Source organism: Thermobia domestica, chromosome 3, assembly GCF_964235325.1.
Source record: "Thermobia domestica chromosome 3, izTheDome1.hap1.1, whole genome shotgun sequence".
Taxonomy (NCBI): Eukaryota; Metazoa; Arthropoda; class Insecta; order Zygentoma; family Lepismatidae; genus Thermobia; species Thermobia domestica.
In genome coordinates this window covers 235,986,624-236,130,802 of record NC_137456.1, presented here as the reverse complement: position 1 = coordinate 236,130,802, position 144,179 = coordinate 235,986,624, and the positions used below count along the sequence as shown (strand labels likewise).

The window sequence follows — 144,179 nt, the reverse complement described above, 5'->3', positions numbered from 1 at the left end:
GGCGCAGAATGCTGCGTATATCATGGACCGAAGGGAAAACGAATGAAGATGTACTAAAGTAAGCTAAGGAAGGACGACAGATCATGAAGATAATAAGAAAAAGAAGAAACAGCATGCTTATCCATCTTATTCGACACTCCGATTGAATCACCGCGTTAATAGAGGGAAAGGCAGAAGGAAAGCCAGGAGGAAGAAGACCAAGGATAGAATATCTAGATGCAGTCACGAAGAAGAGATCTTATCAAAATATAAAACAGCTCTCCCAAGGAAGAGAATAGTTTTAAAATTTCCATGTTGCCCACCAACCTATGGTTGAGGCGAGGAAGAAGTAGTGAGATCAGCAAGTCAACCAGTTCCAGGTCTAGTAAGAGGAAAGATGAGTGGCCACTCGTACTCACCAGATGGTCCACTGAGCATCCTGAAGACAATTGAGGAGCTACTTGACAAAAAGTTGCAAACTACGGTCTATAAAGTCAGCATTAACGGAGAAAGGAGTCAATGTGCTAACCACACATCGAAAATACTTAATGCCAGAAGCTGGCTTTAGGCCCTAACCACCTACGGGCTGTTTTATCAGGATTTCAGATTATTTCTAATTCAAGTGACCTTTCTCACCTACCGCAGATGTCTCGTAGAATATTGCACAAATCCCCAACAAAAGTGCATATTTCCAACAACTTTTGTACACCTGGATCAATTTGAATATAGTCTTCTTGCTATATACTGTAAAGAAAACATAATTGCGAATTCAAGTTGGCCAATTCATTCTGCAGCTGCTGAAAGAAAAGAAAAAACTAAAACAGGATAACACTACAATAACAATCCACAGACTGATTACATTGAATGTAACAGTATTTAATTAGATCTGGTGCTATATTTTCATATCTATAGTGTATAGTTACAAAATAATGCAGTAAAACTTTGAAACATGAAATAATTTTTATTTCATAATTAATTCACTGTTTGTTTTTCTTCTAGGGGCTAATGGTGGTTGGATTCGATGTTTACCATGATACTAGTCAACGGGGAATGTCCATTGGTGCTTTGATAGCTTCTCTTGATAAACCAATGACTCGTTATTTCAGCACCGTTAGTTACCATCGAACAGGCGAAGAGTTATCTAACGAGCTAACTGTTAATATCTGCAGTAAGTTTGGATCTCTTACTTTGCGATAGTTATATTGCAATATTTAAAGTAAAAGGGTTTTAGACAGTTCTCTATTTAATTTTAATCTTTCTGTTAATAAATGTTATCTTTAACTTTTCCCTAAGCACTCAGGTCTCGTACTTTATAGTTTAGTGCAATCTCAAAACATTTTTTTCATCTTAGGACCAGTTAATGACTTGTAGTGAAGAAATATCCTAAAATTGAAAAAAAAAAGTTTTATATATATTTCTCTTATATTCTATTGCTTCAAGAGCAAAAGATACTATCCCGCGAAAAACACGCATTTTCTTTTGTGACAAATAATATCATTGATAATGTTGATCACCATCAAAAATAAACCGTCGGACAACACTTACTTGGTTACTTCGGTTATGTTAAAACTTTTAAATAATGTTGACCAAAACTGGGATTGTGCCATCATTAGTTTCGTTCAAATATTTCACGTTTTGTTTGTGTCATTGACGCCAATCCTATCTAGCAATTCTTTTTCCCTTTTGTGTTCAAATGCGCTGCACAGGAGCAATTAGTTCGTAGTGTGGAAATTGACAAGACTACAAAATCTATTCTGCTTAATGGTGAGGGTGATTCGGTTATAGTGTTCGAAGTATTAATGTACATTTTCGGTTTTTCTTTATTTCCTTTTCATTGTATGTATATGTAAGTAAGAACAGATTTAGTTAGGCATTTTTTTTTTTTTTTGAACGATTCATGTTAGATACAGTGCAATGTTATGGAAATAAGATAATAAGAATTTAAGTGCTTCGTTCGACATCTGCGTTCATCTTTCATTCGTAACCGACGAAGTGAGTACGAGCGGCTCGTGAAATCACTTCACCTTGCTAAAAATTACGACATATTACAGGCTAGTTATCGTGTTACGTTTTAGCATTGCAGAAAGTGTAAAATTGATTGTGTCCAACCAAAGATGATAAATTAAATTCAAGTTCCTTCTAATCTCATGTAAATAGTAGAACTGTACATACTTTGTTTTAATTTACAATACACAGAGAACACAGTTTTTAATTTAAAAATTCACCGATGTTCTGTATACTCTCAATGTACGTAGCTAGTAATTCCAGCGGGTCTTACATAAAGAAGAAAAAAATCTCATTAGCTCTGCAATATTTCTGAGTCTTGTCAGTCAACACACTATATTAAGTAGACTTTTTTTTTTTTTTTTAAATAGTGTTTGTTGCCAGTTCACGTGGTGCTGTTTGAGTAGTAAAACTGAAAGTACTATATATTTATAATTTATATATCTTGGATAAAGTGAATGTTGTTGTAATTAAAATGTAATATCATTCGTAGTGAAGCTTTATACGATGATATTCAATTCATGCTTCACAACCCTTACCCGTATTAACCGTTAAATTTCTTGTACGTATAAAATTTGATTTAAAATATAAAGTATGATTCTGAAGACGATAGGATGTACGAGCCGCCGAAATTATTAGCTGTGTAAACTAATAAAACAACATTGGTGAGTTTCTGCATGTACTTTCGTTCTGTTTTGCGTTGCTCTGTACGAGAACCAAACTATGATGTGAGGTTACCTTTGGATTCCTAACAAAAAATGTGCAGGATACAAGTGAAGAAATATTTATGATACAGGTGAAGAAACATTTATGGAACGTTACATATAGGGTCTGGGAAAGAAACAACTTCGATACTCGCTTTCAATTCATTTTTTCTCTACATCGTCACCTGATAATTTAACACACTTGACAAGCAATGTTAAAGTGATCTTAGTTTGTTGCCGTGAACTGTTACAAGAACTCCAAAAAAAAGTTACCATCTATCACATTCATAAATTCGTCATTAGTTCCATAATGGATGTTAATTAATAACATTTTCCATATCCATATTCTATAAACTACTTAATCGCCAATCAGCGATTCTTCATTAAAATTTGTGTATACAATATTTTGTAAGTAATATGTCGTCGAGAATTGTCGTAAATACTAGTTCTTTTCTTCTTATTCTTATGTCCATTCTTGAAAAAAAGCGATCAGATCTCTACATGTAGGGATAACATTTAATTTGGTCATATTTCTTAAGTTTGTCAACAGTCTTTAAATAGCGGAAAAGACAAAGGAACAAGAATTTTAGGAATGATCCAAAAAAATGGATCAAAAGATTGCGATCTTAGCCAGTAATTAGTTTTTGGATCAGGCGTCACAACATTTTTGAGCGGCCCCTAAACCGACTTTTCGTATTTTCTACGAAATAAGCACATCATATTGAGTTAAGTGATAGTTTGGGTTTGGCTACACTATATGTAGTTCTCCAGATATTGAATCTTTAGATCCAAAAAGAAATAAAAATAAGAAAAAAGCAATTATACAAGAACGAAAAAATGAAAGGAAGTGAAATTTTTGAGTTTTACGTCCCACGGTTATGCCGGTTAGGCTAAAGGAGACGGTGATAATGAGAGATGAAAGAAATGGTGGAATGAAAGTGGGAGGAAACGGGAGAACCTTGATAAAACCCACGCACGCGGTGTTTGTCCACCACAAAGTTCACTTGGCAGGAGCAGGGTTTGAACTCGAGACCCCAAGCACCACAGGTGAACGCTCTACCACTGAGCCACCGCGGCCCCCTATACAAAAACGAGTTTCTAACAGCTTGATTTAGGGACGATAGTAGCTTCACACGAAAAGTATATTCGTAAATCAGCTTGATTTTGTTCGAACTTTCATTTTTATCTTATTTTTATTTTCAACAGAGGCTCTTCACAAATTCAAGGAATACAACAACGGTAGTCTGCCGCAACGAATTGTGCTTTACCGAGATGGAGTTGGGGAAGGACAGATAACATATGTCTTTGAGCATGAGGTTAAGCTCCTTCAGGTAAATGAAAACAAGTTTACTATACATAAGTAATAATCTTCCTTAGGTATTATCTGCAGTATTCTGTTCTATGTCTGTAATGAAGCTGAGTACTTGAAAGAACAATTTCTTATGCACAATTTATCATGATTAGTAAAATCTTCAAATATATGCGCATGTTTCTTATTCGGAGGCTTTTTTTTTTTTTTTTTAAATTTTATTTATTACGGTAATTCTGGCACGATGCAAATCTTGGAGTACTTCATGTCTCCTTTTATTAATTATGTATTGTCTCCCAAAACATTTTAGTACAGTAGCTTTTGATGTGTTAAATTATATCTAACTGTTTAGTTTTGAACTATTAATTTAATTTACTAGTATTAAGTTAGAAGAATTAGTTAATTTGAATTTTGTTGTAAGAATATCTTATATTAGGTATAAGACTGAAAATTGAATTTGTGTTACAGACTAAGCTGAGTGAGATATACGGAGGACCAAACTTTAAATTGGCGTTCATCATTGTTACAAAGAGAATTAATTCCCGTTTCTTCCTGGACAAAAGGAATCCTCTGCCAGGAACTGTGGTTGATGATTGTATTACTTTGCCTGAAAGGTAACTTTTCTTTTTTCTTTCTTCAGAAAATAAGTCACTGTTCTTATAGACTTATAGTCAAAGTCATACAGTAATATAGCCGAAATTTCGGAAATTTGTGTTTTGAATTACAACTATTAGATATTATACGAAGGCCATTTGGAAAGTAACCTCCGATTGGTTAAAAATGGAACACCAAAGTTAATAAGAAGAATTTATTATATACATATGAAAACTACTGCGTTGCTCTATTTTTCAACATAGTTTCCATAAACATTCAAGCACATATCATATCTCTGTACTAGCTTAGAAATTCCATCAGCATAAAAATCTCTCGCCTGTGCCTTGAGCTATAGTACTTCCTGTAACCTCTGTGCTATTACGTCATATAACATAGTCCTGGAAATTTGTGGAAATTCATAGGAAAGATCCGAGGTTGGGAAACGTCGATTTTCACGAAGTTTCCCATCAGTTTTCTGAAGAAGTTTATCAGTGACCACTGATGGCCTTCCACTCCTCTCCATCATGAATGTTTGTTCGTCCACTTTTAAATGAATTAACCCATTCACGAACAACTCCCTCACTCATCACACTTGGTCCATACACGGTACAAAGTTCCCAATGAATAGCTGCTGCCGAATTTTGTTTTGCTATAAGAAAACATATAACAGCTCGCACCTCACACTTGTGGGGTTTCTATTGCAGCACACATTTTGAGACGCTACAAAAGTGAAACTAGTGATCAAACAACCTTCACTTTACCACGGCTGGTTGCAGACTCATCTACCGCAGACGTCTGTGCAAAGCTGGTAGCGCTGCCCCCCCTACTACACACAGTGACCAGTCCGAGGTTACTTTCCGAACGTGCCTCGTATAAGAATATATACCAGCTCATACACAGAAGCGTTTTCTCAATTATCCGATTACTTAAGAACTTACGATTCCGTATAAAGTTTTTTTTCTCTTTTCTTTTTGTTAAGTTCTAAGTGAAGTACTGATAGCGAAGTAAATGATATATCCAGCAGTACTCTTGATTGAATCTAAGTACGCCAAATTCGATTCTTTCGGAAGTGTTGAAATAGAAAAGAGCTAGTTTTGACATGAAGTTAATTTTTTTAAGAGATTTACTTATTTAAAAGTTCAAATTAATGATTGCATAAGTAATCCATTATTTTATAAGTAAATTAAAGCTCACTCCCCACATCCATTTTGAGACAAGCCATGAAAGCCCAAAAGTCATATGTAGTTATAAGGGCTCCGCCTGCTTTACTTTCCCAGGTTGTCACATGTACTTATTTTAAAGAGGTTTTGTAAACGCCGCAGCCGCATTAGAATAAGGATAGAACGAGAAAAATGTGCTACTTTCACCAGGCATCGAATTCGGGATGCACAATTGGCAGGTAGACGTTTTACCAACTACATTGCCATGGCTTTCACTATTTTAAATTACTTTCTTCAATAATTGCTGGGCTCTTTTGTGCTATGTGGTTAACTTACGCGTCTTTGGCCTGAGAGATCCGGGTTTGGTTCCCGGTAGGTGTTCAAGTAGTTCGATTATTGGTAGAAGCCCAAGTATTTCGGATTCCACATTAAGGTGAAGGCCAACGTCTCATAGCCTCACTGCTGAAAGGGACGCTAAAACTAAAATCTATCCAGTCCAGTCTAATATTTGCTGATCAATGCTATATGATACATCCTAATAATAAAAGAAAACGGCTATCTTTGCGTCACGCTAGTAGATGTCGCTACTTGCACTATCGCTTGCCTGTATAACAAGTCCTTGAATAATTATTTAAATATGGTTTGGAATTATGGATGGTTGGTGGGTAAACAAATAAATATATTTGCCAGATATAAACAATTAGAGATTTTATTTAAACAGGATTTTAACCTATAGTGGAGAGTGGGGCAAAGATTCAGGCGGAACAATTCGTAATTGAATGTCGAATTACTTTGACAAAATTTCTTCAAATATTTTGAGTACTACCCTCACACGAACAAACATAGGCTTAGGCTTAAGTCCTTTTTCATAATAAGAAAAGGATTTAACGCCTGTGTATGCCTAAGGAAGAGCGCTCGAGGGTAACATTCGAAATGTTGGAAGGAAAAATGACTGAAGAATATCAGTGAGTCAGTAATTCGTTATATCATAATGTGTTCCATATGATGGATAAGTAATCTGTACTGATTAATTCAAATATGAACAGTCTTGCCTTGAATCCCGAAGTACTACAGCTACAATCATATGCTGCTAAGCCAGAGTCATATGTAAAAGTTATATTCTAATAAAAAATAATAAATAAATAAATGACAGGGTGTCCGCACCGGGTCATTTTTATTGTCATTGTACGGTCAGAAAAAATTATTTTTATAAATTTTCCAACCATAAAATTGAAAAAGTTTGAACCATGAAAACTATGAACTCGATTGCTTAGTTTGAGAGGGAACTATAAGTAAAATAATAATAATAATAATAATAATAATGTGACCTGCAGCCACGCCAAAAGCCGTAAACCTTTAGGTTTTAAAAAATAAATCAATCAAAAATAAAAATTAAGTAAAATTAAAAAATAAATAAATGAAAATAAAAAAATGTTAAAAGTCTAGATTTTCTCGAAAACTACATATGAGATTTTATACTGATATACATCATTTTGTTCACTCCTATGACATTTATCGACTGGTATTATTTTCGTTAAACTATAGTAACATAGTGGAATTTACCTTTTTTACATTAAATCATTGGTTTCTCTTGACAGATACGACTTCTATTTGGTCTCTCAGTGTGTCCGTCAAGGAACAGTGAGTCCAACTTCGTACAACGTGATAGCAGATAACGTGGGTCTTGACCCTGATAAGCTTCAGAGACTTACCTACAAGCTCACCCATCTTTACTACAACTGGTCGGTAAGTTGCTCTTCCACCTCATTTTAAATCTTAGCTGACAACTTGTAAGATATTGATATGTGTTTTCAGATTAATTAATGTGTATCTATATGAAACAATCAGAGTATAATATTTTAGCTAAAGGAAGAGTAAAAAGTGTATTCTTGCATTGCCAAGTTTTTTTCTTCTTTCGTTTTTCTAATAGCAAAACTTGAGAAATATAGAAAACAGAAATAACAATATTGTTGAGCTTAGTGAGGTACGCTTTTATACACTAGATTTCAAGATTGATGTTGATTATTTTTATCCTCTTGAAATCTAGATTCTTAAAATGAACTTTCGTTCATATACTAATATTTTTTTTAAAGAAAATCATGCATTAGGTAAATTAATTATGTTTTCGGGAATGTTGAAAAATATTTATCGCAGCTTTGAGGTTTACTTACTGGCTGAAAAAATAATCATTGAAATTTAGTTACTGGTTATAAATGAGTAACGTCTCACAAAGGAATCTATAAAACATCATCCTCCTCCCCCGCGTCATCACTCAGGAAATAAAACTGAATTAGAAAGGAACGTACTAATGTCCCATGTTGGAATCGTGATTAAGTGCTTTTCTTTTAAATAAAGAAATCTTACCAGGATAATTTAAAAAAAAAAAAAAAAAAAAAATAAGTAATTTCTTCCCGTCTCTCATTATTAATAATTTAAACATAAAACAGACTGATTACTATATGTAAAAAGTTTATTTAATAAATTAACTCGTTCGCATTCTACGCAATAGAGTAAAATGCATATATAATAATACAGGATCGGGCAGAGAAACCTGGCGATTTTCAAAATGAAATTGTGACTAAATTTATCTTATATGCTCTTCTATTTCCGAATTGAACTGTAACCCAAAGCGTTTTGTTCACAACAGTTATGAAACATACCATAACTACTTTTTGAAAAACAATGTTCAGATTATTTCCCCAATATTCTTTGGGATTTGAACGATACCCAGTTTTCGTGAAGGTTTCTTCTTAACGGTGGAAGATTTTTCTCCCGAAAGTTCGTAAACTACAACAGTACGGTGGTGAGGCTTGAAAAGCTGTGATTCCGATGAATATTGAATAACCAGGGAATGACCAAGTGCTTCATGGCAACTGAAATGATTTGAAAATGTTACATTTCACATCTGTAAAATTGATTTGAAAAAAAAAAAAAATAAATAAATAAATAAAATAAATAAATAAAAATAAAATAAAATTAAATTAAACAAGAATTTTAGGGATGATGTAAAAAAAAAAAAGATCAAAAGATTGCGATCTCGGCCAAGAATTTTAGGAACGATCAAAAGAAAAAAAAATGCGATCTCGGCCAATAATTCATTTTTGGTTCAGGAACCACAAAATTTTTGAACGGCCCCTGCATCGAGTTTTTGTAATATTTTTATTATTATTATGGAATAAGCTTATCATACTGAGTTAAGTGATAGTTTGGATTTGGCTACACTACATGTAGTTCTCCAGATATAAGGCTTACAAGAAAATTTTTGACTGAAATATAACGGATGTTTTGATCCAATAAAGAAATAATAATAAACAAAGCTTTCAGTTACGCCAGTCGTAAATACGGCTATCAGACATGGGAAAAACACTTGAACAAAATGTAAAAATTTAATTTTCAAAAAGATAGATGCGATATGTTTTCATAACTAATTGTTGCAAGCTTTGAGTTGTAGTTCAACTGGAAAATAAAGAAAGACATGCGAAATAATCAGTTTTGTCATAATTTCAATTTGAAGACCGTCAGGTTTTTCTACCAAACTCTGTATAATGAAATAAAATAATTATCATACAAGTCAGAAAACGTTATTTTAAGTTTTTATAATATTTACTGTATTCATCTGTAATCAAAACATAAAAATATCTTGCCTTGATCACGGATAATCTTAAACATCACTTACAAAGTCTTTGTTAACTCAATGTAGTTACAGCTTTCATAAAAACTACATGGTAATAAGCCTATTTATTGGGAACTAATTTTTTATTGTGTCTTTGTTTGTTAGGGAACTGTACGAGTGCCGGCTCCTTGTCAGTACGCTCACAAGCTGGCTTACCTAGTTGGACAATCTCTTCACCGGAACCCAAGCACTATGCTTGAAGAGCTACTGTATTTCCTGTAAGATCACTGTTGCATTTAAGCATCAGTCATGTAGAGTGAATATACATCAGATTTGCTTTTACATTACCATAATAGTATTTTTTTACTTGAAGAAGATGAGATGAAGTCTTTAGATAGAAGTAAATGGTGTACCAATCGTGCACTACTAAATGCTTTATTTATCACAAAATACTTTGTACAAATATATATATTATTATCCTTAAATACTTTTTAGCATTTATATATTAATTTTATATTTGCGAAATAAGATTATTTGTAGATTTGTTTTTAGTATTTCCAAAGTTTTGTGTTTAATTATATATATATGTATGTATGAGGTTAAATAAATATTCAAGAATATAAAGCAACCCTAAGCATTAATTTGTTCAAAGGCGACATCTGTATTAGATTTTCATGTAATCTTTCAAAAGAGTGAGGCTAATTTTGTTAGAAATATAGATAATCTCTCAGTAAACGTGAAAAATATTAAGAAAAAAGTACTATATGTTAGATATAACGTTAAAAATTATATAAACGTCTACTTTCAAAATGTAAAACTGTACATTGAAAGATTTTTATATTTTTGTTAGTAACACGTTAGTTGTTCTCATTAAGCTTATATATTCAATTAGACTTCTTTAGTACTTTTTTTTTTTTTGTAAAATATTTTTCCAAAGATAGTATATAGGACGATAGTAGTGTTGCTATCAGAAAGTATTGACACTGATTGCTTAGTATACGTATGAGAAAAATATAAGCAAACAAGTATTGTGAAGAATTTATGTATACTTAGAATTTGTAAATTTAACCTTTATTTTGATTTATATAGGCATTTAGGATATATATATTTTAAGATTTCATTTTTCACACATTAAGAAAATGTTTATGAAAAAAATGGATAAAAATACATAAATATTTCAAATTGCAATTATACGAATACTAAAACTGTGATTAATTAAACATAAAAGCTTACGAATTTTGTTGCGTAATTTCTAATGTATACAAATTTCTTACAATATTATTCTTTTTTTAAATATCGAAAAAGTAAAGTATAACAATAAACTATTTTGTATTACGTTAAAACATGACAAGAAGAAGTAAAGAACAAAAGTGGTTATTTAACTTATATCCTATGTAATCCGTGTAATATCCAATCCCTTAAATATAGTTTAACATATCCATTGTAAAATTCAATGAGTGTCACAAAAATTGTATTGTCATACAGTATTGCCAATTATTTAGTAAGATTATTTTTCAAGTTGTATATCAAGTTGAAAAAGAAGTCAATAAAACTGAAGTACCACTTTGATCTTAATAGTTTCTGTTAAATTGTCAATGGATCCATACCGCATAAAGGTAAATATAACCCAAGGTTCAGCAGAGAAGCCTATCAAACACAATCAAGATATTACTCAAATATGAGGAATTCCTTGATGCATTAGGGGATGTAATCCGAAGTTTGATTCTAATTGAGGACAATTTTTGATGTTGACCAAGCACGAAAAGGCAATAGGGGTGGGGTCGGGAAGGATTAATTGAGCTAACAAATTTATACGTGAATGGGAAAGCATGATATAAGGCAAGCAAATTACAATAACATAAATTAAATTTAAAATACTTTCAGTACCGAAATATACATATAGTGCTAAATTGAGAATTTTCAATTACGCCATTATCATTTTTTATTAGCATATAGATATTAGTGTGACCAACTATCGAAGCAAGAAATCAGAAAATGGCCAAAAAGTGCATATCATGTTTTTTCATCCTTGTAGTATAGGTTTAATTCATCAAGTTGTGATCTGCTTGCATGAACAAATCGAACTCGTTTTGCCATTCTCGTATAAAAGTAGCGTCTGTGGGTCAACAATACCACTGTGATAGTGACAAATAGCACCACCGCATACGCCCCTATTAAACTCTTCATCAATTAATCAAAACCAGAAGAAAGCGTTAGGATCTAATGCACCTACCATGCCTCGCTCAGTTGATTGTAGTCAATGTGGCCAGCTAAGAGCTCTTTACAGGTTAATGTAGTATTTTATTCAAATTTGATTTCATCCTTATATGTATAATGTTCATTATCACATTAGCAAGAAAAATATTCTTAACATTATATGAACTTGTGTTTAATTGAATCTGTATTTAATGAAATAGAATGTTATATCATACAGTTCCGTTAATGATAAATTTCCATTCTATTATAAGGGAAAGTGGAATGAAATATGAAATAAATCTATTGATTTTTTTTTTTCGGAATTGAGAACTGTAAACTTGTCAAATACCATATTGAAACTTATCATTCATGAGTACATATATATATATACTCAGTAAGCTTCAGTAACTGAGGAATTTAAATTTCTTGAATCTCGAATTTTCTTTTCTTTTCGTAATCTTAATAAAATTTATTGTTTTTGCCTTACGTATACGAAAGAAACCTTAGTCCTTGTGTTCTGCATACAGCATCGATGCAGAAACTTTGTGTATACAAGGAGTAACATGCTATTTTCAAACATTCTCGTGGATCTAGATTATTAGCATTTTAAGAGCAATGTGAATACTAAATATTTAGGTAATTAAAGCTATTATTGATATTCTATTCTTTATTACCTAAAACATTTCTTTATTGTAGTACAAGTACAAATATTAAGTAAAAAAAAGGAACTTCTTTTCAACTCATGTTATATATATATAAAAGTAGAAGCATATGCTTACACAACAAAAGGATATTTTAGGTACGAATAGAAAATAAAATAAATCCTGACGCACTTTTGTTAGCGCCACAATTGACTAAAGCAGTATGTACAGCTATTTGGGCAGTATCCAATAATAACGTGAATCGTAGCGCAGTGTTACGGACTTTTAAACTGCCCTTTCCCGCCAGACTCTCTTGAGTGTTAGGCAGTGGCGTTTTCACAAGGCGACCATAAGTGCCCGGCCAGGGGCGCCGAACGGTCGGCAAAATAATAAAAAACTTATATTCATAATTGAAAAAATATAGTTTCAATACGTCTAAATGTTTTATTTAAATCTAATTTTATTCACCGTTAAAAATTTGCGCGCATGTCAGGTAAAGTACTAACACTTCGTTTCTTGGAAAACAATATAAATACGAAATCTGTGGCGGTTCTCGCAAACTAGATGGTCAGCGGGAGCTGATGCTTGTAAAACTCTGGTTGTACCGTGGAACGTAAGTTTCAAAAGGCTCTCATGAAAAGAAATTTGTTTTCATGCAAGGCTGTTAGACTGTTAAAAGAATTTCAAAGGTGGGAAACAGCATTTATGGATTTTTTTTTTTTTTAAACTGAAAAGTTTGAATGCTGCAAGTAAAAAGCTTCAGTCAGTTGGTATAGACTTGTTTATGGTTTACGAGAGCTCTATTAGTCCCTCACTGAGCTAGTTAACTCTACTAAATCTTATTTTGATACATTTGAAGCAAAAGCAATGGAAGTAACTCGTAAAAACGTACAAAACTCATACTCAAAGGAAAAGGAAAAAGGAGCTCTAATGACAAAAAGAAAGAAAGAAAAAAAAAAAGAGCAGGGATGTCTCGAAAAAAAAAAAAAAAGTATTTCTGTTCGTCACTGAAATGCTGGAGACAGAAATTGTCGGGCGCTGTGCAGTTTATAAAAATCATTTTGAAGAGTTTGTACTATTTCGAAGTATTCTCCAGTTAGATACAGGTGCACTTCATCTGGCTAAGCAAGTAGAAGTAAAGTTTCACGAACAAATGAAAATTAAGAAGATGGCCATCAAATGTATCAAACATGATTAGAGAGAAGGAACTTGAATTCATCCATTTAAATGCTGACCTCGCGTTTCGTATGTTGCTGTGCACGGCTGCTTCAAACGTGTCTGGTGAACTATCTTTCTCAGTTAAAAGTTTAAGATCGACATTAACATATCATCATTTGAATAACAGCAATTTTGTGCATTGGAAACGAAATTTCCCATCAAAAGTACTACAATAGATTTTTCGACAAACATGGCAAGAAGCAAGTTTTTGTAAGATGTATTTAAATTTAAGATTGAGATTTAATATGTGATAATTAAGACTTAAGAGGTAAGTTTTTAATTAAATTGAGATTTTTTTCTGTCCTTAACCCACTATACTACAATTACAGGCAAATCAACCACAAGTTTGGTATTCATATACGGTAATAATAAAGAAAGTAACTGTTAAACAATTGCTTAAACTTAAAATTTACTTCGCTAAGAACAAAACCCACTTTTTTCTTCTTCGGAATCAAATTTATACGAAAGTTAACAATCAGAGAATTGTACACGATCTGATAGGAGAATCAAAGCATTAGGCTGGAATTTGGAAGCAAATAGATTGGTTTTACAGGATTCACATCATGGTCCGCAAGATCAGCTAACCTGACTGAGTGTAAACTTTGGCTGTGAGAGTATACAAAGCTGGAAGGGTATTCGGGAAAGCTGAAAGATCTAGATGATATCTAATTAAAAAAAAAGTCTGTAGTCATTGTGGGCATTTCAGATGAATAGTGCCCAGTTGGGAGTGTGGCAATAAAAATGATAGACATACAGTGTTACCCATAAAATTTTGAAGACTTCTGTGTAGTACAAACTTCATTTTACTGAAATATATATGAACGTTTCAAGTTATAATGAATGAGGGAAATTTTCGAAAACCCTGTAGAAGTACGTTAAATATTAATTAAATTAATTACCTGTTAATTCATTTTCTTCGTCAAGTACGGTCGTCTGTTTCATCAAGGTTTTAGGAAGGTGACCCCAACTTCCGTACACAAGCTTCTGCTTTGGGTTTTGATAATTTCGGAGATTAAGTTTGTGCCTTTTTCTGCCAAAAGCATCTTTCGTTTTTCTAAATATAAAAACTAAAAATAATAATTATTCGAGCTTTATTCAGTAACATTTGCCTTTTTATATATTTATTTTGAAGCGATTACCATTTAGTTTCCTTACACATGTTAATAATACTTTCATAAGAAAGATAGCGAACAACCGATGATCCTTATTTATAAAGGTAAGAGGATATGTTCTCGTCCAACTGTATCAACTTCACGTAATATGCAACTGTCTGAGCTTCAGAATGGTTCCTCGTGACCTCCACATGTCTCAAAAACTCCAGTTTGTTTTAGTTATGATAATTTACGATATCATTGAGATGTTTGGATACTTACGCAGCAGTTTGGACGTATTTATACTGAGTAAAATCAGAAGATAAAAATGCTTTAAAAATTACAAAAGTAAAACACGAAGATGGATTCGAGTTTATTACATCAAACAAGCAAGCGTTAGTTTCAAACATTATTTGCAAAAGGAACGATTTTATGACTATCCTCAAACTTCTAGTACTTATAGAATATAAGCAGTATTGTACAGACTCATATTTGTAAGACGCAGTTACATCTGGAGTTGGTGGTTACTTGAGAGGCAAAGTAGCAATTTTAGTTGCTTTTTGGGACTTCTTCTCATTACATAATATAGAAAAGAACCAAAAGCAAAAGTCTTAACATAAGAAATAAATATAAACAGGGTGTGGCTGTCGATTAGTACCAGGTCTTTAACTAAACTCGCATTGCACATGGAGTCCTGAAATAAAAACATGACATATAAAATCAAATGTGTCAAATGTTATGGGGGTACTTTTTACTTCCAAAACAACCGGAAGTTAATTTCTTTTATATAGACAATTGTGATTTTTGATCTCGATTCCAAATGTACATAAGAAAATAGTTTTATTTCAAGCTATATTTTTATTTCAATAGTTTTGTTTCATCTTTTTCTCTGATGTGCTTCTTTGCTCTCAAAACTGACATTCACAATATAAAGGAAAAAATAAGCTACATGCAGGAAACCACTCACTCATTTCTTAGAAAAACAAAAAGAAAGTGAATTCTGCAAACATATTAACTAACATGATAACTCAATCCTGTATTCCTACTTATGGATCCTATTGGATACACATTAAATCTAATGTCCTTATCTTGTATCTCCAGTTAATATTCGTAAATCACCTAATTGGAGATAGAAAGTAAGAATGTTATAAATTACGAATTTTTTATTAAATGGTCCAATTTTCAATTTCCGCAGCACCGGAAGTGGTCTATCCAGACCGGAAGACGATTTTTTAATGAAGTATGACTACCTTTGGTTAAAATTTGGAAAGAACGTAAAAAAATTTCTCCTCATTTTTCCCCCTTTGTTCCATTGAAAATTAGTGCTTTATGAAAAACTGCTCACGTCACACCTGGAAGCAATTTGAACACTTTCGAGAAAAATGCTAAAAGCAAAACTCCTACGTACTATACATCCCGAATTAAATTCCATTAAAAGTTCCACTTTCGATCTCTTACGTAAGTTGAAGATTTCACTATTTAATCCAGCATTATGAATTTAGATGTAGTATTTAGTATTTTGACAGAAATTACATTCAATTTTAGAAGAGGTAAACGAATTATGTCCCATGTATTAAGTTAATTTCTTTTCGTTTCATTTTCAATGTCATTTTGAGGGCAAAGGAAGAATTTTAGAAAGGAAGACTTTGGAACAAAAGTTACTTTTTACCTGTATATATTCCGAATCTGGATTCGTTTTACAGCATTAAACAATGGCAGACTTCCAAACTATGTGAATTCAATACTCAAAGTAGTACTTCTATAACTACTGGTTGCAATAGAGAAAAGATCAAAGATAGAACCTGCTCCTCGGACGCTGAATCCATATTAAAAAGTCATTAGACTTACTCGGTATCTCTTGCTGTTTTTGCTCTATGGCGATAAATGCTAAAACCAGTAATCGTTAATTTGAACTTCTACTTTGGATAGAAGGTTAAAGAAGATAGAACCTCTCTTGAGACGCTGAATCGATTGTGAAAAACCGCTTCTCGATATCACTTACAGATTTTGCTTCAGACTTAAAATTGGTAGTACTAGTGAATTTCAAAAATCTTTGGTTTTGGTACATTGTTGCGATGACATACTTTTGAGACATTCTACAGGATGCAGAAAACTGTATGTCGTTATCAATCACGTTTCTGTTCAATGCTGATAAATGTTGAAACTGGAAATGGTTAATCTCGACTACTTCCGGTTCGAATATACAGTTAACGGAGGAAAAAAATAGGTGGAACTGGAGGTCCCTGACACTTCAGACATCGCACCAAAGCATTCTGTTTACATTGCTGTTAAGGTTTACGTTTTATCTACTTTGAAATCATCTTGAAATCAGAATATCTGTGAATTCTATTGGGAGCGTGTCTGGGAACATGCTCTGTAGTGAATCTCTTGCGCAAACGTTGCACATTTGTGAAATATGCACTTTTTGATGGCATACGTGTAACTTCGTTTATGCTATGGGTCGCTCCTTCACGGTTTCGCGAGTTCGAAATAACGCATTTTAAAATGTAGCTTCCCTCTCCCCCACGATTTTGACCTCTTGGAACTCTTCTTCCTTTCTTTCTTTCTCTCGTGAGGTGCCGTTCCTGATATGAAAACCATGGGCAGAGGTTGATAAATTGATTCAAATGGTATGTTTGTGGGAAATGTTAAAAATGATTGTTACTTTCATTTGCTCCTACATTAAATAATATTTTTTGGTAGTTGTAAAGGTGTATAAACTAGTGTCCTGTTACCTTATTATTCTTGTTTTACTTATGATTCTTTTTAGCTTTTGGTAATGCAACTGTTTCTTTTGGCTTCGGACAAATTCTACCAAAATTTCACACACTTCCTCTGAAACTATGTTTTGTCAATTAATTCAGCTCCTATTGAAGTAATATGTCTTATTGCATTTACTAGTCTTCAAAGTCAGCATTATCGAAAACATTCTCAAAACTACAGCATTGCTTAGTGCAGGGTTTCTTAATGTTTGGGTCGCGAAGATAAGCGGAAGAGAGAAATATAATTAGAATCTAACACCGGAAAATATTTCTAAATGTTATTTTGAATTCTGTTCTGATAGGCATATTTTTATTTTTATACATATTAAGAACAACAAAAAATAGCTCTACTAAACGTTTTCAACAGATGCAAAGTTCTTTAAAAATCAATTTAAATGAGAGGTACGATATGAAACTAATGGAAACTGTATATTGAAATACCAGAAAAATACTAATGCAACAAAACCTGCAAATTTTCAAATAAAATTGAAAGCTAATAGGATACCTGAGCATGGTGTAATTCCACTAGTGCGGCAATGGTCGGTTCAATCTTCGTGACGGTCATTATCAAGTCATTTTCAACCAATAAGCGATTTCTTTTCTTTATTTTAATGCTTACAATGGGAGAAAAAACACTTTTAGACATGTACAATGTAACAAATGGAATTATTACTTTTAAATCAACAGATACCAGACCAGGGTATATTATTCTCTTCTCTTCAGCCAGAACTTGTCCAACCAGTTGCAAGGACTTGTCGCACGATAATTCTATTAGTGGACAAGAAGTTGTAGGCTTAGATCATCTACTTTGATAGCCTGTTCAATGAAGGAGTTTAATATCCATCTTGAACCAGCATTTTCATCGTAGGAAATATGTTACTGTTACTGTATCCACTGTATACAAGAAATGGATTCTACTATTATAGAAATAGATGGATATCGTGAGATCTCTGCGATCGACATATTAAAAATCCCAGAAATTATAAGGGGGTCGCTGGCAAGAGGATGAGAAATGGGGTCGTGATACGAATTAGGTTGAGAACCACTGGCTTAGTGGAACCGACAGTACAAATTTCGTAATTTCTAGCAAATTTGATTTTACACAAGATTTCGATTTTTTTCCTTTTACAACTAATTTCTCGCCTTGAGATCGGAAATCACACATATCTACTATTAAGTCTGTTCCTATTTATAAACATTCTACGAGTTCGTTAAGTTACAACGCTTTTAATGCTTACGGCAGAAATGTTTAAACAGCGAAAATCAAAGCCTTTGGTCTAATTTTTAAAAATACATTTTATTCTGCTGAGAAACTTTCCTATTCGCAGCACTACAAACTACCTTTAGTATTTTACGAATGCATGCAAATTTTTGAACGTTCAGTAAATTACATCTCTTTTCGCTAGCTGGCTTTTATTATTTATATCTTGTTAGAATTAGATTAGTTAATATTTCATAAAACCCTATACCGAGTGAAAAATCGAGACAAAATATCCTAGAACATAATTAGGACTGTTCCAATATTAATATTAGCAACTTTTGTAACAATCACTGATATAGAGACGGTACTCTTACCCAAACGATCCGTTTATATTAGTACTTCTCAAAATAGCTCAATGATCACAAGACATTTGTACAAAAGTAGTTAGATATATCCCAGTTTTGACTTGAGATAAAAATGGCAGTGTTATTGTCCGAAACAATGGACAGCATAGCCTTTACTAGCGATGAGGTTTATATATATATATATATAAAATAATCTGAATTGACAGCTGGACAACGGATTTTCGTGAAATTCTTGTAAGGAAAAAAAAAAAAAAAAAAGCTTTGGCACTCAGAATTCAATATATAGTAATATTTTAATATCTTTATCTGTATATAAGCAAATTTTCTATATGGCGCCTCACACTCAAATGAATGTATGGATGGAAATTATGCTAACTGGTAATCGCATGAAACGAATTTTTGAAAATCCAACAACAAAACGAGTGGGTGAATAAATTTCATCATTTTCACATGCTGTTTTCCAACTGTTAAACCTTATGAAATCTATATATAGATGAGTAAATATACTGTTGTTCATTCATTACCAAATCTCCGAAACTACTGTGTGTAGAATCAAAATTTTCTATAACGCTGTAGAACGGCTTTTTGCGAAGAGTGGCAGCGATTTCTAATGGAGAAAAGGGGATTGCTGGTATTTTGGACGTTCTCTACATCTCTGAAACCATCACGAATAGAACTTCGAAATTCTATAGAAATAATCTTCTTCTATCCTAAATGCACGTAAGATAGAACTTTGCGAGATTCGACCTTAGAAGAAGTTTTTCTTTCTTTCTTTCTTTTTTATTTTTTTCGTACTTTAGGTCTCTGAAAGTACCCTGAAATTTTGTATGAATATTCCTTCTGTAGCTTTGGCTGACAAAATGGAGTTTTACAAAATCGACTCCTAAGGAAATGGAAATAAGCGTTTACGTAATTCCTATGAAATCGAACTTATATCAACAAGTATTTGGAAACCAGAAAAAAACATATATATAAAGATTGTTTTTCTTAAACTTCAGATTACAAAATATCTGGAGAAATACATATGATATAATTTAGCCCCCTGGGGATGAGGTAACTTTGAAAACTTAAATGGGGACCCACATCTTTTATTGCAGATTCAGATTCTACGAAAAAGAAGTTTTATTCGAAACTTTTTTTTGTCTTTTCCGATTCGTGATACATGATATTGTAACTATTTTCTATACGTTTCTTCAACTATGAGCCCTCACGTTTCATTCCAGAATAAATTCACAAATATTACCAATCTTTTATCTTGAACTTTTTCACGACTAGATGACACTATATTCAGCAAGAAGTAAAGTTCCTTTCTTTCAATGAGAAGACCCACGTTTTATTTCATTATGCTTCAACGTTGATATGACGAAACCTGTTTCTCCTAAGTTATCTCAGAATACGAAGTGTTTATTTTCTGTACATCCCATTGCCTCTTACCTTTTAGTTACAATAAATGGTCAAATTGACTACTTGCAACTTTGATCTATTTATTGATCAGCGCTTCGAATGATTATGTATAACTTAAAGTGTCTACAGTAATTTAGCGAAAGCAATCTGAGAACGTCACGTCCTGCTAGATTACCCATAAATGAGGATTATTTCGCTTTTCTCTCGTCTAGACAATAATCCATACTTATGAAGTGGTATAACTCAAATAACAATACGAAATATAACAAAATAAGATAAAGAAAGTACTTCAAAAATAACAAATATATGCAGTTCAAAACAAAGCAACTCAACGAATGTAGTAAAATATCCAATTGAATGTGGTATACAATAGTACTTAAAATGTGAAATACACTCCCAAAGTAATAAAATAAGCACGCCAAATGCAGAGTCCTATTTCACACCACTTACCACGAGTCGAGTAAACATCTAAGACAAATTATAGATTATACTGTTTATCACAGATTTATTCTGGAAAGGAAAGTGAGGCTCTCAAATGGAGGATCCTAAGTGAAACTAGTTTTCACTGATTACAGTGCCACCTGTTACGAATTAAAAAATAAAAAAGTTTCTAATAAAATTTACTTATTTCTCCCCGTATAATTCTATTCTGTAATAAAAAGTTGAAGTTCCCATTTAAGTTTCTTAAGTTGCCCCACTCCCCGGGAAGGTTATTTTTTTTATTTATTTTTATTTATTTATTTTTTTTTTTTTTTTGTCACAGAAGTATTTCCTCCTCCTCCAAAATATTAAGCTTTTCATTTCGGACATTTTTTCCTACGGTTATTTTCTTCAGATATTTTGAAAAAAAAAAAAAAAAAAAAAAAAAAAAAAAATCCTGCGAGTTGTTGTTTGCCATAACTGAACTGGCGGGCAATAGATCGAAGTTCACGTTTCCGGCAGTTAGCAATCAAGTTTTTCTGCGTTATTCCTGCATTGGTCTGTATGTACTACTCAGCGCAAATATAATAACTTTAAACAACTTTCAGGGGATATGGAACATAGCTCATCTTCATATGAAATTTTCCGGTGATAACGTCTATTGTGAGATATTGCAGGGATTACGGTTAGTTGCTACGAAATAGAAGTATAATTTTTAAGTTCATTATCCAGTACTTTTTTCATATTTCCTCACTTGCATTTTCGCATAATTATCATAATTCATACTATAATTATACTCACATAGAAATTATTTTCGTCCCTCTTTATATAAAGTGCACTACAAGCACGAAATGAAAGAGATTATTTAAATGAATTATATTTTACGTCTTTATCATACCTCTAATGTAACAGAAGGTTTGATTCCAAAATTCTGCTTTGGGTTTGGCAAGTTATTATAAATCATATTAAGTGCCCAAAAAAATCTGTCGGATTTTGACCCTACATACAGAGAAGCATAAAGAAAGGCATACTCGGAAAATTAAAATAGTCCCGACCTGTACGAAAAAGTAATGGTCAGTAGGATGTCTCTAACGCTCTGTCAGATCTCACGTAGGTAGAAATTACTAGAATGTGAGTCAAAGAAGTTTAGTGCATGGACCCCCTCGTTCAGATTCGGAAACTATTGTCTGATTCAAAGGAGATAACTAATCCATTGGCTCAATATCCGGGGAATACGAGGAATGCATTATTTCCCAATCGAGTGTGTCGCAGGCGAGACTATATGGCTTCGTGTTGTCTTCAAGAATAATACTTCGGCGATTTACAAGCACTGGTTCTACGGTATTCAATTCTTCATGTCTACGTTCCAATTGACGATAATCGAGAACGATATCGGAAAGCGAACAGCAGCTAAAAGAGAAGTAGACAAAGCAAAGTCAGAGACCTGGCGAAAAGTGTACGAAGAATTTGAAATTAGCAAAAATGAGAAAAATCTCCTACGGATTGCCTAGGGGAAAAACAAAGTAACAAAAGATTTCTCTCTTTATAGATAAAAGAAATACTTCAGGAAGAACATAAAATCAAAAGAAGACGGGAAGACTACTATAGAAAGCTATTAAATGAAGAAAACTCAACAGTAATCTTGAAGGACAGTATCAAATCAAGGAGTTACAGACAACATAAGCAAAGAAGAAGCACTATTAGCACTATGTAAAATGAAAAATGGACAAGAAATCGCCTGATGAAATATTTGTGGAAGTTTGGAAATGCCTTAATGAAAATTGAACAGACCTATTGTTAAATTTGATGCAAGAGGTATTTGGTATTTCCTGAAGAAAGAAATACTCAAAGAAGTATTGGGGAGATAGTATAATAATAACAATTTTGAAAGAGAAAGGTGATATTCATCAGGAAGAAAACGGGAATCGTGTGAAAATAAAAGCTGAACAGAAAGTGAAATGGTTGTTACAACGAAATCTACACATCTCGACGAGGTACATGGCCAAAATTATTATTTTGTTAAGCAAGCACACAGGAGACATGCCTACACAATTTAAGACTTCTCCGTGATCAAATTCCCAACTACGTATTTAATATGGCATTATTTGTACCTGTGGACTCATAACAAGACTTCTGTGACAACTGGCAGTCAATAGTAACATTTACATTAAAGAATGTTCACGGAAACGATTACTGCCCACAATATCCCTGTGCTGTTTTGGCCTCATTTGGCTCGTTGCTATTATAGCAAACAGGCGTTGCAGTTCTATGAAGTGAGCACAACCTTCTGTAGATCCTGTGATTTTCGTTGTTCAAGAGTGGGTTCCAATCAATGATAACGCCGTGGAGTATAGTGAAGAACCCACGTTCCACTGCACATCGGAACTGTCCAGAAATGGTTCCCTTTCCCAAACGAAGGGAACGTATTCGGCCATAGCTGCGTCTCGCTGTCTACAGCTTATGAACGTTCCGTACGCAGTGTGTCTTGGACGAATTGTTTTCAGATCTTAAATTTATTAAAGTACTGATGTACTGTCCTTTCCTTTACCACATCCCTACCGAATGTCTGGCATATTATCTTTCGTTTCACCAGTATTTGTTCCCAGTTTAACCCTGTGCAGCATACAGGCTTGTAGAACTTTTTTTTTTTTTTTTTTTTTTTTTTTAAATCTCACTGATATCCTTGTTTAATTGTGGCGACTACAACCAGCAGGATACAAGAAGGAACACTCACTAATACTACCCTCCTTTTTTTTTTTTTTTTTTCACACCGAAACGAAAGACGTAGGAAGCCCATGCAATGTAAATATATGGACATCAGACAGAACTTTTTTGGGTACGTAGCAAGTAGTAATTGCTCTTCCAGCTTTTCTATAATGTTACGCCAATAAAGCTTCTTTCATTGCTGTTAGTATCTACATGCATTGATAATCTGTTTTCTTATGTTGTGAAAATACAGTAACGGTGTATTCAAACATATTATTTCACTTTTAACAACAGAAAAAAGTAACAAATGTAAAAAATTAAAAGAAAGACCATTTATTATTTTTTGGATTTTTTTTTAAATTGTTCTTAAATCATTTATACAACAGCTGATGATTTCTTTGCTCAGCTCACTTACATACAAATGAACAATTTGTGAGCCTCACACAATGAGGATCCACTTACATCCCAATAAGAGAGTTTAGTCCTTAAAGCCCTTTAACGGACTTGGAGTGTATAAGTCTTTTTTTTTATCACACCCAACCTAAACAACCACATGGTTTGTGCAGAAAAATACTGACTTGGGCAAAGCACACCAGATCTCCACTAGAGGCACAACTCCAGGTGACTTGCTATTACTCCAACATTACGTCCTAAGGCTGTGGATGTTTCAGTCTTCAATCCCCTCTTGCAAGCCATCCTCGTCATACCGCTTGCACAGCTTGAACGGCGTTGTGATGGAACGTTGGAGGGAGATGAGGCCGGTCTTCCAACTTATTGTAGTCTAAGTGAAACTCCTTTGCCACTTTGCGCCAGTTCTGAGCATCGAAGAAGTAGTACGTACCGCGCTCATACGTTGTTGTTTTCTCTACAAGTGCCATGCCAGGCGCCCTCGTTATCCACACTTTTTCTTCCGTATGATACCGCCAGTCTCTGTTATAACTGAAAGGAAATAACAATATATGTAAGTAAAATGCCTTTTCTAAAATTACACACATTGAAATAATGACAGTGATCTCTCTTCTAAAACTACCTCTTAAGTTACTGTACATTTTTATCTTTCTTGTATTGCGTCCGACCTCTGTTGCGCTTAAAATTTTCCATATATTCGATGGAAGTTCAAAGACAAAGCATAAATTTATTTAACGAACTCCTTTACAACCTCTAAAATCAATCTGCTCTGGAGACTTTAACAATCAGCTATAAAGCTGCGAAAGGACGTTGATCATGACTTAATAAAGGTACGACAGCGGATCAATAAATAACGCACAACAATATAGGAAGAAAAAACTGTAATAGGCAACACATCAAGAATATTTACAAACTGAAGGCTCATATTAAAGTGGAAATTTGTGAGGTTCCCACGGAACTCGTCAAAAAATTTCCACCAGCTGACGATGTTGTTACGGTCCATACAGTCTTCTGCATACACGTAACCCTGTGGATTTCACTAGGCGTTTATCGTTTTGCTTACAAAAACACGAACTATACCTCTATACGACTGTAACATCTTTGTTCAGTGGCTCACGCTTTTGCCACTAGAGGTACACCTGATCGAACAACTGCAGTGCGAACTTCGAAGTCCTTCTCTTTCAATTTTTCTTGTATAAAAATTCTGCGCTACTAATGATCTTCCATCGTACCATGCTGAAACTGAAAAAGAACTTTGTCACGATGACAGGGCTACCGGATACGACGCTCGACTTTCCAATTTGAAGCTAGATGATTAAACCACTTAGCACAACGAACAAAAACCTCTACAACAAACAATGATTTGTTCTACCGTTGCATGTGACGTTTCAATGGTAACAATGAATAAACGATCCATTACCACAGCAGCTAACTAGAGTGTGTGCGCCAACATGTCATATGGGAACAGCTCAGAATGGTTCGAAGCAAAGATATGACAGAATATCAAAAAGGAGTAACTATGTCTAAATATCCTCATGGGTGTCAGTAAAAGAAGTTGTGCAACTTGTTGGTGTATGTCCAACGTATCCACAAGCAATGGTCTAACACGCGTGTGAACACAAAATGGTCGCGAAAATAACCTAAACCGAGAGAGGCACCAAACTATTTTCATGTACAGTCAATGAAAATAGTTTTCAAACCAGACAAGAATTGCTACAGCCCTGAATGTAAGCATCTCCCTTCCAATTTCTGAAGAAAGAAAGAGATGAATACAATGGATATTTTGGAGTTAAGTACAACGAAAGAGGCCGCTTTTTACTACTGGAGAGAAAAGTGGGTGGTTCGATTTGTTTATATTCCAATGACTAAAAAAGCGTTGAGGGCATTGAAAGCTCAATGAAACATTTAACCTGCAGTGTGTGGAGTGCGGTTTAAGTTGAAGAAGATTCAGTGATAATTTTGAGCTATTTCTCGTACCATCACTGCCTCACTCATACAAGTGAATGTGAACATGAACTAACATCTGTATTTGGACATTCTGAGTGACTAGATGTTGCCATTTCTCCAATGTCTTCATGATGAATATGCAGCAGACACTTTAATCTTAGATAATGACGATTGCCGTGGGATTCAAAGCATTTGTACACGGTTTTGGAAACATACATTTATTCTATCGCGCCAGGTCTGGCCTGCGGAGTCCCCTACTTTAAATCCAATTTAATAACTGTGAGTTTTAGAGCAGAGGATGAATGTAGAAACAGGCATCCCTGCACTCAGCTAAACTACAGAATCTATTGATAAGCGACTGGCTCACCTGCAACACTTCGTGGAGTTAACTTTAAAACAGAAGCTAGGTGGTTATCTACACCACAGGGGGTGTAATCCGGTATTGTGAGTAGATTACTAGTGTTTTGTCCGGTATACTGACAAATTCAGAAATATATAATTTCTCTTTTCTCTACTGTGAATTATTTTCACATTTTTTTAAAATGTCTATCTGTGGTGTCTCAAAGTACTTGCGCAATGAGTTATCAGAATGTACTAGATAAAATTGAACCTAAATTATTTAATTTTAACACTGTTTCGGACAGTGACTCCAAGAAAGTTGTTCTTGAACTTAAAAACTTTAAACAATTAGAGCTTACAGTTCCACTTGCTAGAAAGGAGTTTTTTTTTTTTTTTTTAAATTTGATTTATTCAAAATTGGAAACATACTGTCAATTAGTAAATGTACTGATTTGCGAACTAATTACCGCCAAATAAATTTGTAACTCCTAGAACAGTGATATATTGACCGAAATTACAAAGAGAGGCTACCATACTAGGTAGGTACTCAGCGCCATTAACTTTTAACGGCACTGAGTACCTATGCATTTTATTTTATTTTTTTTAAAGCTGGTGCACTGATAAGCAAAGAATATATCCTCTTTCTTGTTTCTTCTTTTCCAAAACGGATCTGCATTACATATAAACTTAATCTCAAATTAAATTTAATTCTAAAATATTAACATTTATTTTCACGAAGTAAAACGTTTAAGAAGAAATCAGCAAAACAAAAACATTAAAAACTGCCGTTGTTTTAAAAGAAAACAGAAAAATCAATTCATTATTATTGTAAACCAATGGGGTACAAGCAAAGATGGAAAAGATATTCAATATTGTTAAATACTGATAGTTTTCCCAGACATAAACTACTATTTATACAGAAGGTTGTTTGCTGTATATCCAACCATTTTCGATTTGGTACTGCCACCTGGCGTATCATGCTGAAACTATGGGGCTGCTGGCGGGAGAAGTGTTGTGTCTGATCTTTAGATGTGTATTATCAAATGACGCCGAAAATCAACCGATATTGAGAAGGTTACGTAATGGCCTTTTTCCATGCTAGGTTTTCGTACGTACGCATTGTGGAACTGTCAGGAGAAGAGGTTAACACTCGGGGTAACTACTGAGAAAGCTATTGTGGCAGTCACACAACTGCCTCCCCTTGCAAAACATTCACCCACGAAAACCGCCAAGAGAAAGGCTGCAAGCAAAGTGATACCCGTAGTCCGTCGATTGGCGTGCCACAAAAATCCTCTGACGCAACGTGATATCGACCTCAGATTCCACCTCGCACCGTCAACTGTGAACAAAACAATTCGCAAGCCCCTCAGGTTGTAGAGTCTTCGGAAGGTCCATGTACACCACCTGCTACTGCATCACATTGCTGAACGTAAGGTGAACTGCAGGAAACTGTATGAAAAGTACCTGGCGGGATCCAAATGGAAGAAAGTTGTCACAATGGATGAATCATATGTTCATCTCACTGCTGGTGGTCATATTCGGGCGATCACATACCGTGACATTGACTCTGTTCGTCAGCACAGGGAAGTTTCCCTCGTGGCTTTATGGTTGTTACGGTACTCGAATATGAGGGTAAGTTGATAATACGCAAGGTGGACAAAAGCGTAAAGGTGAATGTAAGATACTTCCAAGAATCCATTCTGGCACCTATCTTTCGGAGAGACATCCCACAATTGTATGGAATGGACACGAACCAGGTGATGATCCATATGGACAAGGATCGAATCATACCGCCAGAACATCACTACGTTTTTATCACAAAATGGCAGAGGAATTAGGAATTTGTGACATTCCGTTTTAAGACATTCCTGTGAAAATCTCTGATACTAGTCCAATGGCCTTTTACGCATATGGACTATTGAAACGACGTCTTCAACATCGCCGTCCGCGCACCCCGGATGATCTCTGGAAAGCTTGCAGTGAGGACTGGAACAGAATTCCCATCCATGTCCTGTACCGCAGCTGCTGCAATGGAAACTGCGATGCCGTGTGTAGTCCACAATGCTGTGGGTGCAACAGCACATGATTGGTGCTGGCGGCGCGGTATCTCTTAAGGTGAATATCCGTCAAAAATGGTTAGATATAAAGCGAACAACCTTCTGTATATACCTAGGTATATTTCAATAAACCGAAGTTTGAATTATTATCACTACATAATAATGCTGCTACTAAAATAAAGTAATTTGCGATCTATATATTACTTGACAATCAAGCTCCTTCCCAAAGCTAAATTTATGGAGGGAGAGAATTGAACAGATATGCCTACAAGTCCTTTCTGGCAAGTAATCAGAATGTTAAATAATCATTTACCCAAGAGATGATTTTCCTACATTGACTGAAATTAAATTACCAACAAAACCATCAGCACATATAAGGGTTAGATAATAGTAATGGCAACATTGTTATAATTCGTACGTCTTTATGCATAGAAGACCTGTTTCATTTCTTCAATGTAATCGCCTCCAATCTCTATCACCTTGTGCCATACTTGTGGAAGGCGTCATGCACCGTCAGCGTGTCAATGTTCGTCAATATCCCGCAAGGACCGCCGTATGGCATGGATGATGGCTTCTCTTTTGTTGTAGTCTTTCCCACGAAGTGTTTCCTTCATTTTGGCGAAGAGGTCGTCACGAAGTCCCTCAAAACTTCGTTCTGCACTGCGTCCACGCGCCACTTCAATATTGATCCATATAAGTTGTTGGTCTTTACGAAACATACTGTTCTGCCAATTCAACTTTCTCCTCTACTCAACAACACCGCTGCTTTTGACTGAATAACACACAGTAATTACAATGCGCCACACTCCATTGCCTCACATTTCCTTGTAAGCTACGGGCATCTTGCAAGGCTGAGACACAGCCGTCGGACGTAAGAACAGTGTTGGCAGTACTTTTTATCCAACCTATATATATAATACAAAGGACACATGATTTTAATGTTTTAATGCAAAAAATATCTAATGCAGGTGTCCTGGTTATTGATACAAGCTAAATTTTCGATTACTCAGGTACAGCATTTGGTGGAAAATTAGCAAAAATTGGTAAGAATCTACAAGGGGGTGAAAAATCCCAATACATATGTTTTCTTCCTTCTAAAAAACAAATGTGTACGTGGAAATTGTGCCGGTAATATTCATTGTACTTTCGTATGGGATCGAGAGACTTGATATGAGAGTATACCTAGGTAGATTATGGGAGACATCTGATAGACTCTAACGAGAGAATGCAATTGAAGACCTCTCGGACGAGCTGCGAAGAGTAGACAGAAGCATTTTCAATGTGAACAAGACTTGGGGCTGCCGTGTGTTCATTAGAGGAAAGAAGCGAATCATGCAGGATATCGAGGCTCAAATTCATTTAGCCATATAATATATTGTGAACTATCAAAACTTGAATTAGGAAGCATATACAAGATTCCAGTGACACATTTCTGGACTCTCAAAACATCCTAACAAAAATAAATATGCAAACACTGGAGATGAAATTTTGCTCAACTCACAAACCAAAATCACGAGAAACCCTCTTTCCATAAAATAAAATAATAATAATAATAATAATAATAATAATAATAATAATAATAATAATAATAATAAAATCCTCCACCCAATACAGATAAGAAAAATTTAAACAAAATTTAGAATGACAGAACAGGAAGATTCACCAAGTTTTAGTAAGTAGTCTTTTCCATACACTGACAAAGTAGTGACTTTCTTAAACGGTAAATTTGAATTAAAACATTTATTGTTAAGAATGAATGGTAATAGCGTCTGCTTATGTTTGGTCAAAAGATGATACATAGAAGCATAGTAGATCAGGAACATTTTTCTGCAATAATTTGTCATTAACAGGCATTTAGTTAAAGTCACTCTTCACTTCATTATTTAAAACTTTATTGATACAAATATGACTGTTGAAACTTAAGCACGAGCAACCAAAAATTTAGCCTGTATTCGATTAGGTATTTCATATAAAAAGTAGTATACTTACAGTTCTGCTGCCGCTGCGAGTTGTAACACATCACCAACATTGGTATAAAACATGTAAAACAGCAGATCATCTTTATACCGATTTAATTTTACTGGAGCCAATTTTTCTCTGCAATGAAAATAAATTCTAGTTATAGAGGATTTAAAATAAACAAGACTCATCTACACATACAAAAAGAGTAGTCAAGTGAGTAACGCGTGGTTCCTGGTTCGATTCCTGGTGAAAGAGATTGTCTCTGATACACTTTAAGTAATAGGTCCTGTCTCATATAGCCTCGGTGATGGAAAGGCACGAACTTCAACCAATCACCATAAAGAAAGTAAAAACATAGGTCGAAAGATTCAAAATCGAATATAAGTTATTATATAATAAAATTACTAGAATTACTTTTCAATGTGTATGATTTTGTTCCTTATCAAATCAATTTCGATTTCACAAGTTTCTGAAGTCTTAACACCATCAAACACCAAAAAAGTTCGTCCTATTTCTATCAATGTTGCCAATTCCTTATTTTGTAGTGAATTAATATACTTTTTGTCAAATAATTTATAATGAAATCCCATTGTTTGTCATAGTTCCTCTATCTAGGTTTAATTTGTATTCTTGAGTTCTAATAAAATACTGTTCATAAGTGTATCTTTCAATTTGCGAAGAGGCTTATGTAGAATAGTTACCTTGTTTATGGTGTGCTCAATTTCAATAAGATACTTGGATAATCATGATATCATTGTTTAATTATCTTTAGAAATCTTTTATGTGCTCTTTTATTCTTGATGCAATATTTCTTTTTGTCAAAGGAACAAAATAATACGCACTAGAAGTTAATTATTTTAATTTTATTGCATTATTACATATGTGTGCACGCAAACAACACGAAAACTTTAACGAATATAAGTCAGTTACTACCAGTCAACATTTTAAAAAACTTTTAGCATATGTACAGTCTTGTTAATAAAGACTAACCATCGACACTGTTGTCCACCTCACAGTCTGAATTAAATCAAACAGAAGTGGATTCTTTTAGGCTAATTGAGATCTTTATTTAGAATCGAAGGATTAGAACTTCCTACATACAGTTGCCAAAATATAACCTTTTAAAGCACGATGGGTGGTCAAGACTTTCTGAACAAGACTACACTTTTCCATTATAAAATGTTTAAATAAAACCTTTCATATTACATGCGCAGATAAGACATTTGAATAAGTACAATAGCTAACTCTTACAACTGCTGTGACATACTTCGATACGAAATAGTGTATATACCCTGTATATATACACTTGTACATATCACGGTTACGCACTGAGGCTAAGGGAGACGGCGAAGACGAGATGGAAATAAAAAATATGAGGGAACGGGAAAACCCACACATACGGTGTTTGTCCACCATAAAGCCCGTATGGCGCGGGCTAAGATTGAACTAGGGACCCCACGCACCAGAGGTGAGCGCTCTACCACGGCACCTTGATAAGTTACATAGTTTAGGGCAACACATGTTTAATGGTAGCTTGTGCTGCCATAGGTTGGCTTCCAAACTTTTTTTTTTTTTTTTTTTTTTTTTTAAGTTCTCTGGACTAGTGACTAGCACGTGTGCTCTTGGTGCATGTTGTACCGGGTTCAATTCCCAGTGTGAGAGTACGCACAAAATTAATTTTACAATCGGTCATTTTTATTAATCATCCATCTCCTTTAGCCTAAGGGGCATGACCGTGGAAATAAAAATAAATATTTTATTCTTTTCATATAATTACTGGTTATACCATAAAATGTTTTATCAGTACAGGAATACTTAGTATAACACGGTTAATTAGTACCGCGCTAAGAAAAACAGCTTTCTTCGAAGTCTGTTTACAATGGGTTTAAATTATGTTCATCACAAAAATTTAGAATGATAAACAATAATAAATATTAGGCTTTTCTAAAAAAAATAAAAATAAAAATAGTTGACAAACTTATTGCATACTTGTACGAATGTAATATATTTCTCTACTACTAAAATATCTTTCTTGTTTCATCAGAATTAAGTATCAATCTTGTATCCCAAAATGTATTATACTTATTAAATTATTTCAACCTTCTCTGGAATTTTCTTTAGAAAAATTGGACAAGTAGTGACTTTGCTACGAGGAAGGGAAGGGGGGGGGATTAAAAGTTCTTGGCCCGACCCTTTTCCGCACATGTAAGCCAGAAATTATTCATTACATTTGAAACATTGATCTTTTATGGAATGATCGTAGCACTAACAGTTTTTCCTTCACAGCTCATTAACTGAACACTGGCGCAGCTAAATGTGGAATTCATTATGAAGGAGTTGCATGGTGTCATGAAGTTCTTCCTGTACCAGAAGGCGCCGAACGAAATACGTGGTTACATGCCAGACACATTGGATGTACACTGCCCTTCATACTCCACTGTGAAGAAATGGTGCTCAAACTTTAAGCGTTATGATTTTTCAACAGAATTGGTGAAAGGTGTGGGAGGTCCGTGTCAATTCTGAAAAAAGTGAATCAGGTTCATGACCTGATTTAGACTAAAAGACGAAGTTCATTTCAAGCGCTAGCTAAGACCTTACACATATCCAGAAACGTGTCTCGTCAATAATACATGATCAGTTAGACATGCACAAGCTTTCCGCGAAATGGGTGCCCAAATATCTGACCATCAATGAGAAATGAAAACGTGTGACATCTCAGCTGATTTTACAGTATTTTACGAACTCTAAGGACGATATTCAAAATCGGCTTGTTACCCAGGATAAAATTTGTTCTACATATTTTGATCCTGAGACCAAACAGCACTCATGCGGGTGGCGCCACTCAGGATTCCCAGGCCAAAGAAACTCAAAGAACAAATATGCGTAGGCAAGATGCTTGCCACAATATTCTGAGGAAAGGATGGTATTTTGTTGCCAGTCTACTACTGTAGCCATCTGGCTAAGTTAAAGAACGTTATTAAAGAAAGGTGCCGGGGAAGTTGAGAAGAGGTGAGTTCTTAATGCAGGACAATACCTCCGTTTAGAAGGCTGGAAGAACAATCGATTTTCTGAAGAACCTAGGGCTTCAGTGGAGCAATCACCAATCTTACTCGCCTGATTTTGCGCCCTCTGATTATTATCTCTCCTGGACTAGAAAGTTATAAAAGGACAGAATTTTAGCAGTGGTAACGAGGTTATAGCAGCTGCAGATCATACTTATCATCATCATCATTATTTTTTTTTGGGGGGGGGGGGGTAGAGAAGTTGGAGCAAGTCTCGGCCATCAAGTATAATGATACGATCCGGTTTGATTTCTTAGAAAGAGAAACGCATCAAGTTTCAACACAGAGAGTAACGTCTAGGCGATACTCAACCACCCTCAGGTGTTCTGTAACATTTAAGGCGTCACAGACTCTTCGCTGAACACCGTCCAACAATGGTGTTCGCTACATCCGCCTAGGAAAGGGGGGGGGGGAGTCTATGAGCCAAATTAGACTACATCGCGAGCCAATGACTAGAACTTCTCGTTTCAATTCAATTATGTTGAAACGTGTATCCAAGCGATATAAAGAGTAGAGCATAATGTTCGAACATTTCCAGGTACGTTGCTTCCTTAACTGTGTCCTCTCCAATGAATGAATGAATGAATGAATGAATGAATGAAAAAATACGACTACAAAATTCTGAGCCACACCACACATTTAATATGGGGCTGTCTCGTTCATATTCAATTACCATGTGGAGATTTTTCAATTATCATGTGCAATTATATTTATTCACTTTACTTGCTGTATGGATGGTGGCTTCTTTGGAAAGTAATAAAGAAATTAACTGTATCAATGTTAGACAGTATTTGAATGGTGAACTTATTCCTATTCTGTCATTGTGTCGAAGTTTTTGAACAAGCTATGTCTTATAAGCTATAAGCCGTAACCTTTTGTGTACGATGTCGTGCACAGTCGATCGAGAGATTTGAAATGGTGTATTCACATGTCACGTTATATATCAAAAAACTGGAACTGCCTTCACTTATCCCTCACTCGCTGGGTTCTTGCTACAGAATCCGTTTCTAACAAATGTTTGCACCATTGAATAACGGAATGACGGTCTGGTGATTTCTGTTTGAATTTTCTCTATACGATTACAGGATATTTCAATTCAGTAAGCTAAAAAACAGCACTCAATTTTCTTACGAACAGTAGACGCCATTTTGGTCACTAAGAAACAAACATGCACATGAGCGCTCTCTTTCTTTCTTTCTCTCTCTCTCTCTATTGGTAAAGAATTCCTTGACTTTTTCTGGTTTTTCAGAACAGTCTTGAAATTTTCTCTGATATGTCCTTAGCCACATAAACTTCCCTATGTTGATGGAAAAACACGATCAAGGAAACGTAACAACTATTATACATATTGTCGATATATTACGAAAATATAAATTTTTCCACAATCAACTTTATATATATATAAACAAATACAACGTATTTCATTATGAAATTACAAAATACAACCTAATAAAAAAATCCCACACAAAGCAAGAAAATAGACATCTTCCCTGAAACTTTAGTCACATGAAAATTTCGTTACATATGAGAGGAAAAAGCTACAGCGAGACACTTACCAAAAAAAAAAAAAAAAGGTGGATGTACTACTGTATTTATATAAAACTCGCTGCTGTATATTAACCAAATATCTTTTTAAAAAATCAATGATATTGTGTTTCATTACATGTTTCCAAACGTTTTCTCATTGATATTGCGCATATCTTACATTATTTTAGTTTTCTTAGCTGGAGCTTCTCTTTGTTTCTTTGCCTTTCGTCGTTGATTTGCTGTTGTGCAAAACTAGTACAAGTGAAACTAGTTAGTGCAGAATGAAACCTGGATTTCTTTATAGACAGTTTCTCATGGTCACTCAGAGAAGCTACTAAATCGTATACAAGTTAGTGTGTTACTAAAATATGTTCTTTTAAATTATCTGCTACACATTGTGCATTCATTGAAAATCTTCATTCTAAGAGAAAATCAAGACCATTTTAACATCTTTAAATTATTTTACCCTAAAGTATCCAAATTCTTTAGCCAAAAAATCATCCAAACACCGACCACTTCTAGAATACTAACTCTTCAGATTTGAACGAAACTCTCTGAACTGCCTCGCAACTCTATCAGCCTTATTCCGTAGATACTTTCTGCAATTTCGGCGAAAATCTAAAATGTCCTAATCCGTTATTGGCTGGCATTTCTTAAAAACAGTATGTGTAGTAAACTTAATGTGAATGTTTTTCACAGGAAGATTATTTTTTTCATTTTCCACATCAATTCGTATAGATAAACTAGAAGAATTACAACTTTTCATTTTACAAATTTATTTTGTCTTTTATTTTATTATTATGTGCAATGAAGTGTTGTAAAGAAATGAAATGAGAGGGAAATCAGTTTGAAGTTTAATAAGGAAAGGTTCTACTTCTCAAGCAATTTATTATTATTATTTAAAATGTAAGTTTGGCAATAATCATTTTTTCTTTCTCCAACATATTTGCCACGATATTACAACTCGAAGAGCTAGAAACTTCCTTATCCTTCCTGACACGTTGAATAAACAATAGAATATATGGATAAATGTCAGTGGCTTTCTGGATAAGACTACTATTTTTAAGCCAACACCAGAACAAAACTTCACTGAAAATTTTCTGAGCCTCTATACCGGTGTACTCCGCATTAAATGCTGGAATATTCTTCAATAACTTATGTAGAGTTTTTAGAAAGTCAACGATTCTCAGTTCATTACCTCAATTGCAACCTTAAACACTCCACAAAAAAGTAAATAACCCACAGCTTTAAATATAGAGTATTACAGGATCATCAGGAGAAGTCTTGATATATGACTTGAAAATATGTAGAAAAGTGAAGTTTACACTAGGGCCATCCAATGAAGTTTGATTTTTTTAAAAAAAAAGTTCAAGAGAGAAAGCGTCTCTTTGAAAGCGCTTAAAAGGTCGGAAGCTGTAGAATTCCCTAAAAACGCCCATGTTAAATAACACGTGCACATCTGCCCTTTTACGATATTCCAGGATCCTACATTTATGTCATCTATGTCTCCTTCAACAACTGAATTAGTTCACTTCTAATGTATGGTGATACCCCACAAACTAAAGTGTATGATATTCTGTCACTTTGAAGCTGCATTTTCACAGCATTTCACTGTCTGGGAACATAAGTGATATTTTCACATCTTTAGCAGCAGTGTGCACTGATGTATGACATTACACTCTGAATATACCCACAGCAATTCTGCTTTTATAATCCTATCTTTAACTATAAACCCCTGTAAACTACTTTGTTTTTGTCCCCGAACTCGTACCTACTTGCATCGAGGAATCCACATTTGCGCACGTAACTTCACAAGAAACCTTTCAATTCTGTACAGATGAGCGCGCAGATGAGGTACAAATAGGATGGCACTCCAAGTCAGAAGTTACTGGCTTGTTTTCTTACTTCATAAAGGCATAACTGGTTCTAATATTGAAATGGACGTGGCCTTCTGCATATGGCTTTTACTTTTCATGTCACTTAATACTGCTTGCCGTCCGACGCTACTCAGCGAAAAGACGCTCTGGTAAATATTGCAGTGAGCGAAATATTTGTTAGCTGGTACTTCCCGAATCCATAATAAAGAATGATCTAACAGCTAGAGAAGATTGAATGTGGTCTTGGAATACTTGGAAACTGACATGCTTGTAATCTGCACAGGGACACTGGACACAACGAACACCGAACCCCACAACTACAACACTTCTTCGCTGTGAACTCTGCCTCTGTAATTTGAATAATCACGCTAAACCAGTAGGAAGCTGTTACTATTCACCTGCTTCTCGACCGTCTTTCTATACAACAATAGGCTGTCATAAATGAAGGCCTGCTGTTGACAATTGTATTAAATATTTGTCTTCTGCCACGTACCTTACCTCGATACACTGCAGAAGATCAGCTCGCATTTAGTACTTCTTTACCTTTCAGGGACAGAGCCAGTTTTCGTGTTTAGTCTAGGCGTTTAAGCATTGTTAAATTTTTAAGAAAAAAAAAAATTAAAATGCTGAACTAAAACACGTAAACAATAAAAACGATCGAGCGCTTTACACACGATAATAAAATGTATACACTCATTCTTAGGTTGCTATTTATTCATTTGGGATTTCTTGTAATAATGTCTTTATTACTTTGTATTAACTATTAGGATCGCACATTTCGGTATTTACAAGATTCTATTTTCCAGCAAAACATCACAAAAGTCAACTAAATTCCCACACCTGAAACAGAGCAGAGGTCAGTTTATTCCCGAGAAAAACAAAATCGTGTCCTGAAACATTATTTACATGGTCGAAAGAAGTCAATCATAGCATTCGTATCTTCACAATTCCTGAAGGCGCCAAACGGTTACTGACAAAAGAAAGCTAATTGCTTTGCTTAACATATATACTTCGTATCAAAGCATTAGTTTAAGGTCCCACAAACGAGATAGTAATTAGTGAGCTGCTGATGTAAAAACGAAAGAAATGTGATTAGTGCGTAAGAATCCCGAGAAAACCTCGCCCACTCGGTGCTTATTTACCGCAAACCAATATCTCGCACCCATGGTTAGAACGCAGAAATGCTCTACAGACTACGCCACCGAATTCGTGTTTAAGTTAGTACCAAACATGCATAATATTTCAAACCCGCAATCTCAATATGATGGATCACTTGGATCAGTTTCCTTCAATCAATCTAACACGTAATAATGTATCATCACTATGAGGAACCTGTTTGCTTACTTAGTTCCAAAACCTAAAAATATTGGCGAAAAAGAAGATAGAGAACAACAACATAAGAACATGATGGAGATCCAATTTACGATTTCTTTTTTCCTATAGTAAAAGTATGAGGATGTCAACATTAGAACAAGAATTATACATTATTAAGATTAGTACATTGGAAACAATTTATTATTTAACGATACTTTGAATTACAAATTCTGAGTCCCTTTTCTTGTCTCATTTCACTGCGAATTGCTAAATAAAGAAATCCAGCATTTGTTACATATTTTTGGAGAGGGGTGCTAGCAGGGGTATCTCACAATACAGGGTGATTCTTTATAGGGTTTACAACTTCAGTCAGTTGTAATTCTTGATTGGAAACACATACAGACTTGGTTTATATGTCATAATACTGCAAAACACTTCCAAGTTTGACTCACATAGTGAGTAGTTGCGGTGCTGACCACACGCGGCGCCACTGGTGTTGAAAATGGAGACTTTTCCTGGTGCGGAAAGAGCTAAGTGCGTATTTTGGTTTGAAGAAACGAAGTCAACAACGAGTGTACTGCGTAAGTTTCGCACACAATACGGCAATGAACCACGCAGCAGACCAACAGTGCAAACAGTGCACCAGCACATTTGCTGAAACAGGTTGTTCTGTGCGACACACAAAGGCTTCAGGGCGCTTACCCGTGACTGACGATGTGGTGGAAGCAGTTAGGAAGAATACTGTCTGCAGTCCTCGAAAATCTAAACGACGTGTATCACAAGAAACTGGTATCCCTCAGACCACTGTTTGGTGTGTATTGCGTACACGTTTGTGCATGAAGCCATACAAACTGTCCTTGGTTCAAGCACTGAGTGAAGCGGATAAACACACCCGACATGAATTCTGTGTTACCATGGTGGTATTCAGTGACGAATCAACTTTTCACCTTTCCGGCCGAGTCAACACACACAATTGTCGTATTAGGGGCACGGAAAATCCACATGCGTACTTTGAGCTGGTTCGTGACAACCCCAAACTGAACGTGTTTTGCACTGTTTCTCGAGCAACGGTGTAGGGACCATTCTTCTTTGCTAAGAGCACCATCACCGGCATCGTCTATCTTGATATGCTCCGAACTCCCTTGTCCCATAGTTAGATGCAGATGACTACGATGGGCGCTTATGGTGGCAACAAGATGGCGCCTCGCCGCACTACCTGATAGACGTAAGGTAATTCTCAGATTAGTGGATAGGTCGTGGTGGATCAATTGCCTGGCCGCCACGGTCTCCAGATTACACGCCACTTGACTTCTTTCTGTGGGGGTTTGTGAAAGATAAATTGTACACCCTCCCCTACCTGATAATGTTAATGAACTGAAACATCACATCACAACAGCCATCGCGGACGTTACCCCCGAAATGTTGGCTACTGTTTGGCAGGAAATCGACTTTCGTCGGGATGTGTCCAGAATGACCGCAGGTGCATACACTGAGCCATAATGGATTTGTAACAAAATCTTGAAATGCTTTGCAGTATAATGACATATAAACCAAGTCTGTATGCCGTTCCAATAAAGAATTATACTGATTAAATTGTAAACCCTCTAAAGAACCACCCTGTACTTTTATACGTTTTGTCTGAAAGAAAAAAACATTAGACATTTCGTATTGGTTCAAACAGCATACAAAATTTTGCACAAAGAATGAAAAAAGAGAGAGACAGAGTCAGACTCTCTCTCTCATGTAATATAATTAGTGTTTGCAAATTGCTGCATCATTTTTAATGTTTGAATAATTTCAAAATAAGAATAAACAATATTTTTTTAATATGAAAGGAGGAAAGAAGTTTTTTTTTCCCACACACACACACCAGATCTTCGATAGGTGCGAATTTTATAACACAAAAGTGAAAAAGTGACTGACTGGACCGAGACTCGAACCCGGTACCTCCGACATACTGTGCCGATATGTTAACCGACTTCCTGAGATTTTTTGAGTTTCACCTCTTGAACTAGTTCCATATCATACCAAAGTAGCCCACGTGAAAAATTATCTCAATTGAGTAATATTAAATGGTACCTTAAGGGGTCATTATTCAACTGAGCTATTTTTTCTTGTGGGCTACTTTGGTCTGATATCGAATCATTTTAAGGGTTGAGACTTAAAAGATCTTGGAAGTCGAAAATTAAGGACTACCCTAAAGTATATAGAAGTGAATTATCAAAATGTTTTTGCCTTCAATTGTGAATGTGTAATTCGTATATACGTAAACCGGAGAAATATGGCAAATGAAATTAAAATGAATATATTGTTATATGCTTTAATGACGTCACCAACTTCATACCATTTTAGATTATGCTTTCATGTGTCACAAATATGATATACCCCTTGTCCAAGAAATGATTCTTCAAAAGCAAAATTTATTTTTATAACTTACCTAATTGAAGAGTTGATCAGGTACTCAGGGGGCACATGGAAGTCTATATCTTGTGGCCGACAGGGTGTTTCCGCCCAAGGACCACCGAAGTTGGGATACAAGTTTTCTGGAGAATTTAGGTTGAGCCCAAGTGCCGTGAGATCCTGGCCTAACGCCAAAGACACTAAGTTTGGGTCAGTTTCTGCTGCCCTGATGAAGGTAAGTAATCCAACCATACCAAACTGGTCCTTTACCATACTGCCCGGAATGTTCGTTACCTTACCTAAAGGAGTATAAGAATTATTGCTGCAGAATATGGTTACTTGTTCACAACACGAACAAACTGATTGAAGTTCTATTAAGCGTTGTTCCTCATTTTGTTGTCGATCTTCCAAAATTAAAGAATATCCGAAAGACAGACAGAGACAGAGAGAGACCTTTTGGATAAAACACAAACAACAAACAGTGTGAGATGATGATTTAAGGTACAGCAACTACATGGCACCATTTCACTCACTTAAAACTCTCCTGAAAATTCCTTGTACTGGCTTGAGGCTCCTCCCTAGAACCTTGATTACCGAGAATATAAAAATAGGAATAAAATAATAGAAACATCAAGTTCCGTTGTATTTCCTTGAAACATCAAGTTCCGTTGTATTTCCTTGATGATTTTATCAATTCTACTTTTTTTACTCCGTGAACAAGGTTCCAGGGTAATGCTTTTAGACACGACACTGTCTTCGTCGTAGAGCAGAATACTGTTTATAGGATTTACACGGCATAGGGGTATTTTTTCAATCTCTCCGAAAATATTGAATTATTTAACAAAATTTGCTCGAAAGAAGCTAGGTATTGTCTAAGCGAAAATATGATAAATTTAGCATCGTACAATGTGTGTCCTGCCCTTTTTAAACTCTACAAGTCATCACTGCGTGCCACACATAGATACTATAGCGGATGTTGGATACATTCAAGCTGAAACGATCTACTGGATCCCGAACTGCACCAGTTGTGTGAGGATAAGTGTTATTTTAAATTAAAACAATGCACCGTCTCTGCTTAGCTCAAATTAAGTGGTTTTGGGTCGTTTCGCGTGCTACAATCGAATGGTTCTAATGACGACCTCAAAGAGTTGTCGCCAAGTGGTTGAATACATTGGTGGAAACAAAATACAATGATGGTATAGAAAGTTTGGCATTATGCTAAGTGTTTGAATGTGTATAGCCAATACGTTGAAAAGTTGAGTAAGATATATGTAGTTTTTGTACCATAAATCTTTTGCACCCACCATTTGTCATTCGTTTCAGACCTACCTATTTTTCTTTCTTTATGTGAATGAATTCCATGAACATTATTCTAAGTGCAGACATCGGTTACACTCACGTGAAAGTACCTCAATTTGAATAACGAAAATTATTTGTTGTAAAAGCTTTCGACCGGGTCAATTGGATAAAACTTCTGAAAATACCTTAAGAAATCAGGGTCAACTGGAGAGAACAACAACTCTTTCGCAACCTGTACATAGGACAATGTGTGAAGCTGCGTTTGAATAACGGAGAAACCAATAGTGTGGAGACTGGAAGAGAAGTCAGACAAGAATATAGTATGTCGCCTCAACTTTTACATGTTATTATGTTATTTACAGTGAATGTTTAATGAAAGAAGTATTAACGGGAATTGGAGATTTCAAGATTGGAGGGAATAAATAACAAGAATCAGGTATGCATATGATACAGTTATTATAGCTAGAACCAAAGAAGAACTACAAGATATGATGGACAAAATAGTTGACATTGGGAAACTATACGGAATGGAAATCAACATCGAAAAATAGAAAGTCTTGAGAATATCCCGTGAAAACGAGCCCTTACGGGTCAGAGTTGAACAAAGAAAATTTGAAGAGATTGATAATTTTAAGTATCTGGAAAGTATTTTGACGAGAGACGTTTACTGCACCAAAGAGATCAGGTCAATAATTGCCATAGCCGAAGAAGCGTTCAACAAGAAAAAATTACTCTTAAATAGCAGCTTTAATACTGGACTAAGGAAATGTTGGTCAAGTGCTATATATGGAGTATTGGACTGTATGTTCATTACTTGGAAATTGCTTGGACATTACGGAAGATGGAAAAGATAAAATGGACAAAGAGAATAACAAACAAATATGTTTTAAAACAGGTAGCAGACAAGAGTACGTTTTTTTTTAGCCAGCATCCTTCGTAGGAAGACTAACTGGATTGGACACATTTTGCGAACTGTCTTCTTCATATAGCCACAGAAGGAAAAGTGGAAGGAAAGCGCGGAGTAGGAAGGACACAAGTGATGAATGATTTGAAAAACATAAGAAAATATTGGGAGTTAAAAGAGGAAGCTGAAGAACGAGAAACGTGGAAGAAATATTTCCAGGCCCAACGCTAAAATTAAAAGCACATTTATCTCAGGATTTGCCAAGTGGCATAATACTTAATAATAAGGATTTTCATTATATTTACAAGATTACACAATTCACTGACAATATAAAGATGTACTTCACAAGTACGAGGGTTACCGTAAAAGCCATGTTTTTTTATTTTTATTTTATTTATTTATTTTACGAAAATGAGAACGGAGTAAGAAATTCTGAAATGTACAAATGAAAGGTTAGTACATATGTAAACGTTACATGCAGGGAGTTGAAAGAGCATACACATATCGCATGTAATATACGCTAATTTAGGCGATTTGTAATTATACTTGTAAAGGTTTGTAATGTAATTCGTGGAAAAATACGTATGAAACGAAGAATTCATTTTGCTATATCTTAATGGGATATGTCTGCTCATCCAACTCCAACACGCAACGTTTACATTATGTATTAAATTTCCACTTGTATATTTCAGAATTTCTTGCTTTGTTCCCATTCTCGCATTAATAAAAAAGACTTTTGCGGTAACCTTCGTATCAATTCTCGCAAAGCATATTAAGATATATTAAGTAAGTTGAATATTTAATTTCTAGCACTAACGTTATATCGATTATTTACAAAAGGTAGGCGCTCCTTTATTTATACATTTACTATATGTAACTTCTTTATTAAGTACTCCGAAGAAGGCAACTAAAAAAGTTACAAAACTGAAGTTGTACTCAACAAAAATACCCAAACTGTAAATCTCGTCGTGAACGTTTTAGCAAAGACTTCTTGTTAATCTCAGCATGGAATTTTTCAGAAAATTAACGTTGCTAGACGAAACACATCACTGTTATTAATTAATCTTTACTCTATACAATAATAACTTATGTACTTTCAGAAGTTGTGCTAAGAAAATTATTTCCTGTATCCTGTAAATCAGGCGATTAATGAAACATTGATTTGAAGTCTCGTAAAAGGGGGGTAGGAGATCTGTATAGGTGCACGAAGAATTTCTTAAATACACTGCTTCTGGAAGTGATTTTCTGAAAAGTTCCGTGCTGAGCATGACAAGAACCTCTGCTGAAATATTTACGGTGAAATTTACAATCTGGGTGTTTTCATGAGTACAGTTTCAGTTTTGTACTAAACATACATACTACTAAATCATTTAGTAATCGCAAAGTAATCGAAATTGTAAGCGGTATGTATAAATAGCATGAAACACTATAATATTAGCTTAATCTTAATTTGAAAAACCTGTCCAGATTTCTGTAACAGATGTTGTAATCAACAATGAAATATCACTTCTACCTCTCATTTTGCAACAGACTTGAACGTACTGATATGCACAGAATTACCTGGTCACTTTGACTTGTGTTACTTTGCTAAAACTTATTTAATACGTCAAACTAATTATTCAAAAAGTATAAGCTAAGAAAAAAAAATATAGCTACACATCTACACAAACAAAAACATAACATTTAATGTTCTCTTCTACTGTTTACCCTCGGACATTAGGTCCCTCGACACTTCTGCGCATGACAGAAGTAGAAGAGTCCATTACGAAAAATGGGTGTGTGTATGTACGGACATGTGCTCGCTTTCTCCTCTGGTTGCGAGAAAAAGAAGGTTGGAACTTTAAACATAATTGCCAGCCTACGTAAATTGGTCCCAGGTTAGCAATACATTCTTGTTAGATTATGATATCACGCAGTGAACAGAGCGCGCGCATTTTAAATGCAGCCTAGCATTGTGTTTTAGGGGCTTCGGCATTTGGTGGATCGCGCCAACAACCCGCGGGAGAACTTCAGTTATTGCCTTTCTGTACAGTATACATACGCTTGTGCGTGTGGAGTTTACTATTTTTCTAGTTCTTTTTCTTATCTGTTTCGTGGTTATACTTGCGTGAGCGTGTGTGTGTACTCACTTTGATTTCATTCTCATATTATTATTTATAAAAATCTTATCAGGTATAGATTTACTGCGCCGGGTTGGTAACACTGCAAATAAATACCTTTACCGCCGACATGAATAACCAACGCCTTTCTTCCTTTTCTTTTTCTTTTACAGTCCATTCCTTTCATTAAGATAGACTCTTCTTGGAACTCTGCCAACTAGAGGTCTCGGCCGAATGGGTAAACAGTACCAAAAGAAAGTTTGAACTACAATACTATAAGACTGTCAAACGGAAACATGGGATAAAAGCTATTATTCTAATTACATTCCGGAAATTAAAACGTACATTAAGCCAGTGTTATTTTATAAATGTCTGCTCACTATACGACTATCAATTCATGATATTTATAAATTTACATTACACAAGTATAACTTTCTCACACGCAGGAGAAACATATCAATATTGGTAAACAGATTTTGAAAATGGACTTTTCGCATCTCGGGTGTGACTAGTTAAATTGATTCAGCAGCTGAACTAACACAGACCACACAATACATTACTTATTATCAACTTCGTAAGAATGACTTACTCTCTAAACAAGGTTCACACTGAAATTGTGGTATTGGTTTCCTTGAATTTCCATGTAAATAATTTTTTCCTGACCCGTTACACTATGCACACTATCATTTAAAGTTCGGAGCCTACATCATCTCTAACGCTCTAGTTTTATAATTTAAATACAGTACAGGCTTACTTTGTTACTGTAAATACTTATTATGAATCAAACTTCCTGTATTTGCAACACAATAAAATACTAGTATCAAACAAAAATAAAAGGTACGCGCCACCGCACTAAACTTTTTCCCTCCAATACTTTAAACTGTTATGCTGCAGTTATTATTAATGAAGTAGTTTCATGTAAAATACAAACAAAATTATATGGCGTTTTCGAAAAACTTTAGCCGCAGAAAACTTCCTCTCCTGTAGACATTTTCATAAGAAGTAATTTATTTTACATTATGGAGTTATTAGTAAAATGATGAAATATGCACAAAACTGCCTGAGTCATTTTTGAGGAAATCGTCCGAAGGAAAAAAAACTCCCCAAGAATAAACTACCTCTTGGACGGAACAAATGAGTTATGTCATATTGTTAGGTTATTAATGATATATGAACAAAATTGCCTGGGTAGTTTTAGAGAAAATTGCCCGAAAAAATTCACTCCCAAGAATAAACTACTACTCGTATATTTTTTCTTGATAAATGAGTTATGCCATATTATAAGGCTATTAATAAAATACTTGAGTCATACCAACTTGTCAGGTTATTGATGAAACATGAGCAAAATATCCTGAAAAGATGTTATGTTCAAGAATAACTAACCCTAATAAATTTTTGCCCAGAGATATGACTTGTACCACAGTACAGGGTTGTTAATGAAATATAAACAAAACCGCTGGAGTCATTTGCGAGAAAATCACTTTTTATTCTTCACCCTTCTGTAAACTAGGATAACTCCTTTAATTTTGGAAGTAGGAAGAAAAACAAAACAAAACTCTGGAGAACCCTTTAAAAACCTTAAAGATTTAGTGCGGATACATTCAACAGTACAGGCTCTAGATAAGTGAACACACTTAAGCGGAGGTGAACGGGCGTCCAAACATTCAAAAATTACTTTTCCGGCTTTTACGGGCCATGAAACGAGTAAATCCGTTGTAATCTCGAATTTAAATATTTCTTTTTTACGATCACAATATTTTCTTCTCTCCTATCGACGCTCGAAAGCAAAAGTTATAAAACAGCGCTATTTTTAATATACTCAGAAAGAAGTCAACATAAATCTTAATTTGACCTATTTCTTTGATAATCTGAAAACCAACACACCTAACTTTTTTTCTTTTTCTTATCCTGCAGCATTTGAATTTTTGATTTAATTAGTTCATCTTTCAAAGCTTGAAGTTTTAACATCTTTCGGTGCACACCTCAGGCTTCTTTATTTCTAAAGATAGTTCTCAGTTTTTTTTAAATAGTTTTCTTTTTTGACTCTGTCTTGAATCTTTGAGGTGTTCATATCTTCTGAGAAAAGATATGCTAAAACAAATTCCCTAATTCTTCCGTGAAATATAGGAGACTTTCCTGATTTTCAGCATATCTTGAAGCATTCCTGACTCGTTTAATTTCTCTGACTTTCAAGGTCAGTGTGAACCTTACTAAAGCAAGAAGAAAAAAAAAGTTTATAAGATTACTTGAGGAACTACATCACACACTAACATAAATAAATAAATGCTTGTTCTAATGACTGATTGACCTATTATTGAAAATCTAAAAGTGTCGAAAGCAGAAAATTTGATTTCGAAGAATTAGGATAGACACTTTTAACATAAATAATGCAAAGTCCCAACGAACTGAGTGCAAATAGCAATTAAAACAACATTATAAATATTTGAATATTATAAAGGGCTGGAATTTTTAAAACAATTATACTGAACTGGTAAAGACAAGACATTCATAAAATGGCACTTACAGATACTGAAGAGCTTATACACTTTCATGTCAACGATGGAAAAAGCCAACGTACCATCTGGTGAGGTCTGAATGCCTCGCTTTGAAGCCTGTGACTTCTCTGCCCCTGGTGCCCTATTAGTAGGTGTTGTTTCTTGATTGCATTCATTACTTTGTCCAACGAGACTTTTTTCCCCACTAGGAGATGGACCGTCTTGATTTTGAGTGCCAGGTAACGCTGGGAAGTCTTCTGAACTCATGGTGAATTCACTTGATTCTGCTGTTGGCTGTTTGACCATACCTACTGTATGATAAACAATTCAGTATCTACAAGAACAACACACTATAAGATCAGAAATACATTTCACACTTTTACGAGATTTCTTCTTTTACGAAAAATATCTGTCCGTTTTTCAACAGGAAACTTTTTATAATAATAATCACAATAATAATAATAATAATAATAATAATAATAATAATAATAATAATAATAATAATAATAAAATAATAATAAAATAATAATAATGACACAATAATTGTTGCCTTTGATTAATGCGGTAACTTCTTGTTCCCGGAAAGCAATAAGTGAGAACAAGCAAATGAAATTCAGTTTTGCACTTCAAAGTTAAAAAGGCAGAACTTTCGTTGAAGCTAAATCGATATGAAGGAAAAGAACAAATGAATATCACCCCTCTTAAGGTCCTCGTTTGGAGTTTATACATAAGGCCCTCGGGTCCATTTGGACCCATTATGGATTTTCGTCTATTTTTCTTGTGTGCGCTTAAATGTTGGAGTAATAACCCGATTCATTTTATTTACGTGTTATCATTAAAACAGCTTGACTTGTGTACTAAAATCTTACACATTGTAGAAGAGCGTAGGATTGAAGTGTGCAGATCACTCCTAAGCCCTTCTACAAATTGTAAGTAGTTTTATATATACTCATGCATAGATCGTTAGAAATATTGATTAATGTAACAAACTTTTCTTTATACGAGGCCTGTCTAAAAAGTATCCGACCTTAATTTTTTCCACGCAAAGTAGTGATTCTCAGGCGGCGCCACCGTGCACGGTGGAAGGAGGAACCTTAATGCGCATGCTTGAATTTTTTCACCGCGTTCGCGTGTGCCAGTCGTGAGCTGGTGGTCGCGAAGTGAGGTGCTGTTGGTAGTGTTCGTCGGATTTAGTGTTTCTCGCAAGATGACTGAACGAATTGAGCAAAGATACTGCATCAAATTCTGTCAAAGGCTGGGTGATTCTCAAAGCCAAACAATTCGTAAGATTCAGCAGGTGTTTGGAGAAGATGCGATGGGTGTAACACAAATTAAACAATGGTTCAACCGATTCAAAGATGGCCGCACATCAGTCGAGAGTGAGCAGCGTAGCGGCAGGCCCCAAACTGCTCGGAATGCATCTGTTGTTGAGCGGGTGCGAAGTTTGGTGATGGCAGATCGCTGTTTGACAGTGCGGGAGATTGCAGAAGATGTTGGAGTGAGTAAAGATTCTGCACATGTAATTTTGCGTGACGATTTGAACATGAAACGAGTGGTTGCTAAATTTGTACCCAAGTTGTTGTCTCAGGAACAAAAAGACACCCGTTTTGACGTTCCACAGGACCTTCTGGACACCACCAACACTGATCCTGGGTATCTGAATTCCGTGATAACTGGAGATGAGTCATGGGTGTACGGGTACGACCCAGAAACAAAACAACAATCGTCTCAATGGAAGCATCCCGATTCTCCAAGGCCGAAGAAAGCGCGGCAGGTGCGAAGCAAAATCAAGGTGTTGCTGACTGTTTTCTTCGATGCCCGTGGAATTGTGCATCACGAGTACGCACCGGAAGGACAAACAGTGACAAAGGAGTACTATCAAGATGTTCTCAGGCGACTCCGTGACGCAGTCCGGCGTAAAAGACCAGACATGTGGACAGCGAAGAACTGGCACGTCCATCATGACAACGCCCCAGCACATTCATCCCAATTGATCCACACGTTCATAGCCAAACATGGAATTACAACCGTTCGCCAACCTCCCTACTCTCCAGACCTGGCTCCTTGTGACTTCTGGTTGTTTCCAAAATTGAAGACGCCTCTGAAGGGATCCCGTTTTGAGAGTAGAGAAGACATAATGCGGAACACGACGACGGAGCTGAACAACATTCCAAAAGAAGACTTCCAGCGGTGTTTCCAGCAGTGGAAGGATCGGTGGGCTAAGTGTGTGGAAGCACAAGGGGCCTACTTTGAAGGGGATTAGGGTCCCAAATCTGTCAGGTATTCGCAACTATTTTTCTGGCCAAAGGTCGGATACTATTTAGACAGCCCTCGTATTTCGTTCGTAGTTCTAGGTACATATTTTAACATAGTAGCTTTACGTAATTACTTATTGAAAATATTTCAACTAAAGTACCAAAAAAAAAAAAAAAAAAAAAAGTTATAGAAAATGTTGATTCAATATTTTCCACCGAGCACAAATGCTCACACACGCAAACGTACAATAAATCTAAAAGTGTATGTAAGTTGAAATATTACGGTTTATAATGTACACGGAAGTATTTGAAGCATATCCAAGAAAATATAGGGAGATACAGGCAAAGGGGCATTAGGCTGGTCAGACATCAATATTATATCCATGCAATATATAATGTAAATTATACATATTATAATATCCCACAGGCTTATTTTCACAAACACCCAACGTATGCTCCTATTTATAAACAACAACCACGTGCAACACGTGCAACCTTATTATGGAGTACTAGAGCTGCAGACGACGGAGATGACAGCAATACCACCGGTCACATGACGACGAGAGAACAGCAGCGCCACCGCTTCACCTGCAGCGCCTATATAAGCTAGAGGAATCCATGGACAGCAAACAGTTTCAACTGGTCAAATCTCCTTTCTTGGCTTGCAGTGGAATTAACGGTCCTCTTTCCTCCTGGCTTGTAGTGAAGAAGTATGGAAAGTTTTACATCTCTTTCTGCTTGCAGTGGAGCAGCAAGTGCCCTACATTGCGTCACGTAGTTCGCTACTGAGGAATCCTTCCAGAGACCGTCAGGTCAAAGGACACCTATTCTTACCTAATATTAGAGAAGTTACATTGTTGCAGTATTTCTGTGAAATACTGTTTATAGAGGATTTTATAACGTTAATGGATACGATCCCGCCGTTAATTTGTTTTACTTAGTCTTGCACAAGCAGAACTTTACATTATCCATTAACGACACCAATACTTGCCCTCCCAAACGAAAATTTGTGGTTGCGATACTGGAAAAATGGGGAAGTGATGGTAAGAGCGGCAGAGTAAACGAGAATCTCACTGATCGAATATAGTGTACAAATGCGTCAAAAGTGCAAGAATTTTCAAATTTCTCTATATTTAAAGGACATTCCCTTCATTTCCAGCGCCGGTATGAATTTCCCGTTTTGTGGGAAATTTACCGCCAAATTAAAAAATGATAAAAGAATTTACCAAAGCAACAGGAGCATCATAGTGAACAATGGTCCGAACACAACATAAAATCTACATGGTAAATCGTATGGGTCCAAATGGATCCAGAGGGATTTAAGTGTAAAAAATTTTATCGCTCTCTAACTTAAACATCTACGGCCATTATATTAATTATATATTTACAAATATAGTAAAATTAATACAAGTCATGCAGTATGAGAAGTTTAGATGATATACTTTAGGAATTAGCCAGAATTTTTGTTTAGGAGGAAAAGTGTTGTTTTATTATATAGGCCTATATATATAGGGTGTGTCATGGGAGATGATAATAATAATAATATATCTTTCTCTGAAGTACTGACTTCTTTAGATATTTCTCTTCGTTGTTTCTCGATTGCTGTTCTTGCAGATTTTCTTCGAAATAATTAATACCACTACTGTCTTTTTTTGTTCTAGTCACTTTCCTGAAACGTTTTTCGACTATTTCTCTGAATTAATATCTTGTTTAGATATTTCTCCGTTGTTTTTTTGGTTTATTTGTTTGCACATTTTCCTCACTGAAATTAACACACACACAACTATCTTCTTTTCCGTTTTAACTACTTTTGTAAAACATTTTCCGACATTTTTCAATTACAAAGTAAGTTCTTATTTCGACATCCTAAACACGTCTAACTCATGCAAATCTTCTGAATTGAACTAACTGATCAAACATCAGAGATTGCTGTGACATAGTCACATGCTACAAGTCTTTAGTATTGTTTTCCACAATTTCCTGTTAACAATCCTTCCTCAAATACTCTTCATCTGAATGAAAACAAAACAAAGGAAAATCTTTATTTTTACCCCTACCTTCTTTCCTTTCCCTTGTAAGTTAAGGAAACTAGCTGCTGAACATTTATCGAAATCAATTGATCTCCGGTTTCTTTGATGCCAATTGCGGCTAGAAGTGAGTGGTATTAAACGGAGGTTTCCTGTTGTAGTTAATCCTATTGGGAACTGCGGTGAATGATTCAAAATAGACGATGACAGGCCACGTGTGTCGTTATTTTTATGGAGATCAATGATTTCTTGGGCTCAAATATATCGATTCCCTCTTAATCCTTGAACTAAGATGAAGATTAAATTTTTTCGGAACCTCCTTTTATGATTAGAGAGAAATTGATCCTTTTTAATATTGCTAGCTCAGTTTGCAAACTTTGGCTTTGGGTCAGAAGTATTGACATGGCCTGTGTTTTTACAGAAAAAGGTATCCATACTTCTTATAGAATACACAATGTATAAATCATTACATTTATAAACACCTTGAAAGGCACGCACTGATGTCAGTGGAAAGTTTATTTGAAATAAGGAACAATTGTTCATGTTAGTTCTCAGTTTATTTCGAAGTTGCCGGGATAAGATGTCACACCTCACAAATAGTACGATCTTTTTAGCTCATCCCATCGACAGGAGTCTTTTTAGGTAATTTTTACAGAAAGCGGCATTTCAGAGTTAAAGAGCTACTCTTGAAGAAAGAAAGAAAAAAAAATGAAATGAAATCTTTGAGTTTTACGGCTCACGGTTATGCCGGTTAGGCTAAAGAAGACGGTGAAGAATGACTGAAATGGTAGAATGAAGAAAATGGGAGGAAACGGGAGAACCCCGAGGAAACCCACGCACACGGTGTAAGAGCTCTTCTCTTAACTCTAATCGTACAATTGTACATCTACTTTACTCTCGTTTATACTTGTCAAACTTTATCTTCCTTTTAATTCCTTGTGTATAATCTTTTCAATACTACGTACGCAATTTAAATGTTTTCTAGAATTTCACTAATCGCTAAAATTGTCATTATATTAAAATTAATGATGGCTTTTAATACATACGGATTCAAACTAAATTCAGACAAGTAAAAGTTATACCCACCTTTTACCATTTTACTTATTTCTGCAATACCTTTGTCCACATATTAATTAATGCATACTTTCAAATTTCAATCTGATTCTAAAGTCAGTTGAAGATATGAACAGAATTTTGAATAAATTATTAGATGAAGACATAAGATTGGGAGCAAAGCTAAAATTCTTACAATTATATTGGCATTGAATTGGGGACAATTTTGACTAGAAACTAACATACAATTTTCTTGAAATAAACATTCTTAAATTCAATTAATAACTTTTTTGGGAAAGTAGATTGCTCAACAGAAGATGGATCTTGATATTCTCTCTTTCTACATGTTTTAATTAATAACTTTCTTGAAATTTATATTTTAAACATATTTTCAATAAAGTAAATTAAATTCTACGAAATTACATCTATAAACATCTAAAATATGTCTGATGATATTTTGGTTAAATCAACTGGTTAAATATATTTGCTCCCATCGAAACTGTTTTCTGTCTTTTTCGACTACATTTCGTTATAAGTTAGTTCATACACCTTCCAAATTGACTTACTGGCAGAATTATTAGAAAAAATACATGATAATGTGTTTGATGAAGGCATTATTAAAATACAGAAAATGTAACACAGTTTAATAATATATTTATTCATCTTTACTACTTAGTTTAGTCTTGCTTATCTGAACAGAAATTTACATAAAGCTAAAATATGAATTTTCAAGTCAAAAACAATACGTCGATAATTTACAAAAATAATGTAATTTTTCGACAACTTCTATAATAATTATTCTTAATTTCCATTCTATTTAATTCCTTCTCGAGCTTTAACCACTCTCTCCCTCCAAAGAATAACTACTCTAGTATTGCAGTATAATGAATTAACTGTTTTTATTTGGAATTATGGGATGACTGCATGAAAAGTCATTCTTTAATATCACACGATCTATCTCAAATAAGAGCTAAATTATTTGAACATATGAACTAAAAACAAGCACGTATATTGTCATTAATCTAATCATTAAGACAGCCATTATGTAGGATATATTTTCATATTATACACTTTCATTATTCACAGTCTCTAAAAAGTTACGTAAGTTAGAACTACTTTGAACTTAGTTTCTAGATTAGCAGTAATGAACTCCATAGTTTGACAAAAATCAATTTTAGCAAAAAGAAAATAAAAGTTGTAATATTCTAACACTTTTCTAAGTATCTACTGTGATTATAGTTCAAAATCACTAAACAATGTGCAATTCATTTCATAATAGTGCTTACGGTTTCAAACATAAGACACTTTGATTAAAAACGAAACAATGGTACCCAGGTAATCGAATTGGTACGTAATTTGCAATTTTAAGCTTGAACCTTTAATGTAGCTCAAAACACTGCATATTAATTTCTTCTCCGACAAATTTTACTGAAGCATATTTTAAATAAACTTAGCTTTAGTGGGAATAAATCAGTTCAGTTTCAACCGGTCTTATGTTCACGATTAGCGATCCTTTCCATTTTTAAGAGAGAACGAACGTATCTAAGGTTTGATAGCAACATACTTGCTCAGGATTAGTATAATCTAAAAATTATGAATCAACAAATACATTATCTTGACACAAGTAACGGAAATTCTCAGCCCTTCTGCTAATCTAGTAGTTAGCGTATGTATTTTTGGTCCCCGTAGTCCCTGGTTTTAATCACTCATTTTCATTAATTATCCGTCCCCTTTTGCTTAAAGGGCATAACCGTGGGATGTTAAACAAACAAAGAAAAAAAATTACGTAGGTGGTGGTGTGCACATGAAGAGGTACCATGGAGGTAGATGCGCGGAACTGGTCGCATTATTCGGCATTGGGAGTGTGACAAAAGTGAGTGTACTATCACTGCTATGTTACGTGTACCGTTAGCAACTGTTTACAGAATAATAGTGTAATTCAAACGGGGCGAAAAGACGCGTAGACCTTAGACTGGATCGACCAAGATCAATGCAATGCCTAAAACGTGCAGTCGTCTGGAGTATAAAGATCCAACCATACATGTGAGTAACATCGGAGCCGAAGTTGGCGGGTCAGTGCGAACAATTCAACGATTTTGCACGGTGCTGGAATGTACGAACGGGTCGCCGTAGAGAAGCATATGCTCATAAAACCACAACTGAGAGACATAAAAGTTAATCGCCGCCATTTGCAATACTTTTTAGCTTCTACGTTGCTTTCTTTGAAGAAAGTCAATTATGAAAATTATCGGAAAGCGGTCGACAGTGAGTGTGGAACCGATAGATAGACCACAATTCCACCATCCTAGGGTGGAAAAAGGGATGTACGAGTCACAGTGTAAGGTGCAATTTGGAAACTTGGACGCAGTAACATGATATTTTGCGATTTAATGCTACAAAATACATCGAAGTATTGCACGATATTCTTGCTTTGAAACACGCGAATTGTCGCAGGACTCCACACAATGAATGCACGACTAGACACTGTATTATAGGATAAAGATGACCACTGCTGGAAAAGGCGAAATGAGGTTCTGCGTGGCCTGGATAATCCTAGGCAATGAGTCCTATAGAAAGTGAAAGAGACCCGTAAATAAATATCAATTGCTTGATATGCACATTGACGAATGATATCAACTGTATCAGGATGTTACCAATGATTTACTGGATACCGTGTTACGTACGGTCAAACCTTTACGTGATGCCAGGAGGGACTCCCATTAAGCATTAACTCAAGTATTAGAAATGGTTCTGTGCACAGTATGTATCAACGGTCATAGGCTTATTTCCTGGGTGTCTAACAAGATAATATATTTTTATATTCAAGTGCGATGGTTTGATACGTAGCCTTAGAAGACACAACACTTCCTACAATTTTCAGACAATGAAATTAAAAATTTCAACAAGTTATACAACACGTTTCATCATTTATCTTTTATATTAAAATAATAGAAATAAATGTACAAAGGACAAGTTTTTTTCTGTTAGAGTTAAGTTCCAAAACTACTAAATGCAAAGATAGCTTTTTCACCAATGGTACACACATTTCCTTTGGATTTCTTATACGCTACACATTACAAGACTTCTGCAACATGAACTGGCACATAGTCTAAAAGGTTTGCAAACACTAATGATTACGCGGGAAATTTTACTCTTATTGCATGTTGCTTTTCAACAGTTGAGTACAAAGGCATAAAATGCAGCATATGGCGACTTCTTTCTTTACGAACACGAGATCACTATGACGGACAAAAGGGGAAGTGGGAGGAGTTTTTGAACCACTAGGTGTATGGGCAAAACTTTTTATATGGGAGCTTTTGGATACACAGAATATCTTATTTACTTGTACGAATTTTGGAAAGTTCGCTCTGAAGGAGTCGGGAAGGGAGGTAAATTGAATATGATGGACATAGGAGAGAACAGTGACTTTTTTTTTTTTTTTTCGTGGGATGTATAGGCAAGGACTTGTCGCATTTTTAACTTTCGAGTAAACTGGAAAAGAAGATTCAACATTTCCATGCAATTCAATGCACTGACACACACGAAACAAGCTTCCCCTGCCATCTACAGTTACATTTCCGAAATTAAACTACCTACAAAATGTTCTGCGGTTCGGTGCCAACCCACTCCACGCAATAACTCAACTTCCTCGGAAGTGGTGCTTACCATCATGTTCACCCGAGCCGCACAAATTTGGGAAATTTCATTCCGAATGAATGCTACGGAATGGGATGAATTCAATATAGCAAACAAATACAGAACGAAGGACGCTTCTGTAATTCACTGACCAGACGAGAAGCACGTCTACTATGTAGGAAATTCTGATACACAAAATACTAACATCTTATTCACTTATACAAATTTTGGAAACTATGTCGGAGAATGCATGGAAAAAGGAGAATTGTATACTGGAAACACAGAGGAAGGAAGGACACGAACTGAATTTGGAGCTTTTGATACTCCCCAAATTCACACGAATCTCATTCAGGAATTAGCAAATATCTATACTGAAAGATTTTTTTTTGAACAACTGGATTTAAAAACATGGAATATGATAGGTTTCTTTTTTGATTGTAAGAACAAATGATCAGATTTATTATCAAGAATTTTCGAGATTTGACCCGGAAACGGCGGGAAAGGAAATCTTTTAATATTGTTACAGGTTTTGTTGAAATTACTGTTCATGAAATCACATAATTGGGTATATAAACATTTTGCTTTACAGAATACAAATCTGTTTTTCAGTGTCAAATACACCGAAACGTATATGAAAGGGCAGATATTGCATACACGAAATGTATATAAAATATACCTTTTTGTACCTTTGTACATTGTTTCGTACACGAAATGAAGAATATTTCATACTATGGACAGATTTAACTCATTATTATTGTTTTCAATATTTAACCCATTATTGTTGTTTTCAATTTAAATTGATTATAATAGTATGCAAGGTTCATTAGTAAAGTACAGCAAAACGAACCAAAAGGCAGGTTGGGGCTAAACAAGGTTTTACGCTTGCCTGCCAGGATATTCTTATATAAATTAAAATTTTAAAAAAATATATTAAAAATAAATAAATAAATAATTCAAAATAAGACAAGTAATACTGAAAATTTCTAGAAAATGATTGCCAGAAGTTATCTGGTTAGTTGAATTTCAAGAAATATAAAAGAGAAAAAGGAATGCATATCGGAACATTGTTGTATGTAATACTGAAAGAAAACAAAAAGTTTCACCTAACTTCCATGATTAAACCCTTTAAGGTTTAATGGAAGTGAATGATTATGGAAGGAATGCTGGAATAAGAATGCAAGAGGAGAGTTTAGAACGTCGACAAAACTCATGGATAAGACAAGATGTTACCCATCATTCGCATGGGATCGAACCAAACCCTTTGCGCGAGAGGTGAGAGCACTACCACTGAGCATTTCTTTCCTTTGTGTAACGCTAAAAAATATCGTAAATGGACCAGTGTTCTCTTTATATATCGAGTTCTCTTAGTACATTTTTAGCCACTGCTGTCGTTTTCCTGTGGCTTGTTTATTAAATAAAGTGATCATCAATAATTGTGAGTAAAGAGTTTTCAGAAGAAGAAAATCGTATTTTCAGAACCGATTAAATTTAGCTGACAAAGTTAAGAAGACTTGATGTATAAAGGTCAGTATCTCATTAGTGGTAAGGGCATTTGTCTAGCAAATGGGAGATTAGGATTCTATGTTCGCACAATTATTAGATTTCCTGTTTTTAATAGTGTTCCATATACACTAGTGCAATGTCCAAACAAAATTTTTACCATTAAGTTACTATTACTAAACAATAAAATCACTAACTGAATGTTTTTCTGTTAGGAAAGAAAAACATTAATATGTATCGCTAAAAGAAACTACTATAAACAAATTAAACGAACTACACTGGCACAAATTAAGATTTTTTTCTATAATTAAGAACAAAACTATTTAGCGACTGTAATAACTTAAAAACTATTTTTTTATTTTTTAAGTAAATAAAATAAATAAAAAGAATGAAAATATAAGAAGCAAATACAAATCTTTCAGTTAAAAAATATGTATTCTACATTATTCTGTGCAAGGGGCGCTGAATTAGGTGTAAAAGTAAAGGAAGCATAAAAAGCATTAAGCATCTCTAATACGCGTGCACTAACAAAAAATCTTAAATAAAAAGATGGTTACGCATGTTAAATGAACGATAAACATTATATACCACAATAATATTCTGGGAACTTTCACATTTTATGTTACGAGATTTCCCCAATGATTCATTCAATTTGCTTATCATTATTATGTGTCTGGGGTAAAAATCAACAGCACAATGTATATTTGTGGAATATAGTCCTACACTTTATTTGCGAAACTTGGATAACTTCCAAATTGATAAATTCACAATTCTGCACAGGCATGTGTATGCATGTCGAAAATCACGTGAGATCCTAATTACAATATGTATTTTTAAACATTAGGGGGCAAGGGAAGTGGATAACGATCTATATCTTCCATGAAAACATTTCAAATGGTACTAAATGTGCTGAAAAGAGGAATTTATTCCTTTTATCACATTGTCTTCATTACTTCATAATGGGAAAAACTGAACTTCCGTAAAATACTAGTCCCAATGAACTTTTTAGTTCTCTCGGCTATTTTCAAGCTCCACATCAACATTTTTATATCAGCGACCCCTATGCACACTACTGGCCTTGAAGTAATACGAGGAAGAAGAGTCACTATTTGATACATACCGGTCGGTTTCTTTCCTGGACAATGGTTGGGGTCAACAGAGTCCCCCTGCCCCCTGTTTGTAAGTACTGGAAATTCTGATATATCTAATAACGACTGGACGCTCCTCTCCTCTCTTCCACCTTCAATTTTGTTAAACGTTCCTTCTGACCCGAAAGGTCTGTTTTGAAGATTTCCAAAGATACCCACCACACTATTCACTGGGTTTGAACCTTGAAGTACGGAGTATGAATTCGCTGATTTAGTACAGCAACAAATAAAATAAACATATATTTACAAAACAGGTTTTTAAAAAAATAGAAAGAAAAATCACCTCATTACTTACCATATGGCTGTTTTCCTGGCATGGGACTAGGTTGTGGCATGGAATCTCCTTGTCCCCTGTTTGTAAGCGACGGGAACTCGGAGAGATCTAAGAGCGGTGGAGTATTCGTGTCTCCTCCACCACCGAACACAGAGTGGAAATTGTTGATGGCTCCTTGTGACCCATAACCCCTGTTCTGTGGAATACCAAAGCTACCCATACTACCCATGGGGTTTGAACCACTGAAAGGAACATAAGAACACAACAAATGAAATATTAATAATTCATACAAATCAACACTTTAAACAGAATATGAATACACTTCTAAGCTATAGCTATTTCAACTACGTAAAGAAATTAAATTAAGTAGTGAGGTAGGATTTATACTTGTAACAATTTCATTAATGCGGCATGTGCTCACGTTCTTTAATGTGCTACTTCAGCGAGAATATTAAGGAGTATTGTGAGGAGTACTTAGTTTTACGTTAACCTTGAAAAACTAGAAGTAAAGCATACTTATGTACATTTATTTCTTTATAAGGCATCACGTATTGCGATTATGAAATGTACGCCAATGAAAATGAAAAATAGAAATACCTGTTAATTGTTTACGAAGAAGTGAGAAACAGAATTCTGCGTTGAAAAGAAGACGCAAAAAATTGCTTATATTACCATACTCAATAGATACACGGGAAAATGCTCAGAACTAAAAAGCGAGTGCGCCTTGGTTTTCGAACGATATACAACTTTCGAAAACAACATTAATACATAAAGAACACATGACATTTTTTTCCTAGATATATCAATACATTAGTTTAATGATCGTTGTAAATGTATTTGCGTAATACGTAAATTTCCATTACGCTTGATTTTTCTTTTATATGTCAAAGGTTTAATTATAGTTTCCAATTTTACACTTCTATAAATTTAAACTTCAATCTGTCTCATGTCTGAGACCAGACGATTTGGGCAATAAAATAAAAGACACACATTCTAGTTAAACGGTGATGGAGAAAGCTACTACAATTTTCACATAAAACCACCGAAGATTTCATTCACTAACTAGAACAGATAATAATAATTATTTCTATAATAGATGCTAGAGATTGCTTCCATAACCCTTTCCATCTATACTTTGTGTCGTCAACGTAAATCCCAATCATTGACTTAAAATCTCTATTTAACTCTTTAGATTTGACTAATGACATTGTGTCGAAGTCCGTATCATCATCTAACATATAACTCAAAGTAATTTCCGACTTCCTCATGGCCACATGGTTAGCGTACGCGTCTTTGGAATGGTAAACCCGATTCGATTCTCGATAAGAGCTCATGTTGCTCGAATCCAACGTTAAGCTTCAGGTCCTCATATATCCTCGGTGCTGAACGGGACGCTAATTCCAAATCAACCAGTTAACAATCAAAGTACTTTTCATTCATGTCAAAGTATTGCTATTACATAAATTTCTCCCATCGCTGGAAGCTTTCCAATAAATTACACACATTAAAATATCAGAAAGGAAGAATACTAAACGTAATTCAATTCAAAATTTTAGTCATCAACTCAACACGGTTTAACACTAATAATTTATTATGACGACGGTGGCTGTTTTAGGGCGCTTACACTTAGTGTGAAGGGTCTCTAGGTCCGCGTCACTTGAATTGGTGTATGGCGTCTACCAATAAGCTTGCAGTATGCTGTTGCCAAACCTTCAGAGAGGTATCTAATCATTCGTAAATGACCATAAATATGAACAAAATCAATTACGAAAGATTAAATTCCTCACTGAAGGTTTGGAATCAGCGCACTGCGAGCTTATTGGCTGACGCCATATGCCAATTTAGGTGACGAGGACTATAGTTCAATCCATACCATATATGTGTGTGTTATGTGTCCGTGGGTCCTCTCGTTTCCTTCCTTATTCTCGTTCTACAATTTTTACCATAATCATTTACTTTCATCAATCTCCTTTAGCCTACAGTGTAATGTAAAGATTTAATTTCATTTTATTTACTAATAATGCCTTAGTTATACAAAATTTGTGCACCGCAAGCTACGAGATTTTAGAAAATATATATATATATATATATATATATATATATATATATATATATATATATATATATATATAAAGAAAAAAACTGGAAAGAACAGCAAGGTGTTGTGTGTGAAACTGCGTCAAATAATAAATCCTACCAAAATATCCAATTGTCAGTAGCATGTTGTTCAGAGTGAACGAAAATATTTTTATAAATACAAAACATTACTGTTTCTACCGGACAACAGAGTTCTTTACATATCACCACAGTTCCTGATACGGTTTCATCCAGAATTCGCTTGGTGAAACAAGGGGAAAAAATGTAATGTTGACTGGCTGCGGGAATCATATCAAGAACTTCCCAACTGCGAAGATGTATTGTTAATCGTTCATCATTTATTGTTAATTTGCCATAAATCGATCATACCAAATCTCACATGAAATAAAATTTAATTTCATGGTTTTGTCCGTTTACTAATGGAAGCAAATTACTAAACCGTGTGAAACAACAAAATTGTAGGAAAGAAGTATTCCTAGTAAATTCAACCACAAGGTCACTTGGTCGAATGCCTTGAATTTCAAATACATACAATATGGTTTTCATCCCAACATTCACCCCTCTAATAATATAATATACTAGAAACGTTTTTCCCTTTTCTTCTCACTTCCCTTTTTCTCCTTACGCACTCTCCCACCCTCTGTATACATTAACAACTGAAAATAACAATTAAATAATTCCTTATATTTTCTCACTCAATAGTTCATGCCTTTAAGCAATTACACCCCATCTTTACATTTGCCTAAGGATCTACTTACTTTCTAGAAATATATCTTTAATTTATTACCACCGGCGGAATCCAATGCAATATCATTCTCAGTTCTTATTTATTCTTTTTTTCGTCTTCTTAAGGTCAGAAATTCAACCGCTTCTAAATTTTATGAAGCATGGTTCAATAATGTTAAATTATTTAATCAAAACACAATACAATCAGCACTTCTTTTCTTAGGATCTTTCTACATAAATATTTAAGTGAACCAGCAAGAGAAACGCACGAGAAAACTACTAACAAATTTCTGGCTTGATACTACCGCATTTATTCTCAACTATTTTATGAGTGTTCTTTTTGAACAAATTACAGACAGTTTTATTGTATTTAAAGTAAGGCACTCAATGGCTTACTCCTTAAAATCAATGTTGAAGAATCACGTGAAACGGTCTATGAAGCCTCTCTGCACAATACACGTGATCTTCGAAGCAAATGAGATATAACATTGTCAAATGTAGCAAATGTTTAAACCAGGCATTTCAAACTGGTCAATAGGTGACGTCTGTGAAATCCTTTCTCCGAAAATGTGTAGAAGGCAATAATGGCAGAGTACGAGTACTCATGGCTTTCATGACGAAGATGCCTGCAAGACTAATGCTGCTTTTGTTTGACTGCTACTGGTGCTTCGCAGGGTTCCCACTTATTTGGCGACCACGAATTCTCAGGTTTTTTTTTTCCCTGGATTTTCCAGACCACGATTTAAGAATTTCCAGGCTTATATATAATGCGAAAAGGCAACTACATTTTACTGATCAGGAAGTTCTTCATCTACTTGGAATGTACACTCATGTCCAAAATTATTGTCGCATATAACTGTCTTCTTGTAAGAATATAATTTGACAATGATTTTGCAAGGTACTTTTAAGACTGATACTATGTGTATAATCGTGAAATGTACATTTGTGGTAAATTTCATAGGAAAAGAATTATAAATACGAAAATTATAATGAGTAAAATAAAATGTTGCTAAACGGACAATAACATTCTATTTTCGTTTTATTGTTCTTATTTACTGCACTTTGACATGAAATTTGCTACATACATGTCTTTGCCGATTATACACATACTAACATTATAAGAAATACCGGGCGAATTCGTTATCAAATTATATTCCTAGAACAACATATTTATAGACATGCGACAATAATTTTGGACATGAGTGTACATGTATAATGTGTGTGTAGGTAGAAAAATTCTGGAAAACAAACTATTTTATTTTATAAAATATCTTCTTCCAAATAGCCGGGTAAGGCAAGAAGAGAAATGACTTCTAAGAAGTAAACATTTGTATTTAAAATTCTCTGATTTTTCAGTTTTTCTAAAAGCTTTTCATGAAATCAAAATGGACGATATCAAAACAGAAAAATTATATGTGAAGATGAAGAGGTTAGCGGAAGACCATGGAGCATAGAAGCTGCTCAGTTGCGGCAAGTGACCTGCCAATAATGGCAGAATACCTATGATGATGATGGTGATTTCATGAAATTTTCTGACTTTTCCAGGTTTTCCAGAATTACTAGGTGGGTGGGCATCCTATGCTTGTCTACTTGCTAATCTTTTCTGTCTATCTGTATTTGTGCTACTGAAAACGAGAAAAGCAAACTGTAAGGTCACGAATCCACGTGGAAACAGTGTTTTTTGACGTACCATGATTATGCTGCAAGGCTAAAGTAGATGACGATAATTATGAATGAAATGATGGAATGAAGAAATGGAAGGAAACAAAAAAATCACGACCAATCCGGTGGACACACGGTGTTTGTCCACCACAAATTCCACTCAGCGCGAGCTGGGATTGAAGAACGGACTGATTCACCATTAATGAGTACCCTTACCATTAAGCCACCGTGGCCCCAGGTGGAAATAACTGATTTAGATATTAATGATTAACAAGTATCTCTAGAATTATGAAAACTTTACGAGTTGCATTTCAGCTCATTCAACTCTTGAAGTAAAACAGCGTTCATTTGAAAAAGAGTACCACACGGTTGCCGCATTAAACATCACTAATAAAAGCACTTTGCACTTTGAATTAAGTTAGAATTTTAACTTATTTGAGAACTTACTATCAGTTCACACTATCATTTTGTCTTGACTAAAAAGAAAATTCAATGTTTATGAGATCTCTGTAGAATGTAAAATTGTCCCACGAAAAGTTCACTTTCCTCAGTACTTTGTGGGTTTATCTCAACGAAATATATGACTACTTGAAGAACTCCACACGATTTCGTATCCATAATAATGTAGTGAACTATCTAAATCATTGTTAAGCGTATCCATACCAATAATATATTTCTTGTTTCTTATAATCAATGGTAAGATATAATGACTTACTATTATTATTTAGAAAGGTATAATACTTCCACTTATATAAATTCATAGTAATGCAAAATGGAGTTAAAGGTGTTCAGTATGAAATATGAAAATCTGCTATAAACAAAAATTTCTACAGCATATGTTGCCAGCATTATCTTTATTTATAACATACAACTCTGGAAGACAAAAAGCTATACAAACCATTATCGAACTGCCTACTGTAACTGAAGTTAACAGTGTTTGGTTAGAGGTATTAAGATGGCAAGTGATGTGTGCATTCTACTATCAGAATTTAATTTCATGTGTATACATAATTAATGCATGATCTGCGAATTCTATTTTGTTGTATTACACTACTTACAAGTGGTAGATTAAGTTAAAAATTATATCACTTTATATGTGTAGAGAGCAACCTGAACAAGGTCTTTAGGTCTTTAATTTACATCTTAACAAGCTTCTTAATGGATCACATAAAAAAAAAAAAAAAAAAAAAGTACGGTCTTGTTTAAAATAAGCAGCATAAGTAACGCAGTTATCACTAAGCGGTACCATTAGCTTGTGTATGTTCCATTCTCGATAACAAAACTAAACAAATCTTTTGATTACAACTACCCCTATATAGGTACAGTATATGTTCTAAATATTTCTAACGAGCACTGAATATATGGATTTAAATATGTACAAGGGAACCAAAAAAGTTCTTGCTGTTTTTGATGTTTTATTTGATAAGGCAATGGGGAATTAGTGTGACTATTGATCTGCGCCAAAACAGACACGCTGCGCATACACAACAATCACAGCTCGTTCGCGGTTGTCTACTGTGAGACTTTAAGGTAGGCCTGCCAGTAGCCACATCAAATCGTCTAATACGTCAGGCATTGGTTGCAGAAATTTAGGTCGGGAAATCTAAGCCTGCACTAGGCGACTACAGGATTAGATAACTACGCCCTGACTGTCATAAAACGAGACAGTAGTCAAACGTGTTGTAAACTTGGGTTTGTCGAATGCTTCCAGATTTTCGAGGAAACAGTCACATTTCACCTGCACCGCACGGGGAATGTGTAAAATTTGAGCAAGTGTGTACCCCACACATTTGCGGCAGCTAACAAGGAACAATGAATTACAGCCTGTTCGTCATTAGTCTCGTTCTTTAAGACTACATTTCAGCATAGTAGATTAAAGTTACGAACTACTGTTTAAAATACCGTGGTGATAAAATGCCGTAAAACTGGATAGCTATGTGTACTGATAAAGTTATAGAATTTGCGCTGTTAAGTGTAGACATACAGTGTTATTTAGAATGTATTTACCAAATATACATAGGATGCATGTCAAACTTCGTTTTTATATACTGTATGCAGTAAAAGAAGTTATTAACAAAGGAGTATGTTTTATATTCTTTGAACATTACCTATAATTTAATTTTATTTTTTAATTGTATTGAGTATTTATCTGCATTATTTCGAGTTACATTTTAGTGCCTATTTTTTAAATTTTAAGTGTCTTATTTGCCTGCCTATTTTCCAGGTTTTTAATGCCTAATCATCCGGTCTCTACTCATTATCAATAAATTAATAAATTGACATCGTAGGGTTTCTTCAACAATACACAGAACATCTCGAAAACACTATTTATTAAGTGCCCGGCTTTGCACGGAAAGTATAATGTTTATGCACAATATCTAAAATAAAGATCTGAGTAGAATAAATACCAACGAGCAACTTTTTTGCATCGGAACTGTCACCAATCAGCTTAGCGAACACAAAAAGCTTGATCATTTTGGCATTGTATTCACCCGCCCTATGGCGATGGGACTGAATTTGGACTTAACCAACTCTTCACCAGCTGCTTTAATTTTTTCGTTTAAACCTAGTACGTGGTATAATGTTTCACCGAGTATTTTTGACAGTAAAAATAAAAAGCGTGATTATTGGAATCAACTAGAGTCAGATTTGTCTGAAGGAGAAACTGTATGGGTAAGAAATTATAAAGACGATCTACCTAAGTTTATTAAAGGTCGTTTTATACGATTGTTAGGTAGTAACATTTTGGAAGTGTTAGTAAATGGAAATATTCGTAGATATCAAAGAGACCAAGTGAATTCCTAGAATGATGTTGAGTACGAAAAATAAACAAATACAAGAGCCTTCAGTTACGACAGAAAATCAACAAAGTCAAAGGAATGACGGAGGATTTGCAGAACATACACGGCAGATAGTAAGCGACCGAAGATTACAGAATTATGAGCAAACTGGAAATAATAAAAGCTCTGTTATGTCTCAGGAGGAACCTATTGTTACTAATTATAGAAGGTCCCAAAGAATTAGAAGAGCTCCTGACAAATGGGGGTATGATCAATAATGGACGGGGGGAGGAGTTGTTGGAAGCAAGTAGTTAGTTATTGGCGAAACTAGTTTAATTTTAGCACATGCCGAGTTATTAAAAAAAAAATGATAAAAAATGGAGTGAACTAATAAAAGATGGGTTGGATATGAAACATATTTTTGTTTGTTTACACAAATGTATTTAAAGATGGTACATGGCATAAGTTGTAAATGTTAATTCAAGGTCTGTGATTATATAAATAATAGAAAAATAAAAAACAGGTTTACAGACTTACATAATATGAGTATAGTCACTGTTCATCTCAGCGACCCCGAAAACTATGGATTTGACATCAATATCGGTCGTTTTCGATTATTTTTACACTCACCCCTTCCCACTCTCTAGGGGTGTCTTTATCTTCAGTGTATTTTTCCTAGATTGTAATTCATAAATGTATGTCTCCACTTGTTTTAAAAAATGAGTTTACATATCGAGTTTCATCTTCTAACATAAGAAGCTTGTGAGATACTCTATTTTTGGCATAAATTTTAAACTATCTCTCATTTGAATCTCTCCCGTCCCTTTCAGGATACGCATAAAAATTCTAAATAGGCTACGATCTCTTCGGCAGAGTAACTTAGAAATATGCCAAGACATCGGTGTGAATTTGTATACCAGACAAACTCACTTACTTTTATCATCATATTTAAGATTACTTCAGTAAAATATTTGGGGGAGAAATTGGAAAATTATTTTTTTCGTTTTAATACTATTTTGAGTATTCTAGTTTGAATACTACTGAATATTCTTAAAGTAAGGCACTCATTTCAACTCATCCGCAACGGGAGCATCGAACATTCTAAAATTCCGTGAATTTACAAATACGCGCATTTGCACAACACCTGAAAGGGTGTATCTGGATACGAACAGAAGAATGAAGGGAAGGTGGGTCCTCATGACGTGCCTAAGATGACTTTTTGTCTGAATTGGGAATGCGAAATACGGTTGCATAGTTTTGTGCTAGTGGCACTCGTTTGTCGTTGCTAAGATTAAAGATGGACGATATTTACGTTATTCTTTGAAAAGGACATCAACTGGGTTAAGTGATAACAGCATAATCACAACAAGTAGAAATATTGAGAGACATGAATATCCTGAAAGGTCTTATCTTACTTATGGCATCAATTTTAACGATATAACAAATAATATGACGCAAATATCTGGTCAAAATCGAATAAAAGCGACAAATTTACCTACTCCATTTAATCTGCATGTAAATTGGCTCCAGCGCTCGCAGTAGAATTGTGCAGACTACTGTGAAACATACTGTCTCGAAGGCTTCACAAAAGAACTTTCTTTGCAAGAAATGTAATCTGTGTGTCATTGACTTCACCGCAAATATATCATATGAAATGGTGTCGTAAACGTCGTGATTGGACACAGATACAGTGGTCCCCGTTTGAATCAAGTTTTAGCCTACAGATCCATCTAAGTTCAATATTACGAAATAGTGGTGGTGAATTATTGTACTGTACGTGGTGGCACATGCCCATTATGCCCATACTGATTTCCTTTATTGAAGATGGTTCTCTAACCGCTTGGATATAGAGATGAGATCTTAAAGAAGTGTATGTGGCATCTTAGGATGTCGTTGTACGGATCTTATCGACGATTTCCTTACCAGGGAGGAGTGTTCAAATGGAATGGTCAGCCAGATCTCCCAGTCCAAATTCGATTGCACACATGTGCAGGCCTTAAAAAATGAAACGAAATTTTTAAGTACTACGTTTCACGGCTATACTGGCGAGGCTAAAGGAGACAATGATTATGAGAAATGAATGAAATGAAATAAAGAAAGTGGGAGGAAATGGGAGAACTCCGAGAAAATCCACGCACACGGTGCTTGTCTACCATAAAGTTCACTTGGCGCGAGCTGGGATCGAACCACGGACCCATGCACTTGAGAAGAACGCTCTACCACTGAGCTACCGCGGCACCTGCAAGCCGTAAGTAGATATAACAAAACATCGTTCTTTTCCCAGAAAAATATGGGAACTAAAAGTGACTATTCGTAAAGAATGGTGTTTGCTGCCAGTGTGACTCATCGATAATTGTTTTGAATATGAATTGACATTATGGGGCTAGTACAGGAGTACGAGCTTAGCATATCTCGACTGTAATTACGAGCAGTCTTTACAACTTGCGTCATAAATGTTTGTCCGAAGCAAACATACGATTTCTGATACAAGTACGCCTTTTCCTTTGATTCATTATTTTGCTTATACGTTTCCCTGATGCTAACCTGATTTGTACGTCCTATTTGGCATATGATATGTACGGTATTCGCAAAGGTATATCCTACTGTTACTTTGTTCGTTAATTTTGCACACTAGTATAAAATTTCATCCATAATTAAACGTATATTAAGAAAAAACTGTCTAATAGACACGGAAATAACCTTCGTGATCTACCACAAAAACACGTGCCGTCAAAGGATTTTGAATGTCTGATGAAGATAACGTTAAGCTGTCGAAGCCGTAACACTATATTTTAGTTTTAATAAATAAATGTATATACTCTGGTCGGAAAAGTTTGCTATTAATTTTTTCTTTAATTATCTCAAAGACGAGCTTTTTTCCTCTCTCATTTATTCAATATGTTCAGAATTTAACTGATGGTTTTAGAACAGTCTTGCTATTTGTTAATTGTTGTATGTAGTATTTGTATCTTAATAATATGTAAAGATATTTAATTCTCCCAACTAAAGCCCAAAATCTCGTAAAAAACAAACGGAATGAGCTACAGCTTCGTGGTACCAGTAATATACTAATAAAGACCTCATAAAACCAGCTGATTTAAAAAAAAAAAAAATATTTACGTATTAAGACTGGGTCCAGTTAGGCAAATCATGGATATATAATGGGCGAATAGACAAAATACATTTACGGTCTCGCAGTTGAAAATCACTAATTGAGCTGCTTCATGAAAATATATAGGAATAATTGAATTAATGGAATGAGGATGAAGTACAATTAATGACTGATTCAGGAGGAGTTGTAAAAATGTATGGACTTCGTTACTTTAGTTCCTCTGCTTAAGCAGACACCAGTATTTGTATGGATTCACTACAAACTGTATGCTATGAGCGATGTAAGTGAATAATATATGAACGACGGACATTCAGTACTCAGATTAATTACCAGATCCCATTACTGACTATGTGTAAATAATGAATAACATCGCACGCAAGATTTGCACTACGAGAAATCCTATTCACAACCAACATATTCCAATTCACTCTATACAAGTACTACTGTCGCCATGGTTTGGCTCCTGAAGAAAGGAAGTGATAATATCAACTCCAGTGAGAATATAACTTCTTCTGACTTACTGTCAGTTACTTGAGTTCTGCAGATTTTAACAACGTAAGGCTATTACAAACATTCTTGATCCCACTTGGGATATTGCTGTTGAAAATTCCAAGTATTTAAATTGTAAGAATAAAACTTTCAGATAACAATATTTTATAAACTCATTTGGTACTTTTCCCACACATTACCCAATTCATTTCCATCTTTCACACGAACAAAAATCTAGCAGTCACGTGTATTTCTTGACTACTCTTAGGACAATTAAATAACATGCATTTTTAGGATAATTAAATAACAGATACTCAGTTTATATTCAAGAATGTTTTGTAGTGAGTACCTTATAAATGAAAGATATGTATCCTACAGCGTCCATTAGCAAATATTCTTAGGATAGTCATCATATCAGTGTTATGCTTTAACAAAGGAAACTAGGCTATATACAGTACAATAAACAGGATTTAAATATAAGTAAATACTTACCCCAATCCAGGCATTGTTCGCCTATCCGGGAAAGCCCTTTGCCCGAAGAGACCCCTGCTTCCCATCGGCGGCAAATTTCGATTTGGTGACAATTGTTGAGGTGGGAAGGAACTAGCCAAACTGGTAGGAAAAATTCCCGACGTGGGGGTAACATGGCCAGAGAGTGAACTTGTACTGAAACCTGCTCGAGATAAACTTTGGTTTGCAATACTTCGTGGTGGCTGCTGGAAGTTGAGATTGGCCATAACTGAAATAAACAAAATTAAAGTTATTCTAAGCTACAATTTTCTTAAAATCAGATACTTGCTGGATACAAAAGAATTCATAAAAAGTATTTTTTCTGTTAGTCGAATGGTATTCTTGACGCTCGATACTTCACCGTTATAAAGTTTCTCCACTTTTATTCTAGTTTCCAGGAACACACAACGATGGGAAATGAAATCGAGAAGCTTTAGAAATACCATTAATTCTTTAAAGTCCCCTTATTAAGAAACTGACCCCTTCGTACATGGTAATTAACTAATTGTGAATGTCAAAGGACGGAATCAAGAAAATGGTTGCTCGACTGTAGGAATAACGGAAAGCGATTACAATGTTAATTGAGGAACGATTCATCAAATCTTAGAGGAAGATTTAGGCAAGGAGAAGAAAAAAAAAAAGAGGCAACTTCCCGGTTTCTGCCACAGTTGTTTTCTGGAGACCAAAATGTACGTACGTTTGCAAATGCAAAACCATACGTTGAATTGTTAGTAGTGAAAAACGTTCTTAAATCGACTGTTGCAGAGAATGAAATATGATATTTCCGTTATGATTCAACTACTAAACGCCGAGGTGCTGAATAGAAGTCACCATCATTAGTAAAAAGTAAGTCTTCAAAATTCAAACAGCAATATAATGGTGATATATTTCTACGAAGCAAGGGAATTATTCATCATGATTTTTTTCCTGAGGGACAAACTCACTTTGTATTTCAGTATTTTGGAATAAGATTACCCTAGTTCGACTCAAGCATTCAGCACCTGCACTCTTCTGCACTTGGGCAAGACTGTATAGCAATCTGGCCACAAAACAAGTGTGTGCACTGTCATCAATCCTATTTCCACGACTATTTTGGGAAACATTGAAAGGGTGGCTCTTTGATGACTCTAACGAGCATTCAAAAAGCTGTAAAATCTAATGTTCGGACCATGCTACTAAAAGGGTTGCAGGGTTCGTTTTTCTGCTTATGGTTATTCTGTTGTTTGTACTGCTGGAAAAGAAAAGACGGACAAGAACAAATTTTGGTTGTCACATAAATACAAATAAGCAGAATCAGATGACACGCTTTACATACATTATTAAGAATAATAAATATTCTCAAGTACTTAGCACGATCCTCTTTAGGATTTGTAATCCCGGCTTCGAGTACCATGTGTACTACTAACCTAGAAGCATAACTGTGCACATTAAAATACGTAGGTCATTAACACAGATTAACAATCATATTTTCTGATTGCACAATGATATAAAAAAAAAAAAAAAAAAAAAAATGTACAACTGGACTGAGAATCAAACTCAGGTCTGCGGTCTACCGTGCCGATGTTTAAAAATGAAATCTTTCAGTTTAACGTCCCACAGTTACGCCGGTGAGAGATGAGTGAAATGGTGGAATGAAGAAAGTGGGGGTAAACGGAAGAATCCCGATAAAACCCACGAGCACGGTTTTTGTCCACCATAAATTCCAAACGGCGCGAACAGGGATCGAACCAGGGACCACAAGCACCAGAGATGAACGCTCTACCACTGAGCCACCGCGCCCCTTGCCGATGTTTAAGTACTACAGTATTTTGTTCATGCCTTAAATAGCTATATCATTATAATGTAGTGGATAACCAATACGCACGGTAAGACGGAGACCCGGATTTGATTCCCGTTCCAGTTGTACATATCTCCTTTCTCGTTGTATATCACTGAATTCGCAAATCATATTTTGTTTTAACAACAGGGGACTATATTTACTAGAAGTCACGTTTTCAAGAAACTTATATTCTCGTCCTTCCTCTGCGAGTAGACGGCTGTACTTTTAATGAAGATGATTTTACTTTGAAATTTACAATGTTTACTTATCTATATTTTGGACAATAATTACTACAATAAAACAAAGCAAGAGGCGAATAACCTACCCATTTCCTTCCAGATCCACACAGTCTTTACGAACACTGTACGAAAAGCAGTACACTCAACAATGAAATATAGTATATGACGGCGGTAATTCCCCACTAAATGACACACTTATGTCGAGTTGATCTCAATGAAGTAACAAGGCGAAGAATGTGTTGGGAGACAACAGCAATTCTTTAAATAGTTTAGTTCTCGGAAATTATAATAATTAGCATAGTGACTTCGATCTTAGTCCCAGGCGTGGACAAGAGTCTCAATAGTTGGAATACTGTGGTGTAAAAAGCAACAGGAAACTACTATACTATACTGACTAGTTTACAATAAAAGAGGAAATACATATACACAATGGTCTTTCGTATAGAAAATGTACGTAATTTTGGGGTAAATTATTACCCATTCGAATCTCCTGGAGGAGGGATGTCTTGGAAAAATGTACTCGATGAGAGAAAGTAACTATGTAGTACTGACAACTGGAGGGGAAAAGAATAAGAACAAAAACTAGGACAGAAATATGGAATATATTAAAGAGAAAAGAAATGAATACGAAACAAAATATTCTACACTTAGAAATGAAATCTTTCAGTGTAATGTCCCACGATTATGCCTTTTAGGCTACGGGAAAAATGAAATATTTTAAGTTTTAGGTCCCACGCATATGCCAACTAGGCTAAAGGATATGGTGATGATGAGAAATGAAGGAAATAGTGGAATGAAGAAAGTGGTAGGAAAAGGGAGAACCCCAAGAAAATCCACGCACACGGTGTTCGTCCACTACAAAGCTCACCTGGCGCGAGCTGAAATCGAACCAAGGACCCTATGCACCAAATGTGAATGCTCTACCACTGAAGCCGCGGCCCTTTAGGCTAAGGGAAACGGATGAGTAAAGCAAATGAATGATGATGGAATAATCGGTAGAATGAGATTGTGGGGGGAAACGGAAGTACACCGAAAAAACTCACGGACACGATATTGTCCACCACAAACATTTTCAGCCGTGGATCGAACCAGGAACACGCGCACCAGACGTAAGCACTCTACCACTGAGATACTATGTCACCTAATCTACAGTTGGTAAAATTTTGTGACGTCAGATGAGGTCGTCATGGAGAACTGAGAAGCGAAGGATACAGTGTTTTACTCGGACAATTTCAAATACAATCGTAATAATGTAAGATTAATTCTGGGTAAATGGCTAAAAGAGAAGACAGTGAAAGCAGAATTTATTGATAAGGTTATGACTCAATGAGTACAAGGGAAAAAGAAAGGCTCTAATAGTGACACTGACCACTGCACAAACAAATGAAGTAAAGAAAAGTTATGAGAAAACAATAAATCAAAGACCGGGAGAAAAGTGGTGCATGCGTAATTATAATGAGATCGGGGAGCGGACAAGAAAGTAGTGTCCGATGGATATACGGTTTGTACGAAAGAAATGAAAGAGTAAGGGACTGATCAATTTTTGCAGACAGAACTCACCCGTAATTGGGGACACATTGTTCGATAGGGTAAGAGACGATATACAAGCAAATTCTTAATAGACGGACGATATACCAAATACTTACAATAGTGAGTCCGGAATTATTACACTTTCGTCATATCACATCGAGATTCTTCTGCGCATGCGTACTTAAGAGTTAGTAAGCCTGCAGCCACGTGTACGGAATTGGATCCCGTTTGTGTTATTTACCTCCCAGCTATTATAGTGCATGCCCACTACGGTAGTAGTTTACATGAAGATGGAGCAACGAGCAGTGATCAGATTTCTCTGGTCGGAGGATGTTAAAGGGGCTGAAATTCACCGTAGAATTTTATGACAATAGAGGATCAGAACTTTAAAAAATCATGTAAAAGTGCTTTCTTGTAGAGCGAAAAGTTTGCAAGTAGCTGGACGGCCGTCAACCATCACCTCAAACGACAAGATTCAAAAGCTCGAGGGATGGTTCTGGCGAATAGGTGAATTACCATCTATCAGGTCTTCACTGAACATCAGTCAGGGTCAGGACGTTGATTTCCCACGGACTTAGACATACAGAAAGAGGTGCAACAGTGGCTTCGCGATCAACTGAAAACCTTCTTCTTGGAAGAAATATGCAAACTTAAGGACCGCTGGAATCAACGCATTGACAAGGCAGGTAATTATGTACAAAAATTATGTACATGCTTAACTCAAACTCCTGTGTAAATAAGTTGTAGAACTAAGAGAGAAGGTAATTTTTAACTCGCTCTAGTATGTTATGATTCTGGAAAGATGCCCGATGGCACAACTTTCTTTGTCTTTCTGCGATGAGCTTCGGTAAGTTAAAAATTTTCTGCAGAAGAAACACTTGTGATTGTTAAAAATACGCGACGTAAAAAACAGTTCAAACTATATTTATGCGAGTCGCCTGTGCATTTAAGACATCTACACAACAGGCACGTTTTACACTTTTTCTGTTGGATATATTTTGTTTCCTCTGGCAATTTTTCTGCACAGGCGCGGCAAATTTTCTGCGATCACATCGCCGATCGCGGCATGTTCTGCTATGGGGGAAAGATGTTTCAATAATTTAAAGAACGCAAAGACTCCTCCGGGTGTCGACATTTCCTCAGATCATAACCTTATATTGGCTGACTCGGATATCCCAAATCTCTTAGATGAAACATGGAAGTTTGAAATCGAGTCACACGAAAACTCAAACGCGGAAAGGATATACATGAATACTAAGCAGCAACTTCTTGCTTTATCTATGAAACGATTGGCGCGCATTCCTGACTTATGTGACATGCTGTCATTGTATCGAATTGACAGAAATTACAATTCATTTCTTCTCTGGAAAAACTTTGCATAATATCAAATACTGGAAAATGGAAGTTCATATAACAATTTTCATCTGAAAAGATTAAATATTTACATTAATTACGTCTATAGAAGTTTACCTGAACGGTTTCAGCCATTTAATTCTGTAACAGTTTTCACCAGATTAAATCATCCTTATGAAGATCAATTTACTTTATGAAAAATAATACGTCGTTCAGATGAAAGGGTTCAACACTTGGGATGATGCCTCTGGATGAATTAGTACAGTGTGTTAAGTAAAACGTGGTCGGGTTAATTAGGAGAAACACGTATTTGACAGCAAATGAAATCATATACATTCATCAGAAATGAACAAAAGAAAAATGCATGTCCAATTAATAACACATCCAGTCACCCGCAGCGTCGATAATGGTTTGGCATCTCTGAGGCATGCTGGGAATTGTTTTCCACATATTCGCGTGGAAGAGAGCTCCAAATGCGTCGAACTTGCGTTGACAGCTGGGTTAAAGTGAAGTGCCTTGAAGCTTTAGCTTGAAGTATGACAAGACATTTTCAATAGGATCAGCGTCAGGCGGCTATGAGACAATCCAGTACCTGCACACGTTTCTCCCTTTTCCGGTCGCCGCAGAGTTTGCTGCGGTGCTTAAGATAATTGTCCTCCTGCAGTATCCAATCTTCATTTTTGTCGATGTACCAACGTTTGGCAGAAGGTAGCAAATATTTTTGACAGACTTGTAACATCTTCCGTACATTTAAAGAGCCGGTAAACAGTTGCAACGTGCCGAAATTCAATTTTGAGAAACACCCCCAATTATGCACCTTTGTGGAACGCTTCACTGTCCGTTGGACCAACCTGTTGACCGCAGTTTACCAGACCCGTTGTCTGCTTACATAACCCCACAAAGAAGATTCGTCAGTAAAAATTACGTTATCCCACTCGCGGTCCAAGTTGTCCTTTGCCCACGCCAGTCGTTTCGTGACGTGCTTTTTACTTAATAAAGGTTTCTTCACTGTAGCTCGATATGTAATGTTGTGAGCTCGGAGATGCATTCTAATAGCTACACATAACAAATGGTAGCCCTTTTGCTTTCACTTGACGCAATGTTAAGGCTGGAGTTCGCGAAAACAGCTAAATTATAATTTTTGCCACTTGTGGAGTCACTTTCCCTTTTGACCCACGTTCTTCACCACTTTACAGCGATTTACCCACTTTTGTACAAACAACTTGAACTTCCTTATATATTTCGCCGCCGCAGCGTAGCTCATTTTCGGCCCTCTGGGGTGGCAACAGAGAAACACAGCCTCAAAACGCGACGCGTAGCTGCACTCATTGCTGCTGTTGTCTTTCTCAGTCACACATTCACACTCAACTAGTGCTTTCTGGAGGACACAGATTTCCTGTATTGGGCTGTGGAAGAATTACGGTGATATCTGTTACCAGCTGTGTATAATGCCGCCCACGCTCTTACTTAACAGACTGTAATTTACGTACAAAAATGTTCTCGGAGATTTCTTGAAGTACTTACTATGTAACGATTTGCAGCACAACAAAGTGTGAAACTCACTCATGACACCACATCTTATCCTGATGCAACTTATGCATGAACCCTTTCATTTACAGGATACACTAGTGGGAGGAAATGGTACAACAGAGCCCGTTTGGCACAAGCTGGTAAGCGAAACTCCTTAACGTTTGCGGAATAGATGAATTCAAGCGCTTACCAATATGAGGAATTTGACAGAAAAGCATTCATTTCGGTTACAACTTTGCATGATGAGTAAATTTAGAAGATTTTTGTGTCAGATCTGGTTGACAATATACAAAATTCTGTATGAATTAAAATTCTATAGAATAACAACAGAAGCACTTAGGTATGCATTATCACTGAGGCTGGAATGGATCCCTCCGTTAAGATTAGTAACAACCACAACAGAATAACTTCTGCACCCACAAGAAACGAAACATAAGTCATTTTTCTCTCATCTCGAATTATTTAAAATTTTTAACCGTTTATCTGAAACATAATATATAGCTATTTTTTGGTTACAGAACGTCACTTTGTTTCAGTTTAAGGTAAAGTTTCAATTTTGTTTGTTTGTTTGTTTGTTTATTTTGCTGGTTTTGTCCTCATTCAGATATAGCAAAGAATAAACTTGACACATGACCTTGAGGGATAAAACCACGAAATAATTAGGAAACAGATGAGGCAAAAACCACAAAACGCATATAACATCCATACCTTAAGGAGGATTTGTTCCAACAGACATGACTTTGATTGCCAGCGTATTGTCTCAATGTCACTAATGTTTCTGATGCCATAGGCCTACCTATAGAACATCGTATTACTTTCGTTCTTTCAATTTGCACAATCTACAAGTTGACCACATAGTGATGTATGAAATTATCGTTTTATGTTAACGTATTCATTTTTGTACGCAATTTTATATATAAATAAGAAAATAATTAATTTAAACGTAAAGAGTAAGAAAATAATTAATTTAAACGTAAAGAGGTGTCGAAATATTTAGCACTTAACTAAAGACAAATACGCAAGGTACGTGGAAGTTTATTTTCCTCTTATTATCATTTATCATCTCCAATGTGGTAATCCTGCAAATGACTAGGCTCACAATAAATCATCTGCATAGAAACAAAATAAAAAAAATATGACTAAATTGCAAATATTCTCTATGTAACTATAATTTCTGGAATATAATTGTGGTTTATGGTCAACCCTGTTCTATTTATTTCAAACTCCCCCCCTCCCCCATTATTATGTGTGCTTATTCATCGGTCAGTTTTTTCCACATTAATATGGGTGCTCCAAAATAAGTGCTCAATAACGTCTCAATGTAGGTATACTCAGTCAGTGAGTAATCTACGTATTGAAGATATTTTGTTGACAACAATTCGAAATATCTATTGCATCACGTATTGCTTAAGACTAAGTAAGTTTTAGTTTTACGTCCTTATACAATACCAAGATAATGAAGAACAGCTGCCCTGATGGACGATCAGGGGTTGAAGGATGCGCTGATGATGATACAAAAGATAACACTATTAAGTATAGGTCATTCCCCCGCCACACTTATCTCGCCATTAAAAACTGATCTACGAACTGCGCCACAAGATCAGGCATAATTTACTTGAACTAAAGTAATATGTACAGAATGTGTTGATTTGTTTACGTACATTAAAACCAGTAACGATTGTGATGGAATCGTTTCGAATATGTAACTTATTAAATAACAAGTAAAAAGTGGAATCCTAATCATTTCGTTTACAACAACCATTTATATGAAAATAAAAAAAAAAAAAAAAAATCGAATGAAACACTATAGTTGAAAGTGTTGTCCTATTACAGCACAACATTAAACTTGTAAATTTACGGAAGAAATGTAATTTTATTTGACGAGAGTAGGTTATAGGAAGTGGTGAAATACATGACTAACATGTTATGTAAGTATTATATTTGTTGCAGAAGGACAAAAGAAAAATGTTCTTTTAAGCAAGTAATATGGAACACTTAAGGCATAAAACTAGGTGGAAAGAATGGTTTTAAATGGCGGACATCTCTGATATACTCTTAAAATATTAGTGAAATATTTAAAGTGCTTTTTGCAATATTGTTATTCACGCGTATATCCACAGTCGTTGATGCGCTTGCTCCCTATTAACGTCCTGTTCTCTTGCGCAGGCTCATTTGCTTCGCCCCTACGCTGACTCGGTTAGTTAGAATACGTGTTTTTTAGTGTAGGTTGGTTTGTGCTTTTTGAACTGTAGTTTTTATAGCGTATGTCCGGACGCTGTATATATGCCCATAACGTTAAGCCCTCCTAAAATGAATTTGTACATACCCACGAATGAGGCGGGTCCTTCTAAATTCAATGTGCTTCCTTCAGGTACCCTTTGTAATGTACTAAGAGCTCATTTCGTAATGACTTAAGTTCTACAATATCATGAATGCAACACTGTTGTACTAATATAAAACAACACGGAATTTAAATTTAGTTATTTATTCAACTACAGTGCTTGGTAAATATTTAGCAGGAGTCCAGAAATACGTAAAAAATGAACAATTTAAAGAAAAAATGGAACATGCAATTGCTTAGACCTAACCGGCAAGGTTGTAGAACACAGGTCCCCCTTCCCATTTATCTGTAATAAAGACAGAAAACAAGTGCCTGCGTTGTTCTAACTCGCCTTCAGTCGCTAACGCTCGCTCGGTAATACTATGTGAATTAAATATAAAAATGGTACAGAGAGAAACCAACTTAGCTATTAATGTATATGGGGGTACCTGTGTTCAAGAACCTTCCCGACTTCTACAATAACATAATCTAACCAAAGCTTACCTAAACTAACCTACTGTTAACAGAAACTACCAAAATTGTAAAATTTTTAGAAAAAATAGCTGGACCCCTTTTACTAAACATTATCCCAGTGCTTTCTTCAGAGTTCATTTATCTGAATTATATGGTTTATATGTTCAGTTTATGCTTATTAATTAATCTTGTTTAACATCGTTGCCTTCAACAAAAATATGAAGACATACCGATATGTAGGCTCTGAATGATATTGGGGCATGCACCTCTTGCAGTTGGAAGGTATACAGGCAATTATGACATATTACCTTGCACAGAACCGGTACTTCTCTACCAAGCTATCTTTGCGTTCACAAGTTTGATTACAGGACTAATTCATTCATAATGCGTTACTCGCTATTTGTTCACACTGTCCTGATTCATTATCTAATTGGTATTTCATCACAAATTGTATTTAATCCCTTACAAACGGAAGTAATGTAGGAACGACCTGTTATCCCCTAAGAACGTAATGTGATACGGAATTTCCTTAATGTACTTCAGTAAAATATAATATATGAAATATACTATTCGCAATAGCTGTTAACTTTAATTTAAAAGCACACAAATAAATACATGTAACATAATTATGATAATAAAATTATCCGTAGCTGAATACAGGTTATCAACCAAATTAATTATACCTAAAACAAACGAGCATCTGAAAACAACTTAAGGCCTACTTTTAAAATCAAAACAAGTCATTATCTTTAACTAATATAGGACTAAACGGGTCGTAAAGCTGTTGGATGGTATGATACTAAGTGCATTCTAGTTAATTTTAATGCGAAAACGGGGACGGGTAAATACAAAACAAAAAAATTTCAAAATTATTCATATTCAACTACTTAACCAGTCAAATTGAAAACAACAATTCTGCTACATTATTAATGCCTACTTATATACTTGCATACCTTTATAGATTTGACTATATTAAACCCTTTAATTAAATTGTATATATTTTTATACTACCCTGATATTTCTGAATATTTCCTTTGTAAGAAATTGAAATTCAGATTAAAAAAATAATCAGTGTAGTTCGAACTTTGTGGAGAAAAGAACACATTATCGCTCGGAAATACCAGGACTATAAAATATCCTTTTAACAATAGTATTCCTCTATATATCAGTAGCGACAATTTTTTTTTTACATTATAACTGAGCAATGAATTTTATTTTGATCAACTTTTGAGAAACGTTAAAATCATAACACTGCTTTCTTTCAATGCCCACTCTGAACGCTTCCGCATTTGAGATTATATCCATCAGTACAAACTCATTTAATCACTGAAGAGATGTCACATAGTATATTCAACTTCCAAATCGAAGATTTTTACAAAGAAAACTTACTAGTGAAGAATAAAACTCTCCTATATTTTTGTTCGATTCACAGAACACAATACACGATCTTCTTCCATATTAGCAAACTCCACTACTTGACACCATTAGTCAAATTACCATTAAATATTTACCTGCTATTTGTTAGACATAATATAGAATTATATACCGAAGCATATAAAATTGTCAGCTTGAATTTATATAGCAGTTGCTTATCCTGATAATATTAAATTTAAGTTTTGTAAAAGTTTATTGAATTATTTTCGAGTAGGTAGTGAACAGCACAATCATATGATCTCACGAGTAGTGGGTTTGCAAGGAAGCAGAAGGGTGTACGGACAGGAGTCTGAAGATTAGGATATATTTTAGGAAATTTAATTCATAAACAAGCAAAAATGGCTCTGAGTGACGCAGATGTTAAGAAACAGGTAACGACTAATTACTTTTATTATGTTTATTGTGTGTTTCTAGTAAAAAACTACTGGTGTTAGGCGAAGGGTCGAATACTCGGGCAAATTTCATATTCTTACTTTCTCCATGTAGTTAAAGAAATGTATATTTATTATTATTCTCTTTCTGATGAAGTAAATACACACAAAAGAATTAGTTTATTAAGTTTTTGATAAAAGTGTGAGATAACGGAGATAGTCTTAGATACTCAAATATTAATCGTTAATATGCATGTGGAGAACGCTGAAATTACTGCATTAAAGAAAGGAAAGAAAAAAAAAACACTAAGACTAATCATTTACAAACATAACTTCAGATATTTCCACTTAAATCTTATATTTTTAGTTGTAGTTTTGAACCCACTTTTAAATACAAACATAACTAGCAAGATATTATCGTTCCCATTTCTCTTTCAACTTTCCAACTGGTATATTTAATTTCCTATTGGTTGAAAATGTAGTAGCCTATCATAATTTTGCACAGTTTCAGGATGAAATACATTATTTCATAATTAGACAATAAGAGATTTTGGGTTAACTTTACAATGCCCACTCCAGCTGGTATACTCAGAAACGAGGAATTACACTATTAATTTTAAGAAAATGGATCAAAACGTCCTTACCATAAGCTAACCCGTTCTTACCCTTATCCTACTTATTCTTATTTTACTGTACTTTACTATACCCTTTTAAAGGGGTCCTACTTATCGATGCGCAGCTGGAGCGTGTAATGTAAAGTTTATCCGAAAAATATTTTGTGTGAATTAAAAATACAGGATTTTTTTTTTTTTTTAATTTACAGGTATAGTTGTTAATACTAGAGGGAATAGTAATGTTAAGGAACTTATTCATGTGTGCGTAGAAAGTGATCTGTGAATTTAAAAACTGTAAAGCCCGTCTCGCACGGATCATAACTAAGGCCTCAACTCAGGCTACAACTTAACAGTGTTGCTTAACTCTCTCTAAACTTCCATGCAATTTCTTTTATCCTGGGGTGATGTAAGAGTCTCAGACGATCCTTAAAACTAGGTAGGTTTTACCAGCAGAGCCTCTCGTGATCGCTGTATTAAACAGACGAAAAACGTGTTACGCACAGGGCAATCAACTGTCGTAATCGTAAATATTATTCTTTTTCTATTTCGCAATATGAGTTCATCCGAAGAGGGTGAAATAGCTATAGCAGTGATATCTGCTCTGTTGCTGACACAAAATCTGCCCTTCCCTTCGCCCACAAAAAACGAGAGAGAGAGAAAGATTAGAGGATCTGGTGAACCAGGGAGTGGTTTCTTCGCCGCAATAATGCACAGGAAAGCACCGTATTTTCAATGGTGAGTAATGACCTACTTACAGAAGATCCTAACTCCGAAAATTCAGCAGCGAGATACGAACAGGGAGTCTGTATCAGCTAAAAAATGCTCTGTAGATCCTTGGATCCACCAGATTGAAGAACTAAAAATCAAATGACTGTCCAAATGTGTAAATGAGAGCAGTTATCAGGCACGGAAAGCTAAAATACAGAGCTACAGAAGAAAGAGCAATTTTCTAGTATAGGTACTGAGTGCATCCGCCAGGGTTTGCCCAAGCGGGCCCAGCCCGAAAAAACCCGGTGGGGTTTTTCGGGTTGGACCCACTTGAAAAAACCCACCTGGGTTTTTGAGCTTTTTGTGAATATATTATTGCTACAACTAAGTTGATCACATTAAAAGTGATTTTTATCAAATTTTGTACTTTCCTCGGGCGAATTAAATGCTTTCACGTTAAGGTATAGAACAACATTCTACATAAGACCTTTATAAAGTTCTGAATGCACTGAATAAATTTAAAAAAGTTAGCTTGAGATAATTATATAACAAATTAATATATTGGTTATGCTTATAGCCTATTTAAAAAAATGCAATTTTATATTTTAGAAAATACTTTCCGTAAATAGTGTGCTCGCCGACTCGGCTATGCCGAGGGACGTTATCCCTCATGGAGGAGACCGGGGCACATTGTCACAATTTTCACGTTTTATTTTCTTGTGATGCTCGTGTAAGGCCGAAAATTATAATTTTTAGTATACACATACTTTATCTTGTGTATAACATATATTTCTCTGTCCAATGTAACTCGCTCTGAACTGGACTTCTGTACTGTTTTATGATCAATACAGTTGTGACAATGTACCCCATATGCGGGGTAAGTTGTCACAATATATGGGGCAAATTGTCACACGTTATTCTTGTGGCACTTTCCAGAAATTGGTAGATATTATTAATGGTGCCTTCCATTTCAATTCAGGCAGAGCATGTACCATCACCATCTCAGATATTGTTGAAACTTTATAGCAACTAGACATGTTTTTAAGAGACCCATATTTTTTTGTTTTGTCGAAAAAAAATTTCCTGCCAAGTAATGGGCCATTAAAGACGGAGAGTACAATTTATGAATTGTAGAAGACATGGAAAATGGTCAACTTCGGAGCCTCACCATTCGGCTGTGGAGACATGTAGAGTTATAATTCTTGTTGTGGTATGTACATAGGGATATAAATAAACTATATTTCATTATAGTTTGGTTTGCGTATGCGTATCTTTTTGTACATAAATTAACAAATGAACGTTAATTTATCTAAAAAGTCGAAGTTTGCGAATTTTTTTCGAGCACTTCCGGTTCGAATTTTAAAATTCTGTTTTCACGGTTGGTGAGACCTGGTTACCCGCTTTCCGAAAAAAATTTTGTATCGCTTCTGTGTGCAACCGTTTTGTCGCGAAAAATTCGAGAAATTGTAAAATTTTCAAAAATCGCCATTTTTGGGCGCCGTTTTCTCGAAAACACCATCTTTTAAAATTCTGAAATTTTGTCAGATGGTTCAACTTTACATGAATAATAAACACGCCAAATACCATTCTCGACCAATGCTTCATGAATTAACTGCAGCCTTTTAAAGTTAGCGAAGTTTCGTTAACTTTGATGTCACAGTTAGCAACACTGGGAACAATAAAAGTGCAATGATTTGATGTTTGTGGTTCACATTAATTAAATGAAGAATAAAAGGTTTTCTTGACCTTTTTTTTTTTCATTATTTTGATCAAGAAGGCTCACTGAAATAGCCAAATGAGCCTCCCCCTACTCCTCCGTTTTCTTAAATCGAAATAATCTGAGATGGAAAATACGATTACGAAACACACAAATTTTAAGTTTACTTGAAATGGACATCCAATAAATTCTGATGATCTACAAAAAGCCTGAGCTATTACCTCAGTGATGATTCGGAATGCTCCAGACAAAGTCTCAATTAAGTGCGTTGTAATTACGGTGATCGAAAAAGGACAAAAAGTTAAAAAAAAAATCGAAACGTTTTCTTACGCGTTCCAAAGAAATTTACTGACTTTTTAAACAGAACAATCCCAACATAAGAATGGGTCATTCGGAATTTTACAGTATTCGACTAAAGTGGGTCAGTCCGCAACCGGCGAGGGAAGTGTGTATGTGTGTGTGTGTGCATTGTGCAAATTTTAAGTTAGCTGCTACTGCATTGCTACAAATCAAAGGTGCAGCCTGTATTGAATCTGTCATGAGTGACCTATTTCTTTTAGTAGTTCCGTAGAAAATGACTACTGTCTTCTTCAAGAATGTGGTGAATGTCCTGGAGTGGACGGAATAAGTGTGGAGTCTTTAATTATTTATCCTGATGAAAATGAAAGTGTTACGTATGCCATATGGGAAAACAATAATATCGTTAAAAAAAACTGTGCCACTTTCTTTTTTCGTATCGTACATTGCTTGTTTAACTTTAAGAATTGTAATTCATGACTACATCAAGAAAATCCGAAGAGAATTAATTGCTTCCGAAAAGCACCGTATAAAATTTCAAGATACAAATTCTATTTTACTTCATGTGGACTTCGCTGAAAACAGGACTGTTATTCTGCAAAGTGAAATTCAGAGTTATCACCGGAATATGAAAGAACTGACAGTTTTGTTGTAATAAACGACGATAAAACACACGATTCGGCTCATGTGCTCATAGCCGTAGACAAGATTCTAAACATACTCGAAGAAAAGCGAAAATATATTTTATAGAAAAAGGTTTGAATACGAGAAAATAAATGTCTACAATTTCCCGAACCGTGTCAGTGATTTCTGACGGTGCTGCATCCCACTTTAAAAATCGCTTTCAGATCTTCGAGATGCAGACAGGTCCGATAAAGCAGTGGTTTTGCAGTAAAACCGGTCATGCAAGGGTCTCTGCGACGGTATTGAGGAGGAGGAGGGTGTAAAGAATGTGGCAACGCGGCATAACCTTAGGCAAAAACAGTATTAAAACCGCAGAAGGAAAAAATGAAATGAAATCTTTAAGTTTTACGTCCCACGTTTATGCCGGTTAGGCTAAAGGAGACGGTGATTATGAGAAATGAATGAAATGGTGGAATGCAGAAAGTGGGATGAAACGGGATAACCCCGAGGAAACTCACGTGCACGATGTTTGTCCACCACAAAGCCCACACGGCGCGATCTGGGATCGAACCAGGGACTCCAAGCACCGGTGGTGAACACTCTACTACTGAGCCACCGCGCCCCCACTAAAACCGCAGAAGAATTCGTGAGTATAGTGTAAGTACAAACTCCGGGTATTACTCTCGTTTTGTTGCCTGGAACTGAGTTCGACGACTTCCGGAAGAAAAAAAGGGAAAGTTTGCGACCGGTAACTGGTATTCAACGAAGTCATCTTTGGCTTTCGGAAAATGGCGAAGTTTTTATGGCAGTAACAGATCACCATGAACTAACTTCATGCTTCTTCCAAAATCGAACTTCTGCAATTCAAAGTGTAGATTTAAGAAATCTGCAAAAAGGAACTTTTGTTACATATATATATATGTATGATAACCAGTGGCGCGTAGTAGAAATATTATGAATAAATCATGAGTTACGTGAAGTTGAAGTGCTGTTTATCAGGGTTGGCTGGTTTAAACCAAGGTGGTTTAAACCATGGTTTAAACCAGCTGGTTTTTTCAAAAAAACCAACTGGTTTAAACCAAAAAACAAAAAATGTTCGTAAAAGTGTAAGTGTTTGTAAAATCTTGATGAACACACATTTGTGGGTTATCACGTTTCACTTCCGTATATTATTCGTATTATATTCAGAACTAAATTCCCCATTCATTACTCAAAAAGATTATACTACAAAAGCAACTTTTTTTTTATAAGTTTATAAATGTTTATTTTGTGATTTTTTGTAGTTGTTATTATTGTTATGTAATTGCAATCGAAGAAAAATTCTAAATATTGTTTCGTTTCAATGTTTACTATTGATAAAATACATCGAACATGCCGTACTTTTGAGTGTGTGTGGGGGTGGTCATACAGACCCCACGAGAGGCATTTAGTGAAATAAGTATCTTTGGTATCTATTTATGTATAAATGAGTTTGAGCCAAAGTGGACTCAAATAATTCGTATCTTTATTCACTTTTCTTATTGATATGCAGATTAAGTCGGTGTATTTCTTTAATTTCGACCAATAAAAGTCGTTGTTAACTAACTTGAACTAAATTAGTTCTTCTGTACTCCGTCGTACTTTGAAATTTTTCATATGTAATTCTGTGTAATGGTTTCACTTGTGCAACTGTTTATCTTTTTGTCCTTCTGAAATGACTCTTGACAGTTATATTAAGAAGCATGTAAAGATCAGTACAACGTATTTTCATCAGGATTCCTTCATGAGTGAGTCGGCAGACGTAACGCATTTGTGGCCAATTAGTCCTGGTTCCGAGTTCAAATGGAGGACAGTTTCTCTCGGATGTAACTCGAGAAGCGGTTTTTATTCCACTTTAAGCTTATGTGACCCCTTCCAGCATAACCCGGTTGTTGCATAATAACATCAAGGCGAAACAAACTTATTTCTGTCCATATATGATATGAATATATAGAGCAAATTATTTAAACCATAAAAACCTGGTTTAAACCAAAAAAACCTGGTTTAAACCAAAAAACAGTTTTTTTTTTTTGGTTTTTTTAATAAAAACCATGGTTTTTGCCAACCCTGCTGTTTATGCTTCCACATAGACCTTCAGCATTTGTGACTATCGACAATGTGCTACGCAGGGGCGGATCCAAGACGGACTTCTAGAAGGGGAAGGGGGTAATACTGCTACTTAGAGCTACTTTTAAGAGCTTCAAACTCTGAGATCGGTTTTATTTATATATAAAATAAAAAAGTTTCTTCCCCTAGATCCATTCCTGGACGAGTTGTGAGTGAGCCAACACCTATTGGAGCACCTGTACGGTTACATGCTATTAGCAAAGAAGACACTAACCAAGCAAATGATTGGTCCATGTAAATAATAATAATAATAATAATAATAATAATAATAATAATAATAATAATAATAATAATAATAATAATAATAATGATGAATAAAAATAAATCAGTGAAATTTTGTTTCCGAAGACCATTTTAAGTAAGTGAACTTGAAATTTGTGCGTTTCCTAATCGTAACTTCCACCTCAGATTATTTCGGTTTAAGAAAACGGAGGAGTAGGGGGAGGCTCATTTGGCTATTTCAGTGAGCCTTCTTGATCAAAATAATGAAAAAAAAAACAGTCAAGAAAACCTTTTATTGTTCCCATGTGACATCAAAGTTAACGAAACTTCGCTAACTTTAAAAGGCTGCAGTTAATTCATGAAGCATTGGTCGAGATTGGTATTTGGTGTGTTTATTATTCATGTAAAGTTGAACCATCTGACAAAATTTCAGAATTTTAAAAGATGGTGTTTTCGAGAAAATGGAGATTTTTGAAAATTTTACAATTTCTCGAATTTTTCGCGACAAAACGGTTGCACACAGAAGCGATACAATTTTTTTTTTCGGAAAGCGGGTAACCAGGTCTTACCAACCGTGAAAACAGAATTTTAAAATTCGAACTGGAAGTGCTCGAAAAAAAATTCGCAAACTTCGACTTTTCAGATAAATTAACGTTCATTTGTTAATTTATGTACAAAAAGATACGCATGCGCAAACCAAACTATAATGAAATATAGTTTATTTATATCCCTATGTACATACCACAACAAGAATTATAACTCTACATGTCTCCACAGCCGAATGGTGAGGCTCCGAAGTTGACCATTTTCCATGTCTTCTACAATTCATAAATTGTACTCCCCGTCTTTGATGGCCCATTACTTGGCGGGAAATTTTTTTTCGACAAAAAAAAAAAGGTCTTAAAAACATGTCTAGTTGCTGTAAAAAAAAGTTTCAACAATATCTGAGATGGTGATGGTTCAATTTTATATTTTTTTTGCCTGAGTTGAAATGGAAGGCACCTAATGCAACTATTACTAATGCAAAAAGACTGTAAATGTTACCAGCATTAAATACTTAGTGTCTGAAAGAGAATCAAAACATAATTAAATGAGAGGGGAAACAATATTTGTTAAATAGGAAAGAAAGTAGGATGACCTGGAGCTTATATTTTCTCAACCTAAAAGATTTATTGTTACATCAAGCTTTGTAGGAAAACCAAAACTGCCATGAAAATAAAACTAACTCATAGCTAAGAAATCAAAACTACAAAATGACGAAATTATCAGATCATAGCGTACCTCTCCAATAGACCTACACAAAATTAGCCAATTGCATTTAAGTTGTTTCTGATTGTAGTTTAGGAATTGCTAAGAATTCCTCTGATAGGACTACTGTATAGCTAGAAGAGGAGTAAATATTATTACGAAGTTTAATTGCGTTTTATTAGTACGCACCGCAAACTAGTTTGAAAATGTTTATCCTTTTGCTTCTACAAAGTACCATACCTGGAGGTCATTGTCAGTTACAGTTAATACACACGTAAAACAAGTTCTGCTTCCCTCAGTTTTCGTAGGCCGATTCCGTACATCGAATGCACAGAATCCACTTCTCGCTACATGTACTCGCACTGTATGGATCGCCATAAACTAAACACAATGTATCGTCGTCCTCTGAGGAAGAATCGTAATCTTCTTTGAACCTTCGTTGACATTGTTTATAGGTGCAAAACTATTTGCTTGGGGAGCAAGATCACAATGTCTTTTCAGAAATACCGGATACCAGCCTGGGCCAGCAATGGACTTTTCATTCTACAACTCTGGGCATTTCAATCCTAGTTCTTTTGCATAGTTGTAAGCCAAATCGCGAACCTATTTTGTTGTGAGTCCAAATTATATATGCGAAGCTTGTTTTGGTATGATACTAGTAATTCTTCCTAGTATTACGAAGAGTAACCTAATGTAAATGAGCATTGGCCGAACTGTAGTTTGCCATCTGTAACACGTGCACAAAATCTTGCCAATGTTCTGTAGTGGACATGAAATTCTTTAGCAGCTTTAGGCCTACGTATTGATATGGGGTTGTTATTTCTTTTCATAGCTCTTGCTGCAACAAGTAGACCTTGCATTGGTGGTGCTTTCCTCTCTGTCTTTCTTTTGTATATTCTCACTGTCTGAGAAACAGAGATAACCCTATCGTTTGTATCGTATATAACACACAGTGGGGCACATTGTCACAGTGACAACATGCCCCGTCTTATTTGTAACAACTTGCCCCACGCGTCGCCATTACTCTTTTTACAAAATATCTATTCCAAACGACAAGATTAGGCGCATTCAAAGTAGCACATTATGAAGTTCTATTTGTAACCTACATAACACACACGAAAATATTTGCTTCTACCGCTGTCACGAACACACAAAACAGCAATTTCAGGACTCGGAAAATTTATATTCCGGCAATGAAAACAGAGAAAGGTCATCGGACGCAGCACCGTTGTTCCCGCACATCTCCAAACGAGTACAGTTAATAGTGATATCTAGTAAGTAAACAAGAAAGCAGCACCGGCGCGCTAATGTTTTCGCTTTTTTCAGAATTGCTACTGTGACAATGTGCCCCGGTCTCCCCTATATTTGACGAGTTTAGAGCCATATGTGCCTGTACTACCAGTAAATATGTAGTGCATTAGTAAAACTATTAGTATTATTTCTTACCTTTGATGGTAGCACAAGTAGCCTTTTACCCCAAAGACATTGAAATATTTCGAAAAAACCCATATGGGCCCAGGTGGGTTATTTTTTTTTTAAACGGGTCTTTCCAAACCCTGGCATCCGCTCAGTTCAGTACCCACAAAAAATGCTCACATAGCCCATAAAGTAAACTTACTGAGCCGGGAACCCATCTCATGTACTACACTCGGAATTTATGTATTGTGCCAGCATTGTAGAACGGTTCCCTAAAATTTCACGAAAGCCACATAACACTGATGACAATTAACTCTCATTGTTTCTGTTTCTGGTTTACTTTTGGCGCATCATATTTGAATTTTATGTTTACAAGTGTAGGATTACTAGTCTAAAATTATTACAAGTACTTTACGACGGATAAAATAAGTGAGTTGCTATGAAAGATGCTTGTATAGAAACTATTTTCCACCGGTGGTGAATTTCTGCACAGTTTACAGAAGTTGTATTTTGTTTACAAGTGGAACGCTACTAGTATGAAACCACGACAAATGCTATTGAAACTCGTATCATTGTCAAAACCCACTCGTTTTCACTACCCTAGCTTATGCGAATACCCACCTTCGTTTCGCTTTCAAGCTATTCGTATACCTATCCTGAATCATGTCTATCTGATATCTTCGGCCGTCTATTTAGGATTTCCGGGTATATCTTCTCTTATGCTGATTGAACCAAATGTTCCCAATTACTAGTGAGTTCTATCTAGGGAATTTTACCAGTTCCTCTCCCCTTCCATTTCTTTCGCCTAAACCATATTTGCCTACGACGCTACCTTCCTGTTTTTCTCCCACAGCTGCATTGAAATCTTTCGTTATAATTATGCGTGCACTCCTGTTCACCCTGTCTATAATTTCTTCTATTTTCTCTTAATTTTCCTTTACTTTTTCAGTTGTATGCGAAATTGTTGATGCATATATCTGTATATTTTTTTTTCTGTAAGTCATAACATCATAACTCTATCATCAACAAATTGTACAGTACTTTCACTGTTTTCTCTTTTAAAGGCTTACCAAGAATTATTCGTACACTATTATGATCACCTTTTTCATTACCTGAGTCTATATCGTTCGCTGTTCAAGATCCCATTACTTTCCCATCTAATTACATGGGGCCGCGGTGGCTCAGTGGTAGAGTGTTCACCTGTGGTGCTTGGGGTTCCGGGTTCGATCCCAGCCCCCGCCAAGTACTTTGTGGTGGACAAACCCCATGTGCGTGGGTTTCCTCGGGGTTCTCCCGTTTTCTCCCACTTTCTTCATTCCACCATTTCATTCATTACTCATCATCACCGTCCCCTTTAGCCTAACCGGCATAGCTGTGGGATGTAAAACTCGGCTTTCATTTCCATCTAATTACACAAATTCCTGCCAAATCCAGATTATTTTGTTTCATTTATTCTTTAAGATTTTATAACTTCCCTTCCTGTAACCGATGTAGTATCATTACCGCTCTTAACAGCAGTGATATTAGCTATTAAGATCTTACCAGCTGTTATCTTGCAAGGTTTACAAATAGAATATATAATAAAAACTACGCGGGCTCACTAATGTGCAATGTGCCTATGGCCAGCCAGCCATGTATTCATTCTTCATAAGTAAGCAGCAGTATTAGTAAATAAGAGTACGCAACTGACGGATATTGTTAAATTAAGAAATTGAGGGGTTATGTTATTCCGTCATTGTCCTTATTACGAGTGGGTACCGACAGTTTCTATGGACGCTTCCACCTTGATTAATTGACGAATCTTCGTGCAAATATACTATCCTCGTCCCCTCATTCATGTCGGTTTCTTCATTTCAGTTCCAAAATTCTTAATTTATCCTGCTGAAACTATTCCATTGTGTTACTGTCAACCAGATTTTGCAACTAAAACGAAGAATCTGGCATGCACGAAGATTCAATAGTTACTAAAGTGGAAGCGTTCGTCGAAACTGTCTCTGTACATAATGACCATGATGCAGTAAGGTAAACTTTCAATTTCTTTATACCCTTGGTGCATGGATCTCAGCTCGCACCAAGTAAGCTTTGTGGTGGACAGACACCGTAAAAGTGGGTTTTTCGGGGTCCTCTCGTTTCCTCCCACTTTCTTCATTTCACCATTTTATTCATTCCTCATTATCACCGTCTCAAAGCCTAGCCGACATAATTGTGGGCTGTAAAACTTAAAGATGTAATTTTTTTTCAATTTCTTTAACTAGTAGTCTATCTATGCGCATAGGACATGAATCCATGCCTTCTCTATCACATTTTTAAATCCTATTAAGGCATTTACATGCCAAGGCCTTTGAGCTCTTCAATGTTAGAGGTTTGAGGTGAAGTTTGTAACTTATTTAAAATATTTTTTAACCTAAACACTCTCCCAGAACACCGTAAGTTCGACTAGAGGTCTGCAGGGCCGGAATTTTTAGCCTGAGCTCGGCCCGGCCCGTGAATTTACAATGTGAGGCACAAGCCGAGTCCGAAATATGTTTTAGCATTTAGGCCTGAGCTCGTGTGATAATCAAATAAGCCCGAATTACAGGAACTTAATAATTAACGCAAAATTGTATTTTTATTTACAGCAACTAAAGGTTTAATTTTGCAGTTGTGCTTTAAAAGTTCTCCTAAGTTAGGCCCGAGAAATATGGCTGTATATTTAAAAATTTACAGCCCGAGCCCGAAGTTATATATACTTTGTAGGCCCGAGCCCGTACAGACCTCTAAGTTCGTCATATCGTTTGTTTTAAAATTCATTGATGGGTATAAATGCCTTCAGAGAATTTAAGAAGCGAGTGAGGAAGTGTGACATCCGTATCAGTAGCGAGAAGTATGAAGTACAGTGAATATCAGTCATAGTAATGCAGCATGTAGTTCCATTTCATTGGAGTTATAGGCAATTAGGTTTTGGAATGAGTGAAATTCCATGCTAATGTAATGAGCAATACAACTAAATGTGATATAAAAACCATGATCAAATAACGTTCTTAACGGCCAAAAAATAGTTGCTTGCTATGACTTCTGAACTCACAATGTTAAAGCAATATAAAAACTATTACCCTTAGAAGTAATAAATGAATAAGCTCTGCATTATGATCTTAATAATAAGGTAGAAAAAAATCAAGGGATTCTACAGGGTGGCTCATTTATTATTATATGATGTTCCAAAGACTGTGGTAAAGAAACTAGCAACATTACTTGAACATAAAATTGAATATAAACACATTACTCTAGTATTTTTCCTTACAAGAATTTTAATCTGTGTTCTCGATGGCATGGTCCACCAATGCACCTTCCATGCCTGGAGATGAAGAGCAACGTCGTCACAAGTAGCTTGACAGATCCGTACTGGTATCCTGTGGAGCTCTACTGTGCTAGCTTCCCGTAGTTCGGTTAAATTGTATATGTGATGTTGATACACTTTCTCCTTTTAAAATACCGTATAAGAGAAAGTTAGGTGGTGGCAAATCGGGAGATCGAGCAGGCCAATGCACGGACTTACGTCGACCGATCCTGTGCTTCGTGCAAGTTTCCTTCAGTCATTCTTGTACTGGTATGGCATAGAGTGGCGGTGCTCTAGTGACCGTGATCCCTACTCTGAGGCTACATAGTGTTGCCATGTCAAAACTTTGTTTAGAATTCCAAATACTACAGTCAAATATCATATGCATAATTATGGGCCACCCTGTAGTAATGGATTATACTGCAGCATGGGATGTGAGGTAGGGATCGCCAGATCCGGATCCGAAATTTCGGATCTTGGATCCGGATCTGAAAAAACTGATCTTGGATCCGGATCCGAAATTTCGAATCTTGGATCCAGACTTGAAAAACCGGATCTTGGATCCGAATTCGAAACTCCGTGTCAGAAAATTCGGGTGTTCCGAATCAGCAAAATTTTCCAAATTATTGACAAAGTGATTTTCATTCCTATGCTTAAAATAAGATTTTAAGACACTTTTGGTATCTGATCGTGTGACAGTCTTGCGATCCCTTCATTCTGTTGATATTTGGATTTCGTGCCTTAATATATCACAATTACTCCAAATTTGATTAAGTAAAACTGTCGACTTAGGTGAGAGCAATCTCATTGTCAGATTCGATTCTAGTGGAAATACTTGACCGAAAAGGTAGTAAATCTTTTTTAAAGCGGTCGTCCTGATGGAAATTTGTCCTTTGTTTTCTGTAACACTAGTCAAATGCTGGGATGAAACCTTAGTCTCAAGCCCAAGCTTCTTCATTAGACTCAGGCTGCTTACTTTTCTAATTCTTTCTGAGTTATTGTTGCCACTGAATGAGGCCATTTCCTAGTCGTGATGGGCTAGGCCATTTCTAATAGAACAGCCCATAAAATATAGATCAAATCAAATTAAGGAGCAACTTCCTTTTCTTGCTCTTGATGAGCTTTTTTTCTTTCTTTAAAAATACGTTTCTCTGTGACCGTACCACTCCAGTTAGAATTAAGAATTGTAGTAGAGATGAAGTTCTAAATGGCAATTAATGTATCAAAATCAATAATGTATTAATGTATTGTATGTGTATACAAAATACCATATGGAGCCTCGAGCAGTAACACGTATCTTTGTAATTAGTAATCCACTACTATTAACTTTGCATAGGTTGTATAAGGAGCTATATAATTCATGTAAACACATAGGCGGATGCAGGGGGAGGGCGAAAAGTCGTTCGCCCCTACCCAGCGCCGCCATTAACGGTGGCTCAGTGGTAGAGCGTTCACCGCCGGTGCTTGGGGTCCCTGGTTCGATTCCAGCTCGCTCCATGTGGACTTTGTGGTAAACAAACACCGTGCTCGTGGGTTTTCTCGGGGTTTTCCCGTTTCCTCCCACTTTCTTCATTTCATTTATTTCTCATAATCACCATCTCCTTTAGCCTAACCGGCATAGGCGTGGGACGTAAAACTCAAGGATATCATTTCATAATGAATTTTTGTTCAAATAACAAGTTTCATTTCTCTAACATTCCAGGATTCCGAGATATAAAAGTCTTTTCTCCCCGCCCCTTTTCTTCCCCTCTAAGACATACATCAAAAAACGCTTAAGTACATACCTAATTATTTCAAATGTAAAGTCCAAATACCAAATTCTATGCTCCTAACCTTCAGAGGTTCCCAGATATCAACATGTTATAATAATTACAAACCTCACCCTCTTTCCTTTCCATCTCTTTTCTTTTCCTTTTTACTAAAACGCCAAAAAACACTGAAACACATGTCAAAGTATTTTCAATGAGAAATGCAAATACCGAATTTCAAGTCTCTAACCTTAAAGGATTGAACATATTAATACAATAATTGTAATCCCCACTTAATTTTCTTCTCGCCCTTTTTCTTCCCTTCTGGGCCACATATAAAAAAAAAGTTGAAATACGTATCTAATTATTTTAAGTGAGAAGTCCAAATACCAAATTCCTGTTTCTAACCCTTTAAGTTTCCGAGATATAGGCATATTATTATACTAATTGCAATAATTGCAATTATCACCCGTTCTTTTACTTTCTACATCTTCCCTGTCCCTTCTAATTTAAATATCAAAAAGCACTTAAACAAGTATCAAATTATTTTCAATGAGAAACCCAAATACCAAATTTGAAGTATCTAACGTCAAGAATCATCAATATTTTCCACCTCATTTCCCCCCTTCCTCGTCGAAATTCCCAAAGTCCTTCCTTAGTGGTATCCTACGTCACAAAGCCTATAAACTGTCCAAATTTCAAGTTTTTAGTTTAAGCGATTTGGCCTGTACGGTGATCTGTCAATCACTCAGAACTTTGCCCTTTTTATATAGAGAGATTTAAGATTTTATGGGAAAGCCATGGATTTTATCCTAAGGCCGCCAGTGTCTTAGAAATGTAATAGCTTTGCTATAAACTTTAAGCAATCAACTGACTGATCTGCGTCTATATGTATTATGTAAAATGTCGCTTATGATATTTATTTTGCTCGTAATAAAAAAATAGAAATGATGATGAAAATTCAAAGACATCCATGATTTTAGCGTAATGCTGCAGGAGTTCAGATCATTGAATTAATCATAAGAGCCGACTGTATAAGATAGACTACATTAAATTCCAATGTGGCACAAAGAAAATATGCAGCATTATTATGCAGTTTTTCAACGTTATAACTCATTCTGAAAATATCATAGGTCTCACAAACAATCGAATTTTAATCCTAACTCGATTAATATATAACAAAAGGCAGATCTTTGCAACTACTGACTTGAGATGAAAGTGGCATACTTGTAGTACTAAAGACTAAATGATGAGTCTGACTTCGATGATGGGAATGAGTGGTCTAACTTCGAAAAATGTGAAATGTGATTTTCATGTAATCTTTTGTCATTTAAATTGAATTGTCTTCCCACTGAGCTAGATAAAATCTTAAATTTTATACATATGGATATTTTAGTTCTGGGTCTCAATCTAAGGCCTAAAATATTCAAAACAGGAGTCCGAATCTGAACTTCGAAATTTCGGGTGTGGATCCAGGAATCGAATATCCGGATCCGGATCCAATATTCGAAACTTCGGATCCGGATTCAAGATCCAAAACTTCGGATCCGGATCCAAGATCCGAAATTTCGGATCCGGATCTTATAGGATCCGGATATCCGAGATCCAGATCCGTCTGGCCATCCCTAATGTGAGGCAACCTTATCTGTGCGACGTCAGTTTTCAGGTTTTCCTTTACTTTTTTTTTTTTTTTTAAATTCATTTTTAAAATTTGATTTACTTAATATTTCTTCCCACTTTTTCCTCAAACTGCACCATTTCCTATATCAGATTATTGCGCTAAATAATTCAGCATACCGTACTCGAAACATTATTAGTAGTAATATTTCCGGTAGCGTAGTTCTGTAATCCAACTTTCCGAAGAGGTGAGATAGTTTGTCGATCTCTCTCTCTGTGAGAGTTTATATTGCTTGCGTGATGCTGTACATTCGCCAACTACCCGATTCAAGCTCAGTGCGTGTTCGGAGCCCGCGTTAATAGTAGCTTCTGTTGTTCGGTGTTGCCTATTAGGACATAAGATCATTATTATTATTTTCTGACATTCCTTCCACGAAATGTATCCTTAAAATAGAATTGGCGTTTACTGTTAATATTCAATTGCACTTCATATACACACAAGTAGTTTTATAAAAAGCTTTTTGTTTGTTCATGAGACCTTTATTAAAATAGAATATATTAAACGTACAAAATGCAAATCGTTTCAGATTCAACACATGATGGCCTTCATTGAGCAAGAAGCCAATGAAAAGGCTGAAGAAATTGATGCGAAAGCTGAAGAAGAATTCAACATAGAAAAGGGTCGTCTTGTACAACAACAGCGTCTAAAAATTATGGAATACTATGACAGAAAAGAAAAGCAAGTGGAACTTCAAAAAAAGATGTAAGTTACTCATTTTGAATTCTTATTGTGTGTAAACTATACTAATAGAGTTTGTACAGTTTAATAATAATAATAATAATAATAGCAATGTAATGATACAGTAAAATATGTTCACTTCAATTTGGTTTAATGTAGCTTGTTTGAGAAACTGAGCTGATAGTTTGTTTTTATATAGCTACTTTAATTGAATGTTCTTGTAATAATGTAGTGAGATAAACAGGGTTTTGAAGATCATTTTTAGCTTGAATTTTCTTACCCTAAGAAAATTTTAAAAAAGGGGGAGAGGGGAAAGTTCGAAAAAACGCCTCCTAAGCTGGGTTTTTGCGAAGGCCTTTTTGGTGTCTGAGCGTTTTCAAAGGGGTGAATTCTAGATTTGTGCAATTATCTCGAAAATTATTAATTTTTTCAGGAAATTATTTACGTGAAAAATTCTGCAGTATAAAGGTCCTTAAGACTTTTCCGTAGCAGGAATTTTTTTTGAGTAAAAGGTGCGGTAAAGTTGCATTTTTTTTAAATATATATATACACGTACGTAGTCTTTTCCACACTGCTGCGGGAGATAGAGTACTGAGCGCTGTTTATGTGGTATCCTCAATAGCGTAATCAACATCAATGTACAATATTAAAAGATCAGTTTAAATTATTCGGTTTTTTCTTCTAGACAGATTTCATTTGAATTTCATCTGTTGACTCTTAACATTTTTCGAACTAAGAAAGCCGTTAGATCTACTCCTGTGTTGATATCTTCATTAATTTCTCGTTCAGTCTCTGCGTTTAAACATGATTGCCAATGGTAATATCCCCATACTGAAGAACAACGGACACCTATTCTGCAACTCGTATTACATCCTTTACAGCGTTGCAAAATATATTATTAATTAATCAGGATCCGGTAACAAAAGATTTTAAGTGGGTTCTAATCTATTAATCATTCACACCAATTTTGAGGATTTAACTCATTATCAAGCAATTTTTGGACCTGTAGATACTCTTAAATAAATGTTGCTAGAATGTGGCTCGTAGATTGGGGAATTGCACTTGCTTATGCATTGGCCTTTGCAAATGAATATCATCTGCTAGATTTGCAAATAAATATCATCAAGAGGAGCGACGCGTGAGCCGGCGCATTGGCATGGTTTTTGCACAATTCAGGCCTCTTCGTACGCACATCATCTCCCAAACGCGCTAAAATGTCCTGGGACAACTGTTTACTATCTGACCACGTGGTACAAATTGATGATGGACAATGCCCTTCCCGTCAAAAAGCACAACCAACATCACCTTAGACTAGGACACCGTGAATTAGTTGAAAAGGGATTGAAATGTCTCTGTAAAAGTTCTGCCAACTTTATAGCTTCTTCTCTCTCTCTCTCTCTCTCTCTCTCTCTCTCTCTCTCTCTCTCTCTCTCTCTCACTCACACACACACACATACACATACATATATATATATATATATATATATATATATATATATATATATATATATATATATATATATATATATACATACAGATGGTGATCAGAAAAATGGAAACACCTGAACGAAATTGCAACTTACCAGATTAATATGGTGTCGGGCCACCTTTCGCCTTCAGAACAGCCTTGATGCGACGTGGGATGGAGGCATAGAGGTCGTGAATGGTAGCAAATGGAATTTTACACCATTCCTCGCGCAGGGCATCGGCCAGTTCTGTGAGAGATGATGGAGGTGGAAATCGTCGCCGGAGTCGTGTTTCCAAGACTGACCACAGATGTTCAATTATGTTTAGATCTGGGGATTGGGCGGGCCAGGGGAGGTGTTGAACTTCATCCCGATGTTCCTCAAACCACGCTGCATCAACGCCAGCTGTGTGAATGGGTGCATTATCATCCTGGAAGATGACGTCATTGTCCGGGAACAACATCCGGACCATAGGATGCAAGTGGTCTCCTAAAATTGCGACATAATCGTTGGCAGTGATTCGTCTGCTAAGTGTGACCACAGGACCCAATGAAAACCCACAGCGTCCAGCATGATATGGCGGCCCACAGCGTCACCGAGCCGCCGCCATGTTTCACAGTTGGGCGGAGACACTGCAGATCATAAGCTTCTTTGGGCGTTCTCCACACATAAACACGGTCCGTGGTTGGGAATAGGGTGAAGGATGACTCATCCGACCATATCACACGTTTCCAGTCCTCAACGGTCCAAGTTGCATGGTCGCAGCACCATTTGCGGGGTGCGAAAGCGTTATGGTCCCTGATGAGCGGTTTGGCCCATGCAACACGACCCCGTAAGTTCATGTCATGTAATTCGCGGCGGACTGTGATTGTCGAAACAGGGTGGGGGAGGTGTTGATTGAGTTCCTCCGTCACTTGCTCCACAGTGGCACGACGGTTCTGCGTGACATTGCGCTTTAATACCCGGCGTGACCTGTCACTATGATTTTCTTCCGCCCACTGTTCCGCTTCCCCGATGTGGTTTTCCCGTGTGTTGTGTAGGCCGTCATCATCTTCGGCACTGACCCACGCGACACACCTAACACAGTAGCCAGTGCCGTCACACTCATTCCACATGACCGGGCACCAACAATTTGCCCTCTTTGAAAATCTGAGAGGTCTCCCATTTTATACTAACTCCGTGTGCTGCAGCCACTGGACACTGCTGTTCCACTGCGCCTGACGTAGTATGGAGACCGACCTAACACACCACCACCAGCGGTCCTGCGCTGCGGGCGCCACGACACCATTGCCAACCCATACATCTGACGTGTTGCCAACTACAGGTGTTTCCATTTTTCTGATCACCATCTGTATATATATATATAATATACAGTATATAGGGTGAATCAAAAGTCCTTGTACACCTGCATAAGTTTGAAAATCGATGGGAAAAGTAAAAAGTGATGATGGGAACAGAGGGGCCGAAACTTTTGGAGTGTATGTCATTCATAGCCGCCATCTTGAAATTCGCAATTTTGGATTCGTCAATTTTTTTTAAATAGGAAGGGGGTGTATGACACATCAAATAACACTAGCTTGAGCTCAGGAATGTAGTGGTATAATTTGTTTTTTTTTTCTATCTTGTACAGTTTAGAAGTTATTAATGTTCAAAGGTGGGAAATTACCTTGATACTGAATGCTACAACACATGTTCTACGTGTTGTCAATCCCGTGCAATGCACAACTGTAGTCGCCGCAACCACTCTGACTGCACACGGAGGAGAATGTCTCCTGAAATTTAGTCACAGGCTTTTTGGATGCGTTCCTCCAAGTGTCTCAGCATACACTATCAGCTTAAGATGTCCCCATAGATAAAAATCAAGGGGCGTTAAGTCGGGGGATCTGGGTGGCCACTCCACGGGACCACGGCGACCTATCCACTTCCCTGGCAGTTGTTCATCCAACCATTCACGGACACCAAGTCCATAGTGTGGAGGGGCTGCTGAAAATAAGATGGAAAAATTCCGTCAGCGTTCAGTATGGCAGGGGACACAAGGTCCTGCAGCAGCATCAGATACTGTGGTGCAGTTACGGTGTTGTAAATGAAAAATGGCCCAATGATGCGGGTGTCCCATATGCCACACCACATCATCACTTTCGCTGGACTATGTTCTCGACTCGGGTCAACCCAGTTCGGATTTGCGTCACAACAGTATCGACAATTATGTCGATTAACATCCCCGTTCAAAGTGAAATAGGCCTCGTCGCTGAACAGTATGTCCTTGGCAAACGCAGGATCCAGTTCGTGTTGTTCAGTAGCCCACATGCAGAACTCCAACCGGCGATCAAGGTCATCCTCGTTCAGTTTGTTGCATGTGCAGCTTGTAAGGATGCCACTGATTGACGTGCAATATCCGGACAACGGAGGATTGGCTTATTGCACATGCTAGGGACACACGACGGGTACTTCGTTTAGGACTTTCCACAAACGACGCAACAACCGCCGTTGCAGTTTCCTCATTGGTGGCAGTCATTGGTCGCCCACTACGTGCCCTCTCTTGGACAGAGCGCGTCTCCTGGAATTTGGTGATCACGTGAGCCACCGTGCTGTGCGATACTGGTTCTCTGTCTGGGTGCCGTCTGTTGTAGTCAGCTGCTATTGTTCGGTAGCTGCGTTCCCCTGATATAAGGATGATTTCGATCTTCTGTTCACGTGTCAGACCCATTTTAGATCACCTGGAACAAAGAGAGAACTGGATCAGTATCAAGGTAATTTCCCACCTTTGAACATTAATAACTTCTAAACTGTACAAGATAAAAAAATAACAAATTACACCACTAAATTCCTGAGCTCAAGCTAGTGTTACTTGTGTCACAGCCGTACATCTTATTATTGTATTTTTCTTTTCCTTTTCTTTAATTGAATATTATGTACTTCTTGATGTTGATTAATTATATTTAATTATGCTATGGGTTGTTAAAAGGACGGCCGATCTCCCCTTCTTAATTGAGAAGTTACCAATTGTTTATATTGTATATATTTGTCTGTTTCGTTTATTTCGTCTGTTTAATATGTGTGTTTTGTGTATTCTTAAATCCCAATGATAGAATGTTCTCAATGGAAAATTCCTATTAACATTGTATATCGTAGGAGAGACTTCAAGGGTGAGACAAAGTCAAAGGGGTAATTCAGAACAGGATATGAAAGAGATTTTTGGAGATGTTTGTTAGGAAATGGTCACCAGCAGGGTGGATTGATTTAAATCAGTCTGATTTAAATCACGATTTTAATCAAGATTTAAATCACTTGATTTTTTAAATAAAAATCGTTGATTTAAATCAAATTCCGAAATAAATTAATTTAAAGTGAAAATAAGTAAAATCCCGTTTCAGTTCTGTTATTTCGACTGTGGAAGATAATAATCATAGTACATTGAGACTCAAATATATGTACAGCACAGTATGAAAACGAGTATCATGCAGAGGATGATTAGGGAAAGTCCCACTTTGAACGGGTAACGGGAGAATCCTGCTTTCTTCTCTTCGTAACATAGGATTTTTAAATCGTTAACTATTCGAACGGAGAAATCACCATGAACATTTAAGACAAAAATTATTTTGTGTCCACGTCTGTTTGTTTGTTTCTAGATAATAGGGGCGTATTTAGAGGGGTCCGATCCCCTTTCCGAAACAAAAAAAATTAAAACTTTAGGCGAAATTTATGTACTAAATACATAGAAGTTCCTCGGGATCGTAATACGGCAAATTTTGGATGCGTTAAAATATCGAATAATACTTTTGATAAAGTGGATTCTTTCAAATATCTAGGATCAGTATTAACAGACGAAAACGATATTCACGAAGAAATAAAATGTCGACTAAAAGCAAGGAATTCTTATTATTATTCAGTTCAAAATCTCTTGTCACGAATTCTTTTCAGGAATTTGAAGATTAAAATATATATGACTGTTGTTCTCAGGGTGTCTACCAAGCAAGCGTAATTAAATTCCTTGACTTTCCCTGACAAAATTATAATTTTCCCTGACTGTCATTCTTTTTTTTCTTAGTGTAACTCATGAAAAGTAACTTATATTTAAATCATCAAATGAAATCTTTCAGTTTTACGTCCCACGGTTATGCCGGTTAGGCTAAAGCAGACGGTGATGATGAGAGATGAATGAAATGAAAAAAGTGGGAGGAAACGGGAGAACCCCGAAAAAACCCACGAGCACGTTGTTTGTCCACCATAAAGTCCACACGGCGCGAGCTGGGATCGAACCAGGGACCCCAAGCACCGGAGGAGAACGCTGTACCAGTGAGCCAGCGCGCTCCAACATATTTATTACCTGTAATTTATGACTATTTTAGTGACATTACTTCATCCCTCACAGCCTGGGAAAGATTTTTCCCTGAAACAATGAAATTCCCTGACTTTCCCTGACCCTGCAAATTCCCTGACGTTGCTTGACTGGTAGACACCCTGGTTCTGTATGGTTGCGAAACATAGTCGCTTATTATGACGGAAGAACGTAGACTGAAAGTATTTGAGAACAAGATCCTGAGACGAAAGTATTTGAGAACAAGATCCTGAGACGAATATTAAGACCCAAGAAGAACGGGAATGGCGGAAACTTCATAACGAGGAACTACATAATTTATACGGTTTACCAACCATTGTTAGGGTCATAAAGTCTAGGAGACTCAGGTGGGCAGGTCATGTAGAAAATAGGAATATTTTCAAATTCTTAACTGGAAGACCAATCGGCAAACGACCATTAGGAAGATCTACGCGCAGATGGGATGACAATATTAAGATGAATCTCGCAGAAATAGGAATACAAAATAGAAACTGGATCCGGTTGGCTAAGGATAGAAGTCAGTGGAGAGTTTCCGTGAACGGCATTGAACCTCCGGGTTCCATAGGCCATAGAGTTAATTAGTTAATTTTAGGCGAAATTTGTGTACTTGACATGTGTTTCGTGCCGCTGGCTATTTCTGATTTTCTAAAAATATACCCCTGCCAAATATCAGTAACTTTCGTGAAAAGAAAAGTTTCGTGTTGATAAACCTTGCTGTACGTTTTTTCCTTAATGCTTAAGGAACATTGTTTGGGATTGAAATAGGTTAACGATTGGGGATTAATTCAAAATTAAACCAAAATACTTTCACTTAAATGGCATAATTGTCATTTAATATTAATTCCTAATGTTTTTTCTCCAGTTCGCGACTTGTATTATACGAGGAGAAAGATTTGATTTAAATCAAAAAAATCGATTTAAATCAAAAAAATCAACAAAAATGATTTTTATTAAAAAAATCATGATTTTTTTCCACCCTGGTCACCAGGCCTTACACGTGATGAGGACGTAAGCACTGAATATCAATGTGTCAATTTTTTTAATATAACAAAAATGTGTACGAAAAGGGAAAATACTTGGAGTCTTATGTGCGCACGCAGTTGAAGTGCTGGGTGCACAAAAGGGTGTATATGGAAAGTTAACATTGGTGACCAAAGTACAAAATAGTCATAAGATCTGACGTAAGTTGCAGAAACTTGTCACGTTTTTAGCATTTACTATAAATGTGATGTCTCCAAAAACTGATGTAACTTCGTAGACGCACATCATACTATAAACCTCGGGGGTCCGTCGGTCAATTTTCTTTTCGGCGTTTGTACATCTAAATTAACCGACGGACTTCAACTCTAACCTTACTTTTTCTTTTTAACAAACTGGGCAAGATAATTCGTCTCTATTATTCAAAGTGTACTTGCACCCCCGGATCTGTCTGCAGCTAAAGATTAAGAGAGACTTAATATGTTGTTTATTCACGTGTGACCGCTCGCATACTGTTTATCCTGAAGTTGAAATTTTAAAGTACGTTCCGCTCGCGTAGTGGAGCTGCGACACTTGATATGTCATACACCCCCATTCCCATTTTTAAAAAAATTGACTTGAATCCAAAATGGCGGATTTCAAGATGGCGACCATGAATGATATACACTCCAAAAGTAGCGGCCCCTCATCAAACCTCTGTTCCCATCATCACTTTTTACTTTTCCCGTCGATTTTCAAACTTATGCAGGTGTCCAATGACTTTTGACTCAATCTATATATATATTGTTCTTCAAAGTATTTCATTGTCACTTCGCCATTAATCCGACGAACAACTTGTGCACGTCCTCACTTCCGCGGGCGTATCTTGGCGAGTAACAGTCATAATGAAACTAGGCAAATGGCAGTTTTTGTTGTTTAAATCTGCCGCTAGTGGTGCTCAGTAGCCGCAGCGCGCTCCCTGTGCCGGTTGACGCATATTTGAAAAGTAATTTTTTGAACACACCTCGTATAACGGAACAAAAACAATTCATGAGATTCCCTGTAAGGTTGCGTAATTTTCTGAACACGACGTGTAACTCAAGGGTAAATGATACTCCATACCATCCTCCTGCTGTACAGCATAAAATTTGTTTTGAATTTCTAAAATTTCGCGACAGACCTGTTGGAAAAGGCTGCCATAACAGATACCCGAAGGTATAATTTACATTGTGCGATCTAGTTTGACATGAGGAGGGTGCAGATGTGAATGTTTTCTAAGAAAGGTTTTCATTACTTTTAAAAACTACTTATAATTTATCTCACCTTAAATGTTATTTACCATGTGACGTAATTGATTTTATTAACAATTAAACAAGTTATAATTTATATTTCTTAACTTGCTCAATTACAGTAATTATATATAAAAAAAAATGTTTCAAAATGGAAAGTGGATTTCACAGAGTCATATTTTTCTTACGCACTCATGCAACTGCTATAGAACTTCAGTGTCTTGTTTCATACTACTAAAGTAATTCTTGGGATATTCTGATTTTTTGGTTATATAGAATAAGGTTACAGGGCTTTGTAATTCCCTGTATGGGAGGTGGAATACTTGAGAAAAAACACTTTTTGTTATTCGCAACAGATATGCGATGCCGACACACAAGAGCCGCATGTTGAAGCTTGTTCAGTTAGACAAAACGAGGTTTGAGTATGTCAGCTAAACCAGTGAGGAAAAAAAACACTTGGGTTTTCGAAAGGGAAATTTAATAGAGTGGCCAGATGCTAAACAGAACATACATGACTATACAGTTTCCATTGTTTGAAAGAATATTGATTAAGTTTGTGTGAAATAATAATAATAATAATAATAATAATAATAATAATAATAATAATAATAATAAAAGCATGTTTCTTATATACAAGTATTTTAGATTTGAGCTTAAATAATTCAAAATTCATGTTTCTCCTATTCAGCCAATCCTCGAATATGTTGAACCAGGCAAGATTGAAAGTTTTGAAATACCAGGAAGATCATGTACATAACGTGCTAGATGAGGCTCGAAGACGTTTGGGAGAAGTAACTCGGGATCCAGCTCGTTATTCACAAATTTTGCAAAAACTTATTATACAGAGTCTGTTTCAGGTAAGTGAATTGCTAGTAAATAATACTTAGTAAAATAGATAATTACTGAGTTTTATTTTCTATTTTTTAGAATTAAAAATAAAGGATGCCCTCATATTTTGAAGTTTACAACTATATAGTATTCTTGTTTTTTTCAGGGTACTCTTCTCGAATTCTTAACTCTCATTCATAGTTGTATTATTTTAACTTTGAGTACGTAAGGTCTAAAACTCAAAACCATTTTCAAGTTTACGTACATTAAACATAAAATATTTCTTCCGGTTGTTTAGTCTGTGTCTCAGTAAATTGAAAAATTATTGCCTTGATCAAGATTTTCGTACGGAACTTTGATTTCCAGCCTGATTGACATTTCTTCGAAAAGATCATTTTTTAAAAAGCTTTTTCGATTAGAAGAATCATAGTGTTTTCTCGCTACTACCGCGATAACACGAGTGCTATTTTTTTCTATGTATAGTGTTTTGTATTTCTGCTTTGATACCCTTGTGTTTTTTGGGCTTATTTTCCTTGTCTTTCTAAATAAATAATCCCAGACGCAATCGAGATACATATGTACACCGTATGTTTTCTCCTATTTACAAATTGTATTCGTTTCTAAATACTTTTCACTCTGGAAAAAGGTCGTCAAAGAAAGATTCCCGTTAGTCGACTGATCATGTCGAGTTAATTTTCTAATTACCGTAGTCTATCTGTATTGTATTTGCATAAAGATTTATATGCCTCATATTCTGCGGTTGTGTCTAACTTCCTTACAAGCGTAAGAAATTGATGCATGTCTCACAAACGAATGAAGCACCTGAAAGGTAGAAATTTAGAACTCAATCTATAACGTTCAGAAAGGTTCAGCGAGCTGTGTACGGAATGGAAAGTAATTTGCGCAGAATGACAACGGATTACTAGAAAAAAGGTAAAATGTCTGCACGTGAAAAAGTAGACGAAAACCAGAGGGACGGTTGCTGTATTGGTCATGTGGCCGAGTGGTGAAGGCAGTCAGCTCTGGAATGTGTGGTGGTGGGCTCAAATCTCATCGTCGACTAACTTTTTTTTTTTATGTGGAAAAATCAGTAATGACACTGTATATCCATCGTACTAGAAATCGGTAAGTACTGTGAAAAGGGTGAAGCACGTTGATCTACACCGCCGTGCAAACTAGGATACCAAAGGTATCATGTCTTAGTTACATGTAACTATATAGGAATCGTGCAAGACATGAAACTATAGGAACAAATACAGAGAAAGGTATGTTGAATAATGGGCATGCCGAAGGACAACAAAATAATAGAAACGAAAACATACATTACATACAACACTAGCATCGGTCAGTCGAACTCCCTTGCACGCGATCATTTGGCTGTTTGACGACAGTATCAAACTCATTTCCGAAACATGCTATTCGCGTCGTTGGCGCATGCTATCAGCTCGTGTATAAAACTGTTTCAGCCAACAAACAAAAAACGGAAGCCGACGAGGAGTTTGAGCACGTGACCCCACGCTCCGGAGTCGATTGCCTTTACCAATCGGCCACATAGCCAATATAGTAACAGTTACTTTTGCTTTCGTATACTTCTGTTACATGTAGACATTTTGCTCTTTTTCCCGCAGTTCATATTAATTCTGCACAAAATACTTTTCATTTTGTATACAGCTCGTTGAACCCTCTCCAATGTTATACAGTGAGTTCTAGATATCCATTTTGTAGTTGCTCCATTTCCACGTGAGATTCGTGAAAGAAATTTGGGGTCAGCGATGAGCTTATTTATAGGCGTATTTCGGTTTATTAAAGGTCTTTATACACATAAGGATGGAATATTTCCAAAGAACTTTGCATTATGATTATTCAAGGTGTGTCGAATACACAACTCGAATGAACTTACTAGTTCTGTTATAAGAGCTTCAGATATCTCTGTGAACCTCTTTACACACTGATCTTGTGATCGTGATATCTTTTGATCACTCACAGTTTGAGTGCTGCAGTTTGAAGTTTGTAACTTGCAAAAAACTTCATATTTTTTGTATTGTAGGTTTTTTGAAGCAGCATAAAATTGTGGACATATTTCGACAGCTTACTTAAACTTCAAGCAACTGTAAATAACGACTAGGGTAAACTACTAGTGAAGTTACGTGGATACATAATTTCCAGCAATAGATTGAACTGAAAAGAAAGAAAATAGTTGCTGAAATTAAATACATTATCACTGTAAGGCATATTTAGTTAATAGTGTGTGTAACTAAATAGTATAACTAACCTTACATTGCCAATACATTTATTTCAATGAAGTTATTTCGAAAGCCGCTTCTGATCTTATCCTTGATTCCTTAATGTACGAAAAACTAAGAAATCCCCGAACTCGCATACTGGGTCCGTAATAAGATACTGCAGTTTCAATTCTGTCCAAACATGTAGGATTGTCCAATAGCGTTAAGAGGTTAAAATCAAGAACATTGTATTGCACATTGCAGAGCTTCTATAGACCTGGAAAGCCACAGAGTTAAGGAAATATAAATAGTTAGGGAAATTCACCAAATATACCGTATATCTTAAGAATAAAGAAACTGAACATACGCTACAGCAGGCTGCTAGTACGTAGAAAATGCATATTTTAAATTATTAGATAAATTGAGAGTGGGTCAGCGCCAGTAGTGTCCGACTGCCAATCTAGCGATCGGGGTTCAATTCTTGGTGTGTGTAATTCTTCCTCTAGGCCGTAAGTCTCTGAGGTTGGCTGAACCTTGGAAAACAGTACTGGGGACAACCCTGGGGCCAAATCGTTGCTAGTGAGACCCGGTCTCGTATAGGGTTGTTGTGATAAGAGATATTTTAGATAAAATGAGAATAGAGAATGGAATTAAATATTGAAAACAAAGTACAGGAACTGCGAAAGAAAATTAGATACAAGTAAAATTTCGTTATATACATATTATTTCTATATGGAAACTAACACATTAAGAAAGCTAGCACATTCCATGGAATTAGCCATTGACATTAAAGTAGCGAAGAAAACGAAGAGAAACAAGTAGCATATACAATACTATGCAGAAGTAGTAGATTAGGTGTTAATGGTGAAATATTTGGTCATATGCTTAAAAATTGATAAAATATAACATTCTGTTAAGTGATATTGACAGTTAATGCGCTTCTTGTTTCAGTTAGGTTTAATAAGTTTGTGATACTTTCAGTACTCGTGAGTAGTAGGGTTGATTGTTAGTTGGCCAGCTATTTTTCGTACCAAGATGTAAGTTTTATACGAGGCCTATCGAAAAAGTATCGGACCTTTGTTTTTGAGAAAACTACATGACGTAAGTTGGCCAAATTTTGTTATGGAAGAGGGTCCATGATCTTTTTAGCGTACAGAGGAAGACAAACGATCGAAATCAACCAATAATAAATAGTACATAGTGGCGCGTTTGAGTGTTAGGGTTGATCACATTATTGTTGTGACCTTGGCAACAGTTCATTCGTTATTCTTTAGTTGACAGTTTTGTGTATGTTTAGTTCGTGTGTATGGGTAAACTGATTTTTGCACCATTCTGTATTAAAGAACACTGTCAAAACTGAGATGTGCCAGGGTTTCTACCGATTTGCAAATCCTTAAACTTGGAAAAATCAGGGAGTTCAGCTTACTTGTAAAAAGTCAGGGAATTTTAATAAGGGATTTTTACATTTCAGAACCCATTTCTCTCTTTTTGCCTTGCCCGGCTATTTGGTAGGGAATATTTCATAAAGTGAATTTTGTTTTGCAAAACTTATTTATCTACACACACACTATATATATATATATATAATAAATATATGTAGGTGGGGAAAAATTCAGCTTTTTTAAACATAATATACAGACATGGTAATTTGTAAATCGTGACCTGGATAAGTCAGGGAATTTGTGCTTTCTAAGTGAGAACCCTTGGTGTGTAGAAACTTTTCAGGTTGCCTGCAAGTAATAACAAAACTTGACGATGTTGATTTTGCTTTAGTTTTGTTTAATTTTAAATACATTCTAATTCTACAATTTGTGAAGTGTACTTTTATGAATAAAACATTGTTTTCTCCCTTTCAGCTTCTCGAAGCGAATGTAATACTTCGAGTCCGTCAAGCGGATATTGGCCTGATAGAAGATGCTATTCCAGTTATAGCTGCTCAGTATACTGAAGCAACAGGAAAGGAAGTTAATGTGAAAGTTGACAAGGAAAACTTTTTATCCCCGGACACGTAAGTTCATTTATTGTACCTAGAATCAACAGGGTTTGCATACACACGTATACATAAATCGTGAATGAAGTTTTGTATTTTCTCCTTCAAAATTTTCGTTGCGTGGAACGGATCATCGCTCAGTATCTCATTTTGTCCGAAAATTAAAAGAAAAGAATTAGGGAAATTATGAGTGCTAGTGAGCCAACGTATAAGCTGGAAAAGGGAAAACAGGTGCCCTCTCTCCCCTTCTTAAGGTATTATATTACCATGATATTTTTGTTATGAAGGTGAAGTTATTATTTACCTTCTTATAATGAAAATTAAGGATGTCAACTTTAGTTTCCTTTTTTGAAATTAAATTCTATGAATGTTCCTATATGAAGTCAGGAAATTCGCTTAACTAACAAGTGAAGAATTAGGGAAGAAATAATGCTTGAACTTCTTCAATTTTCGCAGATATTTAAATGCTCCAGAAATGAATAGATATAGAATCTCGATTAGTTTAATGTACGAACCCATGTGATAAATTCCACTGTGTTCACCAAATTGGAAAGAACCTGGGTTTTTTCTTCGTTCTAACCAAAACCTTGGATGCATGGCTTTATCTCCTCGTCAGCAGTGGAGCCGAAATCTATTGCACCAAAAAGAAAGGAGCACATAATACGCAGTGTCAAATGCATGTTTTCGCTTAAGTCATTGAGACCAATGGTCTCTAGTTGCAGCTAGGCGAAGTCGCTGGCAAGTGATTCAAGAGCCACCTGGTGTAGGATGTCGGAGTTGGAGCTTGTAGATTTTCTTATCCATTAAAAGAATGCTTTCCATAAATTGTGTCGGTTCTTATTAAATATTCTCTAATTCACCTTCAAAGAATAAAAATCAGCACAAAGGCCAGAAGTATTGAAAATGTAAGGGAAAGAACAGTGTTTAAAGAACTCAAAATAGGAAAATAAATATTTAGGATAGAGTTTAACATTGTTTAAGGGAAGTAATAGAAAGAAAAAAAAGGGGAGGAAGAAAGCTATTATTTATATCAAAACCGAGGTTACTTTAGGACTTTAATGCAAACAAACTTTTCAGTTTGTGGCATAATACTTGTTCTGATTATCGTTATGAAGATTTGCCGGTCAGAAATATTGAGATGTAAAAAATATTTTGCAACCAAAACATTTGGAGTTGGTATAATGGTTAATCATATAGGTTTTGCAATAATAAAGTGGCACAATAACATAAAAAAAGTACCATAATGTTTCTATCGAAAATTATCCCTTTATTCATACACAGAATAAAATAAAGCAAATACCTTATTTTCTCTTTAAGATTATTATTACAAGCAAAAACCTTGGAATATTTCTTCTATACTTTTGAATGTTATCTTAAAAAAAAGTGGGTGACAGACAATAGTTAAATTGTACCGGCGAGTCTTAACCAGTGTATGCGGTGTTTGGAAAAACTAAGATTGATTGGTACATTGTTAGGGAATTCCATTTTAGTTGTCTTTGTATCGGTTTGCGTGGTATATCTATCTAGGAAAAATCATTTACGTATAAGTTACACAACTAACGTAGAAGTTATTTGTGAAGATAACGCTAACTCTAAAAAGGATTTTGAGTATTGAACGTTGTGGTAAGCTAACCGTTTGTTGTTCTCGATATTATTTTGTGAGAAACATTATTTTATATACAGTGTTTCTGTTTATCTTGAAATGTCCTTGCCACTTTTTACCTAATACAAAAATAAATAAATAAAAAAATAAAAAATAAAATTAAAAAAACCGCTGAAGATTTGTACCATGCAAATATCGCCAGGGGAAACATGACTTGACATATTCTTCATCATCAATGCTACTTTGTGACTGTATAACAGAACAATTCCATTGCCTTGTTCAGTTTTTAAACTCTATGGAGATTGAATTGATCGTAATTAATTCGTTATGGTAACAAGTTGGTGCTACTCCAAGTTTAAACCTATTGCAATAATTTTAAAGAATTCTCACGTGTTCGGGAATCGGTGGAACGATGTATCACTATCTACCAATAGCCTTTTTCCCTTATTTAAAGCAGACTTGTTACTGGAGACAAAACTTATGAGTATTTAGCAAATAGCAAGGTGTTTTTTTTCGTGACTCAGATTTTCTTTAAGTCCTATATCCTTTCGAAGTATTTATCACTATTTCTAAGTACTTGATTTCTAGAAATAATAACTTGTCAGATCCAATATTTCAGTGTCCATGAAACAGTTGCAGCAATCGAAAACATGCACTTAGTTTCGTTTATCATTACTGATTTTCGCATTGCATAGTGAAAATTTCCAGGCCTTAAAAAACGTAGTAAGAAAGAAGAAAGTTTTTCAGTTACTTCCGTAGCTGACTTGCACGAAAGACCTGACATGAATATTCTTTTACTTCCTACAGTCCTTCCTTAGAATTAAAGGCATACAGTTTATGAAACAGGCATGAATGATCATAAACTAAAGTGCTTAGAAAAGTGTTTGAGTAGTTTTGTATACGATCTGTAGAGCAATATTGTAGGAAATCCGATGTACTTGATAAGTAAACATATCAGATGTACTGGATTCTGTGGATTTTAGGAAACGAAGCAATTGTTCTGTTATAGTCTCTGTTGCTTTTTGTGTAACTCTACAAAGCTAATAAAAAGTGTGGGCAACCGTATTCAAAACTTTCCGTCCCATTTCGTAAAGTAAGTCATTACTGATGTCATATTGTACGGCTGATAATGAACTACGAACAATATACCCGTGATCATTTCTAAAAATTCTTCGAAAAGTATCAGCCCCAAAAGTAAAGTACAACTTGCGATTTTTTTCATGCAAAGTGATGTATGCTATATAGTTGGCTTAGTACTGAAATATGTAATTATTAAATATGAACAAAATCGCCCACATCGCTTTTGAGAAAACCTCCTTATTTTGGGAGATAGGAAGAAATTTTGAAAAGAAAAAGATACCGTTTAAAAACCACAAGTTCATAATTCAGGGTTCATAGCCAGTCACTTTTTTTTAACTAAAAGTTACTTTTTTTTCAAGTTGGTCACTAGAAGTTACTTTTTTTCAAATTTGTCACTAAAAGTTACTTTTTTTTTTTTTTTTTTTTTTTTGCGAGGAAAAGTGACTTTTTCGTGTGATTTATGTTTTGCATTGGCAATTTTCTATTTTAAAAATAAACAAATAAATAAATGGAAAAAAGCAGAAACTTGTTACTCATTACTCTTCTGAAAGCTTTAATACTTGCTGCCACATGTGAAACAGCTTTATTCTCACTTCAGCTTTTATTCTTTCTAAAGCACAGTGGATGGTTAGTGGATGCTTAAGCTCTCAAGGTGGGGTTGAGAACCCTTCTGTGTCTATTCTTTCTTCTATCATAATAGTCTTTTAGTTAACACTCCGCTCAACGTTGTGTGTGTGCATTTGTGTGGTTCATCATGTTCGTCTTGTGTAATGCTTCTTGATGTTCTTAAGACTAGGTTTTGAATTTGAATATTTCCTGGCTTTGAGAACTCTCAGTTCTAAGTTAAATATGATGCCTGGGATGAAGAAATTCGGAAATAGGCCAGAACTGGTTCCACTTACTCAGAAGCTTCATACATCTCCTAAGTCTGCTTACCGTAACTACAAAGCATACTTAGAAAATCTAAGAAAGGGGGAAGCTCAAAAAGAAGTAAAGAAGAAAAAATGAAACAAAACAACAAAGAGAGACGTGATGGAGAAATTGACAAAGGAAAAGAGGGGCATGATGAGATTATGGTCACTTTTTGGTCACTTTTTTTGTGTGCTTTTGGTCACTTTTCAACTATTTACAAGAGACCAGACCACTATTAACTAACTAACTAACTCTATGGCCTATGGAACCCGGAGGTTCAGTGCCGCGTTCACAAAAGCTCTCCACTGACTTCTATCCTTAGCTAATTGGATCCAGTTTCTACTTTGTATTCCTATCTCTGCGAGATCCATCTTAATATTGTCCTCCCATCTGCGCCTAGGTCTTCCTAATGGTCGTTTTCCTATGGGTCTACCAGTCAAGACTTTGAAAGCGTTTCTACTTACTTCCATTCTAGCTACATGACCTGCCCACCTAAGCCTCCTAGACTTCACGACCCTAACAATGTTGGGTAAACCGTATAAACTATGTAGTTCCTCGTTATGAAGTTTCCGCCATTCCCCATTCTCGTTCCTCTTGGGTCCGAATATTCTTCTCAGGATCCTGTTCTCAAATACTTTCAGTCTATGTTCTTCCCTCAGAGTAAGCGACCATGTTTCGCAACCATACAGAACAACAGGCATGATTATCGTTTTATATATTTTAAGCTTCAAATTCCTCGACAGAATTCGCGACGACAAGAGATTTTGAACCGAATAGTAACACGAATTCCCTGCTTTTAGTCGACATTTAATTTCTTCGTGAATATGATTTTCGTCTGTTAATATTGATCCTAAATATTTGAAAGTATCCACTTTATCAAAAGTATTATTTAATATTTTAACGCCTCCACAATTTGCCGTATTACGGTCCCGACGCACTTCCATGTATTTAGTTTTCTCTGCATTTACTTCTAAACCCATGTCCCTGCAAGCGTTTAATAAGATCTCTGCATTTATTTCTACTGTTCTCCTATCATCCCCTATTAAATTTACATCATCAGCATATGCCATAACCTGGTGAATGCCGTTCAACTCTAGGCCCTGGTTGCTATCTTTGATTTTCCTTATGGCGTATTCCAGCACAAAGTTAAATAATAATGGCGACAACGCATCTCCTTGTTTCAGGCCATTTTCGACGTGGAACCTCGCGGACAAAAATTTTCCTACCCGGACTTTACTTTGGGATTCACTTAAACATATCTTAATTAATCTAATTAGCTTTCTCGGTATTCCAAGCTCTGTAAGAACGTTGTATAATGTTTCTCTCGTAACCGAGTCGTAAGCCTTTCTAAAATCAATAAATAGTTGATGTACCGGGGTATTGTATTCCCACTTCTTTTCGAGTATTTGGCGAATGGTAAATATTTGGTCGATAGTTGATCGATTTCGTCTAAATCCGCACTGATAATCTCCAATAATTTCATCTGCGTATGGGGTCAATCTTGCTAACAGAATATTTGAAAGGATTTTATAGGATGTTGACAGAAGAGAAATGCCTCGATAATTATTACAGTCAGTTTTGTCGCCTTTCTTGTGAATTGGAACAATGATTGACTCTTTCCACTCTTGTGGCAATTCTTCCTTGTTCCAGATAAGGAGAATGAGTTTGTGTATCTTGTTCCACAATTTTTCGCCTCCAGCTAAAATTAACTCAGCCGGAATTTCATCTACACCAGACCACTATTAGCCCTGATAATTTGATCCAGGATGGCCATTAGGCAAGTGTACTTAACATCTGGACGAAGAGACAGACATACATTCGAAAATAACTTTCAGCCATGAAGCGTGTGAATTTGTTGAAAATCTCCAATTCGATATTTTCACGATCACTATACCTTCATCTCTCATGTCATTGCTTGAACAAAGTTGAGATATTTTTCAGGAACTTATCAGATATCTTTGACAATACTGCGTCATTTCTGTCATTGTAGTAACATGTGAATAAATATTATTTTGTGAAAGTAGATTTTCTTCATTCTTTTCTAGATGCGGAGGAATCGAATTGCAGGCGCAGAGGGGAAAAATTAAAATCAACAATACATTGGAATCTCGAATGGATCTTATTGCACACCAGATGATTCCAGAAGTCCGAACAGCACTCTTTGGACGCAACCCCAACAGAAAATTCGCCGATTAAGATAATCCTTCAATATTTGGAAATAATTAATGATAATGTGTTGGTAGTGAAATGCGGTTTGGATTAACATGGTGGACAAACTACATTCCAGTATTATATGTATAGGTAGTCGTAGGTAATTGCTTTCCGTGTATACATGTAATGATTTTTCCTAATTTGTTAATTTAAGAAACCAATAATTCATTCATTGTAAAATACATTGATGCATCATCCATGTGGAAGTTCTATCATCAGTGTCCTCTACTTGAAATAATTGTATTTTATGAAAATAATATGGTTAATTTTGATCATGTGAACACTGTTAGTCCGTGTTATGGTTGTATAGTGTATATAATAAATAAAGCACAAGCTCGTTTCTGTTGTACTGATATATTCTTTCAATTTATTCAATACCTTGTTAATTTCAGAAATAATGAACAGTGGCTACAATTACATCAATAATTAAAATTGAAGTTCTTTTGGCTGATGGAGGTTTTTCCTTTTTAGCACATTAACATAATTTGTGTATTTATCTTGCACTTTGTTCAGGCAGTAAGTAATAAGAAAGTTGTTGTTGAATACTTTGCATTTTATACTTCTGCATGTTAGTTTCAAATTGAGAATTGGTTTTTCAGATATATTGAATACTGGAATAAAATCATCAGTTTAAAAGTACAACGGTTGTCATATTTACGCATATATAATGCACATTTTCTTTCGCCAAAATTTTGGGCTTGAACAGTGGGGTGCGCAGTATAAACAGAAAATCTCCATCAGTTGTGTGAAACCACGCATGCCTTCACAAAGTCACTGCGTATAATATGTAGATTTTGTAATAAAATTGTAGAAATACTAGTATCAACAACCACCTTTATAAGTATTTGTGTAACCACCCACGTACACTATTCAGAACTTGGAGTTATACATACACTATTTGAAATATAAATAGCAACGAGATTGGTTGCCGGAATCATACCAGAAAAGCAGCCATCCGTTAGAATTTCCAGGGCACATAAAATATGTTTAGTGGTTATCATATGAAAATAGTTAATTTTGAATAGACCTTGTGAGACATGGACAGTGTCCGCGGGATTTTCTCGGGGTTCGGCAGTTTCTTTCGACTATCAATATCCACAAATACGGTATTTAATGATCCACTGACCTTCGTGCTTATTTAGCGGCTACAGCGCACCTTTGGTGCTCGAAGTCCCGGGTTCAATCCCAGGCGGTAGCCTTGAAATATGAATCATTACGATGTTTTGAATTGCATCTTATCTTGTAGGTCCAAGTCTTATTCAGTCTTTGTGCTAAAATGAACCCCAGTAATCAAACCAAATCAAATCAAAGATTCAATGGCATTTACCATCCATCTCTAGCGTACAAGTTACACCATGTTTACGTGTGTGTAATGCATATTTGGGTTTGGATGCGAAAAAAACGAAAAACAAGTTATATCTCTCATAAGCTGCAGCATACTAATTTAATGGTACTCTTTTTCGGGCATTTTGCTCATAATGCATAAATTACAGCATGTAAATGTGCAATTATTTCACTTATTTTACGTACTACTAGGGTTTTCTTTAAAAAGACTTCAGTTAAATAACATGCAATGACCTCTCTGAAGCCTATGTTACTTAATGAACCCTCGGAACGCCAAAATGGGTAATTTTTGACCCCATGTAAATTTCTCGTAAAAGAATGAGATTTTGCCAGAATAGATTCAACAACTATGCAACTCTTAATTACATAGCATGACATGCATGCATGGGCGTCTCTGGCGGGGGGATGAGGGGGACGCGTCCCCACCAAATATTTTGAAGTACAAAATGTTCAATATTCTATTTAATTTAATTTATTTACTAACAGCAGAATAACATAAACAATAGTTATTATATTTATTTGGAATATAATATTCAGGCTATGAAACGATTATAACAAAGTTCTTAATATGTCTCAAGAAAGTCCGTGAAGGTAAGCAAGAAGGTTACAAATGGAATCACAGATAAATAAACAAGTTGGGCTAGGTACTACTATTTAAATCACTTTCTTTGATGCCCCCCCCCCCTCCAAAGTTTACATGCCAGAGACGCCAGTGCATGCATGCTATACGTCTGGCAAGTCAGTCGATATAAGCAGCTCCTATTCTGAAAAACAAAACTACTTTTTTTACGTGAAATTTACATGAATCAAAAATTCCCTTATCTTGGCGCTCCGAGAGTTAATGTATGGCAGTCGATGCCATAGGATTGGTTACCAAAATCTTACTGGAAAAGTAATATCTAATTAGGGTTCCCAGGGCATTTTTTTTTAAAGCCAGACTTGGGGGGGGGGGGGGTCAGTTTAATTCCAGGCTGAGATTGTGGGAAATAAAACTTGCTCGTTTTTCTCAATTTTCTGTTCTTTCTGCTTACGATCTAGCATTCATCACCACATCCATAAGCCTATAGAGCGCAGTCATGGGACGTTAAACTATTTATTTTTCACTTTGAAGAATCGAGACTACCGTTATCAAACAATTTACGAATTCTCCGTGAGGATCCTGTGTTAAAGCACGCTGTATTGTCTTAACGTGTACTCAATGTGCTAAAAGAGGTTTTTTTTTTTTTTTTTTTTTTTTTTTTTTTTTTTTTAAATAAATTGTAGTACTATTACATTAAATTTACAAGTGCCTCAGAATTTTTAGTACATAAATTTATTCCATCAGATTTTGGTTCAAAATACGTTTCTAGTGATTCAACTAAACTTCCGTTAGGTAATATCCGTAGCTCTACGTATCCAGAGGCTGACGGACTGTGACTTGATGCGTAAGTACAGTTACATACCAATAGTTTTATATATAAGACGATAAATCAACAAAATTGGAAGCTTGCCAAAAATGGTCAGGATTAGTTAAGGTCCAATACAATTTAAGTGAAAACTATCACCTTCCTCAGTTGTCGAAATATTGTTAATCATCATCATCTGAAATTCATTTCAGTTGCAGTAACATGCTGAATATGTAAACATAATGTTACCGAAGATTTTTTTTTCCCCTTTAGACTAAAATTACTTCATTTGAGCTGAAAATATAATAATGTTGAGTCTACTACAAGGTGCAATTTTTTTTTCTTCAATTACACTACTGAAATCACATCGCTTGAGTTAGGCTTTCCAGCGCAATTTCTGTATATTCTTAAGTTAAAAATAAATTAATAAATTAGTTACTACCTAACCAATGTTAATTTTTCACAGTGGTTTCTTTATTCTCAAGTGAAGTAATTTCAGTTAAGGTGAAAAAATATACTCAACTTGATTTCAGGTAAACAGTTGTGTACACGTTGGTGTCTTTAATCGGTAGCTGAAATGAAGATCTTGACATACGAACTTGAGATGCGTTTAGCATGAATTTTCGCCAATTAATGGTTATAGTATTCACTGAAGCCGTATTGGATCTTAAGTCAGAACGCTTTTTTGGAAACTTCATATTTCATTAATTTAACAAACACGTTCTGGACGTAAAACTTCTCCATCAGTATTAAAATAGAGAGATAAGGTTTACTTTACTTACATTCTGGCTCAAATTTCTTAAATTGCAGCGTAAATTATTCCATGCTGCAGAATTATTATTGAAATATTTGAGATATGCACAAAATTGTTACATTTTTCGAAAACTCGTTCGCTGAAGAAATTAATGTTATAATTTAGGGCTAATGATTGAATTTGAACAAAATATTTTACATGTTGAAAAAGATCGACCGCAGAAAATTTAATTCAACAATGTCTTAGAAAAATAGTAAGTGAAATATTAACAATATCGACGTAGGTTTTCTCCAAAAATACTTCATGATGAATTCACTCTACTAGCAACATTTTTTCAATAAATTATGCTGTATTTTAGAGTTCTTAAAGGAATATCTATTTATCAAACATGAAAAATAAGTCATTATCATAGTTCTAAAAAATTCAGAGAGAACCTAACTCCAGAATTAATTTACAAGTTGGTTGAAAAAATTGTGCACAATCGAAACCAGAATACATAGAACCTGACAAAAGTCAATTTTCAGCTGCTGTTCACATTGTGAAAAAACAAACGAATTACTTAGTTCATACAGAGTGGCCCAAAAGTAGGTATACAGTACCGTACTGATCAGCTCATTGCATTTAATATTACTTCTTATTGTTATCCATCATGTATACTTGGTTTCTTTATTATTCTTAATGTGTTTCTACTTACGTCTTAAGCTCGGAAGAGCCGAAGTAAATAAACCTATAAACTAGAATGTTATACTTGATCAATGCAGGGGTGTATACGTACTTTTGGGCCACTCTGTACTGTCGAGTTGCTGATTAATTTGATTTTTTTTTTTTTTAATGAAATATCAGAATGCTAACACGTCTTTGAAAAAATCGGCCAGACAAAACTCGAAATAAATAGGGTTGCTAAACCTGGTTTGAAATATACTCTACACACCAGCAAACTGCATATATGTGCTACAATATTAAATTACCTATAAATAAGTATCTATGCAATTTACGTCTTTTGATGTAGCGAGTAATTTCACACATATTGACATAGATTTTTATGACGCTGGGGATGAGTAAATGCTTTCCATCTGGATATTGTAGACGAAATGGGTCCCTGAGTTGTTCATTCGACAGTAAGACGCGTGGGAGTGGGGCGATTACGAGAATTGTGTTGCAGTCATAGCGCTACATAAGGTGGGCATGACACCACCACTGATTTTCGCCAACCTGAAACCCCCTGCAAATCAGTGGACGGTTTGTTTACAGCATCATCCAGCGTTACAATGGAAACAAAGTGTAAATGATCCGCAGCGTAGTGGCAGACCACACACAGTGAGGAAACCACAGGCAGTTGAAGCCGTAGCTACAAGGATTCGTTAAAACCCCGTCAGTGATGTTCAGAGAGATATCTATTTTGAGACAAACCATGTGACGAGGACCTGGGATTCAAGAGCCTACAAACAACGTACAGGTTACTTCCTGACTTGGTGCGTTACGCCAGCAGAATGTGGTGAAAGCCAAACGTTTCTAGCGTTTTGTAGGAATTAGCGTTTTCAACGAAAACCTCTGCACAGTTAAGCAGTCCTTTAATGGTCAAAGTGACCGTGTCTACACATCAGCAGTGCGAGCATCTGAATGTGTTTCCAGAGCGCAAAGATCCCATCACCCAGCATCATCATGGTATGGTATGAAGTACGCTTCAAGGGCACAACACAGCTCCATTTTTGTGCACAAGGGTTGACATCATCTGCTCCGTGTATCAAATCAGTCTTGGAGCCCATTTTGAAACCACAGGACCACCATGTTCCCCAACCACCAGTGAACTTTGCAACAGGATTCTGCTCCCGCGCACAAGGCACGGTCAACACAGAAGTGGCTACGGGCCAACGTCCCAGACTTCATCTTTACACCAGACTGGCCCTCTAGCAGCCCGGACCTGAACCTGCCCGACTACAAACTGTGGTTAGAGCTTCAACGAATGGCCTGCAAGAAGAGACCCCTTAATGTGGACTCCCTGAAGCGCGCCCTGGTCAAGGCAACCTTCCATATCCAGGCCCAAAGTGGACATTTTGAATACTGATTGGTATTCTTCATGTTTCACACATCCATATATCATCTTGCAAACGCATATCAATATGTCGTCAACATTGTATCTGTGTTTCATTTTCAAATCTGATAGTATTTATGGAAGGACTAGGTATATTATATGTAGTTTTGTTGGTTACTTACAAGAATTATATTTGTATTGTTAAAAAAGAATCTAGGATAAATTATTTTCATTATTGTACTTATCCCGTGGCGTCAACACTGTCATTGAATGATTTAACGGCTAGGGATGAAACTGAAAATTAGTTTCGATGGAAATGAACTATGCAATGAGATCTCTTGTTTTTAAATCCTTGATACTAATACTTGATACGATAATGATAATTGTAAATTATGGAATATGTTTTTCGAGAAAGCAGATGCATCAAACTTCATCAAAATGACAGTATATTCTCGCGATAAGTCAGTAAGAGACAAGTCGAACGAGTGTTTAGCGTAATGAAATGTTTATGATCAGATTATAGACAAAATGTCAACATAACTTGTGATGTCCAAAATTTGTGTTCAGATATACTTTAAAATGACCTGTCAAGATTCTACAAAACGGTTCTGGCAATTAGGACTTCTTCCGCAATGAGGAGCTTCAGAAAATAAGGTAGGCGTCTGTAATTAATTACTAATGTTTTGCATAATTGTCATTTAGTTTGGTACAGTATACATTTGATTAGTGGTAATGGTAGTTGTTTGCTGGTAATGATATACAGGTACACTCATGTCCAAAATTATTGTCGCATGTCTATAAATATGTTGTTTTACGAATATAATTTGATAACGAATTCGCCCGGTATTTCTTATAATGTTAGTAGGTGTATAATCGACAAAGACATGTATGTGGCAAATTTCATGTCAAAAGAGCAGTAAAAGAACAATAAAACGAAAATAAAACTGTCTTGCCAATTAACAACATTTTATTTTACTCATTCTAATTTTCGTATTTATAATTCTTTTCCTATGAAATTTAACACAAATATACATTTCCCGATTATACACATAGTATCAGTATTAAAAGAGCCCTGTAAAATCATTATCAAATTATATTCTTACAAGAAGAGAATTATAGATATGCGACAATCATTTTGGACATGAGTGTACATAAATCTCCAGTTTCAAGTTCGTGTCTTCAAATACACAATGCCGCTCGTCTACAGACTTGCGTTCAGTTCAATCTCGTAAAACTACAGGTAAACCACTATTTGTGATTTTTTTTTCTTAAAAAGTTAATTATTCTATATTGTTAATGAAATATTTAATAAATCATCCGAGCAGTATTTCAAAAAATGGTCCGAAAACATTCCTACCCCAAATAACAACCACCCCTTCTGGATTTCTACGAGAGGAAAGAATTGTTTCATATTATAGGGTTATTAATTATATATTGATTTGTGAAATAAACAACAAATGTTGGAACAGTTTTCAGACTTCTACGTAATCACATAAATATTAAAATAAATGTCTACACTGAGCAGTGAGCCCTGTAGGTCTTCGTACATATAGATAAACATAAAATTGGAATGTAGTGGTAATGAAACGTAGTAAATGGGTTGAAACCTCGAATTTCACTATAACAAGACGACTTTTCACATTGTCTGTAATATACAAAGAGAAAGTCACTTTGTTGAACTCCTGATTTAATTCTAGAGGTGGCAAAAGGAAAAACATGATGATAATGGTTCAGTGCTAGTTTACTCCGAACAAATGATCGGTTGGTTGGTTGATTTAGGGTTTAGCGCTCCGTTCAGCAGCAAAGGTATATGAGACGTAGACCTACAGCTTTCTATGGGATCCGAACCACATGTGCTCCTGCTGGAAACCGAACCCACGTCTCCTGCGCCGAAGACGCGTCCGCTAATCATATAGTCATGAGAAAATTCTCCCAAACAAATTACTCTCTATACTTAACCGTATGACAGTGAATTCCTCGCCTATATAGCTTTAGTGTTAATGGGCGTTATGCAGAGTCGTTCTAAGGCGTGTTTAGTGCCATACTAAAGAGTTCGACTAACATATGATTCCTGCAGTAGTCAGGCCTTTAGTATGACGCTAACCATACGTCAAAACGACTCTACGTAAGGCCTAATATCATTATGCACGAGATCTATAAGTGATGATCAACTGAAACCCGTTCGTTCCATGTATTATTGGTATAGTTTGTAGGAGGATGTTTGTTTAATACTGTGTAGTGGCTAATGTCCCTGTGTGTTGGGTGTAGGAATGTTGTTGATACGGGTTTCCGTTTTGCAGGTGTAACGAGTGAAAGATGGCGTTCAAGATCCCCAATCCGTCCAAACAAGACCAGCGTGCCGTCGTCCAGTTTCTGAGTGCCGAAGGTTGTCAACCAGCTGAAGTGTTCCGGCGTATGAAAGACGTGTATGGTGATGCATGCGTCTCCAAAAGAACAGTAGTGGAATGGGCCAAAATGTTTCGGAAGGGGCGTGAATGAACCACTGATTATCCCCGTCCTGGTCAAGCCCATATTGTTGCAAAATGTTGCGACATCGCCCTACAGCCCTGACCTTTGACCTTGTGACTTTCACATCTTAAGGCCTCTAAAGAATGCATTGAAGGGTCACAGAGATTTCAGTCTGACGCTGAGGTTCAGGACGCTGTGCGTGATTGGTTTGATAGTCAGCCGTACACATTTTATATTTGTAATTTTTTGTAAGTTAGTGACACAGTGGTGTCTCAACGTTCATGGTGACTTCTTCTGAACAATATTTTTACTGCACGCTAACCATAGACGCTTCTAGATAGTGTACAAGTTTCCGCTCGAAATAAAATTTATTTCATGAATTATGACCACTGAACGGGTTTCAGTTGATTGCCCCTTATATTAGGTTGGTATGAATAAAATAACCGATTTCACGTCTGGTGGAAAATACATCCTAGCAACACACCACAGGGAGGTCATGCGTCTAACGTTACAAACTATGTACACTTCCAGCACACAGGCAGAGGTACCAGTCAGAGTCGTATGAGACACTCGGTCGAAAAAGTGTAGAAGTTTTCTCAGGTCAACCATTCTGAGTGAGGTTTTCCCCATTTATACCAGGCAAATGCCGAGATGGTATCTAACATACAGGCCCCAGGCAGCTTCCTTCCCCTTCTTCGGATAGTGTGATCGTCGAGGGACGTCATTCCTCATACGTGACAGGCTAACATAGCCATAGATGCCGAAAGCCCGGAAATCTAATCCTAAGAATCATAAGAAAGCACTCCACGGAGAATACACAATTACGGGTTACATTTCTTTATGAATTCAAACTAAGACATTCTGCACAGCAAGCCAAAAAGACAGAAAGAAGAAGAAACAAAATATTAACATTCTGTTTGGCAACGCGCACCATTCACCGTTGGTTTGTCAAATTTCGTTTCGGTGATACAGCATTGCAAAGTGAGCCCCGTGAGTACCGACATCATGTTTGAATAAACCCCTAAGGAACACCGTGGAAGCAGATTTGCAGAAAAGTGTTCGGCGATTGTAGAGGAGTTAGATATACATCATACCACTGTCTTTCGGTGACTTAGTGTAATTGGTGAAAAAGCTGGGGCTCGCAACCGACCAACGAAAATTGCAGATTGGAGGTACACAATTCTCTGAGTAAGGAATAATTGAAGCGCTTGGAGGATGAAAGTGTTATGTTACATTTTTCGAAATGTTGCATTCTGGCTGTTCATGCACGTGTTATGTGCTACTCATGCTACCTAACACATTATTTGGTAAGTCCTCGTCCTAGTGCAGATATTTAGAAACGATGAAGGTGGTATGTTAACGGACAAAGTTGTGAAAGTCAATTTTCCCATCATATTCAATTTGTTACATACCACCTTTATCCTCCAAGCGCTTCAATTAAGAAAGCTTCTTGCGTTAGATTGTCACTTCAGATGAAAAATGGATATGCTATGATAATGGTAATGGTTGGATAGTGATGGATGTCCAGGGCGGTCTGCTAAACCATCTCTTTACCCACAGAAGTTGTTCTGGTGTGGTGGTCCATGGTTGGGGATGATTCGTAATATGGCCTCAGGCGAGGTGAAATCATCAAATTCAGATCACGGATATGATATTTTCAGCACGATACTGCTTGCCCCAAAGGCTTGCAGTTCCCCATTAGTTGCAATATCGACCCTTCCTCACCCACCGTACTCCCCCAATATCTCAATCACTGACTATCACCTCTTCCAGCATCTCAATCATTTCTTGGCAGCGAAATCGTTCCTGATGATTGGACAGTACAACGTGCGGTCGAGGACTTCGTATCACGTACTCCCAACTTATTTCGCTACGGAGTCCAATCATTGACTGAGCGATGGCAAAATGTATAGTTGCAGACAGCGACTGTTTTGATTAATCTGTTATTGTAGTTCACACTTTTATGGCCTTTGGGAAGAAGGCACCTCGGATGAACATTTCGTTCGCACCAACCTAACAGATTCGATCATGAGAGAGACAGAATGCTGGGTTCTGATCTGAGTTAATTTGCAGGTCCATGTCTCGTACAGGTTCAATGTTGAAAGCTGAGTTCAGCGTCGATCATCCAAGCATATGATACTACTCTAAGGAACCTAGTTGGGGATGACATATGTCAGTGGTTTTACAAAACAGACTTTGCACGAGCTAATATTGGGTATCACGAAAATGGATGTTCAGTCTTTCAATTTGTGAACCATTAGGCACCCAAAAAATTTTTGTCGAATTTTCAAGTGGTGGTAGAATGGTAGAACGTATGGCACGCTTTCTATACCTATCAATGTGAGGCGAAGAAAGAAAGAAAAAAAAAAAAGAAACAGTGAGAATGCTCGAAGAGCATTGTCAGAACGAACTTAAAAAGAATTAATCGGAACTTTTTTGGGCCAGGTACGGTAAGAGTGACGCGAAAAATTCCAACATTTTTTCCAGACAGACAAACAGTAAGTAAGTAAGTAAGTAAGTAAATACATACATACATATACATATATACAAACACACATACATATACATACATACATACATACATACATACATATACATACATACATACATATATATACATATATACACACACATACATACATAAGGGCCGCGGTGGCTCAGTGGTAGAGCGTTCACCTCTGGTGCTTGGGGTCTCGGGTTCGATCCCAGCCCCCGCCAAGTGAACTTTGTGGTGGACAAACACCATGTGCGTGGGTTTTCTCGGGGTTCTCCCGTTTCCTCCCACTTTCTTCATTCCACCATTTCATTCATTTCTCATCTTCACCGTCTCCTTTAGCCTAACCGGCATAACCGTGGGACGTAAAACTCAAAGATTTCATTTCATTTTTTTTACACACATACATACATACATACATACATATACATACATACATACATATGCATACATATACATACATACATATATATACATACATATAAATACATACATACATACGGTACTTATACATTCATACATACATACATATACATACATACATACACATATATACATACATATATACATACATACATACATATATACATACGTACATATATACATACATATATACAGGGTGGGCCATTTTAATCAATCCACGGAAATATCTGAAAAATGATAAAACATAGGAGAAATATTTTAAGTACACGTTATATATTGCTAAGGGGGAAAACCAATTCCGCCAAAAGTACCCCTCCCCGCCCCCCGTAAATGGGGGTAATGGGGGGTAACTTTGAAATGTCAAATGGGAACATGGGTCGAGTAATACCTAGTTCGAAAGGTCTTGGAAAACTAAGTAGAGCTGTACCAAAAGATGTTTCATATGGAGCACCAGTTTCAAAATGGCCGCCATGATATAGTTCGGAAACTCCAGTACCCGTAGTATGAAAACCATGGAAGGTAAATGAATGGAACAAAATTGAAATACGTAAATATCATAGGGCATATCGAATGGTGTGGTCCTTGTGATCCCAGTGGCCTCCCTGAAGGGGTCTTGGGGGCTAACTTCAAGATTTCAAATATTAACATGAGTCGAATGATACCTCGTTCGATAAATCTTGCAAAATCAAACATCTTGCAGCAGAAAACGATTGAGGTGAAATGGCACTGTTCTCAAAAGGCCGCCGAAACATAGTATCCGTGTCAGAGAAAAGGTTTAGTACCCGTAGTATGAAAGCGATTGGAGATAAATCAACACAAAAAAAAAAAAAAAAAAAAAAAAAAAAAAAAAAAAAACTGGAGTAGGTAACTGACGTAAGGCACGTCGAGAGGTGTTGTCGGGGTGACTCCACTGAAAGGTATCCGGGGACAACTTGAAAATTTCAAATAGCAACTTGAAGCGAGTAGCATTACGTTACATAGACAAATGAATATCAAACAGCTTCTGTAAGAATATTTTCGACATGAGACCATTTTCAAAATGATCGCCAAGACATGGTGAATGTGTCTAAGAAAACGTCTAGTGCCCATAGTATGAATATGGTTAGAGATAAATGAAAATAATGAAAATTAAATAGGAAAACCACGGAGCCGTTCCAAGGCTCGAGAATGATACAACAGAGATAAAATTGCCATAATGTATAGAGAGAAATCCAAGTCCTGCAAAATAATCTCTTCCTGCGCTCTGTATGTGAGTGGGGTGGAGAGTAACTGTGAAAGTTCAAGTGAGAACTCTACTTTAATTCGCAAATTAAGGCTACGCTACAAATAGGTATGGTGTGGTTGAAACATTTGTTTGTCAGGAGACGCTGTAGTGATTAAAAAAAAGGTGAAATTTTATTTGAATGGTAACGCATATCTATATGGCTGAGTATGATTTGAGGCGAAAACAGAAGGAACGTTATACGAAAGAAGTTGTCGAATAATGCAGTTGCTGGAACTTGCAAACGTGTGAATTTGCTAATCTCCGTCGCCACAGAAACTTTTATGCAATGCAACAGTTGGTTATTCGGAAAGCATTTCGGGGATATACGTACACACTGTTTCGTCCTTCAAGCTCACAATATGACATGAATGCTAATAGTTAATCAAAATGTAAATGTGGCCATCCGCATTAACTCAGTGCACCAATTCTCTATCCATGAAGTCTGTCTTCCAAACAGCATTGGGTAGGTCAAGCGTACGCCCGAACCGTTGTCCGGTTGGACATTAAAATTTTGAAGTTAGCCCACAAGATCCCTTCAGGGAAGCTCCTGGGATCACAGGGATCACATCATTCGATATGCCCTATGATATTTACGTATTTCAATTTTGTTCCATTCATTTACCTTCCATGGTTTTCATACTACGGGTACTGGAGTTTCCGAACTATATCATGGCGGCCATTTTGAAACTGGTGCTCCATGTGAAACATCTTTTGGTACAGCTCTACTTAGTTTTCCAAGACCTTTCGAACTAGGTATTACTCGACCCATGTTCCCATTTGACATTTCAAAGTTACCCTCATTTACGGGGGGTGGAGAGGGATACCTTTGGCGGAATTGGTTTTCTTCCTTAGCAATATATAACGTGTACTTAAAATATTTCTCCTATGTTTTATCATTTTTCAGATATTTCCGTGGATTGATTAAAATGGCCCACCCTGTATACATACATACATACATACATACATATACATATATATATACATACATACATATATATATATATACATACATATATACATATATATATACATACATATATACATATATATACATATGTATATATACGGGCTCATCCGAGGGGTATGGCGGGTGCTCCAGTACCTCCCAACCCCGTCGTCGTAACAGTCTGTACTGGATTGGCTGTATGGCATTTGGCATTGTCGTGTAGGAGAATTGATCCCGACTCCAGGAGGTGTGGACGTTTGCACCGCAATGCTGGTCGCAAATGGTGACTGAGGTATGAAGCATACTATACAGCATTGACGGTAACGCCCGTTGGAACTCGATGTGACAGGATAATGCCTTCGTGGTTGTACGACATTACATCATTACCTTCACGTTTGCTGGCTCTTGCCTAAGCTTTTTCGGTCGTGGAGATTCTGGGTGGCCCTATTCACTCGTCTGACTCGTAGGATTCAGGCTCGAAATGAAATGAAATGAAATCTTTGAGTTTTACGTCCCACGGTTATGCCGGTTAGGCTAAAGGAGACGGTGGTTATGAGAAATGAATGAAATGGTGGAATGAAGAAAGTGGGAGGAAACGGGAGAACCCCGAGAAAACCCACGCACACGGTGTTTGCCCACCACAAAGTTCACCTGGCGGGAGCTGGGTTTGAACCCGGGACCCCATGCACCAGAGGTGAACGCTCTACCACTGAGCCACCGCGGTAGGATTCAGTCTCGTAGGATCTTCCCTACGTCTCGTCCCTTGCAATAATGCGGTGCAAGGAGTCATCACCTTCCTCATTGTAACGTTGACGGTGTAGGAGCGCACATTCCCACCTATGCCACTTTTGAACCTCAGTCAGAGCATGGGGTACCCATCTGGCTACAATTTTCCGCATGCCAAGATCTTGTGTTAGCATTCCGGACGAAATGTTCAGCACCTGCGTCAATTCACTACAAGTCTAGCGCCGATCACCGTCAAGCAGTGTCCGTAGTCTTGCAAGATGAATTTCGTCTGTAGCCGTTCGCATATGCCCTCCACCGTGCATTTTGTCTGTTGACTGTCGTCCCGCCTGAAATGCTGCAACCCATCTCGCCACTGCCCGATACCGTAGAACAGCTTCATCACAGGCCTCAACTAATCCTCTGTGAATCGTCCTCGCATTTCGCCCTCGTGCCACCTGGAATTTGATAAACACATACTGTTCTGCACGCGTGAACATTGTGTTAGGGCGGTGTTTCACACAACAATCACTTTAACAATGTCTACTCGCCATACACACCGTAACATGGAACCGCAGCAGCGTTGAACTGACTCGTACACATCCACGGAACACACTACGTTCGTCATTTGTCTCCTACCCACACGACTCTCCAATCGTAGCAGTGTTACCAGTTCGAGTTAAATGGCCCTCGTGTATGTATATATATATATATTGTTACATAGTTAAGCCTCGAAGTCCTAAGCCGGACTCAAATTATGGAGCGAGACGCCCGCGCTTTTCTAATTGTATATGTTGCAAAGAAAAGAGAGAAAGGGAGAACGGAGTCAGGTGAGGTTTTGATTGTATTAGCAATCTGATGCCTCATTGACACCAACCCACACGCATGTAATAGTGGTATGACCCTGGCTTTGATTTACCTAAATCACAGGGCCGGGACGCGGATGTAGATTTGGTTAACACCACGCAAGCGATAAGTACATAAAAACATTATGTATTTGGAGCTATGCGAGAAATAAAAATGTAGTAGTAAATGTAAAATAGATACTTCAGCCCCGGCGTGATGGGGAAAAATCATAGAAACACTAGAAGTCTTGGCCACTATTGAGCATGCGCGTGAAGAAGCTTCTCCAAGCTCGTCAAGGCTCGTGACGTAGCTCTCGAGCGACGTCAGAACTGGCAGAAATGCGTGGGACGAAGTCGCTTTATAAGCGAGGCCCGTCGCCCAGCTCGGTTGATTTTCTTTCCAGCATTCGTCCAGTGTGTTTCGCTCTTCGACCCGGACGCTCGTCGTAAAGACAGGTATGTGATTATTTTTCTAAGTCCCCCCTCGATTCGGGATGAGCACCTTGAGATTTGTTAGTGATTCATATAAGGTTTAATTCCAGCAGAAGACCAAGTTCCCCCTTCAAGAATTATCATTTCTCCTTTTGGGTCAATGCAAGTTGCGAGTACGGATTATCAAATTCACCATTTTCAATCAACCGCGGCTTAGTATAATAACCTTCTAGCACCCGTCTGGTAATGAAGGGGTTGTGCCCATACCGGCTATGTAGTAATAGTTTCAAGTTGTAAATTCAAGTATCCGATTTGTGAGATTCTTTGTATTTTCATTTTTTTTTATTTTTTTCATTCTTATAAATAAACCGTACAATGGAAATGGTCTCTTTAATTTAGTCAAGCTATCCCTCCCTATCTAGATTCAGTTCACAGTCTTCATATGTTACCTGGGTTTCGATTTCCAGTACAAGCTCTACCTCTGAAATACGAGTCTCCCCCCACTATTGAGACTTTTAGTGCACTTTCTCATTATCTTCGAACCAGTAAGCCAAAGCCGTTTCAATACTGAGGCTTAAAGGGAGTTGGACTCAGAACCAACTTTGTCATACTGGGTGGAGAGTAGAGGAGTGATCTCAAATACGATTTCACAAAAGAAAGTGTATACAAATATAATGCCAACCTCAGAAAACACATGTTTTATGGTGGATGCGCCGGGTAACGAACTGTGTGTTCTTGAATCTCTAAACAAGTCTCTGGTGCTCGCTCACTTTATAGGGAACCAAAACTCTCAGTTGCGTTTCAGGGCAAATCGCGAGTGATTTTTTTTATCGAAGAGTTTTCAATATATAAAAGTGTAAAGTGTACGCGAAGTTTTTCTTTTGACTAGTCAAGTGGTGTATCTGTACTATGTAAAGTCAGTAAAGTTCAGTGGCGTACTTGGCCTAGGCGGTGTTCAGCTTATGACTCTGATATACAAGTATAATCCTTCTGCTCTAAGTAGTGCGTTTTACAAGGAGTGAAGTAGCGACGAAAATTTTCTATCCTCAACTTCTCTCGTTTTAAGTTGTTATAAGTCAGCGGAATAGCTGCTAGGTTCCGCAGAGCAAGACTCAGGTTACCTCACGACGCTTTCTTGTGTAGTGATGGAAATGTAAAATCGGGACGCGAGTGGTAAGACAGAATTCAACTTTTGTCTCATGTACTTGCAAAACCCTAAATCTGCTTATGCTTCTGCTAGCTTTGGTGGGATCACAGTCAGTTTTATCTCTGGGCAACAGAACCGCCCGTTTTACGGGATGAAATTTCGACTCGTTTGTCCGGCGATAAGTGGCTAAAATCCCTACCACTTATTTGGGGAGGATCACTGGCAGTTTATCTCTAGGCAGCAGAACCGCCCGTTTCACGGGATGAAAGTTCGACGGTCTGTCTGGCGATAAGTGTCTAAAATCCTTTCCCATGCAAAGCTTGGGGGTCACAGGTATCTTATTCTCTTGGTCCAGCAGGGCCCCCCTGCACTAGGGTTGCATGTTCGACGGCTGCCTGGGAATAACTGCCTAAAACTCTCATTTATGCAAATGCAACAAACCAAAAATCAAAATGCAGGTACATGATCCAATGGTTGGATGTTCGTAATCCCCCCTGTGTGAATTTAAAATAAAAAAATAGTTAAAAAATGAAGTTTAAAAAAAACAAGTTAAAGAATAGAAGTAAAAAGTAAAATCATCATAAGTGAACAAATTAACATTTTCTTTTATAAACAGCTGTCTAGTTACTTTCCGTTTCCCGTTCTAAAAAGCAAAATTTATAAAGAAAGGGAAGTTGAGTATTCAAGTTCAAAGGAAGCTAAATAAAGATATTGAAATAATAATAAGTATCTTAATACGTAAAAATTTTCCGAGGGAAGTAGCTATCAGTGATTAAATTCCTATTATATCAGAGGAAATAGGTTGATTACCCACTGCCCTGGTTTAAGAGGCCACTGACTTGCAAAACATTTATTCATCAAAAATGAGTTTCGCGCAGAAAATAAAAGAAAAGCTATTAGATTTAGGGCAATCCCATTGTCCTAAGACACCCACGGGCAAGCACCGTTATATTTTGGATCGGTGGAATAATTATTATTGTATTGAATGCAATAAAGTAAAAGTACATGAGCATTCTCCTCCTCAATTTGGCCGTTGGAAAAAGAGTCCATTACCGAGATACTTGGATACGTGGAGTCAGCCCAGACATCCCGAACCAACGACCGCTAGCCCGCAAACTCCTGACGCTCCGGCGAGTGGTTACGACCTAACGCCGCTTGCCGCGTCCAGTCCTATCCCGACTAGAAATAATACAGAAATACAAAGTGCTGGTTCGAGTGATAAACCAACACCAGCTCCTAGAACGATATATGTAAATTCAGATACTGACGAGACCCCACCGGGGGTAGATCCAAAAACTCTAGTGAATGAAGTAAATTTAAAAGATGAACTAGAAACTGCAGAGCTAATAACTGCAGGTCAGGAATGCCCTCAAGCAACAATTGAGATAGAAACAACAGCAGGTGTAATACCTGATGTCCCCTCGAACCAAAGACCCTTAGATAATAATAAGTTAGCTGATAAGGAAAATAGATGAAGTAGCTTAGTGTTAAGTTCAGGAAATATAGATATTGGTGTATCAAAAGAACCAGATAGCCCACTAGCGTTATATTTTCCTATTAAATACGAACTGTCAGATCCTACAACGCCGTTAGAAATGCAAAGACCGACCTTTCAATCTTTTTATGCTGGTAGTAGTGATGAAACAGTTTATGCTGAGATCGGTCCTAGAGCTATGTATGCTAACTTAAATACTGGATCACGAATCTCAACGAGTAAAGAACCAATTTATGAAAATATTGTTCTCGAACCCCAGGCTTTCACGAATAAAGAGCCAATTTATGCAAATATAGGAACCGAACCAAGGGAAACGAAAATTGAGAGCCCTAACGAGAATAATGAAAATGAATTGCGCTCTCTGACACAACCTAACGATGAAGCATTAATAGACCAGATTAGGCATTCATTACAAACAGAACTGTCCCCTGCAGTAGGAAACTTAATTCGACCTTTAACTAAACAACTACGGAACAAGAAAGTATAGGTCACAGTTGTTCGTCGCCAAGGTGACGACGAATAGAAATTAGGTATTCTTTTCCAAGCCGACCCCTCAGCCCCCTTTGAAGGCTTATTACCTGAGGACAATGTAGTTGGAAATTTTGACATGGAAATACAGACCGACGTTTTTCAAAAGAAAAATGTTAGCGTTCAGACCGAATATAAGTTTCCTAAAATGATCAGGATCGACACAGATCGTGAACTTAAGGTTATTCGGACAACAGCTACTCAAACCAACCCTATCATGTTTGAAAATAGCCTTACCCTCCAAGAGAAACTGCAATATTTGGACAGTATAGATAACATACTCAGTGTAGTTACTAAAGCTAAGTGGTCAAACGGAGATATTAGTAGTGCAGATTCAGATGGGGGTGAATCGTTGAAAGACGATTGGTTGGGATACGAACTGCAGAAATTACAAAACGAAGAAATAGCCCAATTTCAAGAAGACAACCCGGAGTCATCCCTGGAGGATGAATCAAAACCTTCTTGAAACTCCGAAGAACTCCGATATGACCATTGGGATCCTCCCACGGTTTCTACTCCCCGAGCAGCGAACCAAGACCCTCCCACAGAGGACGCTGACCAGAGAAATGACCTCGTCGCCCCTGCCCCAGTTGAGAGAATGTTAGACGATGAGAAGAAAAGTGATTATGTTTTTCCCTCAGTTTATTCCGACCACCAGAAGCAAGTTGAAGAAGAAGAAGAAGACAACGATTCCTGGTCTGAGAGTAGAATAAACGAAAACATTGGTAAAATATTTGAGTACGCGGAAATTGGTGCGTCAGTAATTTGTTTAGATGAGGTAGAAAATAGCCACGATCCCTCAACCTCTCCAACCCAAAGTGAATCTAACAAACAAACTGATAGTATTAAGAATATTGGTTTACAACCTTCAGTTAGTGCTAGTTCTAAATTTAGTTCCTATAATGAAACTGGTGAATCACCTGCGACCAAGGAAATGAAAAAGTACCAACAAGAGGAAAAGTTAGATCCCTTACAGATAGTGTTTGTTTCGCCACCTAGTAGCGTAGTTACACCCACGACCCCAGTGGAGAAATTAGAATTTAGCGAAGGGGAAAAGACAGAAAAATCCGTACTTAGCGAACAAGATAGATCTTATACATCAGAATTTAGTCCAGAACAAACCTCCGAGTTAGAAAATAGAAGCGTAACTGATACCGACTATAGGTCCGTTTCTGAAAATTTCAACACCTCGGCTTCATTAGACAGGTCCTTAGATCTGAAAGATGAGCCCTTTTCACATTCATCAAGTGAAGATAAGACCTCTGACAAGCAAAAATCAAATTTTTCGCCCTTTTTAAAAGTAGATCCTGAGGATAAATTTTGTATAAATTTAAAATCTGAGCAAGAAATTAAAACTAGTCCGGCTACCGAGCCATCTATACCATATAGTTTTGAGGAACCTAAATTTACAGATACTGTTGTAACAGGCAAAGTTAGCAACCCTCCCCCCGAGGGTGACAATCAAAATTCTACTATTAGTGCTAAACCACAAGCCTTCAAGATTTATCCAAATGTTGAAATTCCCTCCTTCTCTGGTAATAGACATGAGTGTGTGGAAATTTTCCTGCAAGAATATGAATTAGTGGCTAGCATATACGAATGGTCAACCCTAGAGATAGTAGATTACCTCCCTTATTGTTTGAAAGGGGAAGCTCTCTCCTTCTATTTAGTAGACCTAGCAAACCTTTCACCTTTAAACTATAACGAGATGAAGGAAAAACTTAAAAAGACATTTCCTAGTATTGAGTATACTGCAAGATTAGAATACGACGTTGATACAAGAAAACAACAACCCAATGAAAGTACTTTAGCGTTCACTTATAAGTTAATAAAGGATTTAAAATTATTACGAGGTTGGGTTAATGAAAGTGAATTGATGAGTAAGCTTAGAATGAGTTTGTTACCAGACGTCCTAAATAAGCTGATGCTTGAAGTGGATTACTGTGATAATCTCGAACAGTGCATGCAGTATCTTAGAAAATTTCACACAGCACAAAGATTAGTTATCAGAGAATTAGCTATGACGTAATATGGGAAAATGACCGCTTGAACTGGTCAAGCATTAAAGAAACTACCCAACCTGGATTTGTACAGGTTAGTTCTTGTTACTCAGACGAAGTACTAGCAGAACCGGGTTACAAAATGTATAGGAACACTCACCAAAATACCTATGGCTTCGGCCATGGGCGGGCGCAGCTTTGTACAGTCAAGATAAAAATAGGAGACCGCTGGGCACAAGCTCTTATTGACACAGGCTCAGAAATTTCGCTGGCTTCGAAAACCCTCTTACCCCCAAGATTCCCACTAACTGAGAAATTGAAGGGTTATGTAAAGCTTCGTGGCGTAGGTGCCCACCCCACAGATTACATTCCTGTGGTGAGAATAGCGTGTTGCTTCAAGGATCACTTGAAAACAACCAAACGAAGGTTTCTAGACGTAGCGATAGTTGACCCACAGTTTTGCGCCTATGGTGTCATTTTAGGGATAGATTTTTTGCATAAGTATGTCACAACCATTCATTCCAAATACTTGGAGCTAGCAGATAAAGACGGGAATCATGTTGAAGACCTATGGTTCACAATCCTAAAAGGTACAAATGGGCATCGTCAAGGTGTAATTCATACTTTAGATTTAACACATGTTAAACGATACCCATCATCAGTAGTAAAAGGATCGGTTATCGATTCCCAATCGGCACAGGACGATAATGCTAAACAAGCGGCCTTCTCTAACCCTTCTCATGGAAACAACCCAACTTATAGGAAACGGAACCTCCCACTTAGGAGTAAGGATCCGTCTCCAAAATTGGTCACCGGAAATCCCATAAATCCCGTTGCTAGTATAGCTGATAAAAGACAAAAACTCCCTGCTAAAGAAATTACATCTCGAGTATTCGTGTGTTCCAGGGAAACTACAAAATTTCCCTCGGAGCCTACGAATAGAACGAATGGAAAAGTCAATAGGCGTAAAAAAGGTAAGACGTAAACGAACTAAGAAAAGCAAGGCATCTTCCAGTGCTCCTGAGCTGAAACTTACCAATTCGCCTGACTTAGAAAAAGAGGAAAAGAATCTATGCAGCTTTGACCCTCAACCAGGCCCTAGTGGAACTTTGGTAGCTAGTTCTACAGAATGTTCGAGTACAGAGATTATTCCCAGAAAGAAAAAGAAAGCGTTTTATGCGACAAGATATAGCAAAAAGAACCAACACTCTGTAAAGCCACCCCTGGCCTCACAGGCGCCTTATGAGCCTGTAGAGGACAAATCAAATAGAGGACAGTTAGAAACATTAGAAAAACCTTTGACAACGCAAGGAAGTGTAAATGATCCAGCAACTCTCTCTGACCTAGAGAGTTTTGCTCAGGATCATAGTAAGAAAGAGGTCGTGCCAAACCCCTTGGGGTTAAGCGACGAAATTTTTGATATCTATCCGGACACTACCTATAAAGTGCACCTTCCAGCAAATGTCCGCGTGCCGTCCAAGGCTTCGTATGACAGAAATTACGGCACCAACCGGGAACGTGCATATTTGGGACTTCATACCGTCCAAAGGAATTCGGTATTGGCACTCCTGTTTGATCCCCAGAGGTCCAGTTTTTACTGACAATGGAAATATTACTCTGACTATTTTTAATAGTTCGGATCGAACTAGATCTTTGTCTAAAAACCTTTATTTAGGGAAACTTGTTCCCCAGGTTGAGTCTTTAAATGACGAGACAGACAATGACGTGCAGGCCGTTAATCAGATTGTACACCTTACTAACAAAGATGAAACAGACGACGTGGAGTCTCTGGGCAACCCCCAAAAGTCCCCCAAACAAAGGAAGAATTAGCTCAAGTTCTAAATATTGGTCCAAACTTAAACCTAGAAGAAAGAAACCAGTTACTGGACTTATTGATGGAATTTAGGGATGTTGTAGCCTGGGACAAGTCTCGTCGTACTGCGGCTACCGATAAATTTATGTGCCCCTTAGAGGTCATCACAAATATTCCTGTTTCTCACCCCCCATATAGAAAAACACCAAAACAGAGAGAGATAGTCGCAGAAGAGATCCAGAAAATGTTAAACAGCAATATTATCCGGGAAAGTAAGAGCCCATATTCGGCACCAATTGTGATAGTATCTAAAAAAGATGGCTCCCCACGTATATGTATCGACTTTAGAGGAATTAATAAAATTTTAAGGCCAAATTTTGTGCCAGTGCCACGCATAGATGAGGTACTAGCCTTCTTAAACGGTACCAAATTCATAAATACTTTGGACATGCAAAATGAATACCACCAATTACTCATCCGTCCGTGCGATATAGAGAAGACTGCATTCATCTGCAGCCGGGGAAAATTCGAATTTTTGAGACTACCATTCGGCCTAACCACAGCCCCGGCCCTTTTTCAAAACATGGTGAATGTTATCTTTGGTGACATTATGTAGAAGTATGTAATCTGTTATTTAGACGATTTGGTTTGCCCTAGTCCTTCCTTCTCAGCTCTAATAGAAAAAACGAGAATTATTTTATCTCGACTCCGGAAGGCCAACTTAAAACTCAACCCTAAGAAATCTTACTTTGGTTACGAAGAAGCCTCGGTGCTTGGTCACATCGTCGGTAGACGAGGAATTTGTGTAGATCCCGCCAAAACGGAAGCTATATCAAAGGTACCATACCCCACTACAGTCAAAGAAATACGTAGTTTTATTGGACTTTGTTCATTTTACAGAGCTTTTGTCCAAGGATTTTCTACTATTGCAAAACCACTCATTTCATTGACTAAAAAACGCAAAATTCGAATTTGGAAAAACTGAGAAACAAGCATGGAATACCTTGAAATCTTGTCTCATATCTGCTCTAGTCCTTGCACACTTTAACCCAAATCAGGACGTCATAGTCTATTCGGATGCCTGTCAAGACGGAATAGGTGGATATGTCGCACAAGTTAAAGAAAATAACAAAGAACACCCAATAGCTTATTTTTCGAAATCTTTGTCTCCAGCGGAGCTCAACTATTCCACGGTTGAGCTTAAAGCGCTAGGAGTTACTAAGACAATTTTGCATTTCCACTTTTTATTGGCAGATCGCCCCTTTATTGTTCGGACTGATGGTCACGGCATCTGTTACCTAAGAAATAATAAGATGCTAAATTCTCTACTTATGCGTTGGGCCATCCGTTTACAACCTTACCAATTTACAATTAAACACGTAAAAGGCCGCAATAATGTGACCGCAGATTTTTTGTCAAGGTGTCCGCTGAAGGATGAGTTACCTTCCAAATTTGGTCAAGAAGAAGACTGTGCAGACGTGTGCAACCTAGTGTTATGTCCCAAAATAGATATAAAACAATGCAAAAAGAGAACGATAAAATTAAAGAACTAATACAAAAGAAAAAAATAACCCTACTGATCGTGCTCTAAAACCCTATGTGGTAGTTGACGATGTTCTATATCGAGTCATGAACAAAGATAAAAAACTAGTAATACCGGAAAAGGCTATCCCCGACATTACAAAAAGCCCACTCTCTCCGCTGTGTGGAGGCCATACCGGAATTTCTCGCACTTACTCTAAAGTGAACGAACGTTACTACTTTCCTAACATGGGAAAAATAGTTAAGGAGTATGTTCGCTCTTGTGACAAATGTCAGAGGGTGAACATCCCTCGAGAAAAGAAACAAGGTTTTCTTCACCCTTTACCTGTAAAAAAGGAACTATTCTCCCGTTGGAGTTTGGATATTTTTGGCCTGCTACATAGTAGCGCAGGCTACAGCTACATCCTGGTTATGATAGAATATCTTAGCCATTTCGCAATATTAGTACCGCTGCGAAACATAAAAGCTCCAACAGTGGCTAGAGCCATCTTGGACGAGTTAATCACACGTTTTGGCCCCCCAAAAGAGGTATTGACGGATAGGGGAACGAATTTTCTATCAGCGATAATGGCCGAACTAAATGACTTATTTGACATTAAACATGTTCGAACTGCAGCATTCAAACCATCAACAAACGGGCTATGTGAGCAATTTAACTCTGTTAATTGCAAATTTTCTAAGTACACGGCCAAGCAGCCTACCAAGTGGGCAGAATATGTCTGATTGTGTGCATATGCTTATAATATATCAACCTCCCCTATTAGAAAATACTCCCCATACGAGATTGTCTTTGGTCTAAAGGCAAGATTCCCCACTCAGTTGGACATCTAGTATCAATTTACGAAAATACAGGAACATCAGAAACAACTAAAGTTAATCCGTAAGTTAGCTCACCAGCAGGCTATGGCGCATGCACAGCAGCAGACTAAATTACGAGTTGATCGCACTAGACAACCTATTAAGCTAAAAGTTCGTGACTTAGTATTGTGTAGAGATTATCTACCTAAGAAGGATATTTCTCCTAAATTGACACCCAAGTTTATGGGACCGTATTACTTAAGGAGTATTTCTCCCACAAATGCCTGTAAAATTGAATTAGTAGCAAACCCTAACCACACTCAGATTGTAACCATTGAAAGGTTAAAGAAGTATTTCCCCCGAGACAACTCACGCGTGCTGGAAGTTTCTAGCGATAGTGAGGACGAGGAATGTTAAGCGTAACGTATAGGTTGACCATGAGGCCCAGTCGCCTCAATTTAGACGGACTTATGCCATAAAAAAAGGGAAACTTGGAGTATATTATTTATTGAGTGTGTTGAATATCTCATATCTCGCATAGACCCCTAAAAGGTGGAGTACACGTAGTTAAGCATGACCTCTGGCATACCGGAACACGTGCATACAGAGCTATAGATAGAGCCTGACGGTATACATACAACGAAAAAGATCTTTTACAACCAGTAAAAATGTGAAAAAAATATAGTATACTCTTCCGAGAATCAAAATAAAAAAGTTACTTCCTGGGATCCATTCCCCTCTCCCCTCGATGCTGTAAAAGGCATTAGTAGGCCATGGGTAAAAGGCACTCATCTTAGTCGGCGGCGCTAAAAACTGATCTGAGGATCAAACAAGTCATTTTTTAGAATCAGGGCCCTACCAAACCTACCATACCAAGGATATTAGACGCGTCACAGGAAAAGTTATGTCGAGTTGATACCAAAATGAATGGTTTGCCAACATATTGGGAGGAATATTTTTTTTCTTCTTTGTGTGAATGTGGCCGGCCACGACTGAGTTACCCTTCTTTTTCTCCTATTAGACTCCCAATATGCTGACAAACACAGAGAACATATAAGGAAAACAAGTGTTGACATAGCTGAAAAGAGAAATTATTATTAGTGATCCCGAACATTTATACGTACATGTGTACCTCATTGTATACTCAACTCCGACTTTAAGTATACGTCGTTGCAGCTGCAAACTCCTCACTCACATTACAGGGATCCATCCGTTGCCGACGCCTGATTACTTTATTTCTTTCTCTCCACGAAACTCGCCGCTCTCCCTCTTCTTGTCTAGGAATGCAATACCCTGGAAAATAAAACAGAGTCAATATTGCTTGTTTTTGTGGCTCAGCTACAAACTTACTCCTACTTATGATACACGTGTAAATGTTTATGTGTCGCTTTCTTTTGACCTGGGTTGTCTACACACGTGTAACACAAAAAGAAAAAGGAACTTGATCTCCCCCCCAGATATTTACATAGGCTCCTCCACACATGCCTTACCCCGGTTGTTTTCTTTTGAGCTTATTTAGCGATTATTATTTTTTATTTTATTTTTTCCGCGTAGTTCGGGCGGGAAGCGTATTGATTAAAATTTAAAAAAAATAAATAAAAACAAAATAAGGAGAAATACGCCTTAGACTTTAACATGTTTTCTGCTGCTGCTGTGGACACCATATATATATATACGTGCAATTTTCCTGCGACCCTTCTGGGTGAACACAAGTGACCTTATGCTGCTGTAAAATTGCCAATCTCTTAGCAATGACCAATCTATTGGCAACCTACGGCAATGTACTAGCATAATGCGCATATTGTACATAACGCATTTACAATTATATATGTATCGGCCATTCATTTTTTTAAAGAATGTAAATAGCTACCTGTGTACTATACTTCGCTACCTTTAGTTGGTAAGATTACACTACCTTTAGTTATATTCATGTTGAATTATGATCAAGTATTAACAGTGATGCTCATTCTAGAATAATGTTTTCAATTATAAGGGCATTATTGATATTTATCAAAATAATTGGTAGTATCGTATTGTATCACTATCTCTTGTTCATTTTGGCAAGCTGACCTTATGTATGACGACCTCTTGATCTCCTTACCAATAGTCTAGTTAAATAGTTATTAAGGATGGTAAATAATTAAACATGTTAGCTGATCTATTGCTAGTAAAACCATTAATGTTAATATACTTAGTGTTAAGATTACTATATGTAATTCGTAAAGACATTGGGTGTAGTTCAAGGCCCCCATTTTTTTTGTCCTCCCATCATTGGGTAATGGGCTAGAACCCGCTTATTATAATACTAACTTGATTATACTACTACCGACATGTTATGTAAAGTAACGGTTACAAAAATAACATCGTTGTGAGCTATAGTGACTTCCCAGATGTTATCTTACCACTACACCACTATACTCGTGTTTTTCAATCATCCCTGTGTAACTGCTTTGATACAAGTTAAAATCTTCGCTTGGTTTGATTAAAAGGCACATAACGCTGAAAGGTATTAAATCCCGCTCTCACTTGTACATTAATAATAATAATAATAATAATAATAATAATAATAATAATAATAATAATAATAATAATAATAAAACACTGAAGGAAAATCATTACGTGTACATCATGTCGTAATGAGGTTCAATAACCGAATAATAGAATCTTTCATAATTTACATAACACATGTTAAGGACACTCGAGCTCTGTCAACTTGTTTTTAATAAATCTGGTATAAAATAACTTAATTCTATTCAGAATAACACTTATGATTATTCCCAACAAGAGATTTAAAAACTACAAGTCATGAGACTTTCAAACTTTGTTGGCCCCCTCCATAAGCGGCCCTGTTTAATAGGTGGAAAACACCGCATCACAACAGCGCACAGCACCGTTGACACACGTTAAGTCAAAGTCAGATAATCCGTGAGAGTGACAGACAAACTTTAGGATATAAAATTTAAGAACTTGATGTTAATTGTAATTTTAAGTAAAATAAAATGTCAAAATAAACAAACAAAAGTAGTACTCTTTCAAACTTA

At 36.3% G+C, this 144,179-nt stretch overlaps 3 protein-coding genes across 9 annotated transcripts in view; 2 read left to right on the top strand and 1 right to left on the bottom strand.

The window, feature by feature from the left end:
* LOC145680983 (piwi-like protein Siwi) overlaps nucleotides 1-10,932 on the top strand; it is a 124,620-nt gene extending 113,688 nt beyond the window's left edge. For both annotated transcript variants that reach the window (XM_081752233.1, XM_081752232.1), the window contains exons 14-18: nucleotides 979-1,147; nucleotides 3,894-4,018; nucleotides 4,465-4,610; nucleotides 7,349-7,496; nucleotides 9,529-10,932. In XM_081752233.1, coding sequence (XP_081608359.1) covers nucleotides 979-1,147; nucleotides 3,894-4,018; nucleotides 4,465-4,610; nucleotides 7,349-7,496; nucleotides 9,529-9,645 — 705 coding nt within the window. In that variant the 3' untranslated portion in view covers nucleotides 9,646-10,932. The remainder of the gene's footprint in view (nucleotides 1-978; nucleotides 1,148-3,893; nucleotides 4,019-4,464; nucleotides 4,611-7,348; nucleotides 7,497-9,528) is intronic.
* Nucleotides 10,933-23,683: 12,751 nt separating this feature from the next.
* Rga (CCR4-NOT transcription complex subunit regena) lies at nucleotides 23,684-81,108 on the bottom strand. Of its 6 annotated transcripts, none has more exons than XM_081752225.1 (8): nucleotides 80,981-81,108; nucleotides 70,309-70,555; nucleotides 58,972-59,192; nucleotides 58,649-58,858; nucleotides 47,087-47,368; nucleotides 40,298-40,559; nucleotides 30,108-30,215; nucleotides 23,684-24,306 (listed from the first exon to the last, which is right to left on the bottom strand). In XM_081752225.1, the coding sequence occupies exons 2-8, from the start codon at nucleotides 70,551-70,553 to the stop codon at nucleotides 24,069-24,071; spliced, it is 1,566 nt and encodes a 521-aa protein (XP_081608351.1). In that variant the 5' UTR covers nucleotides 70,554-70,555; nucleotides 80,981-81,108; the 3' UTR covers nucleotides 23,684-24,068. The 6 variants fall into 6 exon arrangements, with proteins under 6 accessions (XP_081608351.1, XP_081608353.1, XP_081608352.1 ...); XM_081752227.1 differs by having other exon boundaries at nucleotides 47,141-47,368; XM_081752226.1 differs by having other exon boundaries at nucleotides 47,087-47,365.
* A 130-nt stretch (nucleotides 81,109-81,238) lies between these two features.
* Nucleotides 81,239-117,057, top strand: Vha26 (V-type proton ATPase subunit Vha26). The gene is made up of 5 exons (XM_081752231.1): nucleotides 81,239-81,396; nucleotides 97,656-97,831; nucleotides 106,547-106,715; nucleotides 110,765-110,916; nucleotides 116,539-117,057. Exons 1-5 carry the CDS (start codon nucleotides 81,364-81,366, stop codon nucleotides 116,687-116,689), a joined length of 681 nt encoding a protein of 226 aa, XP_081608357.1. The 5' UTR covers nucleotides 81,239-81,363; the 3' UTR covers nucleotides 116,690-117,057.
* The last annotated feature ends 27,122 nt before the right edge of the window (nucleotides 117,058-144,179 follow it).

Excerpts from the sequence above, each read along its gene's own strand:
- Vha26 (XM_081752231.1), top strand. The coding sequence starts at position 81,364 with ATGGCTCTGAGTGACGCAGATGTTAAGAAACAG. Across the intron at positions 106,716-110,764 it reads TTATACAGAGTCTGTTTCAG|CTTCTCGAAGCGAATGTAAT; the intron begins GTAAGTGAATTG and ends TCTCCCTTTCAG. Across the intron at positions 110,917-116,538 it reads AACTTTTTATCCCCGGACAC|ATGCGGAGGAATCGAATTGC; the intron begins GTAAGTTCATTT and ends ATTCTTTTCTAG.
- Rga (XM_081752225.1), bottom strand. The coding sequence starts at position 70,553 with ATGGCCAATCTCAACTTCCAGCAGCCACCACGAAGTATTGCAAACCAA. Across the intron at positions 47,369-58,648 it reads TCCAGGAAAGAAACCGACCG|TAGGTATGGTCAAACAGCCA; the intron begins GTATGTATCAAA and ends TTTATCATACAG. Across the intron at positions 30,216-40,297 it reads CTGATCAACTCTTCAATTAG|AGAAAAATTGGCTCCAGTAA; the intron begins GTAAGTTATAAA and ends TTTTCATTGCAG.